Source organism: Pinus tabuliformis, chromosome 9, assembly GCF_031772625.1.
Source record: "Pinus tabuliformis cultivar Carrire ecotype Pingquan chromosome 9, CPIR1, whole genome shotgun sequence".
Taxonomy (NCBI): Eukaryota; Viridiplantae; Streptophyta; class Pinopsida; order Pinales; family Pinaceae; genus Pinus; species Pinus tabuliformis.
Window position 1 is genome coordinate 1,617,732,346 of NC_142307.1, and position 129,401 is coordinate 1,617,861,746.

The following is a 129,401-nucleotide window of genomic DNA, read 5'->3' on the forward strand; positions in this document are numbered from 1 at the left end:
AACAATATAATGAATATGGTTTGCAAATGGCCTTAAGTTGATATTGTGTTGTTGGATGTACTAGATACATGGCTCATGACAAGTCCAAAATCTCCATATACTCTAAGAGTACCAAATCATGGAAGAGGTGATAATTTCAAAACTAGGAAGAGAGAAATAAAATCATTGAGATTATTAGTACCCTTCCCTACATTTACTTTGAGTAGAAATAATTGGTAATGAGATAAATATAAAACTTTTATTTATATCAAAAATAGTTTGCCTAGATTCTTGCCCCCCTACTAGTTGGTCAAGAGGATGAAGAACCAATGGCCTTCATTCCATGATATTAATAGGTCCAAAAATCCCACATACACCATATAACCCTATTTTTTAAAAAAATTAGAAAAAGAAAAGACGCCATAAGTCGATAAAACATAAATTAACATCTTGTCATTTCTTATCTACATAAAGAAAACAAAGCTTAAAGGCCCTACACATTTTTTATCTCTTAAATAGCTTAATATTATTGTTACATCATATAATAATAATGCTAAAATGATAATGAATTTAATCATTATCATATTATGAGACATAGGATAACAAGCAATCTACTATTCAAAGGTTGAGCGAGGGTCATCACTGATTTCTAGGGTAGTACAATAGTCTTCAAGTGAAGAGAGGAATCCACGAGCTCATTCTACTTCTATTAGGATACCTCAATGGTTCAATCAAACATTGATGGATTCTCATGAGCATGTTGAGAGTCCTAGTAGCACTTTTAGAGAGAACAATCCTTTAAAGAAGTTTCCAAACTATATGACATTGATGAGAAGCATTATATATTCCAATTGTTCTAGTTTTCAAGAGGCAATAGAACAATATGTATGGAAACATGTTGTGTGGAGGAGCACAACTCCATCATGAAGAATGATTTTTGGGACATAATACCAAGACCAAAAGGGAAGACAACTCTAAGTTCTTGGTGGCTCTACAAGATCGAGCATGTTGTATATGGTAGCATTGAGAAGTTCAAGGTGAGGTTTGTGGTGAGAGGGTTCTTTGAGAGAAAGGGAGTCAACTATGGGGAGAAATTTTCTCTAGTTGCCAAGTACACTTCTATTATAGTTGTTGCATCCTTGGTTTCATTTATGGTATGGAAAATACATTAGTTGGATGTGATGAAAAATTCCTTAATGGGATCATTCGGTAAGAAGTGTACATAGAGCAACCTCAAGGCTTTGAGGTAAATGGGATGGATTCCCATTTGTGTAGGCTAAAGAAATCCTTATATGGACTCGAGTGGGCATCAAAAGCATGGTATTCTAGGATTGATGCATATTTACAGATTATGGCTTCACCAAAAGTGAAACAAATTCTTAACTTATACTACATATTTGTTCATATTGAAATATTTACTTTAGTGTTGTATGTAGATGACTTCATACATGTGCTAGCTGAATTCGGTAGATGAATGATACTATGATGATGCATTAGTTCTTGGGTTTGGTGGTTTGGTAGAGACTATGGGAGGTCTTCCTTAGGTGGGATAACGATGCAATTCAAATTCTAAATAAGTTTTAGATGGAGGATTGAAAACCAACGGCCACATCCATGATCACTAATTTGAAGAAAATGGAAACTTTAGATTCGGAGTTGGTGGATCCCATGATGTGCACATAACTATTAAGTTCCTTGATTTATTTGGTCAACACTAGGCCAACATATGTTTTGTACTCGACACCTTGAGTTAGTTTGTGGTGGAGGTAAGACAGGAGCATCATGTAGCAACAGAATATGTGCTTAGACATTTGAGGAGCACACTAGAGTATGGTCTTAGATATATTGGAGATGTTTAAGTGAAGTTGCATGGTTATTTCTCAGATTGGGTAGGCATTGTTGTAGAAAGGAAGAGCACCTTAGGGTGTTTCTTTAACATGGGATCAATTATGGTATTGTGGTTAAATAGGAAGCATACTTCATGAGATTTTCCACTATTTGGTTTTGCTCCCTAAAGATGACACCTTTCCTTAATGGGATCATTGGGGAAGAAGTCATAGAGAAATATCAGGGATTTGAGGCAAATGGGAGGGATTCCAATGCGTGTAGGCTTAATCACTCCTTATATGGACTGTAGTGGGCATTAAAAACATATTATTCTATAATTGATGCATGTTTACACATTATGGACTTCACCAAAAGTGAAACAAACTCTTAACTTGTATTACATATTTGTTCATACCTATCTATTTACCTTGGTGTTGTGTGTATATGATTTTTATTTTAATAGGTGTAGAGTAGCCCAACATGGCAATTGAATTCAAGATGAATGATACCAGGATGATGCATTAGTGCTTAGGGTTGGTGGTTTGGTAGAGACCATGGGAGTTTTTTCCTTAGGTGGGATACGTATGCGAAGAGGTTTTAGATGGAGGGTTGAAAACCAATGGCCACACCCATGATTACTAATTTGAAGAAAATGACAAATTTAGATTCATTGTGAGTGGATCCCACGATGTACACATAACTAGTTCTTTCATTTATCTAGTCAACACTAGGTGAATATATGTTTGTACTAAACACATTGAGTTGATTTAATTCGTGGTGGAGCTAAGCCAACTGCATAAGGTAACCACAAAATATGCAGAGAGACTTTATTTAGAGAGACTACATTGGGTGAAACTTTTATTTATATCGATCAATTACACATATCAGTTACTTTTCTAACCTGGGCAAACCACCCTAAAAATAAAAGAACTGGTAGCAGGTCCAAAAATCGTTGGAACATAGCCCACATACACCATCCGACCGTGTTATAAATAGTTTTAGAAAAAAAAGTGCACTATAATTATGTCAAGCATAAACCGTGCCTTATTGCAACACGATGTAAATATGTAACGTAGACAATATCAATGACACGATGTAAATATGTAACGTCAACCATACCTATGATAGGTAACGGATATAACATGCTTTTAGATGGAGAGAGTATTTTGTCGGTAACCAATATAAGTTTATTGCCCCGATTACACTCACCGAAACTTTTTACAATTTCTCCCAGAAAGGGGAGTACAATACATTTCTTTATTCAACAACAGCACTTGCAACAAAAATGCAACACAATGAAACAGGTAATTGGCGCTTAGGTAAAACACACACAATGAAAGAAAGAAAGAAACGGGGAATAAAGAGGTCTCATGCCCTCAGGAACCACATCTCAATAATATCATGCAGAGACACACAGTAACACCTAGAGAGAGACGAAGATAGAGGGGCGTGTTGTTCTTGGGTTCCGGGGACGCATTCCACACAGAAAATGCACTCGATGAATTCATCCATTTCTCTACCAACTCTGGATGGTGACGTTTCAGCACGTCTTTGAGGCCCTCTGTGTTGTTTATCCATGCCATCCCAACCTCCGTATACACTTCTTTCTTGAAATCACTCGTGAAAAAGTGATCTGCCTCCAATCGACTGCAATCGACATATATTCACAAAACGCATCTTATCATAGACCTCTAGAAGTTCAATGTCGTTATCATAGACCTCTTTCAACATTTGGATTTCATCCTCATCGTCTGTGAGGTCTTCCCATTTTGAGATGGGAATCATCAGCATATTCCGCCGGAATTCATTGTATCTTGCTATGCTCCTCTCCCTATCACGATAAACTGAAAAAGTACACTCTATCAAATCTGCTACTTCACGTTTTAATTTAACAAATTTAAAATAGGATGAAATTAAAAGAGAAAAAACATGAAGAAAAAAAAGAAGTGCAATCAGTAACTAAAGTAATAAATTTCTTACTCTCCAGTGCGGGCATGTCTACAGGATATGGTCTCTCATTTCCATCGGGGTCCTGAGCGATAATGTCTCTCATCCATACAGGGTAGTTCCACAGATTAAGGGCCCCACAGGGTTGATGCCCCATTGATACAATGTGACATTCCTTACCAATATCTGATAACGTTTCTTCTCCTGGAATTCCTATTAGTTCCTTCATCTCTATCCTGTGAGTCACATGAATGGATGACACCGGATATTTAACTACTATTTCCTTTTATCATAGTCTAAAGTTCAAACTGCTTCCAAAATAACCAGAATGTGAACAGAGTTCCAATCTAAGTGATGCTGTAAACTCAACTCACTCTTTGAGAATCGGAGGGGTTTTGTTGTCCACTGGAGTTCCATGAATGTCTCTGACGAGGATGCTGTCTGGCAACAGACTGTGCATTCGATAGACACCCACAAATTCCTCAGTGAGAGAGTATGGGACTCCATGACTCTGAGGCTTGGGCATTCCTATATAGCCGCTCAGAAGAGAACTTCCAGTGTGACCAAAGATGTTCTTCACCTTCTTACCCAATAACCCATACCTGCACATAGTGAAAGCTTCGTTCATTAATAAGAAGAAAGCCTGTATTTAAACATTTTATAAAAAATACGAATTCCTTTATGTTTTAGCTCTGATATTTTAGCCCTTTGCCTTAAATTTCAAGATTACAACCCGTGTAAAACAATATGTAATTATATGTACCAATTGGCGTTCATTCCAGCAAGGAGGGTGTCCGTTTTGACGAGCTCCACCGTCCAGTCAATGGTGTGGATCTTGGGTATCACGGCTGAAGTCACTAATCTTGCATAGCGATACAAATCCTCGTCGCTCATACCAATATAGTGAAGCTGCATTTATAAATTAGTTGACCAAATTATATTAGTCTGCAATGAGATTGATCTTAGTGCTGAGGGTCCAGATGTGAATTTCAATGAAAAACTTTAATAATCAATGGTCATAGTCAAGTAACATCCATAGTATTCTATAAGTTAGATTGGATTATTGAGAATTTCTGCAATAAAATATAATTACCTTCAACATGTCGCAAACGGAATTATGTTCTTTGATAAAAAGAGCCTGCATAACCGACACCCCTGCCCCTGAATTACGAACATCTCCAGAGAGGGCAATTCCGTCTTTGTCGTGAAGAAGAAGGCCATCGTCCCCCAACTTCAACTTACCATCTTTGAATGTTCTTAATTTTTTTTATTCACTCGGGTTGTTTCCATACACTACACTTGTAGGAGTTAATGCTTACATTCCATATTTAAGAAGTTAGTTTGTGATGGTTGAGAAATTCTCTCAACCTCTCTATCTAATTTGGGAATAAGTTGGATCTCAGAAACTCTATTTAATAGAGTAATCTGAATGTAAATCTGTGCGTGTGAGTGTCTTTGCACATACAACATTTGTGCATAATATATGATTGAGCTTCTGTAATTGTGTTGCTTTAGCTATTTTTATCATGGTATCGGAGCTAGATCTGAACCTTTGTTGTGAGGAAATAAAAGATTAGTTCTTAGTTTTTCCATCATCAAGAGACTCAAGATCTGGATTGGGGTGGATCTCTGGTTTCTATCCAGTCTGATCAAGTTCACGGGTTTTGCAACCGTTTGTTGTTTTGTGCATTCTAACAAATCCAGCTTGGTTGTGCATACTCCCTTTGTTTCATATCTTCTCGCTCAGGGCCGGGTCTGCTATTCTCTGCATGCAGAAGCTCAAAATCGGGAGCCTGTTGGATCTGGTGCAAAGATTCAAGGTCATGGTGGCGCTTGTCGTGCCTCCCATAGTTCTTGCCTTTGCCAAGAACACGTTGGAAGGAGGCTACGATCTGTTGCCCATTCAGATTGTGATGGCCAGCGCTGCACCTCTCTGAAAGGAGCTGGAGGATGCATTGTAGATCTGTTGATGGAATCTAGATTCTCATATTGGGAATTTTATGCAAAAATGCAATAAAATTGTTGTGCGTTGGAGTTGGTTACACGACTGTTTTCTGGGAAAATTTGATTACGTCCACCAGTTGCCGTGGTATAAGTCTTCCTGCGAACCCACCATATTTCAATCCGATTGCTGCCAAACAGCGCGCGCCTTGCTCGACTTTCTTGCTCTCTCGCCAGATTTGGTGGCGGTCTGTGTGAACAGAACGTCGAGCTTTGTATCAAGCCCCCTCTTGTGCGCGGGCATACAGACGAAGGAGGACTGGATTCGAAAAGTAGGCACTACCTCGATGGACTCGGCGTGCAGAGGCGACCTGTCAGATCTGGACGCCTGTTACGTATGCTACAATGCTAGAATTCTCATCCATAGAATGACTAGGGGTTCAGTGATTGCAATCAATTGTGTCTGAAGAAATCAAGTAGCAGTAAGGCTCAATATGGATGGTTGTCCAGATAGTATGGTAGTTGTGGATCTAGGGAAGGATCCCTCATTAGTGGTAGACATGGAGGTGGTTTCCTAATGAGGTTATGTGACAGATTGGGATGTTGTCCAGTAATTGACTTCGGGAGGTCCTTGATTCGGGAGTTGAGGAAGGGAACTCGGGAATCCAACTTGCCAACTACACCTTTCCGAGGGTTATAAGACAACTTGATGGAGCATCTACTAATAAGCTTGATTATTTTGTTATTTTCATGTAATGTAATCATTAAGGGGGGATGTTGGAGTTAATGCTTACATTCCATATTTAAGAAGTTGGTTTGTGATTGTTGAGAAATTCTCTCAACCTCTCTATCTAATTTGGGAATAAGTTAGATCTCAGAAACTCTATTTAATAGAGTGAGTGTCTTTGCACATACACCATTTGTGCATAATATATGATTGAGTTTCTGTAATTGTGTTGTTTTAGCTATTTTTATCAACACTCCCATCCCTGTTTATTTACGTATAGCATGACAAGAGTATATACATTTATATATATTGTGAGACACCTTCACAATTTAGAGGATTTATAGAGAGATAGAGCGTTTAGTCCAAGCAGGTTTTCTTACCACTAGGCGGTCCTCCTATTTCGTGATCCTGTTTTGATGTCACAGCTGCCAGTAGGCACTGCTTTGCTTTCGAAGAATTTGAATTCCTTCGGACATTGCGGTGCAACGTTGGGTGGGGCGCTTAACTCTACCTGAAAAATCATGAATTAATGTTAATGTTATATAATTTCTCGTAAAATATATGGTGTTTTCTATTTCTGAGATGGGAAATGTTGGAATGTTAATTCCAACTGCAGGTTGCAGACACCGTGCAGGCAGACGTGGGCAGCCGACTCAGCAGCCGTACCAACGCCCAAACCGCTCAACAAAACCGCCTTCCAATCTCGGACCGCCTTCCAGCGTAAAGTTGTTTTCGTACACAAGAGCCCGATACAATTTGGTGTTGACGCGTGGCTCTCCCCATACGTAAGAAAAAGTCATTTCTCGGGCGCTAAAGTCCCGCAGCAAAAGGTCTCCCAATATTCATCACCGCCGTCCGATTGCCTTCATCAACCTTCGCCGTCTATTGTTCCAAGATGCATACGAGCCAGCAAGTAAATGCATTGCGTGGAGTGTAAAATAAAGTCTGGTTGACCGCCTGTTCCATCTGCAAAAGGGTTAAAACAAATTTAAATATGGTCGTAGAAAGTTGGTAAACATTGAAGTTTTTTTATTTACGGCACGTAAAATAATTAAGTGCATGTTTGTTTTATGTTTTCATATAAGCTTTTGTTTTAGGGTTAAAACGTTTTGTATTGTTGACCATTTTTGATAACATGCACATATGAATAAAAAGAGGAACGCAGAAGGGGAATGGTGAACTTTGGTGTTGCACAGCAGTGCATACAAAAAATCAGTTGCTCATTGTAATGAAAATCGTGTAGTGTGAGAGAGGATAATGCACAGCAGTGCTATCCACGAAGAACAAGGGAGCAGCATGTCTTTTGTTGACTGGTGGTGAAGCTCGCGGCAGCGAAAGAACAAGGGAGATGCACAGCAGTGCTTGGAACAGTGTTGATTTTTAAATGTATTGGATTTGCATTGAAATGCAAAAGAAAAGAACGCACAAGTATTTTTGAAATTGGAATGTAATGAAATTTTACTGCATATGTAAATTTATTTTACAGCAGTATATGTAAAATGTTTTCACAGCAGTGAATGTAAAAAGGGGTTTTACAGCAGTAAACCCAGCACAGTAAATTCTCAGGTGAAAACAGAGTTTTGTAGAATGAATTAAATTTGGTGAATCCCTCTCAGCAAAGAGGATGAATATGTATCAGAGTTGGCTGAATGTATTTTTGGTAAATCCCTCTGAGTGAAAGAGGATGAATGTTGTTTCAGGCATTTTATATTTTAATGAATACAAGGATTTTTATGGCTGTGTAATACTCTGTTCTGAGAATTTTTATTAAAAGCTTCCCTGTGCAAAAAGATCCTGAGGCAGAGAAACAGAGCATTGCCTCTGTGTGTTTAGTTTTGTTTGTTTTTGGGATTTTACCAGAAAAATCCCCAACAGTGGTATCAGAGCTGGTCCAGGCTCTTTGATGGTGACAGAGCTGGTTCAGGCTCTTTAAAAGTGTCAAGGAAGCTGAAGGAAAGACTCTTGTTGCAGCAGCAGTAAAACTTCTCCAGCAGTGTGAAGTCTCAGGCAAAAGAACCCAGGTATTCCTCAAAGTTTTTTTTGTTGCTGTTGAAGAAACAGTGAGTCATTTTAAAAACACAGTCAAGGATTTTAAAAATAGTTAAGAATGGCAAGGTCAAAGAAAAAAGTCTCCAAACCTTCTAAGGTTGTGTCTCCCTCTTCTATTAAAATAGAAGACAATCTATTTGAAAGCATTCTATTTGAGGCTTCAAAGTTTAATGGAAATTTTGATATGTGGGAAATAAAAATGAGGGCTGTCTTACAGTCTCAAGGGATTGAAATCTGGGAATCAGTGATTGATGATAGCAAGAAGGATAAAGAATCCAAGGAGTATAATGCACAAGCAGCAAAAATAATCTTGGATGGACTGCGTGATTCTGTGAAGAAGAAGCTAGGAAAATATTCATCAGCAAAGGATATATGGGACAGATTGCATGACCTTCATGCAAAGGGAGCACTGACCATGACCATCAGTGAAGAAGAAAATTCTGAACCCATCATAGAAGCTGAATGTGAGAAGGTTGACCTCATCAAACTTCAAGTAAAAGAAAGGGATGAAGAGCTCGTCAAGCTTAAGAAGGAACTTGATGAAAGCAAGAGGAAACATCATGAAGAAGTCATATCAATGACAAATCAGCTAAATAAAGCAAAGAAGCAGGAAGATGACTTGTTAAGTCAACTTGAACAAAGGCACAAGAGAATAAACAAGCTTGTAGAAGAGATTGGACAGTACAAGGTAGAGGTCTCCTCCCTTAAGTCTGAACTATAAGAAGCCAGGAAGCATGCACAAGGAGCTGAAAAGAAAATGGAGAGTAGTCAAGCAGAAATCTCCAAAATGAAGTCAGATATTATCTCCCTCAAAGTAGTAGCAGCTGAAGCTACTCGTAGCAAGGAAAAAAGAGAGGAACAACTTGCAAAGAAAAATAATGAATGTAAAAAATTGGAAGAAGAAATTGTCCTCCTCAGGAAAAAGGTTGAAGGGATGAAAAAAATCATGAAGAGTTCTCAAGCCTTGGATGACATGCTCAGCTATCACAGATCTCCATCTGATAAATCAGGACTTGGGTATGTAGGTGAACCCTCAAACAAGAATGAAAATGCTTTAAGAAAAGGAGATGTGAAGAAGCCAGAAAGAAATGGTGATGCTCCTAGTTCCAGCAAAGGCAAGGAGAAAGATCATGGGTACAATAGAAGAAATCATACTCCAAGCAGAAAACCAGCTCCAAGAAGAAATGTAGCTGATGTCAAAGAGGCAAGAGGCGATGGTTATCAACAAAGAATCTCAAGGCAGCAAGGCTTCAGAAGTACATCAAGGAAACCTCCATCTCCCAGGTACCAAAGTTCATTTTATGGTTATTGTTATGCTTGCTCAAACTTTGGTCATATGTCAAAAGACTGTAGAGCATTTCATAGAGATAGATGTTGTAGTCTCCGACAATCTCCAAGAAACAATTTTACAAGAAGAAATCATGAATTCTTATTCATGAACAATGTAGAATGTTTCAAGTGTCATAACATTGGGCATATGGCACGTGACTGTAACTTAAGATGGGCTCCTATGCAAGCTAGACCCACACAAAAGAAGAAAGTTACACAAGTATGGAGAAGGAAGGAAATACAGCCTGAAAGTCCCTTGAGCTTTTCAGCTGATCTAAGTTTCTTTTGAGAAAACTTTGCTGAAAAAAGACAATGCATACAGTTAAGGGGAGCTTGTAATTTTTTATCATTATTGCTGAATTGTTTTAACAGTCATTCTTTGATGAAGATCTTGTTATAGGAGAGAGATATGGAATTAAATCTGCCATAAAAGCAGAGAAAAAAAAATCTGCAGGGCATGGAGATTGCATGGAGGATGTATTGCAGCGCAGCAGAGTGCAAATGAAATCTTTTTTGTTGTTAATACTTTTGAAATGTAATATGCAGCGATGATGAAAAATGTAATTTTTTTTATCACATATGCAATGCAATGTGCACAGAAGTGCAGAGAAGAAAAAGGGGCAGCGTTGAAATGAGAAGTGCAGCAGCGCGATAAGAAAAATGAGAAGCAGTAGAACGCACAACACTGTGTGAGTGAAAATGAAGATGAATTAGATGTGAATTATATGCATTGTAATGCAAAGTAAGGAGACCCGCACAGCAGTGCGAAGCCAAAACATAGAACATGGGCAGCGTGGAAACTTTTGTGTGTGGAGCACATGGATTAGAATGCACAGCAGCATAGAATTTTTTTTGTGTGGAGCACATGCATTGAAATGCATAGCAATGGAATGTAGTTTTCCTTTTATGTAATATGAGAGAATATACTCATAGCAGAGTGAGTGTAATACATAGCAGATGGAAATGTTTTGTATTGGCAATGAAAGCGCAAAGCAGTGAGAAGAAAATGAGAAGAGGGCAAAACGCAACAGAGCGTAAATGCCCAGTGTTTGAGAATGCAATGAAATTTTTCACACAGTAGTGTGAATATGAAAAATGCAGCAACATGAAGATTTTTTTTTGTTAAAAAGAATAAAAACGAAATGTAATGGACAACAGTGAATAAGAAAAAGGCAGCAGCGTGATGGCAAGAAGGAGAAGCACAACAGTGCGAAGAAAATGAAACCAGAGCAAGAGAGGTGCAGCAGCGTGAAGAAAAGTTTTCCCATTGTGAAGAAGGGAAGCACGCATAAGTGCACAAGTGAAGAATTCTCACACAGCAGTGTGAATGTGAGAAAGGGAAGGCGCAGCAACACATATGTAAGAATTTTTTTATTAACGCACAGCAATGCAGAGTTTGTAAAGAAATGTAAGTGAAGTGCAGCAACACAATAGCAAGTAGTGAAACGCACAGCAATGCAGGTGTAGACGCAGTAGCGTGGAGCAGACACAGCAGTGTGGGGTAGACGCAGCAAAGAAGATGGCACAACAGTGCAGCAGAGAATATGCAGCAGCATAAAAGAACAATGTAATGGGTATGCACAACAGTGCAATGAATGTTTTGTTTTGGAACTGCACTTGAAGCAGTCATTTGGTGAAACCCTCTGTTAAAGAGGAAGGTGCTTTTCAGCACAATGTCATGGTGAATCCCTCTGTCAAGAGGAAGATGCTTTTTAGCATACACTGGTGAATCCCTCTGTCATGAGGAAGGTGCTCTTCAGCACAGTCTCAGGTGAATCCCTCTGTTAAGAGGAAGACAACTTTGATTGTTTGTGGAACTGCATCAGAAGCAGTATTGGTGAATCCCTCTATGTGAGGAAGATGTTTTTGTAACAGCAGTTGGTGAATCCCTCTATGTGAGGAAGTGTTTGGGTATGTTTGAATGCCCAGCAGTTGAAATTAAAGGGGAGTGTTGGAATGTTAATTCCAACTGCAGGTTGCAGACACCGTGCAGGCAGACGTGGGCAGCCGACTCAGCAGCCGTACCAACGCCCAAACCGCTCAGCAAAACCACCTTCCAATCTCGGACCGCCTTCCAGCGTAAAGTTGTTTTCGTACACAAGAGCCCGATACAATTTGGTGTTGACGCGTGGCTCTCCCCATACGTAAGAAAAAGTCATTTCTCGGGCGCTAAAGTCCTGCAGCAAAAGGTCTCCCGATATTCATCACCGCCGTCCGATTGCCTTCATCAACCTCCGCCGTCGATTGTTCCAAGATGCATACGAGCCAACAATTAAATGCATTGCGTGGAGTGTAAAATAAAGTCTGGTTGACCGCCTGTTCCATCTGCAAAAGGGTTAAAACAAATTTAAATATGGTCGTAGAAAGTTGGTAAACATTGAAGTTTTTTTTATTTACAGCACGTAAAATAATTAAGTGCACGTTTGTTTTATGTTTTCATATAAGCTTTTGTTTTAGGGTTAAAACGTTTTGTATTGTTGACCATTTTTGATAACATGCACATATGAATAAAAAGAGGAACGCAGAAGGGGAATGGTGAACTTTGGTGTTGCACAGCAATGCATAAAAAAAATCAGTTGCTCATTGTAATGAAAATCGTGTTGTGTGAGAGAGGATAATGCACAGCAGTGCTATCCACGAAGAACAAGGGAGCAGCATGTCTTTTGTTGACTGGTGGTGAAGCTCGCAGCAGCGAAAGAACAAGGGAGATGCACAGCAGTGCATAGAACAGTGTTGATTTTTAAATGTATTGGATTTGCATTGAAATGAAAAAGAAAAGAATGCACAGGTATTTTTGAAATTGGAATGTAATGAAATTTTACTGCATATGTAAATTTATTTTACAGCAGTATATGTAAAATGTTTTCACAGCAGTGAATGTAAAAATGGGTTTTACAGCAGTAAACCTAGCACAGTAAATTGTCAGGTGAAAATAGAGTTTTGTAGAATGAATTAAATTTGGTGAATCCCTCTCAGCAAAGAGGATGAATATGTATCAGAGTTGGGTGAATGTATTTTTGGTAAATCCCTCTGAGTGAAAGAGGATGAATGTTGTTTCAGGCATTTTATATTTTAATGAATACAAGGATTTTTATGGCTGTGTAATACTCTGTTCTGAGAATTTTTATTAAAAGCTTCCCTGTGCAAAAAGATCCTGAGGAAGAGAAACAAAGCATTGCCTCTCTGTGTTTAGTTTTGTTTGTTTTTTGGGATTTTACCAGAAAAATCCCCAACAGGAAAAAATTGTGATCAAATCTGTTTAAACAATTTTTTTTAACTATCTATAATTCCGGCACCCTGAAAAGCTTCAGAACACTAAGATTGCAAAAATTGCACTCTTCAAATTTATGATTCTAATAAAATCACTACAAAATTCTAGGCAAATTATACCAGAAAATATACTGAGAGAAATTTAACAGAGAGCATACGCTCTAAATATATATTGAATAAGGTAAAGTTAATGTTATATAATTTATGATATTTGCATTGAAAATTGTGATAATGGTGATTGAAAACGTTGTGCTTACATATATTGTGTCTTCAACGTGATCGACCCAGTCATGAATCATGAACTGGATCCACGTGGTAGCAAGCATGTTAAATTGTTTGCCTGTATCTACCATTTTCCTCCGAGAGAGCAGCTTGGTAGCAAATACCATGGGATGTGGCTTTAGCAACTGTTTAGTAAATGCACATGTAATTTAGTTATCAGATTAATGACATGTGAAAAGGAAACAACATTTGGTGGGATGGTTTAATGACCTTATCATGCTGAGAAGGCAGCATGTTTCGCCCAAAGAACGCCCCTTGGCATCCTGTTTCGGCACAGAACAGGTCATCGTAACTTCCATCAGGAGTTCTATCCACTGCATTATATCTTCCTCCCTGCACTGCCGTACTTCCCACATTGATAAGATTATAACGTTCGTGCAATGTCCGCCTTATCTCCAGGTATAGGAGTCCTAGGCAGACACGCAATCTATGCCACGCGTAGAATCGATCCACCAAATGTATAATCTGCAGATCAGGAAAAAAAGAGAAACATCTAAGTTCATAACCCCTCATTCATTCAGTATTCTACATTTACAACATTTCATTTCATGGTGATACTTACTAGGAAGAGGAGCCTGTCTATGAAACTCAATCTTGAATATTGGGAGACGAGGTTCCGGTCAAGCAAACCCATGATCTCAAACAGAATACAACTACAATTAATACGCAAGATCGAAGAGGAGGGGAATGCTCTCTGCGCTGGAAGAAAGAACACTGGAGGCCTTTATATAGAGGGCTGAGACCAGAGTAGTCGAAAGCTAGAACGGAGTCATTCAGAATTCACTCTTTTGTGTTAGGTAGAATGGAGTGACTTTATTTTCTCTGGGTGGACTTATTTTTATCGACCTGACCCGTTTGAATTTTATGATTGGCTAACGTATTTTTATGCAGGATATTTATTTCACAGAAAAATAATAAAAATAATTTTTTTGTCATTAACCACGTAGTTATACACGGTACCATCCCTGCCATGTTCATAAATGAAAATAAAGCTCAGAGTAGATCATGGTTCATCTCTTTTTCTTAAACCATAAGTTGTTTTAAAATAGTAAATGTTGAGTAATATAAGCCAATTATATATTGAATATCATTTTATAATCGATTTATTACCTGCATTATCCATTATACTTATATTTAAGATACAAAGCCATCTCCCACATGAATTCCACCAGCGACGCAGGCGGCTCCGCGTTGTTGCCATTGCACAGGGGCGAACCCCCATGCATAAACTTACAAATGTGATCGTCAGCCTCATATGGTCACCTCCTTAGCTCAATGTGAATTCCGCCAGCGTCGCAGGGGGCTCCGCGCTGTTGCCATTGCACAAGAGCGACCCCCCCGCAGCGGTCGGTGTCGCATTTCCATCTTCCGTACTCATCGAATGTGCACAACGTGCCTCTCCACACGCAGCCCGACCATCCACTAGGAGCTTAACTGTCATACTCTGCCCAGGCCTCACCTTGAAACCCGTGCTGGATTCCTCTGTGCCTGTACCCGCTTGGAATCCCGGCCATACAGTGCACTCACAATGGTTTATTAGCGTCAAACGACGACGTCCGCGCCCCTGCCACATTCAATAAGTACATCACCTCAAAATTAAGTTACTCATATTTCTAATCAACAATATAAGTTACTAGAGGAACAAGCTCACAAACATTTAAGAAGGTAGTTTAGTTTAATTGGTTGTTTGATATAAATAAACAAATAATCTACTCTCGGTGTCCAGTAAATCCATAAAACAGAAAACGCAATGTTGTAGTTTAGTTTGCATGCCTTACCAGAATAACGTTTCTTATTTAATTATGTGAGTACATATTAGCAATTTCCCTTAAAGGTGCAAAGATACACCGAAGTTTGGGAAGATCATCTTGTCAAAAATAGAACCCATTGATGCATGCTCACAACAAAATTTTAGAATTAGAAATCAGCTACATAATTTCAAAAATCCTCTTAATAACACAAATACTCGTAGATTTTTATTTATAAAATGCAAATAACTCAATACGTTTAGCTACATTCAATGTAATGATAATGATGACAATATTCATTTTTAACACACAAAATTTGAAATAAAAAAAACTTCCCCTTTTTAATTATAAATATAGAATTTAAAAATAATAATCAAGTTTTTCACAATTTTACATACCAACATTTCCCCAAAATAACCATTTGCAATCCCTTACAAGCTTTCATTTTTATCATAAGCTTAAACTAGAAATTCTTCATCCTAGTTTAATCTGGGAAAGGAATATAGGTTGAACCTTATCTCTAATTTGATTCTACAACTCAACAACATAGACGCAATGGAGTCAATTGTTTTCAACAACACAACAAATTTAAATTAAATATGTAGAAAAAGAAATGATGTCTCTCTAGTACAATTAAATCCAATAAGAAAAACAATTTCTGATTTCACATTGGAAACACTGATAAGAAAAATTCCATTCTCAGACTATTGAAAAATAATTTCAGACATCACATTGGAAACATTGATAAGAAAAATTTCATGCTCATGAAAAGAAATGTAAAGCAAAAGGGTTGGGTGGAAGGTAATGCGGAGCAAAAGGGTTGGGTGGAGGGTTTGTGTGGAGGCTTTTTTTCTAGAAACTACCCATTTTTACAATTGGAAGGTGTCCTTTTATGAGCATATTGCTTTGTATCTTTTTTTTATGTAAGAACATTATTGGGTAAATTGAGAATCGATCATGCACCAATTAAATGAAATCTGGGGATTATGCTGAACTCTCACCAAGGACAAAGCACGACGGATCTTGCTGAGGTGTAAAACAGGTGGTGTCTGATCAAGCCAATTAAGTTCCATACAATTCTTCATTACTGCAGAGAAACTTGCATTTCAACTCTATGGAGAATTTCCACTCTACGGAGAATTTCCATTTCTCTTTCTTCTTCAATCCTTTTACCAACCAATTTTTCCATTAATATGTACAAGAATGATTAAATAGGAAAACATCCTTCTAGGAAGGTATGCAAACTAATATATATGATTACATAGCATCTTGTGATGCTTTGTAGAGAAGTAAGGGAGAGATGATGAAGATAATAAGGGCATTTCAACCTCAATCAATCCTAACATAGATCTAGATAGACATATCAATGGATTTTATCATAGGACTATACAAAAGTGAGCAATAAATCAACACAATCAAGGTTGATCATCCAAGTAGAGGAAGTTATAGTAATGTATTTAGTTATACTTATTAGTCCTTCTAAGAGTTTCTTCACTTCAGATACCCACTTTATAGTAAGCATCCAACAGGAACAATCAAATTTGACATACTACAAAGTAATAACATTCTTAAAAGTCTTGAACCATGAATTTACTATGAATTTGTAATCACTGATCATCGAATTCAAATAATATGGTATTATTTGTAGGTAACATAGTGCCTTCCTTACAGAGCTTGTCCACTATTCGTTTCCATTCCCTAAAGATACATAAAAATTCTATTTGAAGAAATAATCCAACAATATAATGAATATGGTTTACAAATGGCCTTAAGTTGATATTGCGTTGTTGGATGTTGATATTGTGTTGTTGGATGACACATCCTCTTCAATATTTGGCTCATTTACTCAAGGGAGATGCACTCTTTAGTTGAGATAGATGTTAGTTCATCTTATTTCATAACACGTTAGGAGGATTTAAATACTTGCACCTAGTCCATTTCAAACCTGAAATTAATTAGAGTCGTCCCATTATTTATTTATTTTTATGTGTGGTTCATGAACATGGGAGATCGGTGGTTGTTACATCCGCGTAACACTTGGGAAGCTCTTGTGCTAAACGACACAATGTTGGCTCAGCTGAACAACTAAGGCAGTTTCGATTTTCAAATAGACAAAAGACCCCACTTGCTCCCTCATTCCTTCCTTTTATAAGTGACGGCCATGCATTCCTTGTGGGTCCCTCCACAATTTCGATGTTTCCTTAAGCAATTTGAATTCCCTTCCTCCCAAGTGTGTATTTCGAGTGGGCCCCGTATTCCACTAGCATGCAAATAAAGCATTCCTCCTATTTTCTCCACCAAAATTTGCCTTGAGCTAGTATTAACTAAAAATGTCAAAATTAATTCTCCCAACATTAGGAAAATTTAGGAAGGAAGATTACAATATCTATATTTCCACATTTAGAACTTTGGTAACATCATCAAATAACACTTAAAAAACAGGTTTCTTATGCATAGAACTAGGATAGTGATTTATTTAAGTCAATGCCATTTCTCTTGCATCTTGTGTGGGTGAATGAGTTTTACAAGATATTTCATTTCTGTCCTCCACACTTTTGTAATGAACTAACTCTGAAAAAAAAACTTCTTTACTGATTCCTCTTTTCATTTTCATATGTGTCAAAGCGAGGGTCCATGGAATCCTTGTTTATGTAGATTGACATGATTAAATATTTTGTTGTGAGCAAGAATCCAAATGGATATATGGATATGTGGTAGTCAATATCTCCCTTCAACTTATTTCTGGATGATGGAATGGGGTGATAGGTTTTCACTAGTTAAATATTTCAAATATTCAATGCTCATAAATAGATTCCCCCTTTGGGGGGGGGAGCGCATCCTCTTCAATATTTGGCTCATTTATTCAAGGGAGATGCACCCTTTAGTTGACATAGATGATAGTTCATCTTATTGCAAAACTCGTTAGGACGATTTAAATACTTGCATCTGGTCCATTTCAAACTTGAAATTAATTAGAGTTGTCCCATTATTTATTTATTTTTATGTGTGGTTCACGAACGCTGGAGATCAATGGTCGTTACATCCACATAAAATATTCAGGCATACCCACCAGAAGGGAACAATTCCCACCAACTCAGTAGTAGATCCTAACCCCAAGAACATCAAGGATAACCGACCATGTGATGTTCCATTACCAAGGTGCTTTAATGATGAGAACTCCAACAATTGAGCTAATCCTTGGGGCTATTAGGTTTTTGTTAGTTAAATATTTCAAATATTCAATGCTCATAAATCGATTCCCACTTGGGGAAGGGGGGGGGGGGGTGCATCCTCTTCAATATTTGGCTCATTTATTCAAGCGAGATGCACCCTTTAGCTAAGATAGATGCTAGTTCATCTTATTTCATAACTCATTAGGAGGATTTAATTACTTTCATTTGGTCCATTTCAAACCTGAAATTAATTAGAGTTGTCCCATTATTTATTTATTTTTATGTGTGGTTCACGAACATTGGAGATCAGTGGTTGTTACATCCACATAACACTTGGGAAGCTCTTGTGCTAAAAAAAACAATGTTGGCTCAGCTGAACAGTTAAGGTAATTTCGATTTCCAAATAAACAAAAGACCCCGCTTGCTCCCTCATTCCTTCCTTTTATAAGTGATGGCCATGCATTCCTTGTGGGTGCCTCCACAATTTTGATTTTTCCTTAAGGAATTTGAATTCCCTTCCTCCCAAGTGTGTATTTCAAGTGGGCCCCATATTCCATGAGCATGCAAATAAAGCATTCCTCCTATTTTCTCCACCAAAATTTTCCTTGAGCTAGTATTAACCAAAATTGTCAAAATTAATTTTCCAAACAATAGGAAAATTTCGGAAGGAACATTACAATATCTATATTTCCACATTGAGAACTTCAGTAACATCATCAAATAACACTTAAAAATAGGTTTCTTATGCATAGAGCTAGCATAGTGATTTATTTAAGTCAATGACATTTCTCTTGTATCTTGCATGGTTGAATAAGTTTTACAAGATATTTCATTTCTATCCTCCTCACTTTTCAAATGAACTAACTCTCAAAAAATAACTTCTCTAATAATTCCTCTTTTCATTTTCATATGTGTCAAAGCGAAAGTCCATGGAATCCTTGTTTATGTAGATTTTCATGAGTAAAGATTTTTTTGTGAGCAAGAATGCAAATGGATATAGGGATATGTGGTAGTCAATATCTCCCTTCAACTAATTTCTAGATGATGTAATGGGGTGATAGGTTTTCGTTAGTTAAATATTTCAAATATTCAATGCTCATAAATAGATTCCCCCTTGTGGGGGGGTGCATGCTCTTCAATATTTGTCTCATTTATTCAAGGGAATGCACCCTTTAGTTGAGATAGATGCTAGTTCATCTTATTGCATAAATCATTAGGAGGATTTAAATACTTTCATCTGGTCCATTTCGAACCTGAAATTAAGTAGAGTTGTCCCATTATTTATTTATTTTTATGTGTGGTTCACGGACACTGGAGATCGGTGGTCATTACATCCACATAAAATATTCAGGCATATCCACCTTAAGGGATCACTTCCCACCAACTCAGTAGCAGAGCCTAACCCAAGAACATCCAGGATAACCAACCATGTGACATTCGATTACCGAGGTGCTTTAATGATGAGAACTTGAACAATCGAGCTAATCCTTGGGGCTATTAGAGATTTTCCATTCAGAAAGATCAAAGAGAAATTTTATACCCTGATTTAATATTTATACTCTTATATATTGAAGGAAAATCCCTAAAGAAAGGGATGGAAACCCATTATATTGTCTTCCCATATTTGGTTTGTTCCAGGATACCTAGAATCCATGTGAGATTCTTTTGGATGGAGGGATGAATAATTTCTGGAGATACTAAATATGGAATCCAAAGATCATTCCACTTTATCATCCAATATGCTAATATGTTTTTCTCTAAATTATCTACGCTAGAGAAATTCTTCCCACTATTTATATTTTACTTCTCGCATATCCTCATAAAGAGATTGGCTCCCTTTGCTTGATTAGGCAATCTATGATCTCTTATTTCCAAATAACATCTATTTAAGGGACCATGAAGTATTTTATAGTTGACTATATGGAATTTCTTTTTCTTTTCTTTCTTTCCACATGAATATTTTAATCTCTAAATTCGTAAAGATTGTGTGAACCGCATTGGGGCTAGAGCAGTTGAATTGAGAAAAATGACTAGAGTGGACATGATGATAAATTTTACAAGGATAATCCAATCAACTAGATTGTGCCACTCAGTTCCCAAATTGATCATCTTAATCTTAAAATTTTAAAGCATGGGGGACTAATATGAGATTCTTGGATGGGTAAGCCCTATAGGGATGCCCAAATATGAATGTCTTCCAATGACCTTGAACTAGGAATACCATCTCTATTACAATATTATGGAGGGTAAACGTGGAGCTATTCCAACTGGATATGTTGCTTTTGTTGTTATTTATTTTCTTTGTCGAGGCCTCTAATTATAATCTATTGGTAATTTGAAGCTTTGTGATATTTTCACTAAGGATTCATCAAGGAGGAGAATATCCTGTACGAGTTGAGAGTGGTTTATCACTTTTGTTCCTGTAACGATTTCCACTCTACGGAGAATTTCCATTTCTCTTTCTTCTTCAATCCTTTTACCAACCAATTTTTCCATTAATATGTACAAGAATGATTAAATAGGAAAACATCCTTCTAGGAAGGTATGCAAACTAATATATATGATTACATAGGATCTTGTGATGCTTTGTAGAGAAGTAAGGGAGAGATGATGAAGATAATAAGGGCATTTCAACCTCAATCAATCCTAACATAGATCTAGATAGACATTTCAATGGATTTTATCACAGGACTATACAAAAGTGAGCAATAAATCAACACAAATAAGGTTGATCATCCAAGTAGAGGAAGTTATAGTAATGTATTTAGATATACTTATTAGTCCTTCTAAGAGTTTCTTCACTTCTGATACTCGCTTTATAGTAAGGATCCAACAGGAACAATCAAATTTGACATACTACAAAGTAATAACATTCTTAAAAGTCTTGAACCATGACTTTACTATGAATTTGTGCTCACTGATCATCGAATTCGAATAGTATGGTATTATTTGTAGGTAACATAGTGCCTTCCTTACAGATCTTGTCCACTATTCGGTTCCATTCCCTAAAGATACATGAAAATTCTATTTGAAGAAATAATCCAACAATATAATGAATATGGTTTGCAAATGGCCTTAAGTTGATATTGTGTTGTTGGATGTACTAGATACATGGCTCATGACAAGTCCAAAATCTCCATATACTCTAAGAGTACCAAATCATGGAAGAGGTGATAATTTCAAAACTACGAAGAGAGAAATAAAATCATTGAGATTATTAGTACCCTTCCCTACATTTACTTTGAGTAGAAATAATTGGTAATGAGATAAATATAAAACTTTTATTTATATAAAAAATAGTCTGCCTAGATTCTTGCCCCCCTACTAGTTGGTCAAGAGGATGAAGAACCAATGGCCTTCAATCCATGATATTAATAGGTCCAAAAATCCCACATACACCATATAACCCTATTTTTAAAAAAATTAGAAAAAGAAAAGATGCCATAAGTCGATAAAACATAAACTAACATCTTGTCATTTCTTATCTACATAAAGAAAACAAAGCTTAAAGGCCCTACACATTTTTTATCTCTTAAATAGCTTAATATTATTGTTAAAATAATATTATAATAATGATAAAATATCAATAATATTTGTGTTACATCATATAATAATAATGCTAAAATGATAATGAATTTAATAATTATCATATTATGAGACATAGGATAACAAGCAATCTACTATTCAAAAGTTGAGCGAGGGTCATCACTGATTTCTAGGGTAGTACAATAGTCTTCAAGTGAAGAGAGGAATCCACGAGCTCATTCTACTTCTATTAGGATACCTCAATGGTTCAATCAAACATTGATGGATTCTCATGAGCATGTTGAGAGTCCTAGTAGCACTTTTAGAGAGAACAATCCTTTAAAGAAGTTTCCAAACTATATGACATTGATGAGAAGCATTATATATTCCAATTGTTCTAGTTTTCAAGAGGCAATAGAACAATATGTATGGAAACATGTTGTGTGGAGGAGCACAGCTCCATCATGAAGAATGATTTTTGGGACATAATACCAAGACCAAAAGGGAAGACAACTCTAAGTTCTTGGTGGCTCTACAAGATCGAGCATGTTGTATATGGTAGCATTGAGAAGTTCAAGGTGAGGTTTGTGGTGAGAGGGTTCTTTGAGAGAAAGGGAGTCAACTATGGGGAGAAATTTTCTCTAGTCGCCAAGTACACTTCTATTATAGTTGTTGCATCCTTGGTTTCATTTATGGTATAGAAAGTACATTAGTTGGATGTGATGACAAATTCCTTAATGGGATCATTCTGTAAGAAGTGTACATAGAGCAACCTCAAGGCTTTGAGGTAAATGGGATGGATTCCCATTTGTGTAGGCTAAAGAATTCCTTATATGGACTCGAGTGGGCATCAAAAGCATGGTATTCTAGGATTGATGCATATTTACAGATTATGGCTTCACCAAAAGTGAAACAGATTCTTAACTTATACTACATATTTGTTCATATTGAAATATTTACTTTAGTGTTGTATGTAGATGACTTCATACATGTGGTAGCTGAATTCGGTAGATGAATGATACTATGATGATGCATTAGTTCTTGGGGTTGGTGGTTTGGTAGAGACTATGGGAGGTCTTCCTTAGGTGGGATAACGATGCAATTCAAATTCTAAATAAGTTTTAGATGGAGGATTGAAAACCAACGGCCACATCCATGATCACTAATTTGAAGAAAATGGAAACTTTAGATTCGGAGTTGGTGGATCCCATGATGTGCACATAACTATTAAGTTCCTTGATTTATTTGGTCAACACTAGGCCAACATATGTTTTGTACTCGACACCTTGAGTTAGTTTGTGGTGGAGGTAAGACAGGAGCATCATGTAGCAACAGAATATGTGCTTAGACATTTGAGGAGCACACTAGAGTATGGTCTTAGATATATTGGAGATGTTTAAGTGAAGTTGCATGGTTATTTCTCAGATTGGGTAGGCATTGTTGTAGAGAGGAAGAGAACCTTAGGGTGTTGCTTTAACATGGGATCAATTATGGTATTGTGGTTAAATAGGAAGCATACTTCATGAGATTTTCCACTATTTGGTTTTGCTCCCTAAAGATGACGCCTTTCCTTAATGGGATCATTGGGGAAGAATTCATAGAGAAATATCAAGGATTTGAGGCAAATGGGAGGGATTCCAATACGTGTAGGCTTAATCACTCCTTATATGGACTGTAGTGGGCATTAAAAACATATTATTCTATGATTGATGCATGTTTACACATTATGGACTTCACCAAAAGTGAAACAAACTCTTAACTTGTATTACATATTTGTTCATACCTATCTATTTACCTTGGTGTTGTGTGTATATGATTTTTATTTTAATAGGTGTAGAGTAGCCCAACATGGCAATTGAATTCAAGATGAACGATACCAGGATGATGCATTAGTGCTTAGGGTTGGTGGTTTGGTAGAGACCATGGGAGTTTTTTCCTTAGGTGGGATAAGTATGCGAAGAGGTTTTAGATGGAGGGTTGAAAACCAATGGCCACACCCATGATTACTAATTTGAAGAAAATGACAAATTTAGATTCATTGTGAGTGGGTCCCACGATGTACACATAACTAGTTCTTTCATTTATCTAGTCAACACTAGGTGAATATATGTTTGTACTAAACACATTGAGTTGATTTAATTCGTGGTGGAGCTAAGGCAACTGCATAAGGTAACCACAAAATATGCAAAGAGACTTTATTTAGAGAGACTACATTGGGTGAAACTTTTATTTATATCGATCAATTACACATATCAGTTACTTTTCTAACCTGGGCAAACCACCCTAAAAATAAAAGAACTGATAGCAGGTCCAAAAATCATTGGAACTTAGCCCACATACACCATCCGACCGTGTTATAAATAGTTTTAGAAAAAAAAGTGCACTATAATTATGTCAAGCATAAACCGTGCCTTATTGCAACACGATGTAAATATGTAACGTAGACAATATCAATGACACGATGTAAATATGTAGCGTCAACCATACCTATGATAGGTAATGGATATAACATGCTGTTAGATGGAGAGAGTATTTTGTCGGTAACCAATATAAGTTTATTGCCCCAATTACACTCACCGAAACTTTTTACAATGTCTCCCAGAAAGGGGAGTACAATACATTTCTTTATTCAACAACAGCACTTGCAACAAAAATGCAACACAATGAAACAGGTAATTGGCGCTTAGGTAAAACACACACAATGAAAGAAAGAAAGAAACGGGGAATAAAGAGGTCTCATGCCCTCAGGAACCACATCTCAACAAGGAGCCACTGCCGTGGTGGTAGTCCCTACCGGGGTCTGCAGGGACAACACAAATGGATTGTATACTGTCCGATTTGAAATGGGATTTGAAATGGAATTGAAATAGTTCACCTAGAGGTGTCAAATCGACGGTGATGTGCGGAATTTGATATGAAATCGGGTTTTATTCGAAACCTATGGATTTTGTTTTAATTAGCCCTACTGATTAGCTGAAACAGAGCGCGGAATTTGATATGCAATCTGGTTTTATTCGAAACCTATGGATTTTGTTTTAGTTAGACCTACTGATTAGCTGAAACAGAGCTTATGAAGGGTGCAATTTTTCCTTTTCCTTTTTCTTTTGCGGTCACAGATTGTATTTCCATTAACTTATTTACATGGTCTTATCTAATTAATATGAAAGTTTACAATATGCATGTACTGCAATATAAGCGTAGGGTTGCTTATTGAAAAGAAGTGGTGACCATTTTTGGAAATCATGCACGAAACATGGAACAGCTAAATATATTTCATCATGTTTTCTTGGAAAGCATTGTCATTGAAAGATGCATTGTTTGGAGACTAATAAATTGTTTGGAGACTAATAAAAACAAGTATTAGGGAATCAATTCAAAAGAAAAAAAATGCAATGGAGGATATCTAGAATAACGGTGAAGTTTTTCATAATACCATGGCCACTCTTGAGTGTGAGGATACAGGTTTCGTAAAATGCCACAAGAAGCAAGAAGCAATGATGTTTAGAACTCAAACGACTACGATCTAATATCTTATCTTTTAATTTTATTGAGAACGGCATCGACAAGTTACATTCATGAGCTTGACACACAGCGGTACACATACAACAAAATGAACATTCATTATTTTCACAGAATCCCAGAATCAAAATCCTTTGAAGACATTTGTACAGGGTGCTGGTGCCGGATAACACAAAAGGTGAACTAGCAACGCAGGCAAATCCAAGTCCAAGTGAGATCTGCACGAGCCGAGCTCACTCTCACCATCGAGATCCAAGTCCAAGTGAGATCTGCACTAACCGAGCTCGCTCTCACCATCGGTAGCATAGGTCTTGAAACTGTTGATACACAAACTAAAGAGCATATTTTAATGATTAAGATCACAGAAAAAGTCAAGAGCGAAACCCTGGTAGTTCGTTAATGAATCTCTAGCTAGTACTGCTGAGGTTGGTTTTTAGATTAGAATTCATTTCTCAATGCACGGGAGTCATACCAATCCGGCACGGATTATTTATAATATTTACAAATTATTGTTATACATATTTATATAATTAATAAAAAAAATATAATTAAATATAGTTAATTATAATTAATTATATAAAATCATAGTTAACCGTTTATTCAATTAAAGTTAGAAATTCAATTAAAGTTAGAAATAATATATAACAGGTAACAGTGATTTAAGATATTGTCAGGTATGAAACCCTAGGAACCATTATAAAATTTACAGATAGCCATAATATTGTCATAAATACAACAATCGTGATTTGTGGTCAAATTATGAATCAAGAGTATGAGACATTACCATTGGTACAGTTTGTGTGTACACAACTTCGAAAATGGAAATATATATATATATATATATATGGAAATTGAAAAACATAAATGCTATATTATATCGGAAGTCCTATATATAAGTTTTTGGCATGAAGTAGCTTCTGAACATTAATATCTTAAAGCTACACTGAAAAAAGCTTTACTTTCAATGAAAAAGAATATTCATATCAAGACGGATACAGTGATTAACTAACGAGTTACCTTTTGATGCACAGGAATGACATCTGATAATTGATTGTTTAAACCAAGAGTAGATTATGGGTGGTGCCCATTCCTTTTTGCTAAAGTCATTGGCATAAAAATAGCAGAACTTTAACTAAGCCTGATTTGTGATCTACGTCTTCATGATATTCTTTGCAGTTAGGCAAGCCTCCTCTTTGATGTCAATTTTCCCGTTTGGATTTCCAGTTAAATCCTTTGTGTTCTATGTGTGTGATTGCTTGAGTTTGCTGTTTCATATTCTTTGTTTACAAGCACAGTAAAATCTGAAGATAGCAATAGCACATTCATAAGATAATTACACAGTAGTAATTGACAGAAACAGGACACGCAAGATAAAATAAACCAACAAGTTAATGACATTTAATTTTTTGCATTTAAAAGAAGTTAATAGCATCCATAACGGACAATGGACTTGATCATAGGCTGATCAGATTTGATATTAACTGCTAGTGAAAATTGTTCTACTGAAATTATATTATACAACCAAATTCTCTACATTTTGTGGAAGATATGGACTATTTGAGATTTTATTCATAAATTCACAATTGTTATTATTGAATGACATTGTTCATGGTTTTACATTTATATTTATAAATGTAATTTTTCTGAGAATAGCTCATTAAAAATTCGTGTAAGGTTATATTATACATGTATACATTTGTGGTAGGCATATATCATATTTGACATTTTATGCATAGCTTTACTCCACATTTTGAAGGACAGCATTCATGATTTCACAATTGTATTATTCCAGATAAAAATACCCGAAAATAACCATTATTAAAAGCGTAGTAATATGACAAGTCAGCAAAATCAAGCATTATAAACTTGCAAGATGTTGATTGGGATTAAAAATACACAGGAACGAGTTTTCTATTATAAAAAGAAAGAAAAGTTAAAGCAAATCAGAATATCGCGAAACAAATGCGAATAACATTTTTTAAATTAAAGAAAATTAGAAAATTGCACAACAAATGTAGAATTTACCGAAGGCGGCCGTCATCTAACTTATGCACATAAAATTCCTAGAGAACTAAGAATAATTCATGATTTTTTGCTTCTCTAAATCAAAAAGGGCTTACTTGATAGAATCCTCAGAGCTATTTGCATCTGCAGATCTTGCCGGAACAGTAGCTAATTCAACCACAGGCCTGTCATGAGCGGCTACGGCCCGGTAATGTCTGCCATCCTGTGCCCTGTACCGCCCGTTCTCGGGTTCGACTCCACTAAGAATATGTTGAAATAAGGACAACCTTGTTGTCGTCCACAGATACCAAATGTAATTTATGATAAAAATATGCAGAGAGTGTAGGTTTGGAAAAAGGAAAAGCAACTGACCTCTGACGAAGACCCATTCTGTTTCGCTAAAATAAACCGAACAAAAAAGCTTCAATCTGCCTTCGCCGAACAAACTTGCTATCTTCCTTGAAAGATCTTGCTGCTTGGATGGCGTTGCAAATTCAATGTGTAATTCGTTACAAAAATTTCAGTTCGAAGTAAAACATATATTTCAAGATTGTTAAAATATTTTAAATGGTTATTACCTGATGTTGCTCTGGCTCATGCCCATTGCAAGAGACATATGTCTGAATAACATTTATTGCCCAGTCTTTAGACCTGGCAATAAGATTGGATCACATCTGTTTAATAGCATGCAAAAAATTTAAGCAAATTGTACAGTTAACAATAAACAGAAACATAGGTAAAATAATACGAAATGCAATACAAACCTCTGCAGTGCTGAACCCTCCTTTCATGGCTCCACCTTTGAGCTTCATCTGAGCTTCTTCTGACATGGGAGCGTCATCCGAACTCATTTTTCCTACCAGATAATTAACTACCTATTACTCTGGGATCACCCTTTTCACTGGTTGATATCTCTATTCTATTCCGAACAATCTGCAACATGATGTGCTCCATTGAGACAATGATATATATATATATATATATATATATATATATAGGTTCCTCTGGTACTCTGAGGTATGTTCTATTGGATAAGCTTTAGTATTCGAACGACGTGCAGCATGACACGTATTATATAATGCGTCCATTTCATATATGGGTACTTGTTTATCCACCATGTTTCACTCTGACAGAAATATTCATGTTCCAAGGGTACAATCACATAAAACTATTTAATTAGAAATTATTGAATAATTTATAAGAGTATATTTTTTTAAAAACAAAATATTAAAATAAAATTTTAAATGTGCATTTTATTAATGTGAGTGGAACTTTCCAATTTTAGATCAAAATTCCATAAATAGATATTTATGGTTAAGTCTGTGTAATATTTGAAGTTCTATTTGAACAACTAAGAAATGATTTTCTAGATTAATCTATATGTTTAGACGATAGCTTTGCAAATTTTAAAAATATTTTAGAATTTAATGAAAAATAAGGCGATCAATTGTTTGACAATTGGTTTAATTTTAAAAATACATATAATCTTTTAAACTGAAATCAACATTAAAAAGTAAAATAATCTATCAATTTCAAACTCAAAATGTAGTATGTTTAATCTAGATGTAAAATGCATACCTCAAAGGACTAAAGTATTTAGATGCTCATTTATGCATATAGAGGTATCAATGTTCATGTGTGTTTTGTGTATAAGTAGGTATGTATATTTCATTTTTTTGGTGAACAACTTCTATGCAAGATCAAACTCTACCAAACAAATTATGTTAATATATATACACACAAAATTATTTATATTTTTTTATTATTAATTTTTTATTATTATGTAAACTTATCTAATAATGATGTTAACAATAACGTCGGAGCCAGAAATTAATAACGGAGGCTGTCCATTGATTAGGAAAGCTCATCATAGCTAGTTATCAGTAGATGTATTTGTAAAAATATTAATTAATTCCACATGATATACAACCCTGTAAAAATATTAATTAATTTCACATGATATACAATGCTGGTTATGAATCTCATTCATGTAAATTGTAAAAGATGTATTTGTAAAAATATTAATTAATTTCACATGATATACAACCCTGTAAAAATATTAATTAATTTCACATGATATACAATGCTGGTTATGAATCTCATTGATGTAAATTGTTGTAATACAGTATTAATTAATGATGTATTTGTAAAAATATTAATTAATTTCACATGATATACAACCCTGTAAAAATTGGTGTATTTGTAAAAATATTAATTAATTTCACATGATATACAACGCTGGTTATGAATCTCATTCATGTAAATTGTTGTAATACAATATTATGAATCTCATTCATGTAAATTGTTGTATTACAGTAATATTGTCATGTAAATTGTTTGTCTATTGTCATGTAAATTGTTTGTCATGTAAATTGTTGTATTACAGTAATATGCAATGTAAAAAAACACAAAGAACATGTTAAAATGTAAAAATATTTTGCTAAAATTGATTGCTATCATCTTCCAATCATCCAATATTAATTTATTCTGAATTAAATTAAATACAGGACAGAAACACAAACAGTACAAACACACATGCATAAAGACTTTCCAGCCTTCTTTCCTGAACCCTTACCCATATTACCCAAGAAACAGAAACTAACAAAACAAGATGGCTTACAACAAGCTCATTATGACTCAAATTTGAAGGGACAACAGAAATTTAAAATCTTCTCTTCGTCGTTTGAAGTAGCAATGGAATTTAAAATATTGAAAGTACATTTTCTTGGTACATGAGTGGAAATTACAAGTTAAATAGTTCTATTACAGTAAGATCGTAAGATCATAATCTGAAGAAACATATTCATATCACTTTTGCATTTGCTGTGTACGTGAAGGCTGCCATGTTCCTGGATTTTGTAATCTGTATAACAAATAGTTAGTTATAATAAAATGATAACATTGCGGATTGAAGAGAGGACATATTTGAGACAAAAGATGTTAAGGCATATGTTGATGTACCTTCCATTTGTTAGCCGACATGTAATAGTTCACTATCTTCATTGAGTGTGAACTTGCTGTGAATTTTGAAGTCATGTAACATGTATACAGTGGTAGCTTTCTGTTGCAAATATGCCTCATATGACATTGCTTTTAAATCAGGAAGTAAGTCATGTAATAAGGGTTGCCTGATAATGCACTGTACAAAGTTATTTGTAATGGATTCTATTACAACATTTATACAATGCTTGTAGATGAAAGGGAAATTATCATTGCATTGTGAACAGAATATTGTCCCATTGGTTATCGCTATGGTTGAATTGACTGGGGAGTTACAAATTGCACAAATAGGTTCGAAAGGAGTTGAATATGGATTTGTTGCCATCAGAATACCTTCGACCTGTTTATAAGATATTCAAACGTTAATCTACATTATTACATGGGAAATGCAAAGCTAGTAAAAACACCATTATTGTTATACTTACAACATAGGTAGATGTAGTTAGTTTTCTGAGATTGTTTATTGCATCTGTGTTAAGTTCAGTCATGAATATTGTTTCTTTTGTGTTTACCTTTTTTGTTAAATTTTTGAAAAGGATGAGGGGGAAGTCTCCTTTCTGCAGTTGTTTTTCCATTGAAAGGAAAAAGTGTTCATACGTGTCAAACAATTGCAACTGCAAGAGAGGAATTGTTATCCATTGAAAAATACGAAAAGTAATATGCAAGTACAAAGCAATATGCAAGTACATTATTCCTATGTGTTGAAAAATTTCAAGTGCAAGAGACAAATTACAATAACTATACACAAATTACAATAACTATATATTGAAGTGATGCATGTTATCTACTGAAAATTAGGAATAAGTAACATGCAAATACATACAGTTGCATTGTCAGTTTCAGAATCTCCATCTTTGATATGGAGTATGTAATGCAATCCAACCCGTTTGGCAAGTGTAACGGCTGCAGCGATTGTGCCAATTGGGTACATTTCTTTTTTGTTTGCAAACTGCCTAATGGTTGTATTGGGAATGAAGCCATATTCTTTGCAAACTTCAAGTACAGTTTCTATGATACTTGATTCATTAAGCAAAATTATTCTGTCACGGTCACTGCGATCATAAACAGTTTTAGGCAGTATCGTGAAATTTGTAATTGAGATGCTATTGCCTTGCAAAATTTTCTGTTCATCTCGCTCCACTAAATGTGCAGGTACAGTTAACGTTATAGTCATCATTCCTTGAACATCTGTCAAATCAGCTCGTAATATTTGACGTGATTTGTTTGCTTTATCAAGGAATGCAGTATAGACAACCATTATGTCTCCAACAAATCGCTGCCCAATTCTACGACTATTGAGATCTTCAATTGATACTTTAATTGGCAGTATCTGTTTTTGCCTATAAAAATTGCTTAGTTAGATACTGCTATAAACATTTCTACAATGCTATGTTTCTCCTAAAAACTGAATAAGTATAAATAGATTACAATGTTGTGTTTCATATGCATACCTTTTTGATATATCATTTTGTACATTTGTTGAATCAAGTTTTGTTGTGATTGTTTCAGTTGGACTAACACAGGTAAATGCACATTTCAATATGATGTGGATATTATCACATGTATTTTGTGATAAGCAATTAATAAACAAATTATGATATCTAACTTGTACATGTCTTCTTGCTGCATTGTCGGGGGGACTTACTACAAGTGCTTTCTCCACTCGTCCAACATTTTCTAATTTATATAGATTTAAATATACATATGTAAAAAGAGAATGCATATATACTAAACATTAATATTCTAAATAGAAAATAGCATATTTGTATAGTTGTCATAGACATACCTTTTCAAAACAAGCCGTTGGCTTGCCTTTTCTATTTGAGTTATGCCTTCTATTTCTTCAATTGTTTCTTTTCCTTTTTCAGAATTTATGCTATGTTATAGAATAGCAGCATATATTTAGTTCAATTTGAAAGAGCATATAGAACTAAAAAGTGAACAAGAACATTAAAACCATAGAACCATACATATGTAAAAATAGAATGCATATATAGTAAACATTAATATTCTAAATACAAATTAGCATATTTGTATAGTTGTCATAGACATACCTTTGCAAAACAAGCGGTTGGCTTGCCCTTTCTAATTGCGTTATGCATTCTATTTCTTCAATTGTTTCTTTTCCTCTTTCAAGATTTATGCTATGTTATAGAATAGTAAGATATATTCAGTGCAAATTAAAAGAACAGATAAAAGTAAAAAGTGAACAAGAACATAAAATCCATAGGAAAGGAAAGGCAAGAAGAATATACTCTGTTTGTTTATGTTCCATGTTGTTGTTCTTTTTTCTTGGTCGTTTTGTTCAATTGAAAAAGGTTTTACTGGTACAGTCTGCATTCATAAATAGATGAGGTCATATCTGGAAATTTATGATAGGTTGCTTGTGTTGCTTAGTTGAAAAGGGTTTCATTGGCATAATTTGCATTGATGAATATATGAGGTCATATATGTAAATGTACGATAGAATGCATAGTATGTATAGTGTTATTATTTGGTTTAGTACAAAAAGAATATTGTAATATGCTTTAGTAAAATAGAAATGGTAAAAACAATGAGGTATTGCAAAAATGTCAAAATTTGCAATTTTGCAAACTGTTTCATGTGTATATCATAGCTCAAGGACAAGAGATATTGTATCATGAGACCAATACGTATCCAATATGAAAATTCTATATTTTATATTAGCTAGATTTGCCCAAACATGGTCAATGAATGATTTATGCATGGTATTATTTTTGTCAATAAGGAAATGAAGATTGTAGTTTTCCATGTAGGTTTATAAGTAAAATAAAAAATAGTAAGTATTTTCTAATAAGAATAATACGGGGACTTTTTTAATTCATTTCATTTTTAATATAAAATTAATATGTAACATTTAAAAATATTCATAATCATAAAAAAAAAACATTATGGATGATAAATAAAAATAAACATATTTAATATGTAAAATTAGGTAAGATTCAAATATACTTAAAAATATATTAATTAAAAATGAGTTATCTTAATGTGAACAATCTAGTTCATAGAAAGAAATTCTCAATGTACATGTACATGTTATATAAATTATTTTAATGCCAACTATATATATATCATATATTGTTTAAAAATTATATATATATATATATATATATATATATATATATATATATTTATATTATAAGACAATTGACAAAAAAAAATTGTTAAAATGTTTAAAGTAAGTTCACTATTTTACATTGTTTAAAAATTATATATATATATATATATATATATATATATATTAAGACAATTGACAAAAAAAAAATTGTTAAAATGTTTAAAGTAAGTTCACTATTTTACATTTTAATATTTAATAAGTGTTTTTTGTTGGGTTAATTTTCCTTGAAATTCTATAAAGTTGTTTTTGGAATTTTAAGTTTAAGTTACGTAACATTAAGAAAATATGATTCAAACAATGAAAAATTATAATATATATAAAAAACCACTAAAAAATCATTGAAATTTATAAAAAAAATAGAAAAATTACTATATTTATTTTAAATTTATCTCTAAAAAAAAATTATACTAAATCCCTATTTAAAATTAACCTATACAAATTATTTATAAAAAATATTATAATAAATATGTAATACAAATATAACCATAATAATAAAAAAAAACTTAATCTAATTAAAAGATACCGTCATTCACTTGGGTAATTAAGCACAAAATGTTAATGTACAATCCTCATTATATCAACCATACCATTCATAAATATTAAATATATATTGTTTATAACCATATAAATTATTCATCATATTTAACATTTTTAATTATTATTAATTTTCATGTTAGATATTTTGTTTAATAAATTATGTTTCATTACAATGATATCAAGTACGCCAAATTGAATCAATACTATGGAGACATTTCTTTTAAACCTCTGATCAAATTTTATCTACATTGGCAACAAAGATACTACCATTTTTCCACACATGGATATCAATCTGTCAGCGTCATCTCTATTCTAAAGCATTTCTACAATAAAGTGTTAAAAAAAATTCTAAAAAAGACATAATAATATTGTAGTGAAAATACCATCCTCTGTCCAGGAAAATCACGTATTGCAGCGAGACGAGCGGCCAGGGTATAAGAGGCAATATATAGAAAAAGGATTCACAATAGAAGGATTTCATTATTTAAAAATTTGTGATTAAATATAGGAATTACATTAGAATAACAGATTATAAGAGTTTGTCTTGAACAGGTGATGGTGCCGGATAACACAAAAGGTATGGGTTCAAAAATATAGTTTCATTATCAAGAGTAAAGTTACCAAGCTCAACTCGCCTGAGAGTGAGGATTGACTAGTGATCGGGAAAACTCACGCGCTGAATCATAAAACTTTAAATAAAACCACCAAATTTCAGAATAAAAGAGATTTTCCATTCATAGTTAGGCTTGCAAAGGTTAATAATGCATATTTTCAATAATAACTCTTTTCGAAATACAAAGATGATACTATTTACCGCAAAAGGCTCGGGATTTTGGAATGTTTGACACATCTTTTGGTTGTCTGCTATGATAGAAGGTTAGAAATAGAAGTATATGGACAAACCTTAAATATGAAATCAGAAAAACCACCTCCGAAGCACATAGCAAAGAAATAATAATGAAATGAGAGTGAAATTAATTCCTGATGAATTAAGAAAATACTTTATATAGTGAAAGCTTGAGTGATAGAAGTAAAACTATTACCATGAATAGACCAACGGAACAGTGCAAAGAGTTACATGCCATCAAATAACCATGTTAAGGGTTTGTAGAAATTCAACATTTTTTTATGGTGAATATTATATTAAATGGGGAATGCTTAGTTCGGTCTGGGAACTTACAAGTTGTAAAGGTGAAGCTAGGCTCGACACTCTTTGCTCCTCTGCTTCTCAAACTAGCTGAAACTAGCTGCTCCACACTCTCTGCTCTCAACTTACTCCGGAGAATTAGCTGCTCGACACTCTGTGCTCTTACTTTGTGCTCTGAACTTACTCTGGACTCCGGACAAGGCATTTGTAGACCACCAGGGACGCCTCTGCATATCCAAACAGCTGGCACTCCAAACAGCTGGCACTCTTAGGATGCAGGACACTGCACACGGAGAAAAGGTAGCAAAAAGTTAGGACAAACTAAGTGGTGCTTTTGATAAAATGTTCGTCTTTGAAAACTTTGGATAACAAAAACTTTTCATCTCTGAAAACTTTGGATATCTTATTTTTACCCCCAACATAATGTCTTGAAAGGTGCGAAGCGCGCAATAAGACCTCCAACTTTGTTGTCCAATCAAAAATTACATAATAAATTTTATATTATTTTCTAATATGAAAACTTTGGTTAAAGTTGTGATGTACAGCAATATTTTTTGGTCAAACAAGAGATTAATACCCCGTCAACGCACAATCGATCGCTAAGAGTCGCAGGAAGGGACTAATAATATCATGCAGAGACACACAGTAACACCTAGAGAGAGACGAAGATAGAGGGGCGTGTTGTTCTTGGGTTCCGGGGACGCATTCCACACAGAAAATGCACTCGATGAATTCATCCATTTCTCTACAACTCTGGATCGTGACGTTTCAGCACGTCTTTGAGGCCCTCTGTGTTGTTTATCCATGCCATCCAAACCTCCGTATACACTTCCTTCTTGAAATCACTCGTGAAAAAGTGATCTGCCTCCAATCGACTGCAATCGACATATATTCACAAAACGCATCTTACTAAAGGAATGATAAATTTTGCGCTTTTTATTGAAGAATGGAATATTATAAAATGAGAAATGATTTATTTACCCACCGTGATGCCATGAGCAAAAAGATAAAGAAGGTCGTCTCGCTGATGGCAAAACCTTTAATCTTCTTCTCTGCCATGAGGCCGACCTGCAGATCTAGAAGTTCAATGTCGTTATCATAGACCTCTTTCAACATTTGGATTTCCTCCTTATCGTCTGTGAGGTCTTCCCATTTTGAGATGGGAATCATCAGCATATTTCGCCGGAATTCATTGTATCTTGCTATGCTCCTCTCCCTATCACGATAAACTGAAAAAAGTACACTCTATCAAATCTGCTACTTCACGTTTTAATTTAACAAATTTAAAATAGGATGAAATTAAAAGAGAAAAAACATGACAAAAAAAAGAAGTGCAATCAGTAACTAAAGTAATAAATTTCTTACTCTCTAGTGCGGGCATGTCTACAGGATATGGTCTCTCATTTCCATCGGGGCCCTGAGCGATAATGTCTCTCATCCATACAGGGTAGTTCCACAGATTAAGGGCCCCACAGGGTTGATGCCCCATTGATACAATGTGACATTCCTTACCAATATATGATAACGTTTCTTCTCCTGGAATTCCTATTAGTTCCTTCATCTCTATCCTGTGAGTCACATGAATGGATGACACTGGATATTTAACTACTATTTCCTTTTATCATAGTCTAAAATTCAAACTGCTTCCAAAATAACCAGAATGTGAACAGAGTTCCAATCTAAGTGATGCTGTAAACTCAACTCACTCTTTGAGAATTGGAGGGGTTTTGTTGTCCACTGGAGTTCCATGAATGTCTCTGACGAGGATGCTGTCTGGCAACAGACTGTGCATTCGATAGAAACCCACAAATTCCTCAGTGAGAGAGTATGGGACTCCATGACTCTGAGGCTTGGGCATTCCTATATAGCCGCTCAGAAGAGACCTTCCAGTGTGACCAAAGATATTCTTCACCTTCTTACCCAATAACCCATACCTGCACATAGTGAAAGCTTCGTTCATTAATAAGAAGAAAGCTTGTATTTAAACATTTTATAAAAAATACGAATTCCTTTATGTTTTAGCTATGATATTTTAGCCCTTTGCCTTAAATTTCAAGATTGCAACTTGTGTAAAACAATATGTAATTATATGTACCAATTGGCGTTCATTCCAGCAAGGAGGGTGTCCATTTTGAGGAGCTCCACCGTCCAGTCAATGGTGTGGATCTTGGGTATCACGGCTGAAGTCACTAATCTTGCATAGCGATACAAATCCTCGTCGCTCATACCAATATAGTGAAGCTGAATTTATAAATTAGTTGACCAAATTATATTAGTCTGCAATGAGATTGATCTTAGTGCTGAGGGTCCAGATGTGAATTTCAATGAAAAACTTTAATAATCAATGGTCATAGTCAAGTAACATCCATAGTATTCTATAAGTTAGATTGCATTATTGAGAATTTCTGCAATAAAATATAATTACCTTCAACATGTCGCAAACGGAATTATGTTCTTCGATAAAAAGAGCCTGCATAACCGACACCCCTGCCCATGAATTACGAACATCTCCAGAGAGGGCAATTCCGTCTTTGTCGTGAAGAAAAAGGCCATCGTCCCCCAACTTCAACTTACCATCTTTGAATGTTCTTACTTTTTTTTATTCACTCGCGTTGTTTCAATACACTGCACTTGTTGGAGTTAATGCTTACATTCCATATTTAAGAAGTTGGTTTGTGTTGGGATATTAATTCCAACTGCTGTGCAGCAGCAGCGATGCGGGACATCACCGATGAGTGATCGTCGATATCACATCAGCGAGCCGCAATGGAGGACTTACAAAAGAGTCGGCGTATCTACGGTAGAACTGCAGTGAACAGTTGAACAACAGCAGCTATTTTATTCATTTGTCCTGATCCGGTGCCCCACTTTTATTCATGATCTTTTAAGTCACCGCCATTACCATCTTTTCACTCTTTAATTATTTTTGTGTTCCCGAAGGAGGAAGATCAGATCCAGCGCCACACCATTACTTCTCAACAACTATATTAATGAGTAGAATGGCTGAAAGAGAAAAGAACTAGCCTCGAGCCGATGCAACATTTATCAGTTATGGGTTTCCACATAACCGACTCAAGAAGCATAACAGAATGTCAGAAAGATCAGATTTCGTTCATTATGAGCAGTTGAGTACCGCAGAGACTTCATCAGCAAGTTAAAGCGGTGATGACCCTTTCCCGCACTATAAAATGCAGACACAGCAGTGAAGAAAGAACAGAAGCAGAAACAGAAATAGAAATAGAAACAGGGGAAATATATAGAGAGCAGATGAGAGCACGCAACAGCGTGAAAAAAATATTTCCAGAACAGTGAAACGCACAGCAGTGCAGATTTGAATGTTTTTTGTTTTGAGATTGTTTGCTGCGAGAAATGGTAGAAACATCAGTGCTGAAATAGCAGTGCTAAGATAGAGTTGCTGAGATAGAGTGCTGAGACAGAGATGCTGAAACAGCAGTACTGAGACACAGTGCTGAGAGAAAGAGTTGCTGAGACAGCAGTGCTGAGACAGCTGTATATGCAGCAGCATAAATGTATTGAAAGTTTTACACACAGTAGTGTAAAATATCAGACAGACACAACAATGTCAATTTGGACAGATTGAAGTGCCTCTGAAGCAGGCATGGTGGAATTCCTCTGTTAAGAGGTAAATGTTATTTGTGTGGAACATAAGTGTTCCTTGGTGAATCCCTCTGTCAAGAGGAAGGTGCTTTTTAAGCATAGTGTTTGGTGAATCCCTCTATCAAGAGGAAGATGCTCTTTAGCATAGACTGGTAAATCCCTCTATCAAGAGGAAGATGCTCTTTAGCATAGATTGGTAAATCCCTTTGCTATAGAGGAAGATGTTTTGTAATAGGAGTTGTGGAAATTCCTCTATGAGAGGAAGACTTAGTTTATTTTCATAAATAGAAGTTTCTTTTTGCCTGTTGTTGTTACACCGTAAGTCAAAAAATACTTGACGTCAAAAATCCCCGTTGCTGTTACACCGTAACTCAAAAAATACTTGACGTCAAAAATTTACGTTGTTGCAACACCACGAACAGCGTTGCTGCAACACAAGTTACAGCAACTGAAAAAAAACTGTGTTGCTGCAACACCGTTTCCAGAGAACGAATTTTTCTGTTTTTCTGAGTTAAAAACAGAGTATTTGTCTCTGTCAAAAACAGAGTATTATTTTGATCAGTGTTTGATCCTGAGGCAAAGTAGAGTATTATTTTATGCTCTGTTCTTTTGTTTTTGAATTATCAAAAATCCCGAAAACAGAGTATTACTCTCTGTTCATATTTTTTTTTGTTTCGGAATTTATCAGAAAATTCCCAACAGTGGAAACAGAGGATTTTTCCACTGTATTTTGTTTGGAATAACCAGAAATTCCCGACATGGTATCAGAGCTTGTCCAGGCTCTTTGAATACATCAAAGAAGCTGAAAGAGGATTCATTGCTGTAGCAGCTTCTCCAGCAGAGTGAAGATTCAGTCAAAAAAAATCCAAGGTATTTCTCAAGAATTTCTTTTGTGTTGTTGTTGAAAAAACAATCAGTTATTTTAAGATACACAGTTAAATGGCAAGGTCAAAGAAGAAAGTCACCAATCCTGCTAAGAATGTGTCTCCCTCTACTTCTAAAATAGAAGACAATCAACTTGAAAGCATTCTATTTGAGGCTTCAAGGTTTAATGGAAATTTTGATATGTGGGAAATAAAAATGAGGACTGTCTTACAGTCTCAAGGGATTGAAATTTGGGAATCAGTGATTGATGATAGCAAGATGGATAAAGAATCCAAGGAGTGCAATGCAAAAGCAGCAAAGACAATCTTGGATGGACTGCCTGATTCTGTAAAGAAGAATATAGAAAAATATTCATCAGCAAAGGATATATGGGACAGACTTCATGACCTTCATGCAAAGGGAGCACTGACCACGACAATCAGTCAAGAAGGAAATTCTGAACCCATCATAGAAGCTGAAAATGAGAAGGTTGACCTCATCAAGCTTCAAGTAAAAGAAAGGGATGAAGAGCTCGCCAAGCTTAAGAAGGAACTTGATCAATGCAAAAGGAAGCATCATGAAGAAGTCATATCCATGACAAATCAGTTGAATAAAGCAAGGAAGCAGGAAGATATCTTGTCAAATCAACTTGAACAAAGGCACAAGAGAGTGAACAAACTTGTAGAAGAGATTGGACAGTACAAGGTAGAGGTCTCCTCCCTTAAGGCTGAATTACAAGAAGCCAGGAAGCAGGCACAAGAAGCTGAGAAGAGAATGGAGAGCAGTCAAGCAAAGAATGAAGAAATCTCCAAAATGAAGTCAGATATTATCTCTCTTAAAGTAGTAGCAGCTGAAACTACTCGTAGCAAGGAAGAAACTGAGGAACAACTTACAAAGAAGAATGATGAGTGTGAAAGATTGGAAGAAGAGATTGTCCTCCTTAGAAAAAAGGTTGAAGGGATGAACAAAATCTTGAAGAGCTCTCAAGCCTTGGATGATATGCTCAGCTATCACAGATCGCCATATCATAAATCAGGACTTGGGTATGTATGTGAACCCTCAAAAAAAACTGTTTTAAGCAAAGGATATGTGAAGAAGGCAGAAAGAAATTGTGATGCCCCTAGTTCCAGCAAAGGCAAGGAGAAAAATCAACGCTGCAATAGAAGAAATCCTACTCCAAGTAGAAAACCAGCTCCAAGAAGAAATGTTGATAACGGCAAAGATGCGAGAGGCAATGGTTATCAGCAAAGAATTTCAAGGCAGAAAGGCTTCAGAAGTACATCAAGGAAACCTCCATATACGAGGTATCAAAGTTCATTTTTTGGTTATTGTTATTCTTGTTCAAACTTTGGTCATATGGCAAAAGACTGCAGAGCATTTCATAGAGAGAGATGTTGTAGTCTCCGACAATCTCCAAGAAACAATTTTGCAAGAAGAAATCATGAATTTTTATTCATGAACAATGTTGAATGTTTCAAGTGTCATAACATTGGGCATATGGCACGTGACTGTAACTTGACATGGGCCTTTACACAAGCTAGACCCATGCAAAAGAAGAAAGTTACACAAGTATGGAGAAGGAAGGAAATACAGTCTGAAAGTCCCTTGAGCTCTCGAGCCGATATAAGTTTCTTTTGAGAAGATTCTGCGGAAAGAAGATAATGCATACACTAAAGGGGAGCCTGTAATTTTTTATCATTATTGCTGAACTTTATTAACAGTCATTCTTTGATGAAAATCTTGATATAAGGAAGAGATATGGAATTAAATCTCCCATGACAACAGAGAAGGAGCAGGTTGCTGATATTCTGACAAAACCATTGGACCAGAAAAGTTTTGAGTTTTTTTTATGAAATGTCTGGGTATGATTGAACGCCGAGCAGTTGAAATTAAAAGGGAAGTGTTGGAATATTAATTCCAACTGTTGTGCAGCAGCAGCGATGCGGGACATCACCGATGAGTGATCGCTGATATCACATCAGCAAGCCACAATGGAGGACTTACAAAAGAGTCAGCGTATCTACGGTAGAACTGCAGTGAACAGTTGAACAGCAGCAGCTATTTTATTCATTTGTCCTGATCCGGTGCCCCACTTTTATTCGTGATCTTTTAAGTCACCACCATTACCATCTTTTCACTCTTTAATTATTTTTGTGTTCCCGAAGGAGGAAGATCAGATCCAGCGCCACACCATTACTTCTCAACAACTATATTAATGAGCAGAACGGCTGAAAGAGAAAAGAACTAGCCTCGAGCCGACACAACATTTATCAGTTATGGGTTTCCACATAACCGACTCAAGAAGCACAACAGAATGTTAGAAAGATCAGATTTCGTTCATTATGAGCAGCTGAGTACAGCAGAGACTTCATCAGCAAGTTAAAGCGGTGATGACCCTTTCCCACACTATAAAATGCAGACACAGCAGTGAAGAAAGAACAGAAGCAGAAATAGAAATAGAAATAGAAACAGGGGAAATATATAGAGAGCAGATGAGAGCACGCAACAGCGTGAAGAAAAATATTTCCAGAACAGTGAAACGCACAGCAGTGCAGATTTGAATGTTTTTTGTTTTGAGATTGTTTGCTGTGAGAAATGGTAGAAACATCAGTGCTGAAACAGCAGTGCTAAGATAGAGTTGCTGAGATAGAGTTGCTGAAACAGAGTGCTGAGACAGAGATGCTGAAACAGCAGTACTGAGACACAGTGCTGAGAGAAAGAGTTGCTGAGACAGCAGTGCTGAGACAGTTGTATATGCAGCAGCATAAATGTATTGAAAGTTTTACACACAGTAGTGTAAAATATCAGACAGACACAACAATGTCAATTTGGACAGATTGAAGTGCCTCTGAAGCAGGCATGGTGGAATTCCTCTGTTAAGAGGTAAATGTTATTTGTGTGGAACAGAAGTGTTCCTTGGTGAATCCCTCTATCAAGAGGAAGGTGTTTTTCAAGCATAGTGTTTGGTGAATCCCTCTATCAGGAGGAAGATGCTCTTTAGCATAGACTGGTAAATCCCTCTATCAAGAGGAAGATGCTCTTTAGCATAGATTGGTAAATCCCTTTGCTATAGAGGAAGATGTTTTGTAATAGGAGTTGTGGAAATCCCACTATGAGAGGAAGACTTAGTTTATTTTCATAAATAGAAGTTTCTTTTTTCCTGTTTCTGTTACACCGTAAGTCGAAAAATACTTGACGTCAAAAATCCCCGTTGCTGTTACACCGTAACTCAAAAAATACTTAACGTCAAAAATTTACGTTGCTGCAACACCACGAACAGCGTTGCTGCAACACAAGTTACAGCAACTGAAAAAAAACTGTGTTGCTGCAACACCGTTTCCAGAGAACGAATTTTTCTGTTTTTCTGAGTTAAAAACAGAGTATTTTTCTGTGTCAAAAACAGAGTATTATTTTGATCAGTGTTTGATCCTGAGGCAAAGTAGAGTATTATTTTATGCTCTGTTCTTTTGTTTTTGAATTATCAGAAATCCCGAAAACAGAGTATTACTCTCTGTTCATATTTTTTTTTGTTTCGGAATATATCAGAAAATTCCCAACAGTGGAAATAGAGGATTTTTCCACTGTATTTTGTTTGGAATAACCAGAAATTCCCGACAGTTTGTGATGGTTGAGAAATTCTCTCAACCTCTCTATCTAATTTGGGAATAAGTTGGATCTCAGAAACTCTATTTAATAGAGTAATCTGAATGTAAATCTGTGTGTGTGAGTGTCTTTGCACATACACCATTTGTGCATAATATATGATTGAGTTTCTGTAATTGTGTTGTTTTAGCTATTTTTATCATGGTATCGGAGCTAGATCTGAACCTTTGTTGTGAGGAAATAAAAGATTAGTTCTTAGTTTTTCCATCGTCAAGAGACTCAAGATATGGATTGGGGCGGATCTCTGGTTTCTATCCAGTCTGATCAAGTTCACGGGTTTTTCAACCGTTTGTTGTTTTGTGCATTCTAACAAATCTAGCTTGGTTGTGCATACTCCCTTTGTTTCATATCTTCTCGCTCAGGGCCGGGTCTGCTATTCTCCGCATGCACAAGCTCAAAATCGGGAGCCTGTTGGATCTGGTGCAGAGATTGAAGGTCACGGTGGCGCTTGTCATGCCTCCCATAGTTCCTGCCTTTGCCAAGAACACGTTGGAAGGAGTCTACGATCTGTTGCCCATTCAGATTGTGATGGCCAGCGCCGCGCCTCTCTGAAAGGAGCTGGAGGATTCATTGTAGATCTGTTGATGGAATCTAGATTCGCATATTGGGAATTTTATGCAAAAATGCAATAAAATTGTTGTGCGTTGGAGTTGGTTACAGGACTGTTTCCTGGGAAAATTTGATTACGTCCACCAGTTGCCGTGGGATAAGTCTTCCTACGAACTCGCCATATTTCAATCCGATTGCTGCCAAACCGCACACGCCTTGCTCGACTTTCTTGCTCTCTCACCAGATTTGGTGGCGGTCTGTGTGAACATAACGTCGAGCTTTGTATCAAGCCCCCTCTTGTGCGCGGGCATATAGACGAAGGTGGACTGGATTCGAAAAGTAGGCACTACCTCGATGGACTCGGCGTGCAGAGGCGACCTATCAGATCTGGACGCCTGTTACGTATGCTACAATGCTAGAATTCTCGTCCATAGAATGACTAGGGGTTCAGTGATTGCAATCAATTGTGTCTGAAGAAATCAAGTAGCAGTAAGGCTCAATATGGATGGTTGTCCAGATAGTATGGCAGTTGTGGATCTAGGGAAGGATCCCTCATTAGTGGTAGACATGGAGGTGGTTTCCTAATGAGGTTATGCGACAGATTGGGATGCTGTCCAGTAATTGACTTCGGGAGGTCCTTGATTCGGGAGTTGAGGAAGGGAACTCGGGAATCCAACTTGCCAACTACACCTTTCCGAGGGTTATGAGACAACTTGATGGAGCATCTACTAATAAGCTTGATTATTTTGTTATTTTCATGTAATGTAATCATTAAGAGGGGATGTTGGAGTTAATGCTTACATTCCATATTTAAGAAGTTGGTTTGTGATGGTTGAGAAATTCTTTCAACCTCTCTATCTAATTTGGAAATAAGTTGGATCTCAGAAACTCTATTTAATAGAGTAATCTGAATGTAAATCTGTGTGTGTGAGTGTCTTTGCACATACACCATTTGTGCATAATATATGATTGAGTTTCTGTAATTGTGTTGTTTTAGCTATTTTTATCAACACTCCCATCCCTGTTTATGTACGTATAGCATGACAAGATTATATACATTTATATATATTGTGAGACACCTTCACAATTTAGAGGATTTATAGAGAGATAGAGCGTTTAGTCCAGGCAGGTTTTCTTACCACCAGGCGGTCCTCCTATTTCGTGATCCTGTTTTGATGTCACAGCTGCCAGTAGGCACTGCTTTGCTTTCGAAGAATTTGAATTCCTTTAGCAGACATTGCGGTGCAACATTGGGTGGGGCGCTTAACTCTACCTGAAAAATCATGAATTAATGTTAATGTTATATAATTTCTCGTAAAATATATGGTGTTTTCTATTTCTGAGATGGAAAAAAACTGTGATCAAATCTGTTTAAACATTTTTTTTTAACTATCTATAATTCCGACACCCTGAAAAGCTTCAGAACACTAAGATTGTAAAAAATGCACTCTTGAAATTTATGATTCTAATAAAATCACTACAAAATTCTAGGCAAATTATACCAGAAAATATACTGAGAGAAATTTAACAGAGAGCATACGCTCATTGAATAAGGTAAAGTTAATGTTATATAATTTATGATATTTGCATTGAAAATTGTGATAATGGTGATTGAAAACGTTCTGCTTACATATACTATGTCTTCAACATGATCGACCCAGTCATGAATCATGAACTGGATCCACGTGGCAGCAAGCATGTTAAATTGTTTGCCTGTATCTACCATTTTCCTCCGAGAGAGCAGCTTGGTAGCAACTACCATGGGATGTGGCTTTAGCAACGGTTTAGTAAATCCACATGTAGTTATCAGATTAATGACATGTGAAAAAGAAACAATGTTTGGTGGGATGGTTTAATGACCTTATCATGCTGAGAAGGCAGCATGTTTCGCCCAAAGAATGCCCCTTGGCATCCTGTTTCGGCACAGAACAGGTCATCGTAACTTCCATCAGGAGTTCTATCCACTGCATTATATCTTCCTCCCTGCACTATCGTACTTCCCACATTGATAAGATTATAACGCTCTTGCAATGTCCGCCTTATCTCCAGGTATAGGAGTCCTAGGCAGACAGGCAATCTATGCCACGCGTAGAATCGATCCACCAAATGTACAATCTGCAGATCAGGAAAAAAAGAGAAACATCTAAGTTCATAACCCCTCATTCATTCAGTATTCTACATTTACAACATTTCATTTCATGGTGATACTTACTAGGAAGAGGAGCCTGTCTATGAAACTCAATCTTGAATATTGGGAGACGAGGTTACGGTCAAGCAAACCCATGATCTCAAACAGAATACAACTGCAATTAATACGCAAGATCGAAGAGGAGGGGAATGCTCTCTGCGCTGGAAGAAAGAACACTGGAGGCCTTTATATAGAGGGCTGAGACCAGAGTAGTCGAAAGCTAGAACGGAGTCATTCAGAATTCACTCTTTTGTTTTAGGTAGAATGGAGTGACTTTATTTTCTCTGGGTGGACGTATTTTTATCGACCTGACCCGTTTGAATTTTATGATTGGCTAACGTATTTTTATGCAGGATCTTTATTTCACAGAAAAATATTTTTTCTGTCATTAACCACGTAGTTATACACGGTACCATCCCAGCCATGTTCATAAATGAAAATAAAGCTCAGAGTAGATCATGGTTCATCTCTTTTTCTTAAACCGTAAGTTGTTTTAAAATAGTAAATGTTGAGTAATATAAGCCAATTATATATTGAATATCATTTTATAATCGATTTATTACCTGCATTATCCATTATACTTATATTTAAGATACAAAGCCATCTCCCACATGAATTCCGCCAGCGACGCAGGCGGCTCCGCGTTGTTGCCATTGCACAGGAGCAACCCCCCACGCATAAACTTACAAATGTGATCGTCAGCCTCATATGGTCACCTCCTTAGCTCAATGTGAATTCCGCCAGCGTCGCAGGGGGCTCCGCACTGTTGCCATTGCATAGGAGCAACCCCCCCGCAGCGGCCGGTGGCACATTTCCATCTTCCGTACTCATCGAATGTGGACAACGTGCCTCTCCACACGCGGCCCGACCATCCACTAGGAGCTTAACTGTCATACTCTGCCCGGGCCTCACCTTGAAACCCGTGCTGGATTCCTCTGTGCCCGCGCCCGCCTGGAATCCCGGCCATACAGTGCAATCGCAATGGTTTATTAGTGTCAAACGACGACGCCCGCGCCCTTGCCACATTGAATAAGTAAATCACCTCAAAATTAAGTTACTCATATTTCTAATCAACAATATAAGTTACTAGAGGAACAAGCTCACAAACATTTAAGAAGGTAGTTTATTTTAATTGGTTGTTTGATGTAAATAAACAAATAGTCTAGTATCGGTGTCCAATAAATCCATAAAACAGAAAACGCAATGTTGTAGTTTAGTTTGCATGCCTTACCAGAATAACGTTTCTTATTTAATTATGCGAGTACATATTAGCAATTTCCCTTAAAGGTGCAAAGATACATCGAAGTTTGGGAAGATCATCTTGTCAAAAATAGAACCCATTGATGCATGCTCACAACAAAATTTTAGAATTAGAAATCAGCTACATAATTTCAAAAATCCTCTTAATAACACAAATACTCTTAGATTTTTATTTATAAAATGCAAATAACTCAATACGTTTAGCTACATTCAATGTAATGATAATGATGACAATATTCATTTTTAACACACAAAATTTGTAATAAAAAAAACTTCCCCTTTTTAATTATAAATATAGAATTTAAAAATAATAATCAAGTTTTTCACAATTTTACATACCAACATTTCCCCAAAATAACCATTTGCAATCCCTTACAAGCTTTCATTTTTATCATAAGCTTAAACTAGAAATTCTTCATCCTAGTTTAATCTGGGAAAGGAATATAGGTTGAACCTTATCTCTAATTTGATTCTACAACTCAACAACATAGACGCAATGGAGTCAATTGTTTTCAACAACACAACAAATTTAAATTAAATATGTAGAAAAAGAAATGATGTCTCTCTAGTACAATTAAATCCAATAAAAAAAACAATTTCTGATTTCACATTGGAAACACTGATAAGAAAAATTCCATTCTCAGACTATTGAAAAATAATTTCAGACATCACATTGGAAACATTGATAAGAAAAATTTCATGCTCATGAAAAGAAATGTAGAGCAAAAGGGTTGGGTGGAAGGTAATGCGGAGCAAAAGGGTCGGGTGGAGGGTTTGTGTGGAGGTTTTTTTTCTAGAAACTACCCATTTTTACAATTGGAAGGTGTCCTTTTATGAGCATATTGCTTTGTATCTTTTTTTTATGTAAGACCATTATTGGGTAAATTGAGAATCGATCATGCACCAATTAAATGAAATCGGGGGATTATGGTGAACTCTCACCAAGGACAAAGCACGACGGATCTTGCTGAGGTGTAAAACAGGTGGTGTCTGATCAAGCCAATTAAGTTCCATACAATTCTTCATTAGTGTAGAGAAACTTGCATTTCAAAATTACAGCCAACATATAACTAAATAACATTTTACCTTTCTATTTATAGGAAGAAATTATGAAGTCATATTTTTGAATTAATTTGTGACTTATCTTATATAGATAATATATAAAAGTGAACTTATTGCATCAAAATTATTCTTATATGGATTTAAAAAAATAGAGAAAGAATAATTGAATTTTATATTGAATGTACAAATTTAAAAAAATAATATTTATATAAATTAATTAGTTAATTTACTTATATAATTATCAAATTTATTAACAATTCCATAAAAATATAATACATACTTTTTATATAATTAAATTTCTTTCATATGGATACGGGGAGAGAGATCCATCTCAAGCCATTTTTCCTGAACTAGTATTATAATTAACGTGTAATTTCACATGCTGTTTCTTGAGCTATAAATTCCTACTCAACCATTTAGATCAAAGTCTTAACAGAGTAACAAAACATGAAGTATTATAGAAGAAACACTACATAGCAACCCTGCTCTTGACTACCAACTTATAGATAAATACATATATTTATGCAGTGACACTATAATTTCTTTGTGATTTAGCACATCTCAATTTAATGAGATAATGTAGCTAGTATTAGAAGCTGATATAAATGCATAAACCATTGATGACATATTTTAGTAAACCGCATTCTCATTTAGTGTAGTTATGTTACAGAGTTTGCATATAGAAAATACAAATCACTGGATTGTAATGACACCTACTTAGTTTCACCAAAATGATACAACCTGGTTTCACCAACCAGTTTTAGGACACTAAGTACAAAACACCTGATCATCATCTTTGCTAGTTAATCGCATGCCAACGCTAGTCACCCAAATCTTTCCAGGAGATTTCTAAAAAAACCTTGCAATGCCTTCTTCAGCTTTCATGGGCAATGCATGAGTTAGGCCCAGTTAGATTCTTGACTATTCTTAATGGAAATAATTAGCACTGGAATATTATACTGCAAGTGCACAACGGTTTCCAACCAGAAACAAATTTGGAAGTGCAAAACAAATACAGATTTTTTAATATCACATTGCCAACGCATTTCACACAATCTTTACAGATTTAGAGATTAAAATATTCATGTGGCAAGGAAGAAAAGAAAAATAAATTCCATCCAGTCAACTATAAAAGAGTTCATGGTCCCTTAAATAGATGTTATTTGGAAATAATAGATCCTATATTGTCTAATCAAGCAAAGGGAGCCATGCTCTTTATGGAGATATGTGACAAGTAAAATATAAATAGTGGAAAGAAGGTCATGCTCCCTTAAATAGATGTTATTTGGAAATAATAGATCCTATATTGTCTAATCAAGCAAAGGGAGCCAAGCTCTTTATGGAGATATGTGACAAGTAAAATATAAATAGTGGGAAGAAGTTCTCTAGCGTAGATACTTTAGAGAAAAACATATTAGAACCTTGGATGATCAATTGCCAATGATCTTTGGATCCCCTCTTTAGTATCTCCATAAAGCATTCATACCTTCACCCAAAAGCATTTCACGTGGATTCTAGGTATCATGAAACAAACCAAAGTATGGGAAGACAATATAATGGGTTTCCATCCCTTTCTTTAGGGATTTTCCTTCAATATATAAGAGTATAGATATTAAATCAAGATATCAAATTTCTCATTGATCTTTCTGAATGGGAAAACTCTAATAGCCCCAAGTATTAGCTCAATTGTTCGAGTTCTCATCATTAAAGAACCTCGGTAATGGAACGTCACATCGTCAGTTATCCTCGATGTTCTTGGGGTTAGGCTCTGCTACTGAGTTGGTGGGAAGTGATCCCTTCACGTGGATATGCCTAAATATTTTATGTGGATGTAACGACCACCGATCTCCAGTGTTCGTGAACCACACATAAAAATAAATAAATAATGGGACAACTCTATTTAATTTTAGGTTCGAAATGGACCAGATGCAAGTATTTAAATCCTCCTAACGAGTTATGCAATAAGATGAACTAGCATCTATCTCAACTAAAGGGTGCATCTCCCTTAAATAAATGAGCCAAATATTGAAGAGGATGCACCCCCCCCCCCCCCCCCTCGCCCCCCGCAAGGGGGAATCTATTTATGACCATTGAATATTTGAAATATTTAACTAGCCAAAACCTATCACCCCATTCCCTCATCTAGAAATTAGTTGAAGGGGGATATTGATCACCACCTATCCATATATCCATTTGGATTCTTGCTCTCAACAAAATCTTTACTCATGACAATCTACATAAACGAGGATTCCATGGACCCTCTCTTTGATACATATGCAAATGAAAAGAGAATTAGTAAAGATGTTATTTTTTGAGAGTTAGTTCATTGCAAAAGTGTGGAGGAAAGATATTAAATATCTTGTAAAACTCATTCACCCATGCAAGATACAAGAGAAATGTCATTGACTTAAATACATCACTATCCTAGTTTTGTGCATAAGAAACCTCTTTTTAAGAGTTATTTGATGATGTTACCTGAGTTCTTAATGTGAAAATATAGATATCTTGTAATAAATACATATTTAAATAGGTGCCCAACATCCCTAGCAATGATATCCAATGAATTTATCTAAAAAATTTGTTCAATCTAAAGGTAGAATAAAAACTCTTGCTATAAAAGTTACTTTTCTCTAAGTTCCCTATGAAATTTAACTCCCTCCTCCCACATCTACCCAGGTAACCGGCCAACCGAGGTAAACATGTGACGAGAGGCTACTATGATATGATTCAACCTCCTAGGTGACCATAAGGAAGTGAAATTGATAGAAACACAACATACAAACCTTCCACATTAGCTACAAGACCCCTGACAACCATCCCAACACTTCAGGAAGCTAGCCCTTGGGTCCCACTAAAGCTTTTGATCACTTGACCTTTGGACGCTCTCTTGCTATAGGCCTGCCAGTGCCCAAGGGGCTTTGGATGCTCTCATGCTACAGGCATGCCATCATCCGGGGACTATTTTTTCCAGTTATGTGCCAACGTTCCCCGGATTTAAGCCACTTTTTCAAGCCCTGATCCTAGTTCACCGCACAGAATTGAATGACATCTTCATAACAATAAATTAACAAGGAAACAATGATGCAAAAACAAATCATTGAACAAGCTCTTAACCATTCCCCTACTAGCCATGACAAGCATTTCGTCAAAAATATCACAAATATGTAATCTACAGGTGTAAACAACATATTGAAGCATAGGGATCTCATACTTATCTGAGAATTGCTAAGAAACATTATTCCCTCTTAACAATTGTTGTATTATCATCTAGTAGGTCATAGATACATTTTCCATTCATTTACAAGTAAAACGTTGATGAGAGCCATAAATAGCCACTGTCATAAAACACGTATATAACCAACATAATAGTAGCAAAAATACTAATGAAATCACAACCATATGATCCACATATAAACCAATATAATACTCATAGAAATACAAAGATAAATAAACTTTGATTAGTGATGCAAAATCCAAACCTGGGATGGGACTACCACGTTCCACCTGACCATAGAATGGATGAGCCAAATCTCTCTTTAGCCATTCACCCTCGTGCCATATTCCAGGCATGAATGTGGGACTCAAACCGAAAGAACCAACTGGGGTATAGCGAGGCTAAACATCCTCACCCTGATCAATAGAAACCAGGCTTTACCGTAATCCATCTCGGATCACTAGGCAACATAATGAACATGTAATAACAAGCTTTACCATGATCTCCACCAGATCACTAGGCAAAAACAAGCATGGATGCCACTATATTTCTCCACCTACACCGTGAGGAATTTTATCGCTTTATCGCAATATCTCAAGCTTTATCGCAATCCAAACCTGGATTACTATGCCCTAAGTTGAGGCCTACTCTCCATGTGTTATCTCATATCCCAAACCCGCGATTACTAGGCCCAACAAAGATCAAACCACCTCTTGGCTTTACCGTATATCCTTCCATTCACTAGCAAGATTCCTAGGCCCACTCATGCAACACAATTGTTTAGAAATGGCAACAAGAAATTCCAATTTAGTCTGTCTTTGAATTAAACTGAGAATTAAAATTGAATTCTATTCTCATAACAACTTGTGAATAGTTAATTAAGTTTAATTAACTTAATTAGCTTAGGAATTTCAAGTTAGAAGTCTTTCTGAAGTCATGTATATGTTATCCCTGAGTTTTAGGAGTCCAGTATGAGTTTAAATTGAGTTGGGTGGGTGGGTGGACATTCTGTTTAAAAAAGTGAGTGCAACTAGATATCCAAAGTAAGCGTTGGTCATAAGAGGTGCCTTCTAGATGAGATGAAGAAGAAGAAGTAAGTAGAAAAATATGCAAAATGCAATAATATTGGAAGTAAGTAGACAATTCAAATGATATATGTTGCAATTATATTTCTATTCAGTATTGTGTTTTTTGTTTTATGGATTTATTGGGGACCGACAGTAGATTATTTGTTTAGTTACATCAAACAACCAATTAAACTAAACTACCTTCTTAAATGTTTGTAAGCTTGCTCCTTTTGTAACTTAAGTTGTTGATTAGAAATAAGAGTAATGTAATATTGAGGTGATGTGGTTATTGAATGTGGCAGGGGCGTGGGCGTCATCGTTTACGCTAGTGAATAGTTGCGAGTATATGGTATGGCCGAGAATCTAGGCGGGTGCGGGCACATAGGAGCTATTCAGCATAGGTTTCGAGGTGAGGCCCGGGCAGAGTATGACAATTGAATCTCCCGGTGGATGGTCGATCCAAATGTGGGGACGCATGTTATGGACATTTGACAAGGACGAAAGAAGGAAATGTTCCATTGGACCCTGTGGGGGGTCGCTCCAGTGCAACAACAACAATGTGGAGCCCCCTGCGACACTGGCGGAATTCACAATGGAAGAAGGCGTGTCTGTCAAATTGTAATAACATTCTGGACAAATCTTTCAGCTATAATATATTTCATCATCTCTACATAATTTGGATGCAAAAACCTTATGAAAGTTCTTTCCAACTAGTCAGCCTTTATTTATTCTTTGTTCTCCTTGTACAACTTCTCTGTTACATTGGTCACAAGATTGCAAATATGCCTGAATTTTTGTACAATTTTGTCTGCAACAAAACATATTTGCAGTTAGCGTGGAAGCCAATATCAGGAGGAGAAGGCATGATGTTTTTATTTTCCATCAGTTAACTTGTTGACAACGTCCATAGTGTTGTCTAGAGTGACGTGAGACTTTTCCTATAAACAATAGATAAGATGAGAAGATGAGAAGACCTACTTGTAGTTTCGCTTTCCTCTCATCTCCCTTGTATCGATCATGTCGTTCCTTCCCACACTTAATACGCTTGAGAAGTACCTATAAACACAATAGAAAACAAAGAATCGATTAAAGCACATGATCTATTGAATACAAGTTAAAGGAATCAGATACAATTCACACATATAAGCATTATGAAACAATACAAACATATGTGAGAAAGGTTCAAACACTTTATTAGATAGAAGAAGGAATTACAACCATTGGTGTCTGATTCAAAGCCATTCCTTTAGCTTGGATCCCATCCACATAATCCATAACAGCATTATCTCATTACAATTCAACATAATCCAACCCCTGATCACTTAGATGAGTGGTCAATTTATACGAAGATAAAGGAGGTTTTGTCATAAATGGTGGCATTGAATGGCCTTCCATACTTACAATTAGTTCCATGGAGGAAGGGATGATGATGAGGACGGGATTTTGGGGTGAACCAAAATCCCATTTCCCCAATAAATCGTTCTTGAGGCCTATGGGTTATGGGCCCACAAAGACTATCTGCAATGCTTCTCACGATCTCACTTGCCTTATTTGGAATTACTGAAGGCACTCGCCAGAACAAACAAGGATGGTAATGCATGATGACGTTCCCATCTCTCTTCATCCACACACGCACTTTCTTTTCAGGGTTCTTTGCTATTGTTGCTTCAGCTGTGGATTCTTGTTGCCGCTCCTTCTTCAACATACTTCACACATTCAGATTTGCCAATTAAATCTTGAATAGCCGCCCTTGATACTGACTGCAACTTCGTATAACTTTTCATTTGAAGATCAAACACAGTACATGTGACTTTGTCCAGACATCCATGGCTAAGTATCTGCATCACTTAGAAACGGAAATAATGTGATTTTTCAATAACAGGATCTTTAGATTCAATAACACCTGCAATAGGATGGCATCTATGATACTTCCAAATCTCTTTCAGACGACCATAAAATGCACTGAAGATGTTCTACTCACTCACGCCTTTCCTCCAAGAGCGGCAATTTCATCCTTCCTATAGTGATCCTCATCCATACTTGTAAAACAAATCTTCAATCTCACTCTCATGTATGTCACCAGGAAGCTTGCCAACATAAATTGCGCTATCTGATCTTCTCATTGTAGTTTTCTAGGAATGATAGTCGTGGTGATCAAAACTACCCTCAAGAATGAACCAGATATAAAATCTAAAATATGCTCTAACGAATTCGAAGCAAGACCTGGCGACGCAAAGCCCCAACTTCTCGTGCCTCTTTCAGCCAATTTCTCAAGTTCACGACTGTCAACACAGATGGGAGCCTTTGTCTCCTGGAGCTTTGAGCTTTCCTCGTTTCAGCGATGGCTGCAGAGAATCTAAATTGCTGGCAAACAATTCAAACAAAAAAAATACACAGACATAAATTCACAAAGACGCATTTCCTTATGAATTCACAAAGACACATTTTCCTTATTTACAAACTCGGTTACAATTTAAGGCATCTCAGCCTTAATCAAGAATTCTCCAGCAACTACATTTTACGTTTTCTCACACGCACAGGTTTTTTCTCTTGTTTCTTGATTCACTAATGAATTCTTAATATCTTGTTATACATACATTCAGTTTTAACTGATTTTTTAACTGAAATTTGTTCATTAACTGAATTTGGTTCATGCTTGGCCTGGTTGTCCATGTGTCTTCTTTCTCTAATTTTTTTCCACTAAGGTGTTCAGATGCTCCTACATCAGATGAGAGGATGGGATGCACCCTAACTCATTCCTCATCCATTTCGAGCTCATAGGAGTTGATAAGTGAGGGAACCTTCTAGATGACTCCAAAAGATAAAAATATTCCCCAAACCCTATGTGAATTTCACTCATTCTCGCCCAGTGCAGGTGAAAGGAAGACTAAGTCCTCTGCAGAGCACCCTGGTAGTGGACTCAACTGCTCTGCAGCACACCTTTAGAAGGGCTTACTTGTGCTAATCCCTCTAGAGGTTGTTTCTGGATGTCTTCAAGTCATGAAATTGTCTGGGAAGGAAGCATTCAAAGGGGTGACTTGTTTATGGCATGTAGCAATTGAAATTGGGGTTTGATGAGCCCTAAAACACTAATCTGGATGATGGGATTGATATGCCCAAATGGATCTATAAGAACTACCCCCTAAAGCATGAAGTCAAAAAAATGCCAATGGCGAATGAAATGCTTTACGATGTGATGAGAAGGTATCAAAGTGGAAGGTGACCTACATCAATTACAATACACATATCATGATATTTGATTTTAGATGAATCGCTGAGGGAAGGCATACCCATGCTCAACTTATAAACTTTCATTACATGTACATAAACAGTTGTATACAGATATAGACCCATGATCGGAATGACTATCAGTGTAAAGCCATTGTACATATGATTTAGTACTCCTAAAATTATAGCCCGTATGGATGGAACTAAATCCGGGGTCTTTTATCTCATTCAATCGTTTGCTCAAGTACGAGTCTAACCATGTGAATATCTGATCTGAAGTCGAACATGGGAAGACACCATCTGATTACCAGCCAATGATGTAAGTTGTTAACAGATGCGAGAGAAATCATCGATAATGATAATGATCCTCAAGGTACTACAGTACATTTTGCATGGTGTGAATGGATGATTTGATGTCAAACACCATACAAAGTCTTTCGGTCGAAGGCCATTGATGTTAACCTATTTCCAGAAGCAAGAAACTTGCCATTGATGCATGCAAGCCTCAAGGTACTGGAAGGGTGTTTCTAAGTCAACTTCTTGGATAATGTGTTGATGTCGACAAGAAGCGACTCATCGCAGGAGGGCCTTGATGTATCCCACATCAATGACACGAAACGAGTGTAGTGATTTTAGAGATGGAATTTGACTAACGATAAAAGGTTTCGGAATGGCGGTCATGAAAATGAAGGTTTATGGTATTGCAAAGGATGAATTTTGACTGAATGACTTCTCTTGAACATATCGGTGACATTGAAATGAATTGGTAGTATTGAACCAAAAAAAAGTGATGGATGGTATGATAGACCAATGTTATGATAACCATCAAGCTAATAACCCATGCTAGATAGTCATGATGATGGAGTGAAAGTGTCATGTTCAAGAGCAACCTGCTACCATAAAGTGGTTTTCCCCTTTCTCCATTTTCCCTAGTCATTGTTGACCAGTACCTCTTTATTTTTTATCAAGATTGAGGAGGATAAAATATGCTTGTTGTATAATTCCACCCTTTGGGTGAATCCATCGCTATTTGATGTTTTAACAGGTCTAGCAAAGGTGAAACTTAGTCTTTTCTAGATGGACAACTTTGTCTCTATTTGATGTTTTAACGAGTTTAACGACAAAGATAACTCAGTATTTTTCATGTTTAGAGAGTTTGAAAGGGGACAAAAATAAAAATCCACAAATTCCTTTTTGTAAATTAATCTCTCAAGCCTAAAAAAGTGTAAAATAATACAAGAGAGATATCATTTCCAATTCGTTAACGAGCTGAAAAGGAAAAGCGCTCGACAATCTTTTCATAGTTCGAGAGTCTGAAAAGAGCTTAAAGAGGACTCCATTTTAAGGAATGAGTGGTATCTTGGGTAGAAACTGGTTCCAGTGATGTTGGAACTTCTCAAAACATGTTTATTTAAGTGAAGATGCTGGCTAACAAGACCACTCATTGCAACTGTTCCTCAAAAAGAGTAAAACAACCAAGTGAAAGCGTATGATCGGCCATGCAGATAGTGCCGATGGAAGGAGAAAAACCAAGGCTCATTTGATGGAAGAGGAAGATAGAATGAGAATCATGAGGGTTAAAATGGAGATGGGTTCATTTTTATAAAATCTTGAACCATGGGAAACTATGCTTGGATTCAGTTTCATATTTACACAAGCTTGAAACTATAAACTATGCTTGAATTCAGTTTTATTTTTACACAAGCTTGAAATGAAGACCCATGCTTCAATTCAATTTAATTTTTACAGAAACTTGAAACAAAGAACTATGCTTGCTATTGGTTTACATGCCCCTGCATGATAAAAGGGAGAGTCTCCTGTAACCAGATGGAAGTCGTTGCAGTGAAGCGGGACAATTATCCAACACCTTGTTAGCTTCGTCTAGATAGGGACAAAGGTGAATGGGGTGATTCCCTTCACATAACCTATAGGGAAACTTAACTTTACCACTAAGTGCATGCCCCCCAAGCTTCATTACATTCACCTAAGTAGACTACTCGTGGCTATTAGGTGGATGGAATGAAGGTTCGTTTACAAGATCAAGTGACTACTGGGATTTTACGAGATCTAATCAAAGGCTCGAATTGGAACTTTGCTCTAGGGGACCTTGTTTCATTTTTTAATAAGCTTGACACAAGTCAAGGAACTCTACTCAGCTTCCTTGTTTCATTTTTTAATGAGCTTGACACAAGACAAGGAACTATGCTCATACTCCTTGTTTCATTTTTTAACGAGCTCGACACAAGACAAGGAACTATGCTCATAGAGCTGTTTGTTTTTTTAATGAGGTTGACATAGTAAAAGAACTCCCCTCATATCCTTGGTTTCATTTTTTAACGAGGTTGACATAAGAAAAGGAACTATCCTCAGATCCTTGGTTTCATTTTTTAATGAGGTTGACACAAGACAAGGAACTTTACTCATGGGAGTTCTATCTATAAGCTTACATCAATAATTTTTAAAAGGTGTCTTTATTATAAACTATATATTTATAAATATATGTTGCTTCATTATGATATATATATATATATATATATATATATATATATATATATATATATATATATATATATATATATATGTATGTATGTTGCTTCATCATTGAAGAAATTCGATATGTTATGATCTATCTTAACCATATATATTTATATGTTGCTTCATGGTTGAAGAAATTGTATACGTTACCAATATAGATCCATCTTAAGAATGGTTTTAGATCGAACAAGGCTTGATAGGGATACAATCTAGCAGAGGTTTACACTTGAAGAGATTTGATCATTTTTAATGGTTGATATAAATATACTGTTAAGATGGATCTATACCAATTATTTTTATATGTATATTTAAATGCATAAATAGCTTAAATGCCTTGAAAATTCCCTTGGTCACTTGAACTGAATCATGTAAACTATATAGCTTAAACTATAATTCAAACAATTTTTTCTAGATTTTCAAATAATATTAATCAACTTGAAGAAGGATCAAATTATATAATAATAAAACTACTTGAAATATTTTACATTCAATTCTTTTATATACTAGCACAACCACATTTACCAATGTGATTGATAAACGCTAATAGGCGTATATGAAACATATATAGAACCACATTTTCCAATGTGGTTGATATACACTAATAGGCTTATATCAACCACATTAATAATTATTATGGGTATTTAGGATTATTTAGGATTATTTATATCAACCCAAATATAAATACTACAAACACTAAAATAAACATGGTTTATTTTGATGGTGAGACAATTCTTGTCACAATGCGACATTCAACCATGATTGACCATGTTTGGCTATGATTAACAATTGTTTACAATGATTGATATTATAAACCCAAATAAACAATAAACCCAAGGGATTAATACTAAAACCCCAATGAACAATAAACCCAAGGGATTAATACTAAAACCCCAGGGGATTATGAACCCAATGGAATAATATTAAACCCAAGGGCCTAATACTATAGAACCAACAATTGTAAACCCAAATGTAACAATATTTGTCAAAATGGGACACTCAACCACGTGACTAATATGGTAAACCCAAATATAAATATTATAAACACTAAAATAAACATGGTTTATTTTCATGGTCAGACAATCTTTGTCAAAATGCGACATTCAACCATAGGACTAATATTATAAACCCAAATTTGGTAAACCCAAATATAAATACTACAAACACTAAAATAAACATGATTTATTTTGACAGTAACACAATCCTTGTCACAATGCGAGAATCAACCATGGTTGACCATGACTGATATTATAAACCTAAGGGAATAATAAACCGAAGGGATTGATATTATAAACCGCAAGGAATAATAAAACTAAGGGATTAATACTAAAACTCCAAGGGATTATGAACCGAAGGGAATAATATTAGACCCATGGGAATAATATTATAAACACAATATTGATAAACCCAAATATAAATACTATGAAAACTAGAATAAACATGGTTTATTTTGATGGTGAGATAATCCTTGTCACAATGCAACATTCAAACATGGTTGACCATGGTTGGCTATGATTGACAATGGTTGACCATGATTGATATTATAAACCTAAGGGAATAGTAAACCCAACTTATTTACATTATAAACCCAAATGAATAATAAACCGAAGGGATTAATACTAAAACCCCAAGGGATTATGAACCCAAGGGGATAATATTAAGCCCAAGGGATTAATACTAAAACCCCAAGGGATTATGAACCCAAGGGAATAATATTCAGCCCAAGGGACTAATATTATAAACCCAACATTTGTTTACCCAAATATAAATATTACAAAGACTAAAATAAACATGATTTATTCATGGTGAGACAATCCTTGTGACAATGTGACATTCAACCATGGTTGCCCATGATTAATATTATAAACATGAGGTAATAATAAACCCAAGGGATTGATATTATAAACCCAAATGAATAATAAACCCAAGGGATTAATACTAAAACCCCAAAGGATTATGAACCCAAGGGAATAATATTAAACCCAAGGGACTAATATTATAAACCCAACATTCATAAACCGAAATATAAATATTACAAACACTAAAATAAAAATCATTTATTTTCATGGTTAGAAGATCCTTGTGACAATGTGACATTCAAGCATGGTTGACCATGGTTGGCTATAATTGACAATGGTTTACCATGATCGATATTATAAACCTAAGGAAATAATAAACCCAAGGGATTAATATGAGAAACCGAAAGGAATAATAAAACGAAGGGATTAGTACTAAAACCCCAAGGGGTTATGAACTCAAGGGAATTATATTAAATCCAAGGGACTAATATTATAAACCCAAGTATATAAACCCCAAGACAATTATTATAAATATTAAAATAAACATGATCGACCATCATTGATTTTCATATTATAAACCTAAAGGAATAGTAAACCCAACTTATTTACATTAATACTAAAACCCCAAGGGAATAATATTAAGCCCAAGGGATCAATACTAAAAACCCAAGGGATTATGAACCCAAGGGAATAATATTAAGCCCAAGGGACCAATATTATAAACCCAATATTGATAAACCCAAATATCACAAACAAAAAAATAAACATGGTTTATTTTGATCGTGAGAGAATCCTTGTCATAATGCAGCATTCAAACATGGTTGACCATGATTGATATTATAAACCTAAGGGAATAGTAAACCCAAGGGATTAATACTAAAACCCCAAGGGATTATGAACCCAAGGGAATAATATTGAACCCAAGGGACTAATATTATAAACCCAATGTATACAAACCCTAAGACAAATATTATAAACGTTGATATAAACATGATCAACCATCATTGATGTTCATATTGAGACAATCCTTATCACAATTCCATGTTATACCATGGTTGACATCATAATAAACCATGTTTGACTCAGGAATAATAAACCCAAGCAATTGATATTATAAACCCAAGGGATTAATACTAAAACCCCAAGGGATTATGAACCAAAGGGAATACTATTAAACAAAAGGGACTAATAATATAAACCCAAGGGTTTGATATAATAAACCCAAAGGAACAATAAAGCCAAGGGATTATTATTTATTTTCATGGTGAGACAATCCTTGTCACAATGTGACATTCAAGCATGGTTAGCTATGATTGACAATGGTTTACCATGATTGATATTATAAACCTAAGGGAATAATAAACCCAAGGGATTAATATGAGAAACCCAAAGGAATAATAAAACGAAGGGATTAAAAGTAAGACCCCAAGGGATTATGAACCTAAGAGAATAATATTAAATCCAAGGGACTAATATTATAAACCCAACGTATATAAACCTTAAGAAAAATATTATAAACATTAAAATAAACATGATCGACCATCATTGATTTACATATTGAGACAATTCCTATCACAATTCCATGTTGGACCATGGTCGACATTATAATAAACCATTTTTGACTCGGGAATAATAAACCCAAGCAATTGATATTATAAACCCAAGGGATTAATATTAAAACCCCAAAGGATTATGGACCTAAGGCAATATTATTAAACAAAAGGGACTAATAATATAAACCCAAGGGAATAATGAACCCAAGGGATTGATATAATAAACCCAAGGGATTAACACTAAAACCACAAGGGATTATGAACCCAATGAGTTATTAACATTAAAAAGTTGAAGAACGAAGAAAACCAATAATTTGATATTATAAACCCTTCGGAATTAATAAACCCAAGGGGAAAATATTAGAAACCAAAGGGGAAAATATTAGAAACCAAAGGGATAAAAAATGGCAAGGGATTAATAGGAATTAATTTTTTAAACCCAACGGATTGATCAACCCACGTGACTATGAATATTATAAACCTAATGGATCAATAAACCATAGGGATTGTTAATATTATGATTTTCATATTGACACAATCTTTGTCAATGCGATGTTGGACCATGATTGAACATGATTGATTTTCATATTGAGAAAATAATTGTCGCAATGTGATGTTGAACCGTGGATAACCATGGTTGATTTTCATATTGAGACAATCTTTGTCCCAATGTGACGTTGTACCATGTTTGGCCATGGATGACCATGGCTTTCATAATGTGACATTGGACTAAGAGACCATCTTCGTCACAATGTGACCATGATTATTGACCATGGTTGACCATGATTAAGAATGGTTGATTTTCACATTGAGACATCTTTGTGACAATGGGACGTTGGACCATGGTTAATTTTCATATTGACCATGGTTGACCACGATTAACCATGATTGATTTTCATTTGAGACAATATTTGTCACAATGTGGCATTTGACCATGGTAGACCATGATTGAAGATGGTTGACATGGCTGATTTTCATATTGAGACAATAATTCTTATAATGTTATGTTGGACCATGTTTGACCATGAATGTCCATGGTTGACGATGATTGACCATGGTTGATTATCATATTGAGACAATCTTTATCACAATGTGACATTGGACAAAGAGACAATCTTCATCACAATGTGAACATGATTATTAACCATGGTTGACCGTAGTTGACAATTATTGACCATGGTTGATTTTCACATTGAGGCAATCTTCGTCAAAATGCGACGTTGAAACATGGTTGACCATGGTCGACAATGGTTGACCATTGTTGATTTTTATGTTGAGACAATTCTTTCACAATGTGATGTTGGACCATGGCTGACCATGATTGACGATGGTTGATTTTCATGTTGACCATGGTTGACCATGATTGACCATGGTTGAGAATAATTTTAATATTGTTAATTAAATTGTGTGAATATTAATAAATAATAATTATAAATATTAATAACTAATAGTAAAATTAACGTTTATAAATATTAATAATATTAGTGTTGGTATTCATATTAATCAATATTAATATTAATATATAAGTGTGTTGTTAAGCATCGATGGTGAATTATGAGTGAGTAGTGTATTCTACATATCATAGATGCAGGTGGAGTGCGCAGTAAGTAGGTGAAGGACCAAAACCTGCAGAAACCCCAAAACCATTGATACAATGAAGAAATAGCATAAAACATAAGTAAACAGAGTAGCGGAGGAGTAAATTATCGTTGAACAACAACCTTTGGATCTCACAAATCAATAGCCGGAATCAAATCGCAGAAAGTGGAACATTGGGATCGCATCACAATCTTTGAAGAAGGAGGAAGCGATTGCGACATGAGATATGTAGCGGAACCGAAAACTTATCAAATCAACCCTAGAACCCCATCAGGTTCGTAATACATGTCGGAATGGTTTTTAAACAATGTAAGTGGATTATCAGGTGGACGAAGAATGGTAAGTGGTATCGGAGAGCAAGCACCCGATTCCACTTAGTGTTTGACACATAGCAGCGAACGAAGTGGGGAAACCGCTTTATCGGGCGGTTAAACCCCGTGCATGTTGGCAACCCAAAGCCAATGTAAAGCGTTGGATCTATGGGAGGAGATCAACGGAAGAGGATAATGTGAAGGCCGATGAGTGGACCTGACAATATTTATAAATGCGAATGCATAAATTTTGAGATCCGCTTATATGTTTCAAAGCGGAAATTTAATGTATTTCCTTTGTATTTCTATAAAGTGTTGTGTCGAGGGCTTTTATGTGAAAGTGTTATTCAAATGTTTCGATAGTCACATATCAGAGTCAGAGGGGGATAAAGGTATGTATGTGTTATGACCACGGTAACTGGCAATGAGCGACTATGATAAAGGTGATTCTCGGGGATTGTGCAAAGATCGAGGATTGGTAGAAAAGGGTATGATGTATGTGGTTTTATGTGTTATCAATTATAAAGGGTTTATAATGGATTGAAGTGTGATATAAGGGTTTTAAGGTTAAGCACAATTATAACCCAAATTTAAAAGAGGGTTTTGTATATGGTGCGGAATAAGGATTTAATAATGGCTTAGAGGAGTTGTATGAGTCCCGATATTAAAGGGAATGAAGGTTAAGGGGTGATTAAAGTCCCGATAATGAGGGTTTAGACTTTGGGTTAGTCTATTAATATGTTTCCACATGAGAGATAATGGAAAGGGCCTTAACCATTACTATTAATGAAGTTTTGACCTGGTAGGTCATATCTATTCCTGGGAAAATGGTTTATGCACAGGTCTACATGCATAATGTGGGTAAAGTAGGGATAACACTGCGTTAGATGTTGGACCATGGTAGACCATTAATAAAACCGCATATACAACCATTGTTAAATGTGGTTTAAAATGGTTGACCATGGTTGGTTTTCATATTGAGACAATATTTCTCAAATCTTGTGATGTTGGACCACGAATATGAATTGCCATGGTTGATGATGGTTGAAAATTGTTTATTTTCATATTGATACAACCTTTGTCACAATGTGACATTGGACAAAGAGAACTATCTGATTAATAAACCCGAGCGATTAATATGAAAAACCCAAGGGAATAACATTAAACCTTATGATTAATATTATATCCTAAGAACATAAACCCTAATATTAATAAAGCTAAGGGGATTATAAACTAAAGAGATTAATTAAACCATAAGATTAATGTTATAAACCATAGGTTTAATATTAATCCCTAGGAATGCAAACCCTATGATTAATATCAAAACCCTAGCATCAATATTATAAACCAAAGCGATTACTAAAAGCATTGGACTAATATTAAAAACCTGAGGGATTATAAACTGAAGGGAATAACATTAGACCCAACGATTAATATTAAACCCTAGGAATATAAACCCTAAGATTGATATTATAAACCTTAGGATTAATATTATAAAACCTTAGGATTAATATTATAAACCTAAGGGACTAATAAATACAATGGATTAATACTAAAAACGCAAGGGATTATAACCCAAGGGAATAATATTAAACCCAAGGGTTTAATATTATAAACCCAAGGTATATAAACCCTAAGATAAATATTAAAAACCTTAAAATAAACATGGTTGACTATCGTTGACAATGGTTGATTTTCATATTGACATAATCTTTTGCAAATGCGATGTTGGATCATGATTAAACATGATTGATTTTCATATTGAGAAAATATTTGTCGTAGTGTGATGTTGGACCATGGATGACCATGGTTGATTTTCATATTGAGACAATCTTTGTCCCAATATGACATTGTACCATGTTTGACCATGGATGACCATGGTTTTCATAATGTGACATTGGACCAAGAGACCATCTTCGTCACAATGTGACCATGATTAAGAATGGTTTATTTTCACATTGAGACATCTTTGTGACAATGGCATGTTGGACCATGGATGATTTTCATATTGGCCATGGTTGACCACGATTGACCATGATTGATTTTCATTTGAGACAATATTTGTCACAATGCGACATTTGACCATGGTAGACCATGATTGAAGATGGTTGACATGGCTAATTTTCATATTGAGACAATATTTCTTATAATGTGATATTGGAACATGTTTGACCATGAATGGCCATGGTTGACGATGATTGACCATGGTTGATTATCATATTGAGACAATCTTTATCACAATGTGATGTTAGACAAAGAGACAATCTTTGTCACAATGTGAACATGATTATTGACCATGGTTGACCATAGTTGACAATGATTGACCATGGATGATTTTCACATTGAGACAATCTTCGTCAAAATGTGACATTGAAACATGGTTGACCATGGTCGACAATGGTCTACCATGGTTGATTTTTATGTTGAGACAGTTTTTTCACAATGTGATGTTGGACCATGGCTGACCATGTTCGACGATGGTTTATTTTCATATTGACCATGGTTGAGTGTAATTGACCATGATTTATTTTTATATACAATCTATGTGACAATGTGACGTTTGAATAAATATTATAAACCCTAAAATAAACATGGTTGTTCATCATTGACCATGGTTGATTTTCATATAGAGACAATCTTTGTCACAATGCAACATTGGACCATGGTTGACCATGAATGATATAGATTTGTATGCATTAATTATTAATGTGACAAATCCATATAAGTTTTTTGAAAATAAGTATTGATAAAATATCATTGAAATAATAAGCTTTATACCAATTACAACAATAGTTATATATGAAGACATTCATGCATTAAGTAATGAAACCATATATAATTAAAATGAAAATCTTATGGAAAAAATGTAAATATAATTGTTAACTTTTGCAAAAATTAATAAGTGTGAAAATTTTAATATGTCATTTTTTCTTTTAAAAAAGTTATTATCAACAAATATAAATTGAATCTAAATTAATTTTAAACATGTTATATATTATTTATTTTTTTTGTACCTAGGTCAGATATATATATATATATATATATATATATATATATATATATATATATATACATATAATAAAAAAAGTTATTGATCAAGAAATACAAATTGGATCTGGTTAAAATTAGAAACGAAAGGTCATACATAAAAGGATTAATACATGTATATATTGGTTATTTGTGTTCTTCACAATCTTGGAAATTATTCTACTAATCAAACTATATTTTTTAATGTGGAGACAAATATTTTTATCACTACAAAATTATAGTGTTTTCTTGGCATTCATGTTTGATTAGCAACTTTTATTAATTTAGCTTCTACATAAAGTTTAGGTCTTGTTGTATAGAGTATTTACAAGACTATGAATGCATGGTCGTGAGATATGGTATACCATAGACTTTTGATGACAAAAATCTCTAGCTTGCAAGTGATTTTACTATATTTTTTTCTTAACACATAGTTGTGGGCACTTATTTCATGAATTTCATATTTATAAGATTAGATATTGATTTTTTAGGCTTTTAATTCTATTTTATGTCATGTTTATTTGAGTTGTGGGGATTTTATATGCTTAATGAAATGCTATTTAAATATTTTATGAAAGTATGTGAGCAATTTATATTAATAAGATTATATGTTGGATTTTTGGGCTTTTTGTTCTACTTATGTCATAAATATATGTTGGATTTTTGGGCCTTTTATTCTATTTATGTCATATTTATTTGAGTTGGGGGGATTTTATATGCTTAATGAAACTCTATTTAAGGATTTTATGAAAGTATGTGACATTGTTGCATTGAAATAAGTTGTTAGTGAGCAACTTAATGATTCTTATGACTGTTACCAACAATTAGTTGAATACCTCCAGTGAGATTTGGAATTGAATGAATATCCTGCACACACGAATATAGCAACTATAATTATATAGTTACACGTATGATCACAGATCAGCGAAGACATGGTATGCTCTGGAGTCAATAACCATGAATCGGAAAGCTACCATAGTTGCTATCATGGATAACAAGGCGAAAAAACATACGTTCGCCTAATGCCACGTCTTCCCTAATGAACTCAAATCCTTTCCCTTCACTTTAATATACGTATGGTTTTCCAACACAAATGTTAATGGTATCATGCTTAGTGCACCAATAATATTCATAAAATCACCCACAAATGGAAGCAGAGCCCACACTATCCAATTGCAAATAGAATACACACTCTCATTGCTCCTTCCGAACTTTGTATCCTGAAACTCATACATGGGGCTTCCACATATCTACAACCATTCCATTAGGGTTTATAACCTGGAGTGGTATTTCGGGCGGCAAAGCAGTGGTAAGTGGTATCGAGAGTTTTGGCTCCGATTCCACAAATCGGAGGACACGTAGTAGCGAAGGAGTGTGGGGAAACCACTTTATCAGGCGGTTAACCCCCATGTGTCTTTTCAACTCGAAATCTACCGTGAACCATTGGATCTTTCGAGAGAAGATAAATGGCAGAGAAGTAATAAGTTTTGGGAGAGCGTTTAAAAAAAAGACTAGAACCTTCTTTTTTCTATGCGCTAGTCATATCATTAAACGAAACTTTTTCTATACCTGTATTTCTGGAAGCATTCCTAAATTAAATGCAAAAATGAGATTTGTTGTACCACCAATTGTTCTAAACATTCTTCCTTTACTTGAACCTGAACTTGAAGTCTCATAATCTCTAGCTGGGCTATTGAGACCTACATATCCAAAGTAGAAAATTAAGATTTTGCTCCAAGCAATTGTTTTAATACCCAACTTGACAAGGACCATGAACCAGAAGATATGTAAGCATCATAAGTGAGATGTATCCTGGTTAAAAGAAAAGAGAGATATCGTCGCATATAGATAATCCATAGTAGCAATGATATAAATGCAACTTAAGAATGCTAAAACACCGAGCCACAACCTCAGAGATGATAAGTGGGAAATGCCAAATGAAAAAATGCTACAAATGATTCCTATAATTGTGATGCATGAAGGTAGCTTCAGCATGGTAGCTTCATTCTTGTGTAAATTATATATTTCCTGCACAACAGTCAATTAGAAGAGATGAAAAATAGATAATTAATAAGGAATTGTTGCATGTCAAAGTAGGGAAGCATGGATTGGGGATAGGAGGTAATTAAGTATAAGAGTAGGGAGCTACCTGTAAAGCTTGTCTAGCCAAAATGATAAATCCAGTGGTGATCATGAATAAATTGATATATTGTAGAGTCCATGTCAAGTAATACCTTTTCCTACTTGGGAAAATTTACAATCACAATCGATATGAAAAGAAGAAGTGATTATGTGCAAGTATGGAGATGTTGATTTGATGAAAGTAACAAGCAAGTACTATATTGAATGGGATGGGTGACTGTAAAAGAAATTTACCATAAATGTGACCAGCTAGGTCTCTGTATCGACTATGTCAGATGCCTCCAGTTTCGTGGAGATGCACTAGGAGGGTGTTTGCATAGAGTGATATGAAGGTTACTGCTATCAATCCTAAGGTGACCCTACTCAAACCAAGGGAACCATGACGATCCCTGAATACCCCAATGCATACGTACTGTTGAGTGATGTTATCAGAACAAGGCCAACTTGGTACCATGGATCTGTAGTAATCTCAATATTATTTTTATCAAATTTCATATAGACGTATACAATGTACAATGTAAAAATATTGAACGATATGACTTACCATGACTTGAGACTTGAGGTGTTTCAATCTCGCATGCTACTCCATCGTGTTCATGCTATCCCTCTGCCAAATTTTCTCCTCCAAAAGAACAGTTCCCGACATAGTTCCCGACATACACTATCTTACATTTTCGGCACATACACTATGTTACATCCCTCAAGTGAAGCTTCATCTAATGTGTGGTTATCTGCATGGAGGAGGCCAATTGAAACGGTAAGTGATGGCTATATGAAATTGAAACTATTAGTGATTGCCACGGTAAATCAATGTCTTACATCCCTCTGGCCATGTTTCGTATAGGAGAATTGAAACTGTTGGTGTTCCTAACGTAATTGAAACGGATGGTGATGGCGATTCGTACATTTCACAACCATTTTTAATCTTTCCACTTCATCTTAATCATAATAGGTGGCGACTAACAAATGGTATGGTAAATTTTTAATGAAGGTTTGTAAATTTTTAATTTAAACATGGTTTAATCACATGATTTAGATATTCAAGAAAGTTACTATTGCGAATTTCATTCATTTATTTAATGAAGACTACGAGAATATACTGGCATCATTGAATTTGGGCCATCTGATCAAAAAGATTAATTAAGAAAATGATTAAAGTGCCCAACTCCAATAGGAGGGATGCCTATCGGCGTAAATATATACATATTTGACATTGAAATATTTTAATAAACATGCACATTGAAATATTTTATCTGTGTCCATGCTTGTTTTTACCTAGTGATCTGGTGGAGGTCATGGTAAAGCTTGTTATTACATGTTCATTATGTTGCCTAGTGATCCGAGATGGATTACGGTAAAGCCTGGTTTCTATTGATCATGGTGAGGATGTTTAGCCAACGATTAATATTAAACCCTAGGAATATAAACCCTAAGATTGAAAATTTAGGAAGGAAAATTACAATATCTATATTTCCACATTGAGAACTTCAGTAACATCATAAAATAACACTTAAAAATAGGTTTCTTATGCATAGAACTAGCATAGTGATTTATTTAAGTCAATTAAATTTCTCTTGTATCTTGCGTGGGTGAATGAGTTTTACAAGATATTTCATTCCTGTCCTCCACACCTTTGCAATGAACTAACTCTCAAAAAATAACTTCTCTACTAATTCCTCTTTCATTTTCATATGTGTCAAAGCGAGGGTCCATGGAATCCTTGTTTATGTAGATCTCCATGAGTAAAGATTTTGTTGTGAGAAAGAATCCAAATGGATATAGGGATATGTGGTAGTCAATATCTCCCTTCAACTTATTTCTAGATGATGTAATGGGGTGATAGGTTTTTGTTAGTTAAATATTTCAAATATTCAATGCTCATAAAAAGATTCCCCCTTGTGGGGGGGTGCATCCTCTTCAATATTTGGCTCATTTATTCAAGGGAGATGCACCCTTTAGTTGAGATAGATGCTAGTTCATCTTATTGCATAACATTCTTTAAAGTCTTGAACCATGAATTTACTATGAATTTGTGCTCACTGATCATCGAATTCAAATAGTGTGGTATTATTTGTAGGTAACATAGTGCCTTCCTTACAGAGCTTGTCCACTATTCGGTTCCATTCCCTAAAGATACATGAAAATTCTATTTGAAGAAATAATCCAACAATATAATGAATATGGTTTGCAAATGGCCTTAAGTTGATATTGTGTTGTTGGATGTTGCTAGATACATGGTTCATGACAAGTCCAAAATCTCCATATACTCTAAGAGTACCAAATCATGGAAGAGGTGATAATTTCAAAACTAGGAAGAGAGAAATAAAATCATTGAGATTATTAGCACCCTTCCCTACATTTACTTTGAGTAGAAATAATTGGTAATGAGATAAATATAAAACTTTTATTTATATAAAAAATAGTTTGCCTAGATTCTTGCCCCCCTACCAATTGGTCAAGAGGATGAAGAACCAATGGCCTTCAATCCATGATATTAATAGGTCCAAAAATCCCACATACACCATATAACCCTATTTTTAAAAAAATTAGAAAAAGAAAAGACGCCATAAGTCGATAAAACATAAATTAACATCTTGTCATTTCTTATCTACATAAAGCAAACAAAGCTTAAAGGCCCTACACATTTTTTATCTCTTAAATAGATTAATATTATTGTTAAAATAATTTTATAATAATGATAAAATATCAATAATATTTTTGTTACATCATATAATAATAATTCTAAAATGATAATGAATTTAATCATTATCATATTATGAGACATAGGATAACAAGCAATCTACTATTCAAAGGTTGAGTGAGGGTCATCACTGATTTCTAAGGTAGTACAATAGTCTTCAACTGAAGAGAGGAATCCATGAGCTCATTCTACTTCTATTAGGATACCTCAATGGTTCAATCAAACATTGATGGATTCTCATGAGCATGGTGAGAGTCGTAGTAGCACTTTTAGAGAGAACAGTCCTTTAAAGAAGTTTCCAAACTATATGACATTGATGAGAAGCATTATATATTCCAATTGTTCTAGTTTTCAAGAGGCAATATAACAATATGTATGGAAACATGTTGTGTGGAGGAGCACAGCTCCATCATGAAGAATGATTTTTGGCACATAATACCAAGACCAAAAGGGAAGACAACTCTAAGTTCCTGGTGGCTCTACAAGATCGAGCATGTTGTATATGGTAGCATTGAGAAGTTCAAGGTGAGGTTTGTGGTCAGAGGGTTCTTTGAGAGAAAGGGAGTCAACTATGGGGAGAAATTTGCTCTAGTCGCCAAGTACACTTCTATTATAGTTGTTGCATCCTTGGTTTCATTTATGGTGTGGAAATACATTAGTTGGATGTGATGACAAATTCCTTAATGGGATCATTCGGTAAGAAGTGTACATAGAGCAACCTCAAGGCTTTGAGGTAAATGGGATGGATTCCCATTTGTGTAGGTTAAAGAATTCCTTATATGGACTCGAGTGGGCATCAAAAGCATGGTATTCTAGGATTGATGCATATTTACAGATTATGGCTTCACCAAAAGTGAAACAGATTCTTAACTTATACTACATATTTGTTCATACTGAAATATTTACTTTAGTGTTGTATGTAAATGACTTCATACATGTGGTAGCTGAATTCGGTAGATGAATGATACTATGATGATGCATTAGTTCCTGGGGTTGGTGGTTTGGTAGAGACTATGGGAGGTCTTCCTTAGGTAGGATAACAATGCAATTCAAATTCTAAATAAGTTTTAGATGGAGGATTGAAAACCAACGGCCACATCCATGATCACTAATTTGAAGAAAATGGAAACTTTAGATTCGGAGTTGGTGGATCCCATGATGTGCACAGAACTATTAAGTTCCTTGATTTATTTGGTCAACACTAGGCCAACATATGTTTTGTACTCGACACCTTGAGTTAGTTTGTGGTGGAGGTAAGACAGGAGCATCATGTAGCAACAAAATATGTGCTTCGATATTTGAGGAGCACACTAGAGTATGGTCTTAGATATGTTGGAGATGTTTAAGTGAAGTTGCATGGTTATTTCTCAGATTGGGTAGGCATTGTTGTAGAGAGGAAGAGCACCTTAGGGTGTTGCTTTAACATGGGATCAATTATGGTATTGTGGTTAAATAGGAAGCATATGTCACGAGATTTTCCACTATTTGGTTTTGCTCCCTAAAGATGACGCCTTTCCTTAATGGGATCATTGGGGAAGAAGAGTCCATAGAGAAATATCAGGGATTTGAGGCAAATGGGAGGGATTCCAATGCGTGTAGGCTTAATCACTCCTTATATGGACTCTAGTGGGCATTAAAAACATATTATTCTATGATTGATGCATGTTTACACATTATGGGCTTCACCAAAAGTGAAACAAACTCTTAACTTGTATTACATATTTGTTCATACCTATCTATTTACCTTGGTGTTGTGTGTATATGATTTTTTTTTTTTAATAGGTGTAGAGTAGCCCAACATGGCAATTGAATTCAAGATGAATGATACCACGATGATGCATTAGTGCTTAGGGTTGGTGGTTTGGTAGAGACCATGGGAGTTTTTCGTTAGGTGGGAAAGTATGCGAAGAGGTTTTAGATGGAGGGTTGAAAACCAATGGCCACACCCATGATTACTAATTTGAAGAAAATGACAAATTTAAATTCAGAGTGAGTGGATCCCACGATGTACACATAACTAGTTCTTTCATTTATCTAGTCAACACTAGTTTATTGCCCCGATTACACTCACCGAAACTTTTTACAATGTCTCCAAGAAAGGGGAGTACAATACATTTCTTTATTCAACAACCGCACTTGCAACAATGCATTTCTTTATTCAACACCAGCACTAGCAACAAAAATGCAACACAATGAAACAGGTAATTGGCGCTTAGGTAAAACACACACAATGAAAGAAAGAAAGAAACGGGGAATACAGAGGTCTCATGCCCTCAGGAACCACATCTCAATAAATATCATGCAGAGACACACAGTAACACCTAGAGAGAGACGAAGATAGAGGGGCGTGTTGTTCTTGGGTTCCGGGGACGCATTCCACACAGAAAATGCACTCGATGAATTCATCCATTTCTCTACCAACTCTGGATGGTGACGTTTCAGCACGTCTTTGAGGCCCTCTGTGTTGTTTATCCATGCCATCCCAACCTCCGTATACACTTCTTTCTTGAAATCACTCGTGAAAAAGTGATCTGCCTCCAATCGACTGCAATCGACATATATTCACAAAACGCATCTTACTAAAGGAATGATAAATTTTGCGCTTTTTATTGAAGAATGGAATATTATAAAATGAGAAATGATTTATTTACCCACCGTGATGCCATAAGCAAAAAGATAAAGAAGGCCGTCTCGCTGATGGCAAAGCCTTTAATCTTCTTCTCTGCCATGAGGCCGACCTGTAGATCTAGAAGTTCAACGTCGTTATCATAGACCTCTTTCAACATTTGGATTTCCTCCTTATCGTCTGTGAGGTCTTCCCATTTTGAGATGGGAATCATCAGCATATTCCGCCGGAATTCATTGTATCTTGCTATGCTCCTCTCCCTATCACGATAAACTGAAAAAGTACACTCTATCAAATCTGCTACTTCACGTTTTAATTTAACAAATTTAAAATAGGATGAAATTAAAAGAGAAAAAACATGAAGAAAAAAAAGAAGTGCAACCAGTAACTAAAGTAATAAATTTCTTACTCTCCAGTGCGGGCATGTCTACAGGATATGGTCTCTCATTTCCATCGGGGTCCTGAGCAATAATGTCTCTCATCCATACAGGGTAGTTCCACAGATTAAGGGCCCCACAGGCTTGATGCCCCATTGATACAATGTGACATTCCTTACCAATATCTGATAACGTTCCTTCTCCTGGAATTCCTATTAGTTCCTTCATCTTTATCCTGTGAGTCACATGAATGGATGACACCGGATATTTAACTAATATTTGCTTTTATCATAGTCTAATGTTCAAACTGCTTCCAAAATAACCAGAATGTGAACAGAGTTCCAATCTAACTGATGTTGTAAACTCAACTCACTCTTTGAGAATTGGAGGGGTTTTGTTGTCCAATGGAGTTCCATGAATGTCTCTGACGAGGATGCTGTCTGGCAACAGACTGTGCATTCGATAGACACCCACAAATTCCTCAGTGAGAGAGTATGGGACTCCATGATTCTGAGGCTTGGGCATTCCTATATAGCCGCTCAGAAGAGAACTTCCAGTGTGACCAAAGATGTTCTTCACCTTCTTACCCAATAACCCATACCTGCACATAGTGAAAGCTTCGTTCATTAATAAGAAGAAAGCCTGTATTTAAACATTTTATAAAAAATACGAATTCCTTTATGTTTTAGCTCTGATATTTTAGCCCTTTGCCTTAAATTTCAAGATTGCAACCTGTGTAAAACAATATGTAATTATATGTACCAATTGGCGTTCATTCCAGCAAGGAGGGTGTCCGTTTTGAGGAGCTCCACCGTCCAGTCAATGGTGTGGATCTTGGCTATCACGGCTGAAGTCACTAATCTTGCATGGCGATACAAATCCTCGTCGCTCATACCAATATAGTGAAGCTGCATTTATAAATTAGTTGACCAAATTATATTAGTCTGCAATGAGATTGATCTTAGTGCTGAGGGTCCAGATGTGAATTTCAATGAAAAACTTTAATAATCAATGGTCATAGTCAAGTAACATCCATAGTATTCTATAAGTTAGATTGGATTATTGAGAATTTCTGCAATAAAATATAATTACCTTCAACATGTCGCAAACGGAATTATGTTCTTGGATAAAAAGAACCTGCATAACCGACACCCCTGCCCATGAATTACGAACATCTCCAGAGAGGGCAATTCCGTCTTTGTCGTGAAGAAGAAGGCCATCGTCCCCCAACTTCAACTTACCATCTTTGAATGTTCTTACTTTTTTTGATTCACTCGCGTTGTTTCCATACACTACACTCCCATCCCTGTTTATTCACGTATAGCATGACAAGAGTATATACATTTATATATATTGTGAGACACCTTCACAATTTAGAGGATTTATAGAGAGATAGAGCGTTTAGTCCAGGCAGGTTTTCTTACCACCAGGCGGTCCTCCTATTTCGTGATCCTGTTTTGATGTCACAACTGCCAGTAGGCACTGCTTTGCTTTCGAAGAATTTGAATTTCGTTAGCGGACATTGCGGTGCAACGCTGCGTGGGGCGTTTAACTCTACCTGAAAAATCATGAATTAATGTTAATGTTATATAATTTCTCGTAAAATATATGGTGTTTTCTATTTCTGAGATGGGAAAAAACTGTGATCAAATCTGTTTAAACTTTTTTTTTTTAACTATCTATAATTCCGGCACCCTGAAAAGCTTCAGAACACTAAGATTGTAAAAAATGCACTCTTCAAATTTATGATTCTAATAAAATCACTACAAAATTCTAGTCAAATTATACCAGAAAATATACTGAGAGAAATTTAACAGAGAGCATACGCTCTAAATATATATTGAATAAGGTAAAGTTAATGTTATATAATTTATGATATTTGCATTGAAAATTGTGATAATGGTGATTGAAAACGTTCTGCTTACATATACTTTGTCTTCAACGTGATCGACCCAGTCATGAATCATGAACTGGATCCACGTGGCAGCAAGCATGTTAAATTGTTTGCCTGTATCTACCATTTTCCTCCGAGAGAGCAGCTTGGTAGCAACTACCATGGGATGTGGCTTTAGCAACTGTTCAGTAAATGCACATGTAATTTAGTTATCAGATTAATGACATGTGAAAAAGAAACAACGTTTGGTGGGATGGTTTAATGACCTTATCATGCTGAGAAGGCAGCATGTTTCGCCCAAAGAACGCCCCTTGGCATCCTGTTTCGGCACAGAACAGGTCATCGTAACTTCCATCCGGAGTTCTATCCACTGCATTATATCTTCCTCCCTGCACTGCCGTACTTCCCACATTGATAAGATTATAACGCTCGTGCAATGTCCGCCTTATCTCCAGGTATAGGAGTCCTAGGCAGACAGGCAATCTATGCCACGCGTAGAATCGATCCACCAAATGTATAATCTGCAGATCAGGAAAAAAAGAGAAACATCAAAGTTCATAACCCCTCATTCATTCAGTATTCTACATTTACAACATTTCATTTCATGGTGATACTTACTAGGAAGAGGAGCCTGTCTATGAAACTCAATCTTGAATATTGGGAGACGAGGTTCCGGTCAAGCAAACCCATGATCTCAAACAGAATACAACTGCAATTAATACGCAAGATCGAAGAGGAGGGGAATGCTCTCTGCGCTGGAAGAAAGAACACTGGAGGCCTTTATATAGAGGGCTGAGACCAGAGTAGTCAAACCTAGAACGGAGTCATTCAGAATTCACTCTTTTGTGTTAGGTAGCATGGAGTGACTTTATTTTCTCTGGGTGGACGTATTTTTATCGACCTGACCCGTTTGAATTTTATGATTGGCTAACGTATTTTTATGCAGGATCTTTATTTCACAGAAAATTATTTTTTCTGTCATTAACCACGTAGTTATACACAGTACCATCCCTGCCATGTTCATAAATGAAAATAAAGCTCAGAGTAGATCATGGTTCATCTCTTTTTCTTAAACCGTAAGTTGTTTTAAACTAGTAAATGTTGAGTAATATAAGCCAATTATATATTAAATATCATTTTATAATCGATTTATTACCTGCATTATGCATTATACTTATATTTAAGATACAAAGCCATCTCCCACATGAATTCCGCCAGCGACGCAGGCGGCTCCGAGTTGTTGCCATTGCACAGGAGCCACCCCCCACGCATAAACTTACAAATGTGATCGTCAGCCTCATATGGTCATCTCCTTAGCTCAATGTGAATTCCGCCAGCGTCGCAGGGGGCTCCGCGCTGTTGCCATTGCACAGGAGCGACCCCCCCGCAGTGGCCGGTGGCGCATTTCCATCTTCCGTACTCATCGAATGTGCACAACGTGCCTCTCCACACGCGGCCCGACCATCCACTACGAGCTTAACTGTCATACTCTGCCCGGGCCTCACCTCGAAACCCGTGCTGGATTCCTCTGTGCCCGCGCCCGCCTGGAATCCCGGCCATACAGTGCATTCGCAATGGTTTATTAGCGTCAACGACGACGCCCGCGCCCCTGCCACATTCAATAAGTACATCACCTCAAAATTAAGTTACTCATATTTCTAATCAACAATATAAGTTACTAGAGGAACAAGCTCACAAACATTTAAGAAGGTAGTTTAGGTTAATTGGTTGTTTGATGTAAATAAACAAATAATCTACTCTCGGTGTCCAATAAATCCATAAAACAGAAAACGCAATGTTGTAGTTTAGTTTGCATGCCGTACCAGAATAAGGTTTTTTATTTAATTATCTTGGTACATATTAGCAATTGTCTTTAAAGGTGCAAAGATACACCGAAGTTTGGGAAGATCATCTTGTCAAGAATAGAACCCATTGATGCATGCTCACAACAAAATTTTAGAATTAGAAATCAGCTACCTAATTTCAAAAATCCTCTTAATAACACAAATACTCATAAATTTTTATTTATAAAATGCAAATAACTCAATACTTTTAGCTACATTCAATGTAATGATAATGACGACAATATTCATTTTTAACACACAAAATTTGTAATAAAAAAAACTTCCCCTGTTTAATTATAAATATAGAATTTAAAAATAATAATCAAGTTTTGCACAATTTTATATACCAACATTTCCCCAAAAATAACCATTTGCAATCCCTTACAAGCTTTCATTTTTATCATAAGCTTAAACTAGAAATTCTTCATCCTAGTTTAATCCGGGAAAAGAATATAGGTTGAACCTTATCTCTAATTTGATTCTACAACTCAACAACACAGATGCAATAGAGTCAATTGTTTTCAACAACACAACAAATTTAAATTAATTATGTAGAAAAAGAAATGATGTCTCTCTAGTACAATTAAATCCAATAAGAAAAACAATTTCTGATTTCACATTGGAAACACTAATAAGAAAAATTCCATTCTCAGACTATTGAAAAATAATTTCAGACATTACATTGCAAACATTCATTAGAAAAGTTTCATGCTCATGAAAAGAAATGTAAAGCAAAAGGGTTGGGTGGAAGGTAATGCAGAGCAAAAGGGTTGGGTGGAGGGTTTGTGTGGAGGTTGTTTTTCTAGAAACTACCCATTTTTACAATTGGAATGTGTCTTTTTATGAGCATATTGCTTTGTATCTTTTTTTATGGAAGACCATTATTGGGTAAATTGAGAATTGATCATGCACCAATTAAATGAAATCGGGGGATTATGGTGAACTCTCACCAAGGACAAAGCAGAGGACAAAGCACGACAGATCTTGCTGAGGTGTAAAACAGGTGTCTGATCAAGCCAATTAAGTTCCATACAATTCTTCATTAGTGCAAAGAAACTTGCATTTCAAAATTACAACCAACATATAACTAAATAACATTTTACCTTTCTATTTATAGGAAAAAATATTATGCTGCAAGTGCACAACGGTTTCCAACCAGAAATAAATTTGGAAGTGTAAAACAAATACAAAGTTTTTTAATATCACACTGCCAACGCATTTCACACAATCTTTACGAATTTAGAGATTAAAATATTCATATGGCAAGGAAGAAAAGAAAAATAAATTCCATCTAGTCAACTATAAAATAGTTCATGGTCCCTTAAATAGATGTTATTTGGAAATAATAGATCCTATATTGTCTAATCAAGCAAAGGGAGCCATGCCTTTATGGAGATATGTGACAAGTAAAATATAAATAGTGGAAAGAAGTTCATGCTCCCTTAAATAGATGTTATTTGGAAATAATAGATCCTATATTTTCTAATCAAGCAAAGGGAGCCAAGCTCTTTATGAAGATATGTGACAAGTAAAATATAAATAGTGGGAAGAAGTTCTCTAGCGTAGATACTTTAGAGAAAAACATATTAGAACCTTGGATGATCAAGTGCCAATGATCTTTGGATCCCCTCTTTAGTATCTCCATAAAGCATTCATACCTGCACCCAAAAGCATTTCACGTGGATTCTAGGTATCGTGAAACAAACCAAAGTATGGGAAGACAATATAATGGGTTTCCATCCCTTTCTTTAGGGATTTTCCTTCAATATATAAGTGTATAGATATTAAATCAGGATATCAAATTTCTCATTGATCTTTCTGAATGGGAAAACTCTAATAGCCCCAAGGATTAGCTCAATTGTTCGAGTTCTCATCATTAAAGAACCTCGGTAATGGAACGTCACATCGTCAGTTATCCTCGATGTTCTTGGGGTTAGGCTCTGCTACTGAGTTGGTGGGAAGTGATCCCTTCACGTGGATATGATTGAATAGTTTATGTGGATGAAACCACCACTAATCTCCGGTGTTCGTGAACCACACATAAAAATAAATAAATAATGGGACAAATCTAATTAATTTTAGGTTCGGGAAACGAGCCGGCGAACACAATACCTAGAGCTCCAAGGATGAACCCTAGTTCTGCCGCCTCCATGCCCTCGGCCGCCGGCAGGTCTCTGTTCGCTCTGGCCGCAAAGGGATTAGAGAGATTTAGGCAAAGATCAAGGGTCTTTCTTTCCGCTGCAGGTTTGCAAGATGGCCACACCAGGAAAGCCGGCGCCGCGGACTCAAAAGCGCTTGCAGACCTCTTGGCCGAGAACTCAGGGGTTGCATGGCCCCGATCCCCTGCTTCCACAACGCGTTTATACAGCCCTCTTCAGAATGACAGAGCAGCGGCCAAGGATGATCATGCAGATCCCTTAGCCACTTATCCTCTGACCGTGGCTTTCGGGAAGGAAGGGCTTGCACCGAATGGTTGTACGCCTCTGTTGCCCATGAGGCAAATCCAGGAAACGAGATTCAATCAATGCATATGTCTGCCCTCTCCACAGATCTGCAGGGGAAGGAGGCGTTCGGAACCCTCTTCATCATTCCAGATACAAATCAAGCTCATTACAGGCAAAACTATGTTACTATGGGTAAACCAGATGGATCTAGTGCAGCATCTCAAGCAGACACTAAACATCAAACTGGGGATCCCCTCTGCAGGACAATGGCTTCTCCACGAAGGTAAACAACTTGAGGATCTCTACCCTATTTCTTTTTACGGCATTAAGAAAGATGCATCTATTATTTTAACCCTTCGTTTGAGAGGAGGAGCTGCTGGAGAGCCATCCTCAGCTAAAACATTTTCATATAAATATGCAGTCCATGCCAAGAAGCCTGACAAGACAGCTCCACCAGTTCAGGCTTTACCCAAGCCTTTTTTGGTGGACAAAATGGAGGAGGTTCCCTCTGTTGAGATCTCCTACTCTAACCTGGTAGACGACACCCAAAAATTCGTAGAAAGGGCTATCATATGCAGATTCAATGGGCTCTGGCAATGCTCAAAAGATCTTTTGGACTGGATCTATGACAACTGGACACACAGTTGCAAGATCTACTTCTGTGCAAAGGGATATTTTATAGTGCTGTTCGACAATCTCGAGCACTACAAAAAGGCCTTAGAGGAAGGCCCTTGGTTCATGGGTACGGCAGGCCTCTTCCTAACACCATGGTTCCCAGACTTTGACCCAGCTTCTGCAGTTATCACAAAAGCCCCTGTATGGATCAGGCTTCCAAATCTCCCAATATATCTGTGGAACACAGAAGTATACAGGCAGATAGGCAACGCTTTGGGCTGCTTTCTAATGGGAGATTACCAGAGGGAACAGCAAGGCCTCTACACATACGCCAGAATTTGTGTAGAGCTAGATCTAAGCAAGGGTCTGCCAGAGCAAATCAATCTCAAGATCAATGACACTGTTTGGACAGAGTTTCTAGATTACGAAAATACTGCCTTTCGATGCCGCCATTGTCACCTAACAGGGCATCTACAGACCTCCTGCCCATCACTGACAGCAAGAGAGAAAAAGGGAATCTTCGCAAAAACCAAACCCAAGTGTTGGGCTCCCTGTACTCCGCAGCCAGGTCGAAGCTCTAGCTCCCCTAGTTCGGAGGAAGAGGAAAGCGATTCAGAATCGGACCAGGTGCCTCAGCCAATGGATTCACCCATGAACACCATGGGGCACACCCATGACTCAACTATAGCCCAGAAACGCGTCCATGAGACCTCCTTTGAATCAGAAAGGGAATTCCCGATGAAAGAGAATTCCAGTCTTCAAGTTGTCTTAGCTCATTCCCCCCAGGGTGGCTGGACAAAAGTCAACAAAAAGAAAGGGAAAAAACAATGTGCTGTAGTTTCTGCCCCTATGGGGGATTTAGGCAGTCTGTGATTTCTAGTCATCTGATGTAGCTATGAGTTTGAATCTTTCCTCCGGAACCGAGGTTGATGGATCCATCATTTCCGGTCTGCCGGTTTTTGCTTATCCTGATTGTACTATATTTCACTTAATAGAATTAGTCTTTATCGAGAAAAAAAAATAATTAATTTTAGGTTCGCAATGGACCAGATGCAAGTATTTAAATCCTCCTAACGAGTTATGCAATAAGATGAACTAGCATCTATCTCAACTAAAGGGTGCATCTCCCTTAAATAAATGAGCCAAATATTGAAGAGGATGCACCCCCCCTCCCCCCCCAAGGGGGAATCTATTTATGAGCATTGAATATTTGAAATATTTAACTAGCCAAAACCTATCACCCATTCCCTCATCTAGAAATTAGTTGAAAGGGGATATTGATCACCACCTATCCATATATCCATTTGGATTCTTGCTCACAACAAAATCTTCACTAATGACAATCTACATAAATGAGGATTCCATGGACCCTCTCTTTGATACATATGCAAATGAAAAGAGAATTAGTAAAGATGTTATTTTTTGAGAGTTAGTTCATTGCAAAAGTGTGGAGGAAAGATATTAAATATCTTGTAAAACTCATTCACCCATGCAAGATACAAGAGAAATGTCATTGACTTAAATACATCACTATCCTAGTTTTGTGCAAAAGAAACCTCTTTTTAAGAGTTATTTGACGATGTTACCTGAGTTCTTAATGTGAAAATATAGATATCTTGTAATAAATACATATTTAAATAGGTGCCTAACATCCCTAGCAATGATATCCAATGAATTGATCCAAAAAAATTGTTCAATCTAAAGGTAGAAAAAAAATCTTGCTATAAAAATTACTTTTCTCTAAGTTCCCTATGAAATTTAACTCCCTCCTCCCACATCTACCCAGGTAACCGGCCAACCGAGGTAAACATGTGACGAGAGGCTACTATGATATGATTCAACCTCCTAGGTGACCTTAAGGAAGTGGAATTGATAGAAACACAACATACAAACCTTCCACATCAGCTACAGGACCCTTGAGAACCATCCCAACACTTCAGGAAGCTAGCCCTTGGGTCCCACGAAAGCTTTTGATCACTTGACCTCTGGACGCTCTCTTGCTATAGGCCTGCCAGCGCCCAAGGGGCTTTGGATGCTCTCATGCTACAGGCATGCCATCATCCGGGGGCTATTTTTTCTAGTTATATTCCAACGTTCCCCGGATTTAAGCCACTTTTTCAAGCCTTGTTCCTAGTTCACCACACATAATTGAATGACATCTTCATAAAAATAAAATAACAGGGAAACAAAGATGCAAAAACAAATCATTGAACAAGCTCTTAACCATTCCCCTACTAGCCATGACAAGCATTTCGTCAAACATATCACAAATATGTAATCTACAGGTGTAAACAACATATTGAAGCATAGGGATCTCATAATTATCTGAGAATTGCTAAGAAACATTATTCCCTCTTAGCAATTGTCGTATTATCATCTAGTAGGTCATAGATACATTTTCCATTCATTTACAAGTAAAAAGTTGTTGAGAGCCATAAATAGCCACTGTCATAAAACACGTATATAACCAACATAATAGTAGCAAAAATACTAATGAAATCACAACCATATGATCCACATATAAACCAATATAATACTCATAGAAATACAAAGAGAAATAACCTTTTATTAATGATGTAAAATCCAAACCTGGGATGGGACTACCATGTTCCACCTGACCATAGAATGGATGAGCCAAATCTCTCTTTAGCCATTCACCCTCGTGCCATATTCCAAGCATGAATGTGGGACTCAAACTGAAAGAACCAACTGGGTATAGCGAGGATAAACATCCTCACCATGATCAATAGAAACCAGGCTTTACCGTAATCCATCTCAAATCACTAGGCAACATAATGAACATGTAATAACAAGCTTTACCATGATCTCCACCAGAACACTAGGAAAAAACAAGCATGGATGCCACTATATTTCTCCACCTACACCATCAGGAATTTTACAGCTTTACGGCAATCCAAACCCAGATTACTATGCCCTAACTTGAGGCCTACTCTCCATGTGTTATCTCATATCCCAAACCCGCGATTACTAGGCCCAACAAAGATCAAACCACCTTTTGGCTTTACCGTATATCCTTCCATTCACCAGCAAGATTCCTAGGCCCACTCATGCAACATAATTGTTTAGAAATGGCAACAAGAAATTCCAATTTAATTTGTCTTTGAATTAAACCGAGAATTAAAATTGAATTCTATTCTCATAACAACTTGTAAATAGTTAATTAAGTTTAATTAACTTAATTAGCTTAGGAATTTCAAGTTAGAAGTCTTTCTAAAGTCATGTATATGTTATCCCCAAGTTTTAGGGGTCCAGTATGAGTTTAAATTGAGTTGGGTGGGTGGGTGGACATTCTGTTTAAAAAAGTGAGTGCAACCAGATATCCAAAGTAAGCGTTGGTCATAAGAGGTGCCTTCTAGATGAGATGAAGAAGAAGAAGTAAGTAGAAAAATATGCAAAATGCAATAATATTGGAGGTAAGTAGACAATGCAAATGCAATATGTTGCAATTATATTTCTATTCAGTATTGTGTTTTTTGTTTTATGGATTTATTGTGGACCGACGGTAGATTATTTGTTTATTTACATCAAACAACCAATTAAACTAAACTACCTTCTTAAATGTTTGTAAGCTTGTTCCTTTAGTAACTTAAGTTGTTGATTAGAAATATGAGTAATGTAATATTGAGGTGATGTGGTTATTGAGTGTGGCAGGGGCGTGGGCGTCGTCATTTACGCTAGTGAATAGTTGCGAGTATATGGTATGGCCGAGAATCTAGGCGGGTGCGGGCACATAGGAGCTATTCGGCACAGGTTTCGAGGTGAGGCTCAGGCAGAGTATGACAATTGAATCTCCCAGTGGATGGTTGAGCCAAATGTGGGGACGCATGTTATGGACATTTGACAAGGACGAAAGAGGGAAATGTTCCACCGGACCCTGTGGGGGGTTGCTCCAGTGCAACAACGACAATGTGGAGCCCCCTGCGACATTGGCAGAATTCACAATGGAAGAAGGCATATCTGTCAAATTGTAATAACATTCTGGACAAATCTTTCATCTACAATATATTTCATCATCTCTACATAATTTGGATGCAAAACCTTATGAAAGTTCTTTCCAACTAGTCAGCCTTTAGTTATTCTTTGTTCTCCTTGTACAACTTCTCTGTTACATTGGTCACAAGATTGCAAATACGCCTGAATTTTTGTACAATTCTGTCCGCAACAAAACATCTTTGCAGTTAGCGTGGAAGCCAATATGAGGAGGAGAAGGCATGATGTTTTTATTTTCCATCAGTTAACTTGTTGACAACGTCCACAGTGTTGTCCAGAGTGACGTGAGACTTTTCCTATAAACAATAGATAAGATGAGAAGATGAGAAGACCTACTTGTAGTTTTGCTTTCCTCTCATCTCCCTTGTATCGATCCTGTCGTTCCTTCCCACACTTAATACGCTTGAGAAGTACCTATAAACACAACAGAAAACAAAGAATCGATTAAAGCACACGATCTATTGAATACAAGTGAATGGAATCAGATACAATTCACACATATAAGCATTATGAAACAATATAAACATATGAGAGAAAGGTTCAAACACTTTATTAGATAGAAGAAGGAATTACAACCATTGGTGTCTGATTCAAAGCCATTCCTTTAGCTTGGATCCCATCCACATCACATCAAAAGCATGACAAACTTGTAGCATTACAGTACTTGCTCTAAAGCCAAATCTCATAATAGCATTATCTCCATACAATTCAACACAATCCAACCACTGATCACTTAGATGAGTGGTCAACTTATAGGAAGATAAAGGAGGTTTTGTCATAAATGATGGCATTGAATGGCCTTCCATACTTAGAATTAGTTCCATGGAGGAAGGGATGATGATGAGGACGAGATTTTTGGGTGAACCAAAATCCCATTTCCCCAATAAATCGTTCTTGAGGCCTATGGGTTATGGGCCCACAAAGCCTATCCGCAATTTTTCTCACGATCTCACTTGCCTTATTTGGAATTACTGAAGGCACTCGCCAGAACAAACAAGGATGGTAATGCATGATGACGTTCTCACCTTTCTTCATCCACACACGCACTTTCTTTTCGGGGTTCATTGCTATTGTTGCTTCAGCTGCGGATTCTTGTTGCCGCTCCTTCTTCAACATACTTCACACATTCAGATCTGCCAATTAAATCTTGAATAGTCGCCCTTGATACTGACTGCAACTTTGTATAACTTTTCATTTGAAGATCAAACACAGTACATGTGACTTTGTCCAAACATCCATGGCTAAGTATCTGCATAACTTAGAAACGGAAATAATGTGATTTTTCAATAACAGGATCTTTAGATTCAATAACACCTGCAATAGGATGGCATCTATGATACTCCCAGATCTCTTTCAGACGACCATAAAATGCACTGAAGATGTTCTACTCGCTCACGCCTTTCCTCCAAGAGCGGCAATTTCATCCTTCCTGTAGTGATCCTCATCCATACTTGTAAAAAAATCTTCAATCTCACTCTCACGTATGTCACCAGGAAGCTTTCCAACATTAATTGCGCTATCTGATCTTCTCATTGTAGTTTTCTAGGAATGATAGTCGTGGTGATCACAACTACCCTCAAGAATGAACCAGATATAAAATCTAAAATATGCTCTAACGAATTCAAAGCAAGACCTGGCGACGCAAAGCCCCAACTTCTTGTGCCCCTTTCAGCCAATTTCTCAAGTTCACGACTATCCTTATCGCAACACAGATGGGAGCCTTTGTCTCCTGGAGCTTTGAGCTTTTCTCATTTCAGCGATGGCTGCAGAGAATCTAAATTGCTGGCAAACAATTCAAACAAAAAAAATACACAGACATAAATTCACAAAGACGCATTTTCCTTATTTACAAACTCGGTTACAATCTAAGGCATCTCAGCCTTAATCAAGAATTCTCCAACAACTACATTTTAGCTATCTCACACGCACAGGTTTTTTCTCTCATTTCTTGATTCACTAATGAATTCTTAATATCTTGTTATACATACATTCAGTTTTAACTGATTTTTTAACTGAAATTTGTTCATTAACTGAATTTGGTTCATGGTTGGCCTCGTTGTCCATGTGGTTGTCCATGTGTCTTCTTTCTCTAATTTTTTTCCACTAAGGTGTTCGGATGCTCCTGCATCAGATGAGAGGATAGGATGCACCCTAACTCATTCCTCATCCATTTCGAGCTCATAGGAGTTGATAAGTGAGGGAACCTTCTAGATGACTCCAAAAGATAAGAATATTCGCCAAACCCTATGTGAATTTCGCTCATTCTTGCCCAGTGCAGGTGAAAGGAAACCTAAGTGCTCTGCAGAGCACCCTGGCAGTGGACTCAACTTCTCTGCAGCACACCTTTAGAAGGGATTACTTGTGTTGGTCCCTCTAGAGGTTGTTTCTGGATGTCTTCAAGTCATGAAATTGTCTGGGAAGGAAGCATTCAAAGCGGTGACTTGTTTAGGGCATGTAGCAATTGAAATTGGGGTTCGATGAGCCCTAAAACACTGATCTGGATGATGAGATTGATATGCCCAAATGGATCTATAAGAACTGCCACCTAAAGCATGAAGTCGAAAAAATGCTAATGTTGAATGAAATGCTTTACGATGTGATGAGAAGGTATCGAAGTGGACGGTGACCTACATCAATTACAATACGCATATCATGATATTTGATTTTAGATGAATTGTTGAGGGAAGGCATACCCATGCTCAGCTTATAAACTTTCATTACATGTACATAAATAGTTGTCTACAAATATAGACCCATGATCAGAATGACTATTAGTGTAAAGCCATTGTACATATGATTTAGTACTCCTGAAATTGTAGCCTATATGGATGAAACTAGATCCGGGTTCTTTTATCTCATTCAACCGTTTGCTCAAGTACGAGTCTAACCATGTGAATATCTGATCTGAAGTCGAACATGGGAAGACACCATCTGATTACCAGCCAATGATGTAAGTTGTTAACAGATGTGAGAGAAATCATCGATAATGATAATGATCCTCAAGGTACTGCAGTACATTTTGCATGGTGTGAATGGATGATTTGATGTCGAACACCATACAAAGTCTTTCGGTCGAAGGCCATTGATATTAACCTATTTCCAGAAGCAAGAAACTTTCCATTGATGCATGCAAGCCTCAAGGTACTAGAAGGGTGTTTCTAAGTCAACTTCTTGGATAATGTGTTGATGTCGACAAGAAGCAACTCATCGCAGGAGGGCCTTGATGTATCCCACATCAATGACACGAAACGAGTGTAGCGATTTTAGAGATGGAATTTTACTAACGATAAAAGGTTCAGGAATGGCGGTCATGAAAATGAAGGTTTATGGTATTGCAAAGGATGAATTTTGACTGAATGACTTCTCTTGAACATATCGGTGACACTGAAATGAATTGGTAGCATTGACCCAAAAAAAAGTGATGGATGGTATGATAGACCAATGTTATGATAACCATCAAGCTAATAACCCATCCCAGATAGTCACGATGATAGAGTGAAACTGTCATGTTCGAGAGCAACCTGCTACCATAAAGTGGTTTTCCCCTTTCTCCATTTTCCCTAATCATTGCTGACCAGTACCTCTTTATTTTTTATCAATATTGAGGAGGATAAAATATGCTTGTTGTATAATTCCACCCTTCGGGTGAATCCATCGATATTTGATGTTTTAACAAGTCTAGCAAAGGTGAAACTCAGTCTTTTCTAGATGGACAAGTTTGTCGCTATTTGATGTTTTAACAAGTTTAACGACAAAGATAACTCAGTCTTTTTCATGTGGGGACAAAAATAAAAATCCACAAATTCCTTTTTGTAAATTAATCTCTCAAGCCTGAAAAAGTGTAAAATAATACAAGAGAGATATCATTTCCAATTCGTTAACGAGCTGAAAAGGACAAGTGCTCGACAATATTTTCATATTTCGAGAGCCTGAAAAGAGCTTAAAGAGGACACCATTTTAATGAATGAGTGGTATCTAGGGTAGCAACTGCTTCCAGTGATATTGGAACTTCTCAAAACATGTTTATTTAAGTGAAGACGTTGGCTAACAAGACCACTCATTGCAACTGTTCCTCGAAAAGAGTAAAACAACCAAGTGAAAGCGTATGATCGGCCATGCAAATAGTGACGATGGAAGGAGAAAAACCAAGGCTCATTTGATGGAAGAGGATGATAGAATGAGAATCACGAGGGTTAAAATGGAGATGGGTTCATTTTTATAAAATCTTGAACCATGGGAAACTATGCTTGGATTCAGTTTCATGGTTACACAAGCTTGAAACTACAAACTATGCTTGAATTCAGTTTTATTTTTACACAAGCTTGAAATGAAGAACCATGCTTGAATTCAATTTAATTTTTACAGAAGCTTGAAACAAATAACTATGCTTGCTATTGGTTTACATGCCCACAGCATGATAAAAGGGAGAGTCTCCTGTAACCATATGGAAGTCACTGCGGTGAAGCGAGACAATTATCCAACACCTTTTTAGCTTTGTCTAGATAGGGACAAAGGTGAATGGGGTGATTCCCTTCACATAACCTACAGGGAAACTTAACTTTACCAATAAGTTCATGCCCCCCAAGCTTCATTACATTCACCTAAGTAGACTACTCATGGCTATTAGGTGGATGGAATGAAGGTTCGTTTACGAGATCAAGTGAAAGACTCTACTGGGATTTTACGAGATCTAATCAAAGGCTCGAATTGGAACTTTGCTCCAGGGGACCTTGTTTCATTTTTTAATGAGCTTGACACAAGTCAAGGAACTCTACTCAGCTTCCTTGTTTCATTTTTTAATGAGCTTGACACAAGACAAGGAACTATGCTCATAGACCTGTTTGTTTTTTTAATGAGGTTGACATAGTAAAATAACTCTCCTCATATCCTTGGTTTCATTTTTTAACGAGGTTGACATAAGAAAAGGAACTATCCTCAGATCCTTGGTTTCATTTTTTAATGAGGTTGACACAAGACAAGGAACTTTACTCATGGGAGTTCTATCTATATGCTTACATCAATAATTTTTGAAAAGGTGTCTTTATTATAAACTATATATTTATGAATATATGTTGCTTCATTATGAGATATGTTACTTCATCATTGAATAAATCAAATATGTTACCAGTATAGATCCATCTTATATATATATATATATATGTTGCTTCATCATTGAAGCAATTCGATATGTTATGATCTATCTTAACCATATATATTTATATGTTTCTTCATGGTTGAAGAAATTGTATACATTACCAATATAGATCCATCTTAAGAATGGTTTTAGATTGAACAAGCCTTGATAGGGATACAATCTAGCAGAGGTTTACACTTCAAGAGATTTGATCATTTTTAATGGTTGATATAAATATACCGTTAAGATGGATCTATACCAATTATTTTTATATGTATATTTAAATGCATAAATAGCTTAAATGCCTTGAAAATTCCCTTGGTCACTTGAACTGAATCATGTAAACTATATAGCTTAAACTATAATTCCAACATTTTTTTCTAGATTTTCAAATAATATTAATCAACCTGAAGAAGGATCAAATTATATAATAATAAGACTACTTGAAATATTTTACATTCAATTCTTTTATATACCAGTACAACCACATTTACCAATGTGATTGATAAACGCTAATAGGCGTATATGAAACATATATACAACCACATTTTCCAATGTGGTTGATATACACTAATAGGCTTATATCAACCACATTAATAATTATTATGGGTATTTAGGATTATTTAGGATTATTTATATCAACCCAAATATAAATACTACAAACACTAAAATAAACATGGTTTATTTTGATGGTGAGACAATTCTTGTCACAATGCGACAATCAACCATGATTGACCATGTTTGGCTATGATTGACAATTGTTTACAATGATTGATATTATAAACCCAAATAAACAATAAACCCAAGGGATTAATACTAAAATCCCAGGGGATTATGAACCCAATGCAATAATATTAAACCCAAGGGCCTAATACTATAGACCCAACAATTGTAAACCCAAATGTAACAATATTTGTCAAAATGGGACATTCAACCACGTGACTAATATGGTAAACCCAAATATAAATATTATAAACACTAAAATAAACATGGTTTATTTTCATGGTCATACAATCTTTGTCAAAATGTGACATTCAACCATAGGACTAATATTATAAACCCAAATATAAATACTACAAACACTAAAATAAACATGATTTATTTTGACAGTAACACAATCCTTGTCACAATGCGAGAATCAACCATGGTTGACCATGATTGATATTATAAACCTAAGGGAATAATAAACCCAAGGGATTGATATTATAAACCGAAAGGAATAATAAAACTAAGGGATTAATACTAAAACCCCAAGGGATTATGAACCGAAAGGAATAATATTAAACCCATGGGAATAATATTATAAACCCAATATTGATAAACCCAAATATAAATACTATGAAAACTAAAATGAACATGGTTTATTTTGATGGTGAGACAATCCTTGTCACAATGCAACATTCAAACATGGTTGACCATGGTTCGCTATGATTGACAATGGTTGAACATGATTGATATTATAAACCTAAGGGAATAGAAAACCCAACTTATTTACATTATAAACCCAAATGAATAATAAACCCAAGGGATTAATACTAAAACCCCAAGGCATTATGAACCCAAGGGGATAATATTACGCCCAAGGAATTAATACTAAAACCCTAAGGGATTATGAACCCAAGGGAATAATATTCATCCCAAGGGACTAATATTATAAACCCAACATTTGTTTACCCAAATATAAATATTACAAAGACTAAAATAAACATGATTTATTCATGGTGAGACAATCCTTGTGACAATGTGACATTCAACCATGGTTGACCATGATTGATATTATAAACATGAGGTAATAATAAACCCAAGGGATTGATATTATAAACCCAAATGAATAATAAACCCAAGCGATTAATACTAAAACCCCAAAGGATTATGAACCCAAGGGAATAATATTAAACCCAAGGGACTAATATTATAAACCCAACATTCGTAAACCGAAATATAAATATTACAAACACTAAAATAAAAATCATTTATTTTCATGGTTAGAAAATCCTTGTGAAAATGTGACATTCAAGCATGGCTGACCATGGTTGGCTATAATTGACAATGGTTTACCATGATCGATATTATAAACCTAAGGAAATAATAAACCCAAGGGATTAATATGAGAAAACGAAAGGAATAATAAAACGAAGGGATTAGTACTAAAACCCCAAGGGGTTATGAACCCAAGGGAATTATATTAAATCCAAGGGACTAATATTATAAACCCAAAGTATATAAACCCCAAGACAATTATTATAAATATTAAAATAAACATGATCCACCATCATTGATTTTCATATTATAAACCTAAGGGAATAGTAAACCCAACTTATTTACATTAATACTAAAACCCCAAGGGAATAACATTAAGCCTAAGGGATCAATACTAAAAAACCAAGGGATTATGAACCCAAGGGAATAATATTAAGCCCAAGGGACTAATATTATAAATCCAATATTGATAAACCCAAATATAAATACACAAACAAAAAAATAAACATGGTTTATTTTGATCGTGAGACAATCCTTGTCACAATGCAACATTCAAACATGGTTGACCATGGTTTGCTATGATTGATAATGGTTGACCATGATTGATATCATAAACCTAAGGGAATAGTAAACCCAAGGGATTAATACTAAAACCCCAAGGGATTATGAACCCAAGGGAATATTATTAAACCCAAGGGACTAATATTATAAACCCAATGTATACAAACCCTAAGACAAATATTATAAACATTGATATAAACATGATCAACCATCATTGATGTTCATATTGAGACAATCCTTATCACAATTCCATGTTGGACCATGGTTGACATCATAATAAACCATGTTTGACTCAGGAATAATAAACCCAAGCAATTGATATTATAAACCCAAGGGATTAATACTAAAACCCCAAGGGATTATGAACCAAAGGGAATACTATTAAACAAAAGGGTTATGAACCAAAGGGAATACTATTAAACAAAAGGGACTAATAATATAAACCCAAGGGTTTGATATAATAAACCCAAAGAAACAATAAACCCAAGGGATTATTATTTATTTTCATGGTGAGGCAATCCTTATCACAATGTGACATTCAAGCATGGTTAGCTATGATTGACAATGGTTTACCATGATTGATATTATAAACCTAAGGGAATAATAAACCCAAGGGATTAATATGAGAAACCCAAAGGAATAATATAACGAAGGGATTGAGCGAAATCTATCAGTTTGGAGCGGACGACTGCAGCAATTAGGGTTTTGCTGCAACACTGTGACGGCACAGACAGTGCAGCGCAAAGCCTGCCATCAATCCAGATCGTATCCCTGGGTGAAAAGCGCAGTAGTACTGCCCTAGCCCAGCTCCATGGAACAACCGCAGGGGGGGCGTCAGGGCCCTCCCCAATGCAGCACGATCCGGAACACGCCTTCCTGTTCGGGTCAGTAAACAGGGAGATTCTGAACAAAGGAAATACGCCACAGCAAGAGAACAAGAAAGTTGGAGAGCGACATAGCCACGCTAGCGTCACTCAGGACAAGGGGAAGAGCTCGGAGGAGACGCCAAAGGTAACCTCGACTACCTGTAAACCAGTAGCCGCAGAAAGGCCAAGAATAGAACTACCGGGACACCTGATTGATGCTCGAATCGAGTTCATGAGAGATCATGCCATCATAGGGAAGTTTATAGGGTTTTGGCCAACAGAAAGAGCCCTATATGGGTGGATTGCTGCCAAATGGAAGCCGAAAGGGGATGTCACTCTGCAACTAGGGCCGAAGGGTTTCTTCACAGTAATCTTCTACTGCATTGAGGACAAACTCAGGGTGCTGGGAACAGGGCCCCATTTCTTCAATGCAGCAGGCCTGTACATGAGAGACTGGTGATGAGCCCCAATTGTGGTACAATTTGGGCTCATTTTGGCCTATTCTACTTGCTCAAACCATTCATATTTTATTGCTTATGCATGCATTTCTTAGTTTGTTCGTGTTGTTTGTAGGAAGAAGGGTAGACATATTATCTACGTGACTAATGCATGATGCTTTCAGGTTTTTTTGCATTTAAAGGGAGAAAAGACACGAAAAAGGAGACAAGGAGACAAGGAGGTGGCACTGCTGGTTTTTAGGAGAGGATGTCCACGGTCTTGGGACCTTCCTCGTGATTCCCACCAAGAACTCTGAGCTCCAATCCAATCTCCCCACCGAGCATAGAGCACCGAGCATAGAGGCAGCCAACTGTTCTACAGGAACAACAGTCATAACTGTTCTACAGGATCACCAAGTTAAACTTCAGTTGGATAGCCGAGTTCCTAAAATCAAGGAGACCTGTTGGATGATCGTTTTGCATAAGTATAGAGGCCGTAGCCTTTGATAGGTTGTTGAAACTTTCGCATTACTATTGTAATTTTTGAGCACAGCTCGGTGTTAGTTCTTGTTGTAAGCCAGTTTTGGCATAACATCAGATTATGAATAAAGAAGGCAGATTTTGATCTAGCTCTGAGTTTTCTTAAGGAGACTATAGCTCTCAGGTTAGGGCCCAACCTGAGAGCCATAGATCCCCTCTGTTGTAGTGTTGTTTGCATTACGTTTCAGCACTCTGAGTTTTCATTTTCACATGCAATTTGAATTACAGGTTGTTGAATTAGTCTTTTTCATGAGCATAGATAGGACTAGTTTATGGTTGAATTGCTTTCGGTTATTTACTTAGATTAGCAGGTTGATAATACATTGGAGCTCCAGCAAAAAAGGTTGAGGAAGCCTCCACTTCCATCTCTGTTTGGAGATTGGAGTGCAGCCTATACCAGCCACAAAAACATGCAGTTCTTCACTTCATACATGCTGCAACATAGTCTCGTTTTTGATAGATATTTCCACATGATTCACACCTGCCCACACACCTTCATCACAGCTTCATGCACATTCTCCTTCGCGTTTTGGATTGCTGTTCATTGAGTTTATACGCACAGGTAGTTTAGGTTGATGCATTTTCGGTTTGGTGACAGTCATAAGCATTTGTTTCACTTACACTGCTCTCTCTCGTTCCATTACCTCATTCTCCATCTTGATCACGCATGCAAACACATCTTTGACCCCTGCTCCGCTCTGTTATCTCCCAAGGTCTTTCACTCCTCACATAGCTTCATTCTCTAGCCCTTTTTGTTGACCTAGTCCTCTATCTTCCAACCTACTCCCCACACTCACTCCCTATCCTATTCTTCCACTTCTGAGCCATCACCAGCCTTATTCCTACCTTACACATCTCCCCCTACCATTCCATCACTCCTCCATCACTTCAAACACTCACGGTAGGTCATCCTGTAGCAATTTGTAGACATCCTGTAGAAATCTCTGCGTATCCTGTAGGATCCCCTGCAGACATCATGTAGGAGGCCACTCACTCAGTTGCTGAGCTTCTGAATGCGAGGAACCTCTGTGGATGGATGCTAAGGATCCCTAGGGACCTCTCCTAGCCTCCCCAACCTGTCCCATGCTTTCCTTCCTTCTCCATCCCATCTGCACAACCAAACCCTAGTTAGCACAAAATCACAATCATTCCATCCACTTAAAGGAAAAATAAAAAAACATGTCTTTTATGATGCAAGTAGCTTAGATCCGTGCATTTCCACTTATTAGAGGTAACAGCAGCATTGGTAGAGGTTTTATTCACATTCTTTGCATTATAGAGGTTAGACTAGTTAAATTAGGGTTTCCTAGGTTTACATGCTTTGATTTGCTTTCAGTCCATTTTGTCAGGTATAGTAGTTTTCCTTTGAGAATAGCTTTCGTCCATCAATTAGCAAGCTTCTTCTGAGAGCCTATAGAAGTTGGCTTGAGCCCTAGCGGACTTGTGCCAGCTGACCAAGTGACAGCTGCGACAAGAGCTAGTACTTGTGCATATAGCACCGTCGCTTCCAAGTTTGTACGAACTACCGGGTTGATAAAATGAGAGACAGGAAGCCCCAGGAGTTGTAGCATTATTGCTACAATACTGGAGCTCACCATCTTTTTGGCGCTGTTGCCGGGGAAGCGTCAGAGTATTAGTAATTGTTGCTTTTCTTCTACTTTCGTACTCTTATTTCTGCTCAGTAGTTTATTTTATTTCCATTCTGCAAAAGTAGCTTAGTATTTCTTGCTTTCCTAGCTTAGTATTTCTTTCTTTCCTAGCTTAGTATTTCCTGCTTTCATAGCTTAGTATTTCCTGCTTTCATAGATTAGCATTTCCTGCTTTCCTAGATTAATATTCGTTGCTTTCCTAGATTAATATTTCTTGCTTTCCTAGATTAGCTTTCCAATTCCGCAATTTCATTTGAGCAATATAGTTAGTTGTAGATCACTCTGTTTCAGTTTTGCAGGTACCAAAGAAAAATCAAAAGCACTCAAAAAAGAAAAGTCCTTTCCATTTCATGCCTCGTAGGAACCGAGATAAATCAGGCAAATTCCTACCCAACACCCCCACCACATCACTAAGTCACCCTTCTCTCTTCTTTGGTGACAGTGACCCAGAGGAACCTATAGGTGAACATCCTGAGATATACCAAGACCCTATAGAAGAAGAAGAGTTAGAGACCACTCCATCTGAAGCCATGGCTAATAACAGAAGGGAAGATGAGAGAATAGAAGGAGCTTTCCCCATCTGAGAGACCAATGGAGAGATGAAAATGAAGAACATTAGCCCCTCCGCCTTGCCTCACTTCCATGGATTGACCACTGAGGATACTGATACCTTCCTGTTTGAGTTTGCTGTCCTTTGTAGAACCTATGACTATGCTGAAGATGAGCAAAAGTTGAAACTTTTCCCTTCCACTCTCAAGGATGCAGCACTACGCTGGTTCATGGGTTTACCTGGGAATAGTATCACTACTTGGGCTCAGATGCAGCAAGCCTTCAATGCCAAGTATCGGGATTACTGTAGGTCTAAGGAAACCAAGGGAGAGATCTTTCGGATGACCATGGGGAATGATGAGTCTTTAGAGGATTATGAGGAGAGGTTCCAACTTAGCTATAAGCGGGCCAGGTGCACACTTGACCCTGAATCTCTCAAGTTGGTTCTACTCCGAGGAGTCCCTGAAGACCTCTTGGATACCCTTCACATGTTAGCTGGGGGGGACATTTACCAACTGCCTTATGAGGATATCAAGACTGTGTTTAGAAATCATTCCAGGGAAGCTAGGAAACGAGGTAGAGGAAATCTCCTCTCCACTGGTGTCCCTTTCTCCAAACATGAGTTTACAAAACAATTAGAAGATCTTAAGAGTGAGGTGAGACAGACCATTGCCATGCAGCTGGACACATTTAGGATCCAGCAGAAGAAAGAAGAAGCTGAGAGAGCCTTGGCTGTCTTCTGTCCTGGGTGCACCAGAAGACACCCTAAGAACGAATGCCCATTGCATTCAGTTGAAGTGTGTTTCGTTTGTGAGGAGGACCACCCAACAAATCAGTGTCCAACCTTACCTAGGTTTAAAGCCATGTACCAAGGGACCAAAGCTCCCACAGAGCCTCTCTATTACCTCAACCAAAGGAGGCCACAAGGATCTAGACCTTATCAGCAGGGGATGCAAGGGGCATCTCAAGCTTATTACAACCCCAACCAGTCAACTCCTATGCCTTCCTGGGGTCCCCCTGCTCATCCTTCATGGTCCATGCCTCCTCCATGGTCTTATCCACCTCAGTACCCCACTCAACCTACTTCTCATCCATATCACTCACATACCCAGCCACAGCCTCAATGGAATGCACCTCAGTCAGGGTGGAGGCCTCAGTACAACACTCCACCCGCCATTCTGCCTCCACCTCCAGTTCAACCACAACCATTACCTCCTGCTCCTCCAAGGCAACCTCAAATGCCTGCTCAACCGAACCCGAACCCCAACAATAGACAGGCCCAGCAGGTATACACTGGGGAAACCTCATGCCCTACCTATGCTGTGGAGATCCAGGAGATCAATCTTAGATCTGGAAAGACTCTTCCAGATCGCCAGCCTCCTCCCCCAGAGGATGAGGAAGACCATCAGGAGAGTGAACCAAAGCCTATTCCACCCTTTCCTGAGAGACTAACAGCCACCACACAACCTAACCCAGAAGAAGATGAGCTTTTGGGTGAGCTCAAGCAATTGTGTGTAAAAATCCCACTTCTCCAAGCCATCAAGGATGTGCCAATATATAACAAGCTGGTTAAGGAGAAGTGTTTCAAACACCCAGGCAGATGGAAGAAAGATGCCTCAACTATCAATGTCATAGGACAACTGTCTGACCTTATGCTAGGACAAGTCATCTGCCCAAAGTACCTAGATCCTGGAAGTCCTGTAGTAGATGTTCACATCAATGGCACCATTATCCCCCACACCTTGATTGATCTGGGGGCAGCCATCAATGTGATGACCAGGGATACCATGCTTAAACTCAATCTTCAGGGTTCCTTGAGGAAGACCTCGACAGTACTGCAATTAGCAGATCGCTCCACCGTGACTGTCGAAGGGATTGTGGAGGATGTCATGGTCTCCATTGATTCTTGGGAATACCCTGCAGACTTCCTGGTTCTGCAACCAAAGGCCAAGCTTACTGGATATCCTCTCATTTTGGGAAGGCCTTGATTAGCTACTGCAGATGCTTACATAAGTTGTCGGGCAGGAAACATGACCATCAAAAATGGTCCCATGTCCAAGCAGCTAGTCCTATACCCTCCTGCCCAACCTTCTTTAGAGCATGATTTACCACTCTGGTTGGAAGAAGGAGAAGAAGACGAGGTGTACTCAGCACCTTTGTGTACCTTAGATACCACTAGAAGAAACCCCCCAACCAAGGATGACTTGATCGAGAACTTGATCCAAAACCCACCTACCGGTGCACTACCCTTAGAAAAACTGGTGGAGGATGCCCAAGCTAGCACCTTCGTGGATCTTTGTACAACCAACCCTGTCACTCCCAGAATTAAGAATGTGGAGTTTGGCCCTGAGAGAGCATTGAAAATCAGCTCCTCCCTATCTCCTTCCCAGGAAAAGGAGCTGTGTAGTCTGTTGGCCAACCACTTAGATGCTTTTGCTTGGAGCTATAAGGAAATGAAAGGAGTCCATCCTTCGGTCTGTACCCATCATATATACATCAAAGAGGATTGTAAACCGGTTAGGCAACCTCAGAGGAGAATGAATCCAGCCCTTAAGGACATTGTCAAGGAAGAATTGCAGAAACTGTTGGATGCCGGATTCATCTACCCCATCTCAGATAGTGAATGGGTGTCCCCTCTAGTGTTGGTTCCCAAGAAGAATGGGAAGTGGAGGATCTGTGTGGATTACCGGGAGCTGAACAAAGCTACCAAGAAAGACCATTTCCCTCTACCTTTCATAGATCAAGTGTTGGATGGACTGGCAGGAAAGAAGTTCTTCTCTTTCCTGGATGGGTTTAGCGGGTACAATCAAATCCAAATCAGCCCGGAAGACCAAGATAAGACCACCTTCACTTGTCCTTGGGGTACCTTTGCCTACCGAGTCCTTCCCTTTGGGCTATGCAATGCTCCTGCTACTTTTTAGAGAGCTGTCTTGAGCATCTTCTCGGAGTTGGTCCATGATGCAGTGGAAATATACATGGATGACTTTACTCCTTATGGGGCCAACTTCCAGGAAGCATTGTCCAACCTGGGGAAAGTCCTAACCAAATGCACCGAGATGAACTTGTCCCTTAGTCCTGAAAAATGTGAATTCCTAATGACTGAGGGGACCGTGCTAGGCCATACCATTTCTTCCCAAGGATTGCAGGTGGATCCTAACAAAATTGCTCTCATCAAGAGGGTTCCACCTCCTCAAAAAGTAAGGGATGTCCGGAGTTTCTTGGGATTAGCAGGATACTACCGGAGATTCATTAAAGATTTCAGCAAGCTAGCCTCACCATTGTTTGGTCTGTTGGCAAAAGATGTGGAGTTTAAGTGGATTGACGATTGTCAGAAGAGTTTGAATGAGTTAAAGGACAAGTTGGTGTCAGCACCAATCTTGAGAGGTCCAAACTGGGCCCTACCTTTCCACATCCACACTGATGCCTCGAACAAAGCCATAGGTGCAGCTTTAGGACAAGTTGAGCAGAAACTTCCATATGCCATTTACTTTGTTAGCAAAAACTTGTCCAAAGCTGAGCTGAATTACACTGTAACCGAGAAGGAATTCTTGGCTGTGGTCCATGCATTGAACAAGTTCCGACATTATATTACTGGTTACCAGACCTTTGTACATACTAACCATGCTACTATTAGATATTTGATGAATAAACCATATGTGAATGCTCGTATCATTAGATGGTTACTTTTATTGCAGCAGTTTGATTTAACCATTGTTGATAAACCAGGTGGAGAAAATGTTGTTGCTGATTTTTTGTCTAGATTGGATTTGTCTGCAGATGAATATGGGACGGTGGATGACCAGATGCCTGATGAGCATCTGTTTGCTATCTCAGTACTCTCTCCATGGTTTGCTGATATAGCAAACTACCTTGTTTCAGCTCAGTTCCCTCCGCACCTCTCTTCAAAAGAGAAGAGCAGAATCATCAGAAAAAGTGCCTCATTCACTTGGATCGGGGGCAATCTGTTCAAGCTTGGCCCCGATCAGATCTTAAGGCGTTGTGTAAGGGAAGAGGAAGTCTTTGACATCCTCCTCACCTGTCATGATGGGCCTTGTGGAGGACATTTTGCAGCAAAGAGAACTGCCTTCAAGATCCTGCAGGCAGGCTACTATTGGCCCACACTTCATCAAGATGTCAGAAGATATGTCAGTCAGTGTGACCAATGCCAAGGAATGGGGAAACCGACCCAAAGGGATGAGATGCCTCTCCAACCTCAAGTGACTCTTGAGCCATTTGAGAAGTGGGGCATGGACTTTGTGGGTCCAATCAATCCCTCTACGAGGCAAAGATCCTACATCATTATGTGTACTGACTACTTGACAAAGTGGGCAGAGACCAAAGCAATCAAAGCAGAAATAGAAGAGAAAGTGGCCGAGTTCCTAAGAGAGAACATCTTCTACAAGTTTGGCTACCCAAGAGAGCTGGTGACTGATCAAGGGAGCCAGTTCACATCCAACTTGGTTGAAGATCTCCTAGCTCATCACAAGATCAAGCATAGGACTTCCACCCCCTATCATCCTCAAGCAAATGGGCAGGTGGAAGTCACCAATAGAGCATTAGAGGGGATCTTGACAAAAGTGGTGAGCAGCAGCAGAAAAGATTGCGCAGATCGCCTGGTTGAGGCCACATGGGCTTACAACACCACTTGGAAGACCACCACCGGCTTCACACCTTATGAGCTGGTCTATGGGAAGAAAGCTTTGCTGTCCATTGAGTTTGAGTATAACACTTTGAGGATGGCAGCTCAGCTGGCCCTAGATCTCAGCCATGCACAACAAGAAAGGCTGCTGCAGCTGAATGGCCTGGACGAGCACCGCATGCAGGCCCTCCTTCACTCGGAAGTGGTTCAACTTCAGAGGAAGGTGTGGCATGACCAACATCTCCATGACAAGCAATTTCAGTCGGGAGATTGGGCTTTGTTGTATGATTCTAGATACAAAGATTTCAAGGGGAAGCTGAGAACCAGATGGCTAGGGCCATATTCAGTGGAAAAATGTCATGACAATGGATCTGTTCTCATTCGGACCATTGATGAGGAAGCCATCCCCATGCTTGTCAACGGGCATCGATTGAAGATCTACAGGAAGCCTCCCTCCAGACAAGAGTTCATCAAAACTATGGAGAAGGCAGTATTGGTCATAGAGAAGGGTTCTGCCCCTGCTTTGGGCACACCCTGAAGAATCTAAAAATAATAATAATAATAATAATAATAAAGATCCTTGGGTGAAAACCTTTCTGAGGCGCCCAAGGCAGGTGGTAGGGGTGAAAACCTCATTTGAGGCGCCCCTGCTATCTTTCAAAAAAAGCAGAAAAAAGAGATAAAGATCCTTGAGTGAAAACCTCTCTGAGGCACTTAAGGCAGGTGGTAGGGGTGAAAACCTCATTGAGGCGCCCCTGCTATCTTTCAAAAAAAAAAAAGAGAAAAAAGAAAAAAAAAACAAAAAGAAAAAACAAGATCCATAAGTTATTTGCATGGAGATTGTAGGTGTTCTATGGAGGAGAGGAAGCCTCTCAACTCAAGGTCAAAGGTCCTTAGCATGCAGCCAGGACACCTCACCAGCTCCTCCTCCAAGAATGCTTATGTTCTTCAAGGTATGTGCACTTTCATTATAGATTGAGTCTTCTACAGGAAGACGCAGATTTTCTACAGGAAGGTGCCAGTTTCTACAGGAAGGTGCGAGTTTCTACAGGAAGGTGCCAGTTTCTACAGGAAGAGCTGCCTGTCTACAGGAAGCTCTGTATTTCTACAGGAAACTTCCTGTAGAAGCTCAGGATGGGCCAGAATGCATTTCATGAGCAGATCTGATGACTACGGGTTGGTGTGGACGCATGCAAGCCTCTTTTGGGCCCATGCACGACGCTGTTACCTTGCTCCACCATCCTTGTCAACATGCATCCAAGTCCCCTGCACCAGCAAAACAGATCAATGAGTTCTCGCGGAAAAAGGCATTTTCAAAGATAAACAAGAGCGGAGATCTTATACCACAGGCATCAGAAGCTCCGGAAGCGGGATTGAAAGACCAGATCCTCCGCCGTGCAGCATACACCCAAGGAAGAAGAACTAGTACGAGACACCCGCGGGAATCCTGTAACAGTTCAACCTGCTGGAGTGGATACCGTTCACAACACCGCCATCTCCAAGGTAATGCGAGCACATGCAACCACAGCATTCCCTCCATCGTCAGCAACCTGTAACCATGAGCCTCCGGGTCTGTGTGAGTGCGCATGCAGCAAGTAGATCCGCTCACCATCATCGAAAAACTGGAAAAATCGTGTGCAGCCACGCAGGTAAGCGTCTAACCCCTTCCTTCCATCAAATTGCATGAATATTACTTTGATTTGTTTGCATGGTGTAAAGGTGAATGGTTGAGCAGCCGTATGGCCAAGTAGACTGGCCACGTCGGCTAGTTATGGTATAGTTGAATGTTCGGGTGGCGGCCACGAAAAAAATTAGCAGCACGCACGTGAGAATCTGTGGGAATGAGTTTAGCAGAAAAAGGCGGCGACAGATCTATGGGAATGAATGCGGAAGCAAGTGAATATGCCAGTGAGTGGTTGATGACGTCGCTCAACGGTCCGGCGGGGGATGAGCTGTCCCCCGCGCCACGGATCGCGCCGATTCAAAATCTAATCGGCTAGATTTTGACATGCATTCGATCAACCACCACTTCGAACTCGAGCGGCTATTCCGATCATCTCTGCACCTTGATACGCCGAGCTGTTGGCTACCAGAACACCAGTGAAGCGCACCTCAACCGCGGTCCAATCGCAGTTCTCTCGGAAATTTGTGCACTGCTCCTACAGGAACACATTTCTACAGGAACGCAGTCTTCTACAGGAACGCGGGTGTTCACGTAAAAAAAGGTGGCCGAGTAACGAGGTAACCCTGGACTTCTCATGCAAATAGTCATGTAAGGTGGTAGAATTGTCAGTTACTGTCTGGGTATAGAGAAAGTGGTGAAATTGCTGTCTGTAGGCCTATACTGTCATTCTACAGGATTGTTGAAGTAGTTAGACTGTGTTGTAAAATTTTGTGGATTATACACGTTGTTCTGCACTCTGTCACCGAAACTTCACACTCCTCCACCATCACCACCTCCGGTTAAGAAAATTGTGCATCATGCCGGGTGGATTTATCAGGCGAGAACCCACAGATTCAGAAAAATTGAGGAGAAGTCAGGCAGTGGTAGAGCTTTTTACACAAGCACAGTGGATGTCTTTTTGTGATAAGTTGCAGGGGTACAATGAGGAAGTGGCCGAGGAATTCTTGTAGGCCCTGAGGCCAAAATCCAAGGTGCTGGCCACAGTCAATTTCAGAGGCCTAAGCCTCACGATCACTCCGCAGTCTATCAGCAGAATCACTGAGCTTCCTATGGGTCTCCCGTGGGATAAAGAAGAACGAAAGCTAAGCCAGCAAGCCAAGAAAGAGTTCTTCCCACCTGAAGAATCATTCACAGAGGACAAAAATGGGGTGAGGAGGACAAGCCTGTTGCCACCATGGAACGAAGTCAGTTTGCAAATCATGAAATATATCACCTGTGAGGGTCGTTATAGCATTGTGTATGCATATCACTTCCGGCTGCTCAGTGAACTAAGACACCAGATTAATCTTCCTGCAGAACAGAGATTGAGCATTCCTTACTTTTTACTACAGTCCTTGATGGAGTGCGCTACAAAGCTCAAGGACGGCATTCCGGATCAGGTAGCCCACCATGGGTTAATCAAGCTTCTTGTGGAGGATGCTCTCCACTCATATAAGGTCCCCCTCGCATGGGAATCATTTAGGAATTTAACAAGACAAGGGGACATAAAGATGTTGCTTGAAGAAACGGGGTCCTCTAGCGGTGAGGAAGAAGAGCCAGTAGCCAAGAATAAGAAAGGGAAAAGCAAAAAGATCCCGACTCCAACACAGAAGAAAGAACGAAAGGAGAAGGAGGAGGGAAAGGATGACAGAGCAAAAGAGGACACCCCCATCCTGTCAGCAAGGGAAAAGAGGTTGAAAAGTAGGGCAGTCAAAACTGAGGTGGTCCCTGCCAGCCCAAGCACCTCGTCAGCTCCTGCAGTCAAAGCCAAAAGCAAAATCCATGCAGCCAAGCAAGAAAAGGTGGTGAGAGTTGCATCTGCAGGAACGCAAAAACAGGCTTCTACAGGAAGCCCGGAAGCAGCCTCTACAGGAAAACAAACGCAGGCTTCTACAGGAAGCCCCAGAACAACACCTACAGGAAAACAAAAGCAGGCTTCTACAGGAATCGCAAGAACTACGCCTACAGGAAAGCAGACGAAGGCTTCTACAGGAAGCCCAAAAACAGAGAAGGGGTCTTCTACAGGAAGCCTGAAAATAGAAAGGGAAGGGGCTTCCACAAGGAGCACCGGGAAAGTAAAAATCAAGGGAGAGAAGGCTGATCCTCTCGAGAAGGAGGTGGCAGCTGCGCTGGCCGCCCTCAGCACACCTGCGAAACCAACAGAAAAGAGGGAGAGGGAGATCCCTCTACCTTCCAGAACCAGGAGAAGTCAGAGGATGAAAACAGACATGTCGCAGCCTCCTCCCAGCAGCCAAACCACTTTAGGGAGTGTTCCTATTTCACCCAGTGAGAAAACTCCCTCTAAGACACCAGCCACCCCCGAGAAAGGAAGCCCGAAGGTCACCTCCTGGACACGAAAGATAGGCCAATCGCCTTCCGAAGCCCAGCTCAAAGAAACAGGAAAGAGGGAAGAAGTTCCACCCTCGTCACCACCAGGGGCAGAGAACGCAGGGCCATCAAAAGCGGGAAAGAAAGAGCCTGTTCCGGTCCCGAGTCCTCGGCCAAGGACAAGGAGCAGGAGCAAGGTTGCTCAAGGATGAGCAAATGGTTCAGCTGGGGCGTGATGATGAGCCCCAATTTTGGTACAATTTGGGCTCATTTTGGCCTATTCTACTTGCTCAAACCATTCATATTTTATTGCTTATGCATGCATTTCTTAGTTTGTTCGTGTTGTTTGTAGGAAGAAGGGTAGACATATTATCTACGTGACTAATGCATGATGCTTTCAGGTTTTTTTGCATTTAAAGGGAGAAAAGACACGAAAAAGGAGACAAGGAGACAAGGAGGTGGCACTGCTGGTTTTTAGGAGAGGATGTCCACGGTCTTGGGACCTTCCTCATGATTCCCACCAAGAACTCCGAGCTCCAATCCAATCTCCCCACCGAGCATAGAGCACCGAGCATAGAGGCAGCCAACTGTTCTACAGGAACAGCAGTCATAACTGTTCTACAGGATCACCAAGTTAAACTTCAGTTGGACAGCCGAGTTCCTAAAATCAAGGAGACCTGTTGGATGATCGTTTTGCATAAGTATAGAGGCCGTAGCCTTTGATAGGTTGTTGAAAATTTCGAATTACTATTGTAATTTTTTAGCACAGTTCGGTGTTAGTTCTTGTTGTAAGCCAGTTTTGGCATAACATCAGATTATGAATAAAGAAGGCAGATTTTGATCTAGCTCTGAGTTTTCTTAAGGAGACTATAGCTCTCAGGTTAGGGCCCAACCTGAGAGCCATAGATCCCCTCTGCTGTAGTGTTGTTTGCATTACGTTCAGCACTCTGAGTTTTCATTTTCACATGCAATTTGAATTACAGGTTGTTGAATTAGTCTTTTTCATGAGCATAGATAGGACTAGTTTATGGTTGAATTGCTTTCGGTTGTTTAGTTAGATTAGCAGGTTGATAATACATTGGAGCTCCAGCAAAAAAGGTTGAGGAAGCCTCCACTGCCATCTCCGTTTGGAGATTGGAGTGCAGCCTATACCAGCCACAAAAACACGCAGTTCTTCACTTCATACATGTTGCAACATAGTCTCGTTTTTGATAGATCTTTCCACATGATTCACACCTGCCCACACACCTTCATCACAGCTTCATGCACATTCTCCTTCGCGTTTTGGATTGCTGTTCATTGAGTTTATACGCACAGGTAGTTTAGGTTGATGCATTTTCGGTTTGGTGACAGTCATAAGCATTTGTTTCACTTACACTGCTCTCTCTCGTTCCATTACCTCATTCTCCATCTTGATCACGCATGCAAACACATCTTTGACCCCTGCTCCGCTCTGTTATCTCCCAAGGTCTTTCACTCCTCACATAGCTTCATTCTATAGCCCTTTTTGTTGACCTAGTCCTCTATCTTCCAACCTACTCCCCACACTCACTCCCTATCCTATTCTTCCACTTCTGAGCCATCACCAGCCCTATTCCTACCTTACACATCTCCCCCTACCATTCCATCACTCCTCCATCACTTCAAACACTCACGGTAGGTCATCCTGTAGCAATTTGTAGACATCCTGTAGAAATCTCTGCGTATCCTGTAGGATCCCCTGTAGACATCCTGTAGGAGGCCACTCACTCGGTTGCTGAGCTTCTGAATGTGAGGAACCTCTGTGGATGGATGCTAAGGATCCCTAGGGACCTCTCCTAGCCTCCCCAACCTGTCCCATGCTTTCCTTCCTTCTCCATCCCATCTGCACAACCAAACCCTAGTTAGCACAAAATCACAATCATTCCATCCACTTAAAGGAAAAATACAAAAACATGTCTTTTATGATGCAAGTAGCTTAGATCCATGCATTTCCACTTATTAGAGGTAACAGCAGCATTGGTAGAGCTTTTATTCACATTCTTTGCATTATAGAGGTTAGACTAGTTAAATTAGGGTTTCCTAGGTTTACATGCTTTGATTTGCTTTCAGTCCATTTTGTCAGGTAGAGTAGTTTTCCTTTGAGAATAGCTTTCGTCCATCAATTAGCAAGCTTCTTCTGAGAGCCTATAGAAGTTGGCTTGAGCCCTAGCGGACTTGTGCCAGCTGACCAAGTGACAGCTGCGACAAGAGCTAGTACTTGTGCATATAGCACCGTCGCTTCCAAGTTTGTACGAACTACCGGGTTGATAAAATGAGAGACAGGAAGCCCGAGGAGTTGTAGCATTATTGCTACAATACTGGAGCTCACCATCTGGATACCAAGATTCAACCCCGACAAGGAAGACCTCACATGGGCACCAGTCTGGATCCGAATGTATGGGCTTCCAGACGAATATTGGGACGAGGATACTCTCAGGAAAATTGGAAATGGAATAGGGGAATACATCAGGACAGCAGAAGAAACCAAAATGCGCAGGTTCATCTCATACGCTCGCATATGTGTATTCATGAGGTTGAATGAAGCATTACCAGAATCGGTAACGCTCTCCCACTGGGATGAAGAATGGAATCAACCCTTGGATTATGAGCATGTGCCCTTCCGCTGTCGAAGGTGCCATGCTCTTGGGCATCTATTCCGGGATTGTCCCCTGAACACCACAACCGCATCTCAGGACCCCCCAGTCTCAACCACCCAAGACGGCTTTACTAAAGCCCCTAGCCGAAAGCGCGCGCACAAGAAGACCTCCAATGGGCAAAAACCCCAGCAAAATGGCACTAGAGGCCAAGCTTCCAAGAACAGTTTTGAAGTCCTAGCACAGCCCTCTGAAGATCTCTCCCCGATCTTGGATCCCCACCCCTCCCAAACATCTTCCTCCGCCCCCCTCCTCCCCCAACCTCCCCCCCCAAGAGCCACCCCCCGGAGATAACCCTTGACTTCCCCTCCGGAGACAGGAAAGGAATGGCAGATACGGAAAAGGAAATGGATCTGGGTGGACAGCAGGATCCCCCCTCTAGCTCATTGTTGCATGAGGAAGAGAGCAGTCAGGTGAAACCAATGGAAGAAGAACCTGAGAGCATAGACCTGCATGGCTTGGATATTCTAGAATTGGAACTAGCTTGCAAAACAAAGGCATATGACAACATATCCGAGTCCCAACTCAATAAGCTGGAGGTAGTTATTTCAAGAGCTTATCAGCAGCAACAGTTAGGGATTCAACCGGGAAGCCAGTGGGATGGAAGCCAACCCCCAAAAGATACCAAGAAAAGAGGAAGGAAAACAGATTTGCAGAGAACCATCGAGGTTGGGAAGCTCCTGCTCGACTCTGGTAGGTATGCGAAATTGACAAAGTACTACAAACCCACTGCAAATAGTGATCTATGAAGCTGGTCTCATGGAATTTAAGAGGGCTCAATAGCCCAGGGAAACTAAGAATGCTGAAAAACATGATTAAAATGGAGAAGCCACAAATTTGCTTCCTTCAGGAAACTAAATGTAACAGTACTACTTTAGGCAGCATCCTCACAAAGGCTTGGCCAGGGTGCCGCTCAGTTGCAGTAGATGCATCCGGAGCATCAGGAGGGCTAGCTATTGCATGGAATACTCAAGCAATAGACCTCTCAGATTTCCACGCCTCCCACCATCTAATACAGGCAGCATTCCACATTTTAGGCACGAATGTACATGGCAATCTCTCCAATGTGTACTTCCCACAGGACACAGGGAGCAAAATAGCACTTCTAGACACCATAGAGGTTCTGAACAACAATAGAAGGCACCCACTCTGGATAATCGGGGGAGACTTTAACATGATCACGAGGCTAGAAGAAAAGAAAGGGGGGAGAAACAGGCTGGAACAAGAGACCACCCACTTCAAGAATTTCATCCAAAACGCTTCCCTCATAGATGTGCCTTTCTGCAATGGTACGTTCACCTGGAGCAACCGCAGAGCTGGAAAACACCAAATCGCTTCCAAACTAGATCGCATCCTTATCTCAGATAACGCGATTCACCTGGGAGGAGACTTTACAGCAGCAATACTTCAGCACACTGGCTCGGACCACTGGCCGATTGCTCTTCAATGGCAACGACCTGGTGATCAAACGCGAAGACCCTTCCGCTTCGAAGGATTCTGGCTCACGCACCCTGAATTCAAAGATTTCGTAAAATCCATATGGACTTCCTTCATCCCTCCAGATGGGTCCAAGATGTACCAATTCCAACAGAAGCTCCGGCACCTTAAAGGCCACTTAAAGCGATGGAACAGAGAAACTTTTGGAGATATCTTCAAAGCTCAGCAAGATCTCAATGGGGAATTAACGGACCTCCATCAGAAGATAATCACAGAGGGACACACTGAAGAGACCCTGGAGCAGGAACGGCGCATCCACAGTCAGCTTCAGGACAGGCAGAAGCAGGAGGAATTATACTGGAAGCAAAAGTCCCGTATAAGATGGCTGAAGGAAGGAGAGCGCAACACCAAATTCTTCCACAGAACCACCATTCAAAGAAGGATGCACAATAACATCCCGTTTATCCAGAAGCAAGGAGGCGAGAAAATAGAAAAGCACGAGGAGATAGAGCAAGAATTACGCAATCACTTCAGTCAGATCCTTCAAGAGCCCGAAGGAGACAGAAGGATAGCAATAGAGAAAATTACCAACAATATACCTAGAATCATCAAGGATGAACACAATGAGCTTCTCCTCCGCCCAATAACGCCTCAGGAGGTGGATGAAGCGGTGTTCCAGCTCAAAGAAGGAAAGGCACCAGGGCCAGACGGATTCACCCCCACATTCTTTCATACCTTTTGGGAGATGATCAAGCAAGAAGTATGGCAATTGGTGGAAGAATCGAGAGCCCTCCACTGGATGCTGCCTTCTCTCAACACAACATTTATAGCCCTGATCCCTAAAGAGAAGGAAGCCATCACGCCTGACAAATATAGGCCGATTGCACTTTGTAATGTTATATACAAGATTGTCTCTAAAGTTGTGGCCAATAGGCTGAAGCCTCTGCTACCATTGCTCATATCTCAGGAACAATCAGGCTATGTGGAGGGCAGACAGATCTTGGACGGCATTCTCCTCACGCATGAGATCATCCACTCCCTCAAACAGTCAAAGCAGGCAGGTATGCTTCTTAAACTAGATCTTTCTAAAGCTTTCGATAAGCTCAGCTGGAACTTCATGCAGCAAATGTTAAAAGCTTTTGGTTTCAGTGCAATGTGGATCCGCTGGGTCATGAGTCTGATAAATTCCACTCAGTTCTCCATCCTGGTCAATGGCATCCCTTCTCAGCCCTTCAAGCCATCAAGAGGGATTAGGCAAGGGGACCCTCTGTCTCCTTTCCTATTCGTTCTCATGGCAGAAGGGCTTGGACGTCACATCAAACAAGCTCTTCAATCTCACCAGCTCAAGGGTCTTTCTGTTCATAACTCCCCAGCCACTTCCCATCAGCAATTTGTTGATGATACCATGCTTTTTGGCTACCCCTCAGCCCAGGAAGCCACTCGCCTCAAATCCTTGCTCAATGACTTTGCTGAAGCCTCAGGCACGGATGTAAACAGTGCCAAATCACAAATCTTCTTTTTTCATACGCCTCCCCCTGTCAAATCTGCCATCACTCGCATCCTCGGATTCCCTACTGCTTCCCTTCCCTCAAAATATCTAGGCGCCCCTCTCACGGCCTCAGCTCTAAAGCACTCTGCCTGGCGCACTCTCATAGAGAAAATGGAATCTCGTCTCAACCTCTGGACTCATAGATCTCTCAACCTTGCCAGCAGGGTTGTGCTCATTAAATCTGTCCTTCAGGCAATGCCGTTGTATCTATTCTCAATCCTTGCAGCTCCCAAATGGGCCCTAAAGAGAATTCGGCAGCTTCAACGCAGCTTTCTCTGGGGAGGGACAACAACCAATCGGAAATGGGCTTTGGTCAAATGGCCAACAGTATGTCAGCCAAAAGAAAAAGGAGGGATTGGGCTGAGGGACCCAGAGCATAGTAACGCCATCATGAGTGCAAAAATTTGGTGGCATTGGATCACTAATCCGGAAAAGCCTTGGGCAAGAATCTGGACAGCTAAATATGCCAACAACAGACCCCAGGAAGAGCTCATCCGGGTTATCCCCTTGGAAAAAGGCTCGCTCATATGGAACGCGGCCAAACAACACTACCATCTAATTCAGCAACACAGCTTTTGGGAGGTTAGGAATGGCCAAACAGCAAGATTTTGGACAGATGCATGGAATCAGATGCCAAAGCTCATCCACACCCTCCAACTACCTTTGGATCATGTCAGACAGGAGCAGCAACAAGAAAAGATCCATTACTATTGGGGACAAGATATGGAACACGGATTCAGGAATTGGAAACAAGGAAATCACTGGGCCATTACCACAGACTTGCAGGACACAGGGGCTCTGGAGAAGGAGCTGGATAGAAGAAGAATCCGATATGACGAAGGTGCCGACATCTTGAGATGGGGATACCGACCAAAAGGCGACTTCACCACTTCAGAAGCCTACAAGATCATCTGTAATAACAATATCCACTCTGACCCTATATGGAGCAAAATATGGGGTTTTGGCTCCTGGCCCAAAATCTCCTACTTCCTATGGTTAGTCAGTCACAAAAGAATCCTTACTTGGGATAAATTAAGAAGAAGGAATTTCCATGGACCTTCGCTCTGCCCCAATTGCGGCCAAAATGAGGAAACGCTTCAACATCTTTTGGACTCGTGCCCTCTAGCTAACCAGCTTTGGGAAAAAGCCGGCTTCAGGTGTCAAAAAAGATGTAGAACAAAAAGTGACATCACTGACTCCCTAAGGCACTGGCCGCAGAATCCCTATAAGAGTGAACTCCTTAACTGCCTGTGGAACCTTCTCCCCGGTCTTATATCCAGGAGCATTTGGAAAGAGAGGAACAGGCGAATATGCAAAAATCAGAGCTCAAGGATCGAAGAGGTCTGGATCAATCTATGTGGGAACTTGAATGAGACGCTGATCCTCCACCCCTGGACAAAGGAAGATCTTCCCTCTCTTGATAATGAAAAAGGTATTCTAAGTAATTGGCAGCTGAACATTCCTCAATCCCAACTCAGGAACAACATCTCCACCAGCAAAGGCTCAATCAAAGACACCTGGAGCGCCCCTCCCAAAGGTTCGTTCAAGCTCAACTTTGATGGAGCCTCCAAAGGCAACCCAGGAAAAGCAGGCTTTGGAGGCATCCTCAGGAATCATGAAGGTGCACCCTTGAAGATTTTTTTGGGATCCTTGGGCTGGGATACCAATAACTCAGCGGAAATTGAAGGATTGTGGCAAGGTCTCCTCCTAGCCGAAAACCTCAATCTGCAGCCCTTGATCGTGGAAGGAGACTCCCAGATTCTAATAAACATGGCTAAGAGATTGCAGAATGGCTCTCAAGCAAAAAAAATCTCAAACAGTTGGAGACTGGCAGCCCGTCTAGAAGCAATTGAACATGCACTTCACAACAACAGGGCTATCTCTTTCTCCCATACAAAAAGGGAAGGCAACAAGGTCGCCGACCTTCTCGCCAACATAGGGGCCTATAATGATCATATTCTCCTTACAGGAGCCCCAACCATCATCACAGACAATGCTCAAGCCCAGGAATTGGACAAGCTGATCCAAAATGACAAAGCCCACCCAGATGCGGGTGTCATGCAGCATAAGGACGGCGCGCCACCTGCACCGCATGAGCAGCCTCCTGTCTGATCAAGTCTTTAACTACCCTCCGCCGCCCTGGATGGCAAGCGTGAGAGCTAAGGAGGGAAAGGACGACAATTCATTGCCGAGGTTAGGCGCCATTAACCGTCGCAGAGAGGAGTTATGGCTTTCCAGTTTCGAGGCAAGCCAGCACAGTTTAAGTATGGCAGGCATTTGGAATGTTTTGCATCGAGCAAGGTTCGAATTGGGGATTTGGGCTTCTGGGCCTCCGGTTTCAGGGCGCAAACGCGAGAATTCCCTCTGGCATCTGAAGGTGGAGAGCGAGCATCACAGGGAGGCGAAGTTGGTTTCACTCCCTCATCGAACTTCAAGGAAGCCATGCCGCCGAGACAGAGGCTCATTAGCCGTCGAGGCACGGGACGAGGCGGATCCTCACGCCCCCCGGTTGCCAATCCATCATCAAGCTGCTGCCGCTGTCTGTGCCACCGGGTGGCTGAAGCAAATCCCATCCAGTCGCAGCAATACATGGACGCCAGGACGCCGGATTCAAGTGCTGCTCCGCTACCCGCATTTGGTTCAGCGGTATTCTCCTTCAGCGGTGCCCAAGGCAATTCCAACATTCAAGCTCACGTCTCAGTCCTATTCCTGGAGGAAGCGAAAGAAGAGATTGCGGAGCAACCCAGCACCCAAATTCACATTGCTGAAAGCTCCAGAGCAGCTAAGCAAAAGGCAGAAGCACAACCTGAGCCCGAGGCTGCTCCACCTTCATCACAACCAGCGCCCGCTTCAGGCAAGGCTAAGTATGACTGGGGACCTCCCCCAGAAGGCGAATACTGGATTTATCCGGAGGACTCGGACGAATAATTGCCGGCTCAACCAGCCCCTGCCCTCAGTCAACGTTCAGGTTTTTTTGTAAACTGTCTCTCTTTTCGCAAATACACAATGTATGCCGTGAATGTTTATGTTTGGCCTCACAATTATGCTGTTTTGTGCATAACCATGCCCCTGCGAGGGATTTTGCTGGAAAATTTCTTACTCTCTCTCCTGCCCCTGCGTGGGTTAGTTAATTTTGTTTTTTCTGGTCTTCAAAGCTCTACAGCCCCTGCGTGGGCTTACAGTCTCAGTCACAGAGCCCATGTCTGGGTGAATGGGTTTAATGGTGTCGCCCCTGCGTGGGCTTTCAGTTACTGGTCTCAATGGTGTCACCCCTGCGTGGGCTTTCAGTCTAGAGGAAGATTACCATCCTTCCAGAGCGCCACCCCTGGCCTCTGACGACTTGTTATCTTGGTTGTAATTGTTTTTTGCTGATGCTGTAAATAATAGAAGTAGCTTAGTTTTTAACGATAAAAAATAAAATAAAACGAAGGGATTAATAGTAAGACCCCAAGGGATTATGAACCTAAGAGAATAATATTAAATCCAAGGGACTAATATTATAAACCCAACGTATATAAACCTTAAGAAAAATATTATAAGCATTAAAATAAACATGATCAACCATCATTGATTTACATATTGAAACAATTCCTATCACAATTCCATGTTGGACCATGGTCGACATTATAATAAACCCAAGCAATTGATATTATAAACCCAAGGGATTAATATTAAAACCCCAAAGGATTATGAACCTAAGGAAATATTATTAAACAAAAGGGACTAATAATATAAACCCAAGGGAATAATGAACCTAAGGGATTGATATAATAAACCCAAAGGAATAATAAACCCAAGGGATTAACACTAAAACCTCAAGGGATTATGAACCCAAGGAATTATTAATATTAAAAAGTTGAAGAACGAAGAAAACCAATAATTTGATATTATAAACCATTGGGAATTAATAAACCCAAGGGAAAAATATTAGAAACCAAAGGGATAAAAAATGGCAAGGGATTAATAGGAATTAATTTTTTAAACCCAACGGATTGATCAACCCACGTGACTATGAATATTATAAACCTAATGGATCAATAAACCCTAGGGATTGTTAATATTATGATTTTCATATTGACACAATCTTTGTCAATGCGATGTTGGACCATGATTGAACATGATTGATTTTCATATTGAGAAAATATTTGTCGCAATGTGATGTTGGACCATGGATGACCATGGTTGATTTTCATATTGAGACAATCTTTGTCCCAATGTGACGTTGTACCATGTTTGACCATGGATGACCATGGTTTTCATAATGTGACATTGGACCAAGAGACCATCTTCGTCACAATGTGACCATGATTAAGAATGGTTGATTTTCACATTGAGACATCTTTGTGACAATGGGACGTTGGACCATGGTTGATTTTCATATTGACCATGGTTGACCACGATTGACCATGATTGATTTTCATTTGAGACAATATTTGTCACAATGCAGCATTTGACCATGGTAGACCATGATTGAAGATGGTTGACATGGTTGATTTTCATATTGAGACAATAATTCTTATAATGTTATGTTGGACCATGTTTGACCATGAATGTCCATGGTTGACGATGATTGACAATGGTTGATTATCATATTGAGACAATCTTTATCACAATGTGACATTGGACAAAGAGACAATCTTCATCACAATGTGAACATGATTATTAACCATGGTTGACCGTAGTTGACAATGATTGACCATGGTTGATTTTCACATTGAGACAATCTTCGTCAAAATGCGACGTTGAAACATGGTTGACCATGGTTGACAATGGTTGACCATGGTTGACCATGATTGACCAAGGTTGAGCATAATTTTAATATTGTTAATTAAATGTTATGAATATTAATAAATAGTAATTATAAATATTAATCATATTAAAATTAATATTAATGTTGGTATTCATATTAATCAATATTACTATTAATATATAAGTGTGTTGTTAACCATCAATGGTGAATTATGAGTGAGTAGTGTATTCTACATATCATAGATGCAGGTGGAGTGCGCAGTAATTAGGTGAAGGACCAAAACCTAAAGAAACCCCAAAACCACAGATACATTGAAGAAATAGTGTAAAACATAAGTAAACAGAGTAGCAGAGGAGTAAATTATCGTTGAAAAACAACCGTTGGATCTCACAAATGAATAGCCGGAATCAAATTGCAGAAAGTGGAACATCGGGATCGCATCACAATATTTGAAGAAGGAGGAAGCGATTGCGACATGCAATATGTAGCGGAACCGAAAACTTATCAAATGAACCCTAGAACCCCATTAGGTCCGTAATACATGTCGGAATGGTTTTTAAACAATGTAAGTGGATTATCAGGTGGAGGAAGAATGGTAAGCGGTATCGGAGAGCAAGCACCCGATTCCACTTAGTGTTTGACACATAGCAGCGAAAAAAGTGGGGAAACCGCTTTATCGGGCGGTTAAACCCCATGCGTGTTGGCAACCCAAAGCCAATGTAAAGCGTTGGATCTATGGGAGGAGATCAACGGAAGAGGATAATGTGAAGTCCGATGAGTGGACCCGACAATATTTATAAATGTGAATGTATAAATTTTGAGATACACTTATATGTTTCAGAGCGGAAATTTAATGTATTTCCTTTGTATTTCTATAAAGTGTTGTGTCGAGGGCTTTTATGTGAAAGTGTTATTCAAATGTTTTGATAGTTGCATATCAGACTCAGAGGGGGATAAATATATGTATGTGGTATGACCACGATAACTGGCAATGAGCGACTATGATAAAGGTGATTCTTGGGGATTGTGCAAAGATCAAGGATTGGCAGAAAAAGGTATGATGTATGTGGTTTTATGTGTTATCAATTATAAAGGGATTATAATGGATTGAAGTGTGATAGAAGGGTTTTAAGGTTAAGCACAATTATAACCCAAAGTTAAAAGAGGGTTTTGTATATGGTGCGGAATAAGGATTTAATAATGGCTTAGAGGGGTTTTATGAGTCCCGATATTAAAAGGAATGAAGGTTAAGGGGTGATTAAAGTCTCGATAATGAGGGTTTAGACTTTGGGTTAGTTTATTAATATGTTTCCACATGAGAGATAATGGAAAGGGCCTTAACCATTACTATTAAGGAAGTTTTGACCTGGTAGGTCATATCTATTCCTGGGAAAATGGTTTATGCACAGGTCTACATGAATACTGTGGGTAAAGTAAGCATAACCCTGCGTTAGATGTTGGACCATGGTAGACCATTAATAAAACCGCATATACAACCATTGTTAAATGTGGTTTAAAATGGTTGACCATGGTTGATTTTCATATTGAGACAATATTTTTGAAATCTTGTGATGTTGGACCACGGATATGAATTTCCATGGTTGATGATGGTTGGAAATTGTTTATTTTCATATTGATACAACCTTTGTCACAATGTGACATTGGACAGAGAGAACTATCTGATTAATAAACCCGAGCGATTAATATGAAAAACCCAAGGGAATAACATTAAACCTTATGATTAATATTAAATCCTAAGAACATAAACCCTAATATTAATAAAGCTAAGGGGATTATAAACTAAAGAGATTAATTAAACCATAAGATTAATGTTATAAACCACAGGTTTAATATTAAACCCTAGGAATACTAACCCAATGATTAATATTAAAACCATAGGATCAATATTATAAACCAAAGTGATTACTAAAAGCATTGGACTAATATTAAAAGCCTGAGGGATTATAAACTGAAGGGAATAACATTAGACCCAACGATTAATATTAAACCCTAGGAATATAAACCCTAAGATTAATATTATAAACCTTAGGATTAATATTATAAAACCTTAGGATTAATATTATAAACCTAAGGGACTAATAAATACAATGGATTAATACTAAAAAGCCAAGGGATTATAACCCAAGGAAATAATATTAAACCCAAGGGTTTAATATTATACACCCAAGGTATATAAACCCTAAGATAAATATTAAAAACCTTAAAATAAACATGGTTGACTATCATTGAGAATGGTTTATTTTCATATTGACATAATCTTTGTCAATGCGATGTTAGGTCATGATTAAACATGATTGATTTTCATATTGAGAAAATATTTGTCGTAGTGTGATGTTGGACCATGGATGACCATGGTTGATTTTCATATTGAGACAATCTTTGTCCCAATATGACGTTGTACCATGTTTTACCATGGATGACCATGGTTTTCATAATGTGACATTGGACCAAGAGACCATCTTCGTCACAATGTGACCATGATTAAGAATGGTTTATTTTCACATTGAGACATATTTGTGACAATGGGACGTTGGACCATGGATGATTTTCATATTGGCCATGGTTGACCACGATTGACCATGATTGATTTTCATTTGAGACAATATTTGTCACAATGTGACATTTGACCATGGTAGACCATGATTGAAGATGGTTGACATGGCTAATTTTCATATTGAGACAATAATTCTTATAATGTGATGTTGGACCATGTTTGACCATGAATGGCCATGGTTGACGATGATTGACCATGGTTGATTATCATATTGAGACAATCTTTATCACAATGTGACGTTAGAAAAAGAGACAATCTTTGTCACAATCTGAACATGATTATTGACCATGGTTGACAATGATTGACCATGGTTGATTTTCACATTGAGACAATCTTCGTCAAAATGTGACATTGAAACATGGTTGACCATGGTCGACAATGGTCTACCATGGTTGATTTTCATGTTGAGACAGTTCTTTCACAATGTGATGTTGGACCATGGCTGACCATGATTGACGATGGTTGATTTTCATATTGACCATGGTTGACCATGATTGACCATGGTTGAGTGTAATTGACCATGATTTATTTTTATATACAATCTATGTGACAATGTGACGTTTGAATAAATATTATAAACCCTAAAATAAACATGGTTGTCCATCATTGACCATGGTTGATTTTCATATTCCCATAATCTTTGTCACAATGCGACATTGGACCATGGTTGGCCATGATTGATTTTCATATTGAGACAATATTTGTCACAATGTGACATAGGACCATGGTTGATTTTCATATAGAGACAATATTTGTCAGAATGCAACATTGGACCATGGTTGACGATGAATGATATAGATTTGTATGCATTAATTATTAATGTGACAAATCCATATAAGTTTTTTGAAAATAAGTATTGATAAAATATCATTGAAATAATAAGCTTTATACCAATTGCAACGATAGTTATATATGAAGACATTCATGTGTTAAGTAATGAAACCATATATATTTAAAATGAAAATCTTATGGAAAAAATGTAAATATTATTGTTAACTTTTGCAAAAATTAATAAGTGTGAAAATTTTAATATGTCATTTTTTCTTTTAAAAAAGTTAATATCAACAAATCTAAATTGAATCTAAATTAATTTTAAACATGGTATATATTATTAAGTTTTTTGTACCTAGGCCCCATATATATATATATATATATATATATATATATATAATTATTGATCAAGAAATACAAATTGGATCTGGTTAAAATTAGAAACCAAAGGTCATACATAAATGGATTAATACATGTATATATTGGTTATTTGTGTTCTTCACAATCTTGGAAATGATTCTACTGATCAAACTATATTTTTTAATGTGGAGACAAATATTTTTATCACTACAAAATTATAGTGTTTTCTTGGCATTCATGTTTGATTAGCAACTTTTATTAATTTAGCTTCTACATAAAGTTTAGGTCTTGTTGTATAGAGTATTTACAAGACTATGAACGCATGGTGGTGAGATATGGTATATCATAGACTTTCGATGACAAAAATCTCTAGCTTGCAAGTGATTTTACTATATCTTTTTCTTAACACATATTTGTGGGCACTTATTTCATGAATTTCATATTTATAAGATTAGATATTGTTTTTTTAGGCTTTTAATTCCATTTTATGTCATTTTTATTTGAGTTGTGTGGTTTTTATATGCTTAATGAAATTCTATTTAAAGATTTTATGGAAGTATGTGAGCATTTTAGATTAATAAGATTATATGTTGGATTTTTGGGCTTTTTGTTCTACTTATGTCATAAATATATGTTGGATTTTTGGGCCTTTTATTCTATTTATGTCATATTTATTTGAGTTGGGGGGATTTTATATGCTTAATGAAACTCTATTTAAGGATTTTATGAAAGTATGTGAGATTGTTGCATTGAAATAAGTTGTTAGTGAGAAAATTAATGATTCTTATGATTGTTACCAGCAATTAGTTGAATACCTCCAGTGAGATTTGGAATTAAATGAATATCCTGCACACATGAATATAACAACTACAATTATATAGCTACACGTATGATCACAGATCAACGAAGACATGGTATGCTCTGGAGTCAATAACCATGAACCGGAACGCTGCCACAGTTGCTATCATGGATAACAAGGCGATAAAACATGCGTTCACCCAATGCCACGTCTTCCCTAATGAACTCAAATCCTTTCCCTTCACTTTAATATATGTAAGGTTTGCCAACACAAATATTAATGGTATCACACTCAGTGCACCAGTAATATTCATAAAATCACCCACAAATGGAAGCAGAGCCCCAACAAGTGTGGTCACTATTAGATATGTCCCTCAAGCCAGCACCCACACTATCCAATTACGAATAGAATACACACTTTCATTGCTCCTTTCGAACTTTGTATCCAGAAATTCATACAAGGGGCTTCCACATATCTACAACCATTCCATTAGGGTTTATAACCTGGAGTGGTATTTCGGGCGGCAAAGCAGTGGTAAGTGGTATCGAGAGTTTTGGCTTCAATTCCACAAATCGGAGGACACGTAGTAGCGAAGGAGTGTGGGGAAACCACTTTATCAGGCAGTTAACCCCCATGTGTCTTTTCAACTCGAAATCTACCGTGAACCATTGGATCTTTCAAGAGAAGATAAATGGCAGAGAAGTAATAAATTTTGGGAGAGCGTTTAAAAAAAAGACTAGAACCTTCTTTTTTATATGCGCTAGTCATATCATTAAACAAAACTTTTGCTATACCTGTATTTCTGGAAGCATGCCTGAATTAAATGCAAAAATGAGATTTGTTGTACCACCAATTGTTCTAAACATTCTTCCTTTACTTGAACCTGAACTTGAAATCTCATAATCTCTAGCTGGGTTATTGAGACCTACATATCCAAAGTAAGTAGAAAATTAATATTTTGCTCCAAGCGATTATTCTAATACCCAACTTGACAAGGACCATGAACCAGAAGATATGTAAGCATCACAAGTGAGATGTATCCTGGTTAAAAGAAAAGAGAGATACCATCGCGTATAGATAATCCATAGTAGCAATGATATAAATGCAACTTAAGAATGTTGAAACACCAAGCCACAACCTCAGAGATGATAAGTGGGGAATGCCAAATGAAAAAATGCTACAAATGATTCCTATAATTGCGATGCAAGAAGGTAGCTTCAGCATGGTAGCTTCATTCTTGTGTAAAGTATATATTTCCTGCACAACAGTCAATCAGAAGAGATGAAAAATAGATAATTAATAAGGAATTGTTGCATGTCAAAGTAGGGAAGCATGGATTGGGGATAGGAGGTAATTAAGTATAAGAGTAGGGAGCTACCTGCAAAGCTTGTCTAGCCAAAATGATAAATCCAGTGGTGATCATGAATAGATTGATATATTGTAGAGTCCATGTCAAGTAATACATTTTCCTACCTGGGAAAATTTACAATCACAATCGATATGAAAGGAAGAAGTGATTATGTGCAAGTATGGAGATGTTGATTTGATGAAAGTAACAAGCAAGTATTATATTGAATGGGATGGGTGACTGTAAAAGAAATTTACCATAAATGCGACCAGCTAGGTCTCTGTATCGACTATGTCAGATGCCTCCAGTTTCGTGGAGATGCGCTAGGAGGGTGTTTGCATAGAGTGATATGAAGGTTACTGCTATCAATCCTAAGGTGACCCCACCCAAACCAAGGGAACCATGACAATCCCTGAATACTCCAATGCATACGTACTATTGAGTGATGTTATTAGAACAAGGCCAACTTGGTACCATGGATCTGCAATAATCTCAATTTTATTTTTATCGAAGTTCGTATAGACATATACAACGTACAATGTAAAAATATTGACCGATATGAGTTACCATGACTTGATAGTTGAGGTGTTTCAATCTCGCATGCTACTCCATCGTGTCCATGTTATCCCTCTACCAAATTTTCTCCTCCAAAAGAACAGTTCCTGACATACACTATCTTAAATTTTCGGCACATACACTATGTTACATCCCTCAAGTGAAGCTTCATCTAATGTGTGGTTATCTGCATGGAGGAAGCCAATTGAAACATCTGCATGGAGGAAGCCAATTGAAACATCTGCATGGAGGAGGCCAATTGGAACGGTAAGTGATGGCTATATGAAATTGAAACTATTAATACAAATAACTCAATACGTTTAGCTACATTCAATGTAATGATAATGATGACAATATTCATTTTTAACACACAAAATTTGTAATAAAAAAAACTTCCCCTTTTTTATTATAAATATAGAATTTAAAAATAATAATCAAGTTTTTTACAATTTTACATACCAACATTTCCCCAAAATAACCATTTGCAATCCCTTACAAGCTTTCATTTTTATCATAAGCTTAAACTAGAAATTCTTCATCCTAGTTTAATCTGGGAAAAGAATATAGGTTGAACCTTATCTCTAATTTGATTCTACAACTCAACAACATAGACGAAATGGAGTCAATTGTTTTCAACAACACAACAAATTTAAATTAAATATGTAGAAAAAGAAATGATGTCTCTCTAGTACAATTAAATTCAATAAGAAAAACAATTTCTGATTTCACATTGGAAACACTGATAAGAAAAATTCCATTCTCAGACTATTGAAAAATAATTTCAGACATCACATTGGAAACATTGATAAGAAAAATTTCATGCTCATGAAAAGAAATGTAAAGCAAAAGGGTTGGGTGGAAGGTAATGCAGAGCAAAAGGGTTGGGTGGAGGGTTTGTGTGGAGGTTTTTTTTCTAGAAACTACCCATTTTTACAATTGGAAGGTGTCCTTTTATTAGCATATTGCTTTGTATCTTTTTTTTATGTAAGACCATTATTGGGTAAATTGAGAATCGATCATGCACCACTTAAATGAAATCGGGGGATTATGGTGAACTCTCACCAAGGACAAAGCACGACGGATCTTGCTGAGGTGTAAAACAGGTGGTGTCTGATCAAGCCAATTAAGTTCCATACAATTCTTCATTAGTGCAGAGAAACTTGCATTTCAACTCTACGGAGAATTTCCACTCTACGAAGAATTTCCATTTCTCTTTCTTCTTCAATCCTTTTACCAACCAATTTTTCCATTAATATGTACAAGAATGATTAAATAGGAAAACATCCTTCTAGGAAGGTATGCAAACTAATATATATGATTACATAGCATCTTGTGATGCTTTGTAGAGAAGTAAGGGAGAGATGATGAAGATAATAAGGGCATTTCAACCTCAATCAATCCTAACATAGATCTAGATAGACATTTCAATGGATTTTATCACAGGACTATACAAAAGTGAGCAATAAATCAACACAATCAAGGTTGATCATCCAAGTAGAGGAAGTTATAGTAATGTATTTAGATATACTTATTAGTCCTTCTAAGAGTTTCTTCACTTCAGATACCCACTTTATAGTAAGCATCCAACATGAACAATCAAATTTGACATACTACAAAGTAATAACATTCTTAAAAGTCTTGAACCATGAATTTACTATGAATTTGTAATCATTGATCATTGAATTCAAATAATATGGTATTATTTGTAGGTAACATAGTGCCTTCCTTACAGAGCTTGTCCACTATTCGGTTCCATTCCCTAAAGATACATGACAATTCTATTTGAAGAAATAATCCAACAATATAATGAATATGGTTTACAAATGGCCTTAAGTTGATATTGCGTTGTTGGATGTTGATATTGTGTTGTTGGATGACGCATCCTCTTCAATATTTGGCTCATTTACTCAAGGGAGATGCACTCTTTAGTTGAGATAGATGTTAGTTCATCTTATTTCATAACTCGTTAGGAGGATTTAAATACTTGCACCTAGTCCATTTCAAACCTGAAATTAATTAGAGTCGTCCCATTATTTATTTATTTTTATTTGTGGTTCATGAACACGGGAGATCGGTGGTCGTTACATCCGCGTAACACTTGGGAAGCTCTTGTGCTAAACGACACAATGTTGGCTCAGCAGAACAACTAAGGCAATTTTGATTTTCAAATAGACAAAAGACCCCACTTGCTCCCTCATTCCTTCCTTTTATAAGTGACGGCCATGCATTCCTTGTGGGTCCCTCCACAATTTCGATGTTTCCTTAAGCAATTTGAATTCCCTTCCTCCCAAGTGTGTATTTCGAGTGGGCCCCGTATTCCACTAGCATGCAAATAAAGCATTCCTCCTATTTTCTCCACCAAAATTTGCCTTGAGCTAGTATTAACTAAAAATGTCAAAATTAATTCTCCCAACATTAGGAAAATTTAGGAAGGAAGATTACAATATCTATATTTCCACATTTAGAACTTCGGTAACATCATCAAATAACACTTAAAAAACAGGTTTCTTATGCATAGAACTAGGATAGTGATTTATTTAAGTCAATGCCATTTCTCTTGCATCTTGTGCGGGTGAATGAGTTTTACAAGATATTTCATTTCTGTCCTCCACACTTTTGTAATGAACTAACTCTGAAAAAATAACTTCTTAACTGATTCCTCTTTTCATTTTCATATGTGTCAAAGCAAGGGTCCATGGAATCCTTGTTTATGTAGATTGACATGATTAAATATTTTGTTGTGAGCAAGAATCCAAATGGATATATGGATATGTGGTAGTCAATATCTCCCCTCAACTTATTTCTGGATGATGGAATGGGGTGATAGGTTTTCACTAGTTAAATATTTCAAATATTCAATGCTCATAAATAGATTCCCCCTTTGGGGGGGGGAGCGCATCCTCTTCAATATTTGGCTCATTTATTCAAGGGAGATGCACCCTTTAGTTGACATAGATGATAGTTCATCTTATTGCAAAACTCGTTAGGATGATTTAAATACTTGCATCTGGTCCATTTCAAACTTGAAATTAATTAGAGTTGTCCCATTATTTATTTATTTTTATGTGTGGTTCACGAACGCTGGAGATCAGTGGTCGTTACATCCACATAAAATATTCAGGCATACCCACCAGAAGGGAACAATTCCCACCAACTCAGTAGCAGATCCTAACCCCAAGAACATCAAGGATAACCAACCATGTGATGTTCCATTACCAAGGTGCTTTAATGATGAAAACTCCAACAATTGAGCTAATCCTTGGGGCTATTAGGTTTTTGTTAGTTAAATATTTCAAATATTCAATGCTCATAAATCGATTCCCACTTGGGGAAGGGGGGGGGTGCATCCTCTTTAATATTTGGCTCATTTATTCAAGCGAGATGCACCCTTTAGCTAAGACAGATGCTAGTTCATCTTATTTCATAACTCGTTAGGAGGATTTAATTACTTTCATTTGGTCCATTTCGAACCTGAAATTAATTAGAGTTGTCCCATTATTTATTTATTTTTATGTGTGGTTCACGAACACTGGAGATCAGTGGTCATTACATCCACATAACACTTGGGAAGCTCTTGTGCTAAACAAAACAATGTTGGCTCAGCTGAACAGTTAAGGTAATTTCGATTTCCAAATAAACAAAAGACCGCGCTTGCTCCCTCATTCCTTCCTTTTATATGTGATGGCCATGCATTCCTTGTGGGTGCCTCCACAATTTTGATTTTTCCTTAAGGAATTTGAATTCCCTTCCTCCCAAGTGTGTATTTCAAGTGGGCCCCATATTCCATGAGCATGCAAATAAAGCATTCCTCCTATTTTCTCCACCAAAATTTTCCTTGAGCTAGTATTAACCAAAATTGTCAAAATTAATTTTCCAAACAATAGGAAAATTTAGGAAGGAACATTACAATATCTATATTTCCACATTGAGAACTTCAGTAACATCATTAAATAACACTTAAAAATAGGTTTCTTATGCATAGAACTAGCATAGTGATTTATTTAAGTCAATGACATTTCTCTTGTATCTTGCATGGGTGAATAAGTTTTACAAGATATTTCATTTCTATCCTCCTCACTTTTCAAATGAACTAACTCTCAAAAAATAACTTCTCTAATAATTCCTCTTTTCATTTTCATATGTGTCAAAGCGAAGGTCCATGGAATCCTTGTTTATGTAGATTTTCATGAGTAAAGATTTTTTTGTGAGCAAGAATGCAAATGGATATAGGGATATGTGGTAGTCAATATCTCCCTTCAACTAATTTCTAGATGATGTAATGGGGTGATAGGTTTTCGTTAGTTAAATATTTCAAATATTCAATGCTCATAAATAGATTCCCCCTTGTGGGGGGTGCATGCTCTTCAATATTTGTCTCATTTATTCAAGGGAGATGCACCCTTTAGTTGAGATAGATGCTAGTTCATCTTATTGCATAACTCATTAGGAGGATTTAAATAGTTTCATCTGGTCCATTTCGAACCTGAAATTAAGTAGAGTTGTCCCATTATTTATTTATTTTTATGTGTGGTTGACGGACACTAGAGATCGGTGGTCATTACATCCACAAAATATTCAGGCATATCCACCTTAAGGGATCACTTCCCACCAACTCAGTAGCAGAGCCTAACCCAAGAACATCCAGGATAACCAACCATGTGACATTCGATTACCGAGGTGCTTTAATGATGAGAACTCGAACAATCGAGCTAATCCTTGGGGCTATTAGAGATTTTCCATTCAGAAAAATCAAAGAGAAATTTTATACCCTGATTTAATATTTATACTCTTATATATTGAAGGAAAATCCCAAAAGAAAGGGATGGAAACCCATTATATTGTCTTCCCATATTTGGTTTGTTCTAGGATACCTAGAATCCATGTGAGATTCTTTTGGATGGAGGGATGAATAATTTCTGGAGATACTAAATATGGAATCAAAAGATCATTCCACTTTATCATCCAATATGCTAATATGTTTTTCTCTAAATTATCTACGCTAGAGAAATTCTTCCCACTATTTATATTTTACTTCTCGCATATCCTCATAAAGAGATTGGCTCCCTTTGCTTGATTAGGCAATCTATGATCTCTTATTTCCAAATAACATCTATTTAAGGGACCATGAAGTATTTTATAGTTGACTAGATGGAATTTCTTTTTCTTTTCTTTCTTTCCACATGAATATTTTAATCTCTAAATTCGTAAAGATTGTGTGAACCGCATTGGGGCTGGAGCAGTTGAATTGAGAAAAATGACTAGAGTGGACATGATGATAAAGTTTACAAGGATAATCCAATCAACTAGATTGTGCCACTCAGTTCCCAAATTGATCTTCTTAATCTTAAAATTTTAAAGCATGGGGGACTAATATGAGATTCTTGGATGGGTAAGCCCTATAGGGATGCCCAAATATGAATGTCTTCCAATGACCTTGAACTAGGAATACCATCTCTATTACAATATTATGGAGGGTAAACGTGGAGCTATTCCAACTGGATATGTTGCTTTTGTTGTTATTTATTTTCTTTGTCGAGGCCTCTAATTATAATCTATTGGTAATTTGAAGCTTTGTGATATTTTCACTAAGGATTCATCAAGGAGGAGAATATCCTGTACGAGTTGAGAGTGGTTTATCACTTTTGTTCCTGTAACGATTTCCACTCTACGGAGAATTTCCATTTCTCTTTCTTCTTCAATCCTTTTACCAACCAATTTTTCCATTAATATGTACAAGAATGATTAAGTAGGAAAACATCCTTCTGGAAAAGTATGCAAAATAATATATATGATTAGATAGCATCTTGTGATGCTTTGTAGAGAAGTAAGGGAGATATGATGAAGATAATAAGGGCATTTCAACCTCAATCAATCCTAACATAGATCTAGATAGACATTTCAATGGATTTTATCACAGGACTATACAAAAGTGAGCAATAAATCAACACAATCAAGGTTGATCATCCAAGTAGAGGAAGTTATAGTAATGTATTTAGATATACTTATAAGTCCTTCTAAGAGTTTCTTCACTTCAGATACCCGCTTTATAGTAAGCATCCAACAGGAACAATCAAATTTGACATACTACAAAGTAATAACATTCTTAAAAGTCTTGAACCATGAATTTACTATGAATTTGTGCTCACTTATCATCGAATTCGAATAATATGGTATTATTTGTAGGTAACATAGTGCCTTCCTTACAGAGCTTGTCCACTATTCGGTTCCATTCCCTAAAGATACATGAAAATTCTATTTGAAGAAATAATCCAACAATATAATGAATATGGTTTACAAATGGCCTTAAGTTGATATTGCATTGTTGGATGTTGATATTGTGTTGTTGGCTCTTCAATATTTGGCTCATTTACTCAAGGGAGATGCACTCTTTAGTTGAGATAAATGTTAGTTCATCTTTTTTCATAACTCGTTAGGACGATTTAAATACTTGCACCTAGTCCATTTCAAACCTGAAATTAATTAGAGTCGTCCCATTATTTATTTATTTTTATGTGTCGTTCATGAACACTAGAGATCGGTGGTTGTTACATCCGCATAACACTTGGGAAGCTCTTGTGCTAAACAGCAAAATGTTGGCTCAGCTGAACAACAAAGGCAGTTTCGATTTTCAAATAGACAAAAGACCCCACTTGCTCCCTCATTCCTTCCTTTTATAAGTGACGGCCATGCATTCCCTGTGGGTCCCTCCACAATTTCGATGTTTCCTTAAGCAATTTGAATTCCCTTCCTCCCAAGTGTGTATTTCGAGTGGGCCACGTATTCTGCTAGCATGCAAATAAAGCATTCCTCCTATTTTCTCCACCAAAATTTGCCTTGAGCTAGTATTAACTAAAAATGCCAAAATTAATTTTCCCAACATTAGGAAAATTTAGGAAGGAATATTA

At 37.5% G+C, this 129,401-nt stretch overlaps 2 protein-coding genes and 2 pseudogenes across 2 annotated transcripts; all 4 read right to left on the reverse strand.

Moving 5' to 3' along the window:
• Nucleotides 1-3,182: 3,182 nt before the first annotated feature.
• LOC149154987 (alpha-dioxygenase PIOX-like) lies at nt 3,183-13,985 on the reverse strand (annotated as a pseudogene).
• Nucleotides 13,986-14,618: 633 nt separating this feature from the next.
• Nucleotides 14,619-46,121, reverse strand: LOC149154988 (alpha-dioxygenase PIOX-like; annotated as a pseudogene).
• Nucleotides 46,122-46,745: 624 nt separating this feature from the next.
• LOC149154989 (alpha-dioxygenase PIOX-like) lies at nt 46,746-77,107 on the reverse strand. The gene is made up of 12 exons (XM_089444280.1): nt 77,036-77,107; nt 76,684-76,938; nt 76,449-76,598; nt 75,948-76,081; nt 75,616-75,829; nt 75,286-75,431; nt 74,897-75,124; nt 74,556-74,758; nt 74,176-74,419; nt 73,834-74,065; nt 54,852-54,992; nt 46,746-46,976 (listed from the first exon to the last, which is right to left on the reverse strand). Exons 1-12 carry the CDS (start codon nt 77,105-77,107, stop codon nt 46,746-46,748), a joined length of 2,250 nt encoding a protein of 749 aa, XP_089300406.1.
• Nucleotides 77,108-77,730: 623 nt separating this feature from the next.
• Nucleotides 77,731-80,413, reverse strand: LOC149154990 (thaumatin-like protein 1). The gene is made up of 2 exons (XM_089444281.1): nt 80,374-80,413; nt 77,731-78,026 (listed from the first exon to the last, which is right to left on the reverse strand). Exons 1-2 carry the CDS (start codon nt 80,411-80,413, stop codon nt 77,731-77,733), a joined length of 336 nt encoding a protein of 111 aa, XP_089300407.1.
• Between the last annotated feature and the right edge of the window lie 48,988 nt (nt 80,414-129,401).

Coding starts and splice junctions, on each gene's coding strand:
- LOC149154989 (XM_089444280.1), bottom strand. CDS start 77,107: ATGGGTTTGCTTGACCGGAACCTCGTCTCCCAATATTCAAGATTGAGT. Junction 75,830..75,947: donor AATAGGAGGACCGCCTGGTG/GTAAGAAAACCT, acceptor GTGAATAAACAG/GGATGGGAGTGTAGTGTATG. Junction 46,977..54,851: donor TTGGGGCTTTGCGTCGCCAG/GTCTTGCTTCGA, acceptor CCGGGATTCCAG/GCGGGCGCGGGCACAGAGGA.
- LOC149154990 (XM_089444281.1), bottom strand. CDS start 80,413: ATGGAGGCGGCAGAACTAGGGTTCATCCTTGGAGCTCTAG. Junction 78,027..80,373: donor GTTCATCCTTGGAGCTCTAG/GTATTGTGTTCG, acceptor TGAATGTGGCAG/GGGCGCGGGCGTCGTCGTTG.